The sequence below is a fragment of the Astatotilapia calliptera genome, chromosome 10, assembly GCF_964374335.1.
Source record: "Astatotilapia calliptera chromosome 10, fAstCal68.1, whole genome shotgun sequence".
NCBI classification, from domain to species: Eukaryota; Metazoa; Chordata; class Actinopteri; order Cichliformes; family Cichlidae; genus Astatotilapia; species Astatotilapia calliptera.
In genome coordinates this window covers 1159563-1265210 of record NC_137431.1, presented here as the reverse complement: position 1 = coordinate 1265210, position 105648 = coordinate 1159563, and the positions used below count along the sequence as shown (strand labels likewise).

The 105648-nt window shown below is 45.3% G+C and overlaps 4 protein-coding genes and 1 long non-coding RNA gene across 12 annotated transcripts in view; 2 read left to right on the top strand and 3 right to left on the bottom strand.

Moving 5' to 3' along the window:
- Window positions 1-331: 331 nt before the first annotated feature.
- Window positions 332-5661, bottom strand: ube2g1a (ubiquitin-conjugating enzyme E2G 1a (UBC7 homolog, yeast)). The gene is made up of 6 exons (XM_026181143.2): window positions 5427-5661; window positions 3834-3936; window positions 3621-3718; window positions 2930-3108; window positions 2685-2805; window positions 332-1530 (listed from the first exon to the last, which is right to left on the bottom strand). Exons 1-5 carry the CDS (start codon window positions 5470-5472, stop codon window positions 2719-2721), a joined length of 513 nt encoding a protein of 170 aa, XP_026036928.1. The 5' UTR covers window positions 5473-5661; the 3' UTR covers window positions 332-1530; window positions 2685-2718.
- Window positions 5662-6192: 531 nt separating this feature from the next.
- On the top strand, window positions 6193-17849 carry spns3 (SPNS lysolipid transporter 3, sphingosine-1-phosphate (putative)). 3 transcript variants are annotated; one of them, XM_026181137.2, is made up of 13 exons: window positions 6193-6299; window positions 13141-13387; window positions 13473-13538; window positions 13771-13907; window positions 14871-15022; window positions 15322-15388; window positions 15469-15611; window positions 15707-15847; window positions 15944-16133; window positions 16511-16576; window positions 16660-16758; window positions 16839-17001; window positions 17503-17849. In XM_026181137.2, exons 2-13 carry the CDS (start codon window positions 13162-13164, stop codon window positions 17571-17573), a joined length of 1521 nt encoding a protein of 506 aa, XP_026036922.1. In that variant the 5' UTR covers window positions 6193-6299; window positions 13141-13161; the 3' UTR covers window positions 17574-17849. The 3 variants fall into 3 exon arrangements, with proteins under 3 accessions (XP_026036922.1, XP_026036921.1, XP_026036923.1); XM_026181136.2 differs by lacking the exon at window positions 6193-6299 and adding an exon at window positions 8103-9106; XM_026181138.2 differs by lacking the exon at window positions 6193-6299 and adding an exon at window positions 12428-12561.
- Window positions 12255-40140, bottom strand: LOC113030072 (uncharacterized). Its single transcript, XR_013911854.1, has 2 exons — window positions 39788-40140; window positions 12255-12509 (listed from the first exon to the last, which is right to left on the bottom strand). It is a non-coding gene; the product is annotated as an uncharacterized LOC113030072 (long non-coding RNA).
- spns2 (SPNS lysolipid transporter 2, sphingosine-1-phosphate) lies at window positions 30664-91984 on the top strand. 3 transcript variants are annotated; one of them, XM_026181134.2, is made up of 13 exons: window positions 30664-31460; window positions 48984-49049; window positions 62437-62573; window positions 66354-66505; window positions 69839-69905; window positions 72158-72300; window positions 73273-73425; window positions 73688-73877; window positions 75601-75666; window positions 76082-76180; window positions 79169-79332; window positions 81324-81360; window positions 89293-91984. In XM_026181134.2, exons 1-13 carry the CDS (start codon window positions 31229-31231, stop codon window positions 89305-89307), a joined length of 1521 nt encoding a protein of 506 aa, XP_026036919.1. In that variant the 5' UTR covers window positions 30664-31228; the 3' UTR covers window positions 89308-91984. The 3 variants fall into 3 exon arrangements, with proteins under 3 accessions (XP_026036919.1, XP_026036920.1, XP_080163549.1); XM_026181135.2 differs by having other exon boundaries at window positions 81324-81370; XM_080307423.1 differs by lacking the exons at window positions 30664-31460; window positions 48984-49049 and adding an exon at window positions 58355-58375.
- Window positions 91985-103212: 11228 nt separating this feature from the next.
- ruvbl2 (RuvB-like AAA ATPase 2) overlaps window positions 103213-105648 on the bottom strand; it is a 4893-nt gene continuing 2457 nt past the window's right edge. For 2 of the 4 annotated variants that reach the window (XM_026182974.2, XM_026182972.2), the window contains exons 7-14: window positions 105207-105313; window positions 104985-105078; window positions 104689-104907; window positions 104502-104620; window positions 104269-104388; window positions 104059-104188; window positions 103842-103956; window positions 103213-103581 (exon numbers count right to left, since the gene is read on the bottom strand). In XM_026182974.2, the coding sequence (XP_026038759.1) occupies window positions 103556-103581; window positions 103842-103956; window positions 104059-104188; window positions 104269-104388; window positions 104502-104620; window positions 104689-104907; window positions 104985-105078; window positions 105207-105313 (930 nt within the window). In that variant the 3' untranslated portion in view covers window positions 103213-103555. The remainder of the gene's footprint in view (window positions 103582-103841; window positions 103957-104058; window positions 104189-104268; window positions 104389-104501; window positions 104621-104688; window positions 104908-104984; window positions 105079-105206; window positions 105314-105648) is intronic. The other 2 variants (XM_080307422.1, XM_026182973.2) reach the window with 1 other exon arrangement.

Genomic DNA, 105648 nt, shown 5'->3' with positions numbered 1-105648 from the left:
AAACTGGGAGCTCCCGCTATTGTCGCGGAGCCTGAAACGCCAGCACGCTGAAATGATCAAGTGTTTCCTGCGCTTTGCTGCACTGGGCCCATTTGGTGTACGGTTTAACTGCTCCAATCGTTTTGTAGTTTTGGCTGCAAAACAACTCAAATCCCCCAAATCTAATATTTAAGAAATATTGTACAAAAATATCTGAAGACTGACCTGATCTCAGGAAATTTAGTTCTCATCTGTCCAAATGTTTGCAATCGTTGGTGGATACTGTTTAATATTCCAGGCCGCTGTGAAAACAGGTGAACACTGGAGCAAGCAAAGCTCAAGAACGCAGATAAATATTGAAAAAAAGTCATGTTTTAGAAGAACTCACTACAGGTGACAAGTTTCATAACATGAAAAATATACATCAGTATTTTGTCTTTATACATTAGGCAAAACTGCAATAGTGAGCAGAGTAATGATGAATTTGAATCTTTGAGAGGAAAGAGCGACAAAACAAAACCGGCGTACACGCTGTACACACAAGCACTCAAACGTCCACAAACAAAATCCCAGAAACATTCAGCAGAAAACCAAAAAACCAACAAAACCATAAAACAAAGCATGCATAACAATTCCTACTGAGGACGATACAGACGATGGAGAGAGGCGCTGCTAAAAAATAAAACAATATCCGAGGAGGACGACGCGTTTTTATCAGGGTATCAAAAATGAATGTGTACACTCCAAACTAGGGGGGTTATTGCTACACCAAATTGTTACCGAATTATACAGTCGCTGTATACAGTCCCAGTCATACTACAGGTGGTAGTTTCTATATTTGCCTGGTTTTTTGACATTTTTAAGACTTAATCAACGCAGGATGAAGTGGCCGAGCTTTTTATTGGGAGGCACTTTTGAAAAGAAAAGACCAACAAAATTTAGCATGCACAAAAAAAAAAAAGAGGGGGTGTAAGACTGAATATAGAGAGAAAATCATTCAGCTGCCTGTGATGCTGAGCAATAAAGGACCCAGAGGACAGCTGTGTATTCCTTAGTCACATCATTCACGTCTTGCTGGGACTGAACAAGCTCTTCACAGGTGACATTCCTCCAAACGCATCCGTGTTAACGGCTCCTATGAAAACAATCTAAAGAGAACTAATCCATGCCGGGGCTGAGAGAAGGAAAATGGACAAAAAGAAATGAACCCGCGCTATTTCATTTGGTCTAAATGTCTGGATGGATGGAAAGGGAGCGTATATATTATCCGGTTTAGTCTGTGCTATATACATGTCTTTACAATATCTTCCTGAATGTTGAAGCAGTTCATAGCCTTGAAAAATCTTTTATCATCTTCTGGGTTTTTTTCTTGTTTTCTTTTTTTCAGTTGGCACTTGCTTGGCGATTTTCCGTCAGCCTTGGTAGTCCTTGTTATGTTTCTATTGCAGCCTACAGTAGCCAGTCTGTTCCTGCCAAAATAAAGGAGGACAAGCCTGGCGACAGGGTGGAAGAGTGCAGGAAACAGTGCCGTGTTGATTTTCAATTGGAGACCTGCGGGAAACAACAAATGGCCGGAAAAAACACAAGTTAGGACCACGAGTCGACGACAGGCGACATGCTCAGTACTGTGCAACAGTCTCAAAGCTCGCCTTCATTTCTTTAGATTTGGCGAGGAAAATGGCAAACAGGTGTAGTGAGTTATTGGACCATGTGCAAACATACATGGGATACATCAGGCAAAAAAGGCGACTGAGCAATTTTAATGAACTCATCCTTTGCTCTTTAACACAGCCTGAAATCTCTTCAAATGTGAAGCTTTGTCTAAGCGGCCGTCAGCAGCAGTTCTCCAGGCTGCTACAAACAGCAGCTCTTCTTTGGATGTTCACTGCCTTTCGTTTCATTCTGTCAAGATCAGTTGGACTGTGTGTTTTTCTATCCACACACTGTATCGCCTGTGTTTTAGACGTCACTGCCACCCTGAAACATTAAGCTGCTGCCAGTCAGACACTTTGCACATGGTGCTGCATGGCGGAGCAAAGTCTGCCAGTACTTTGCCTCTTACCTGTAGTTATTTTTATTTAATTTAATAACTGTACAGTACTCTGTTTATAGTAACCATTGTCCTTAATGTAAATCTGTAAGAAAGATTGTGTATGTTTCTGTTCCGTGTCCTGTTTGTTTGTATATGTGTCTTTTTGGCTGCTGTTACAACCAAATTTCCCCTTGTGGGACAATTAAAGGATTATTCTGTTCTATTCTACTTCTGTGTTCATGCTTCAGTTTTGATAGGATCGTCAACATCGTGAGCTGACATGCAACCACGTTGTTTATCTAAGCACGGCACAGACATTCAGAGCCGTGCGTCTGTCCTGACCTCCTCTGTACACACGGAAACGTTGAACCACCAATTTATCATTTGGATTCAAATTTGTCTGGTTCATTGGAAGCAAACTGTTGGCGCCTCAAGACTTTAGCACAGCACGCCATTTATTTATTCATTTGGGGTTTTTTAACGCTTTCATCAAGTGTAAGCAGACAAAACTAGGAGTGCTGCTAATATTTATCCTAAATCTTTTACAGTTGTGAATTTGTTTACCAGTATATTACTATAAACGTTTTTGTTTTGAGCCAACTGAATTGTCTTAATGGAGAATCTGTGGTGGTGCTCTCCAGATTAAGTTTAGGGATGACTGAACAATCCTTACCCTGAAAACATGAAGCCCAGAGCCGTGCTGAGCATCACTCAAACGCAGTCTCTTGGCTTTTTCGTACACAACGGGCAACTTTCCTTTTGAATGCGCCGTGTCTGTCCTCCCGCCATTCTTTCTGCAGGGGGACGTTTACACAAAATGTTAAAATCAGAAAGATTCACTCACGACTGGACTTTTATAGAAATGTTTGGATTGAATAAAAGGACACATGCAAAAGATCTTTACACAGTCAGACTTACTGCAGCATCCACATTGGCTGGCGAGTCACCGTTTGGGTCTGCCAGCATAGAGATAACACTAATCATGATGGTTTCCACAGTGTGGATAGGCAGCCAGCGCTCCTCTGGTTTCTCGTAGCCATATTTGTCCTCCCCAGGCTCGTGTAAAATAGAAATACATACATCGCCGTTCTTGTCAACTGGAGATGAAGAAAGAAAGATTACTAATATTTTGTGAAGTAGAAAATGCTCTCATTGGAAAGTGTGTACGTTGCTTTTCACTGCCTGCTCCTGCTAAGTGGCCAAATGTGTGTGTCCACAAACTTTCCCACTGGTTAGTCCTTATTTTCCTTAGACCTTATTTTAAAGGTCTGAGAAAATAGTTCCCATAGTCAGTGGGATTACTGCTGAGGTCGCACTGGTTCTTGATTTTACTGAATTTTATCTGGCTGCTGTTTACGTGCTCGTGCATCAGTGGCCTTTATGTCTCTGCGTGTGTTTACAGTCTTTGCTGCCACTTTTGAAAAAGAGGCTTTTACCTCCATCAGGATAAACACACCATGTAGTAAAGATGGCAAAATAATTTTAATCAACAGTAGAGTCACAATAAAACTAATAACATGTAACATTAACACAAAGATCATACAGCCTTCATTTCGTAAGCTTAAAAACATTTATAATAACACTGATAGCATGTTTCACCGGTACCTACCGTTAGGGTGCCAAATATCTGTGATAAATTTCATTTTAGGTGGCCTGAGAGGGTAGTCTTTGGGAAAGGTCAGATGAGCTTTAAACACACCACCTTCACTGTGGGGGGAGGGGGAAAGATGAAAAAAATCAGCATGATAGGTACCAAAGTTTAAAAACAAATCCACACAGGCCAAAACTCATCTCAACCCATACACAAGACAGGGAGACTCACTACAGGGTGTCTGGAGGCCCAATGATAAGGACTTCCCATCTGTAGAGATCACTATCCTCGATCAGGCCTGCTGAGAATCCCTCCACTGGGTTTTTGTTCAGCTCTGAATATAAAAAAATCAAAGTCATTCACTATGACATACAGCACACTACCTCCACTACATAACCTACGTGCATTACACTGTTCTTCAGGTGGCTGAGGTGACAACATGACACTCAGAGGGGCTTGAGTGAGAATGAGCATATTGCTCAAACTACTTAGCAGTTCCCACCTATGTTACCAATTTGCCATGAACACCCAACATGGCATCAAGAATGGCAGCGCTCACTGTAAACAACATTTTAAACAACTGTAAATCTGTGCTCATGAGTCGGACTAAATGTCGATTTTTTACATCATAATACATTAAGTGGACTTTGGGATTATCGATCGAGCAGCCGTTTGATAAAACAGTTTAACCTTTTACATAACATGATGGAAGAATTTGTTTTTCTTGATAGGCCAAACAGAAACATTTCAAAGGAGCTGGCTCGGTGAAGTCTGATGCTTACTGATCATTATTTCAAGGCTTATAAGAATCACAAGCATTAATTGTAGACTGCAGATCGTATGAATGTACAACAAAGAAAGGCAGCCTTTTTATCAATGCAATAGCCCTGCGACACGAAATCCGTGGAGCTTTAATTTCCTGAATTAATCTACAACCCTTGCTCCAAAATATGGAGGTTTAGGTCAATTACCGGTCACCTTGAAGGGCAGAATGTGGGGACAAGTATAAAGGTGGACCCAGTGACCCTTACAGTCTCCATGCGAAATTTTCATTTTAAACAAAACCTGAAACACGTCATCAGTGCTACAAACCTAAAACATTATACAGCGCCTGTTCGACGCAGCTACTTTTGAAAGGTCGCTAATTTTAGAGTGGCTAAATATAATTCGCAGCTGACCCTGCTAAAAGAGCGAATTGAGGTAATGCGAGATTAACGTTAGCTTAGCGCGTTGACGCTAACAACAGTGACAGCGGCTAGCGTTAGCCTACAGTTAGCTAGCTGGTTAAACACGTTAATTCTGCGGTGAGTGGTAGGGACATGTTCTAACTACTGAAACTGTACTTACATTTATGCGTAAAATGTCCACTAATATCACACTGATCACGTAACTGCTAAACGTCATGTTAAAAAACGAGAAACACTACTTGGCTCCTCGGTTAAAAATACATGTAAACACATTGAGTCAGTAAAGCCAGCTACAGGCTAACATTAGGCTCAGTGATTTGAGCTAGCCTCGTAATAGAAAGTCGCTGGGACTTCTGACAGCGGCTTTCATCTGCAAACAGGACGCAGTGTCGTAAGGCACACACACAAATCACTTGGTCTCCTGAAACACTGAAGACTTTCATTTACTAAACGAGGGAGGTGTTTGTTTGCTCCCACTGTTGTAATCCCCAGGCAGTTCTTTTGTCATTCGGATCTTAACGTTAATGCAGAATGTTCAAGAAAACAGTTTGCGCCAGCACCACGGTTTCAATCAAAGCCGCGGCACCGCTGTCGTTAGCTCGGCACCCAGCATCAGTTAACATGACGGTTTAATTACCTGCAAGCTGTCTCCGGAGTAACAGCGCTGACTGAGGCTCTGTCATACTTATACCAATGTAATGCAGCTATGTTCGATGTTAATATTTCGCGGTAACAGCGTTAATTTAATGTTCACTTAACAGGACTCTGTTCCTTCTATTTTCCGTTTAGCATTCCCGTCATTATTCTTCTTCGCCGCCTTCCCCTGCCGCTATCGTTTCTTCTTCGTTGATTTGTTTGGGGGAACTTCGCGTCCTCAGTGATGCATTACTCCCACCTTGTGGATAGGGTTTTACTTGCAGTGTTCATATTATTAAGTGTGCCTATGCCAAGAGCAGCGTTGGGGAGTAACGGAATACATGTACCGCCGTTACGTATTTAAAATACAAAATATGAGTAACTGTATTCCGTTACAGTTACCGGTTAAAAAGGTGGTATTCAGAATACAGTTACTTTGTTGAAATAAATGGATTACACTGCGATACTTTCCTGTTTCATTTTGTCGGGGTCAGGACTGTTTGGGTTTTGTTTGACAGCTGTTCCAGGCGGCAGCGTTACGGTTGCCATGGTTACAGGGCGACACGCTCTCTCTCTCTGCGACTGTGTGTTTCCTGGGTGAGAGAGGCCTTTTCGTTGTTGTTGTTGTTGTTGTTGTGCTAAGCTAACAGGCAGAATGCTACAAGCATAGCTCTAAAGAATGTAGCATCATGGGCAGTGTAGTCCGTGTTGCAGGGAGAATGGACTGCCATACACGTTATGTGTCTGTGAGCGCGAGGAGGGAGAAAAAGGGGAGTGGAAAGGTACGAGTTGTCATGGAGGAAAACGGGAGCTGGAAGCATGTAAATATAATAATAACCACTGCAGCCAAGAAGAGAGCCTGACGAGCCCAGTTGTAAGTAAGCTATTAAGACTCGACTGTACACCGTGTTCGTGTTTTCCTCCGAAAACAATAAGTTCCGTTGGAGCAGTCTTTCAACGCCTCTCTCTGTCTCTCGCAAGAAAAGTTGACCCACACAACAAAGTAAAGCTATTTTTCGGCTATGAGCCGACAGGGACCCCGCCGTATTAGTCAGAGGTCCCTTTGGAGTTTGGAGTCGCGGACCTTCAGTAATAGTAATAAATCACACAGCAATAGTACATTCATGTTGTTGTAAAAAGCATGATAATATATTAAGTAATCCAAAGTATTCAGAATACGTTACTGTCATTGAGTAACGTAACAGAATACGCTACAGAATACATTTTGGGGCATGTATTCTGTATTCTGTAATGGAATACATTTTAAAAGTAACCTTCCCAACCCTGGCCAAGAGGCACACTTATTACTATTCCTCAGATTTATTCTTCTTCTTATTATTATTATTCCTCAGTTTCCGCCTGAAATTTTACAGTGTAACTCACCCCACAGTTTTGAGACATATTAATATTTAATGCAAATTTTTGCCCATTGAAATGAATGGGAAAGATTTATTTGTGGTGTGTTGGCTCCATCTCTTGGTCCCATTGAAACGAATTTCAAACTTCATTTGTGGTGTGTTGCCTCTCTCCAGTGGTATGTTGGCTGTGGTACGGCCTTGTCTACCCTTATTTGTATTGCCGTAATGACGACAATATCAACGGCGCGCACAGCGTCACAGCTTTCAGGAACCGTTGAAATTTTTAAGGTTGCGCGAACCATTGAATAGTTATGGTAATCGCAAGGGCGTATGCTTGGTGGAAAACTCCATATCCCACAATTCATAGCACGCCTCTGCTGAGTCAAACAATGGCGGCCACCACTTTGTTTTTATATTGCTTTATTAGTGTTTCTAGGCGAGACACGCTTGTTTCATTGTATTCTTAAGGTTAGTTAGTAGAGTTGCCAACCATCCCGTGCAAACGGAATGCAAAGACTCGGTGTCTCAGCTAGACTTAGGCTACGTTCACACTGCAGGTCTTAATGCTCAATTCCGATTTTTTGATCAAATCCGATTTTTTTGTCTGCTTGTTCACACTACAAATAAAATGCGACAGCAAACGCGCTCTAGTGTGAACGCTCAAAGCGGCCCGCATGCGCAAAAGAAGATGTCACACACAACGCGCTCTGTTTAGACCCAGAGCAACAGTATTGTTTGACTGATGGCCCTTAATATAAAGACTTCGGTCTTCACGTTTCCCAATTTTTGCTTGAAGTTATTTTGTTATTTACATAATAATGTAAATAACCTAATAATGATCCTTATTGCTGTTTCAGAGAGGAGCGGTGCTTCAAAGGATAGCTGCAGATTTCTGTCAGAATCTGCAGATTAAACAGTACAAATAAAATGTTCACGTTTCTCCAACGTTGTCTTCCCAGCAGTTTCACTGATATCTACACGGGATGGCCAGAGAAGCGTTCGCGATGTCTTCTCGGGCGCTTCTCTGGCACTGATAATTGGTGTCTGTCTTGTGTCAGTGACGTAAAAGACGGATTTAATGCGACCTGACCGTTCACACAGCAGTCGCTTTCTAAAACATCGGATATGTATCGGATTCAGTACCACATACGAAAGTGACCCAGATCGGATTTGAAAATATCGGATTTGCGCCGTTCACACTGTCATAGCATGATCGGATATGGGTCGCATAGGGTCAAAAAATCGGATTTAATGCGCTTTCGCCTGCAGTGTGAACGTAGCCTTATTTTTCATTTAGGCTACGTTCACACTGCAGGTCTTAATACTCAATTCCGATTTTTTGATCAAATCCGATTTTTTTTTGTCTGCTCGTTCACACTACAAATAAAATGCGACAGCAAACGCGCTCTAGTGTGAACGCTCAAAGCGGCCCGCATGCGCAAAAGAAGATGTCACACACAACGCGCTCTGTTTAGACCCAGAGCAACAGTATTGTTTGACTGATGGCCCTTAATATAAAGACTTCGGACTTCACGTTTCCCAATTTTTGCTTTAAGTTATTTTGTTATTTACATAATAATGTAAATAACCTAATAATGATCCTTATTGCTGTTTTAGAGGAGCGGTGCTTCAAAGGATAGCTGCAGATTTCTGTCAGAATCTGCAGATTATACAGTACAAATAAAATGTTTACGTTGTCTTCCCAACAGTTTCACTTACATCTACACTGGATGGCCAGGAAGCGTTCGCGATGTCTTCTCGGGCGCTTCTCTGGCGCTGATAATTGGCTTCAGTCTTGTGTCGGTGACGTAAAAGGCGGATTTAATGCGACTTGACCGTTCAAACAGCAGTCGCTTTCTAATACATCGGATATGTATCGGATTCAGTACCACATATGAAAGTGACCCAGATCGGATTTGAAAATATCGGATTTGCGCCGTTCACACTGTCATAGCATGATCGGATATGGGTCGCATAGGGTCAAAAAATCGGATTTGATGCGCTTTCGCCTGCAGTGTGAACGTAGCCTTATATGGGCTGATTATTCATTTATTCGTTTTAGTAACGGTATAAACAGTGAAAGGTGGTGGGTTGTCCAGATGCTGGTCGATGTGGAAAAAATAACTCAGTTGTTTGATGGTGGCTAACGCGGAGCTACAACAGAGAGCAGCTAGCCACCGGTGTATGACAGAAAGGACATGCGAGAAACCGAGAGATACGAGGCGGCCGCCGAGCGACCGGGCATGGCTTACCTGGCGTTCTCTGTCTCGTTTCACCCCCTCCTCCTCTCTCTCGCGCGCGCCGCCGGTGAACTGAATTTCAGGTAAGAGGTTATATATATTTTCGTTGTGCTGACGTTTTACAATCAGTTACAATAAGTCGTACTGCGTGCTAGCTAGCATGACAGACTTTCTATACAGCTGGTGCCTGCTGTGTTACTGATGGTGAACTTTATTGTATTCATAAGGTTAGTTTCCAACCGTCCTGTGCAAACAGAATGTCCCGCATTCAGAGAAAATATTACGCGTTTCCTGTTGAGCTGAAAAGGAACACAGTTTGTCCCGGACTTCAGCTACAATGGAAAAAGACACAAAGCTGGAGTTACTCTGTGGTTACCTGCACAGCGGTCTTCCCCTGTCATTCTCTCGCCTGTTGCAACTTCAGTCATGAAACTGATCAATGATCAGCTGATGGCTGTTCTCTGGTGTTTGTTTATCACCCACTTTGCGCCATAAACAACAGCAGCAGTTTAAGCTTGATCAGCTGCTGTTAGAATTCATTTGATTTTAATTTCTAGTATCAGCTGATGTTTGATGGAGCCACAGCTGTAAAAGCTGCTGGTCGAAACCAGGAGACGTCCTTACTGAATCATCAGAGCTGTGATGGAGAAACAGGTTTACCTTTTAGGTGACATGAATGAGTTGAAGTTATGAACTGTTTCTGAGAGACAAATAACACCAGGATCCTTTTCTATGTAGCTGACAGCTGGTAACTGTGCAGGGGCGGGTCTAGCAAAGTGTTGCCAGGGGGCAGGTAGGGCATTAACAGGGAGAGGGGGGCACAAAGAAATACTTTTCTTTCTTACTCTCATATAAAATATTTAGCTTTTATTAAATAGTTATCTGAATCTTACAACCAAAGTTTGTATAATAATACACGAGATTGGCTGTAGACCATTGTTAATAATTCAGAACACTGTGTAAAAATAACAAAAAGTGAATGCAAAAGTGCACAAATATTTATTTTACGTGTTTGATGTGTGTGGCGGGGCGTGGTCTGCAGTGCCGCTGCAGGGGAGGCGGACCCACCTGAGCGGCATCTGCAATCACGCCTCTCAGGCGTAAAGTCCATGCTGTCTCGGCTGTTGTTTTAGTATGTGTCGGGCTGTGAGATGAAAAGCTACAGCCGGCTGTGTGGGTACACCAACCATGTGTGAAAAATGGTCCATAAAGTAATGCTACAAAGCGTGTTCATGCAAACATTGTTGGGTCTGCCGTGGTACAATGGGACTTCTGCTCATGAACCTCTGCGCACAGCGTCTGCAAATCGGGGCTGTACGAAGTCACCTCATCTTTACACAAAACTGTAAGCTGTGATCTGTGAGGCGCGAGCGGTGTTTGGTTTTACCATAGTTCATGGTGGAGAATGGCTGCTCTGCTGAGTTTTGCTCTCTGTAGCCGTATGAATGGCAAACTACACTGATTAGCAGCGGCATAGGCACACTTAAAATTTCTTCAGAAATAGAATATTCTTCTTCTTATTGTTGTTGTTGGCGTGATTTTATTTTTCGTGCACTATTGAAATGATCGTATTTCATTTTCACATTTCTCTCAATTACTTCCAGGGTTTACCTTTTACCCTTGCACCTCCTGTTAATTATACATGATGTTACATTATACATGTAGATAGATACTTTAAAAGTGCCAGAGGTACATAGTGAGGGCTTTTTACTGAGACATAATTTTACTGTGAAAAATGTGAAAAATAAAATTTGAAATTAGGTTAATGAATGTCTGGTATGTAGAAATGAAATAAAGGCAACAGAATGCTGAAACTACAGTGAATCTATTCCTTCTGACAAACCTTCAATCAATAAAAATAAAAATAAAAATACTGCAGGAATTTTGCATCAGGCTTCAACATAGCTTGATATCAATTTCTGATTTTCTTGTTGATAAACACTTTTCAAATAAAAGGTGGAAACAGTAGATTTAAATGGCATTTTATTTTATAAATAAATAATTTTAAGACATTAAGATAAGCAAAGCAGTAAGATGTTCTCATGCTTTACTGCATATTGTTAGTGGACATATTTTCTGATCTTAAGAAAAGGTGAAGAAAGCTCTGACACACTGACTGACTTGCAGCCATTTCTCACTGATCTGAAGAGCGAGGCAGGAAGTTGATTTCTAGATAAGAGTCAGCACTTCCAAGCAGAGGGGACCACATATGTGACACATGCTGTACTTGATCTAATGAGATTTGAAAGCAAACAGATGCTTTGGTGACTCCGCAGTTAAATGTAGACCTTCACATTCAGCATGACTACACCAGTTTCCTGTCAGTAAGCCTGGTGTTTTAGAGCCTTTCAGGCATCCTATTGCTGCCAAAGGCATCGTCTTATTTGTCTTAACCTCAGAAGAAAGAAAGAAAAAGGTTTTACATACTTGAACCCTTTCATGCATAGTGGTCACTACAGTTACAGCTGTTCAAAGGCTGTTTTTGTGTATTTGTGTCAGTGTTGATGGTGTACTTGCACATAAACCTCTACATACACATCAGTGTCCACCTAAATGCATAAAGATGATGAACTCTCTCCCTCATACATTAAGAACTGTGGACTCGGTGGTTGTTTTTTAAAAAAAACCCTCAAAACTCACCTTTTTAAAACTGGTTTTGGTTAAATGTTTGCGTGTTTTATATTGTCTGTTTTACCTTTTTATTATTTGTTATCTTATGTGCAGCACTTTGTGATTCTGTCTAGAAAGGTGCTACATAAATACAATCGTGTTTATTTATTTATAATAAAAATACTTCAGAAAAAATCCAGGTTGAGGTCGTCGTCATCATTCATGAAAGGGTTAAAGGTTTTTAATGGCTCATATTATTATTTTTATTATTATTATAATATTATTTCTTTCTTTTTTTTACATGTACATGACCCCAGTGTCAAAGTGAACAGTAGTTTGTAGAGCAGTGGTTTTGATGAGTCACTGGAAACTGAAACTAAAGCGAGTGTTTTCTTTCTGTCAGAAATAACCTCTCAGTCCTGAGATAACAGATGAAATGTAAAGGTTTGATAAGGCAGGTGTTTCCAGAGCAGAGCAGGACCACCTTTTAATCTCTCCTGAAATTGGATGGCAGGTTGCACACGTATAGTTTAGCTACTAACTTAACTGATCCGTTTGCCTTGCTGTCATGTGAGTGTAAGGCTGTGGACGGTGAATCAGACTAGTAAAAAGTCAAATGAGTACATTTATTGCTTTATTTTGTGCTAAGTTTCTTAAAAAAGAAACACAAAGTGGAAAATGTCCATGACGTCTGGCTGGTCTGTGCCATTGCTTCACTAAGACAGATATGTGTGAAACCCTGCATGACCAACCCTCAGTGGGCTGGCCCTGTCGCTAACTTAATATAACTCGAGTCGTCCCAAAACTGAGGTCCCTGTTAGCGTCTTCATGCCTCAGAGCCATTCAGAGTCACATTGTTCTCTCGCAGCTGCACATCTGTAGGAATGAGATAAGAGGATTTAAAGTAAAACCAAACATCAGCAAGTCGGTGAGTCACCTGTAATTCACATTTTGCATGGTTTTAAATACCCGTATGATGGGAACACAGCTGCATTGTAAGATTACAGCTGTGCTGCACGGTGTTGTTTTGGGACAGAAGAGTTCATAAACAATGCTCTTAGTGTTGTCCCTCACCCTGGTTGGGCTGAAATATCTGAGGCGCACTGTTGCAGACGCCAAGGTTACATTTTTATACGCTCCGACTCGCTGTGTCTATTTTCTACATATGCATAAACTTGCTATAATTAAAAGATGCTTTAACCTTTCTGTCGCGGTTTTAAGAACTGGAAAATAAGCTGCATTTAGAGAACAACCTTCTTCTCCTTTCTCTGTTATTTTGACACTGTTGCAAAAATATCTTCTTGGTTGTGTAATTACTTTCTGTCATAAGGGCTGTTTCTAAAGTCTTTCTACAGCTCGCATGAATCAAATTTGCTAAAAGCTGCATCGCTTGAACCTGAAGACAGCGACTTAATGAAAGCAGGACTGTGTGTCTGCACTATATTGTCATTCTCGAGCTCTGTGGAGCATCTGTGCACGAGTTTTAACATTAGGTCATCTCATTCAGCTGAAGGGAGAGCAGCTAGCTATGGAGCCACGGGCATCAGTCACATCCTTCAAGGACATCCCAGTACGCCGATGGAGCCTGCGTTCCAGCTGCAGTCTACCTTATGGCTCTTTTGCAAACAGCCTGGCGTCTCTCGCACCCGATGCTGAGGAGAAACCTGCCATATCGCCCAAGCGCGCCTATGTCACTATGTTTGTGCTTTGCTACGTCAACTTGCTCAACTACATGGAGCGGTACACAATAGCAGGTTGGATGATTTCTTTGTCGATACACACTATTTACTGCTTCCAGTTGGGCAGGGCTTGCACTGAATGGTGTTTCTGGCCTTACAGGCGTCCTTACAGATATTCAAAAATTCTTTGATATAAAGGACAGCACCGCTGGACTTCTGCAGACAGGTATGATGAAGCAGCTGTTTGACAAACACACAGAAGCACTGATGGAGATCAAATTTGTTTTGCTTTTTTCTTTTTAATGTAAGTGCATGGCAGGCCCATGTGTCGTCAACTGCACATACAATCAGGCACCTAATTAAGCAGCGCTGTGTTTGGAGCTTTCACTGATCGTTGTGTGTTTACTGTGAACGAATGATGTCATTGAAACGGAATAACTGATTCCATCAATTTTCAGTTTTCATCTGCAGTTTTCTCCTTTTGGCCCCTCTCTTCGGTTACCTTGGCGACCGCTACAATCGCAAATACATCATGATTGGCGGCTTGAGTGTCTGGCTTTTGACTGCAACCGCCAGCTCTTTTGTCAATGAATCGGTAAGTGAGGAGTATTTTACAAGGAATAACAAAGTAACACAACTTTGCATTGCTACGTGTTCACTTTGCTCCCTGCGTTGTTCTAATTCATCACACGTCTGTTGGAAAGGCTCCTGAATTTCAACATTTGGCTCAGTGTTTGTGGTTCAGGGTAGTTTTCTTACCAAACTCCATCAGCTGAGTCGCACTCTTGTGAGGCAGAAACTGAAAGTCCAAGACGGTTAACCTGCACCCCGTCAGACAATCTGAATTATTAAATTAAAAGAATGAACAATTTGTCTTCATTAGGTTTAAAAAACGTTATTGTCATCTGGCTCTATAGAAACATACAGCTGTATCATAACCACGCTGACAAATGTTAAGCTGTCGGGTGAGGTTTCATCAGATCGAGACGTCTGAGAAGAAAAGTCACAAAGCTGGTCTGCAGAGGTTACGCAGAGTTTCTGATTTCAACACTGGAAATTCCAGCCCAGCGCTTGACAGCATTTTATAGTCTGTGGTATCAAAGGTTTCAGTGAAGTAAAGTGAGGACGGCACAATAAGTTATTAAGTTAGTCTGAGGTGACCAAACTACGTTGGTGAGGAGGCGCGCTGCGCTCTGTGATCACACTGGAACCCATCAAGCGATTCATTTTTGCATCAGTGCAGCTTTTTCTACAAAACAGTCTGTTTGTGTATTCACATTTGATATCCTTCGAAGTGGTTTAACTACAGGGGGAGAGACTCCTCCATCACATTCAGCTGTAGTTTTGACAGGCGCAGAGTTAAGAGGGAGTTTCAGGGAGTGGGAGCTGTGACACTCAGTGGGGTCTGAGATCATTTCCCCATGTTTGTGTTGAAAATGCATCAGAGGTTTGTTGTACCTTATCTGCAGACTGATTGTGCTGATGACTCTCCGTGCATGTAACCATGTGCGCTTGACAGAAAACATGTTGAATGTCTTTGATGTTTTTGTCTATGCAGCAATTCTGGCTTCTCGCCCTGCTGCGAGGCTTGGTCGGGACCGGAGAAGCCAGCTATTCCACCGTCGCTCCGACCATCATAAGCGATCTCTTTACTGGGGGCAAAAGGAGCATCATGATCTGCATCTTCTACATCTTTATCCCTGTCGGAAGGTAAACAGCTGTTTTTCTTTTTGCACGCTTTAACAGTTTCATTCAAATGATGCGCTGCTGCTGCTGCGCTGCTGCACGGCTGAAAGTGTTGCTGAATGTTGGGTGGATGTTTGGTAGGTTTCTCCTCACCACAGTTGTTTCGTGTGCAGAGCTGGTGTTGCAATGAGTGGTGACACAGCAGTGACTCTAGATTTAGGTTTCCGTACGTTATCGCCCGTCTTAATCTCTCACTTGTTAAGATGTCATATGGCGATATGAGCTTGTTTGTGCATCATGATCACACTATTGCCTGTTTGCAGCGGTCTTGGGTATATAACAGGGCGTGGCTTTGCATCTCTCACAGGGGACTGGCACTGGGCTCTGAGGGTGAGAACATTTTTCTTATTCACGATGCAGAAGTGCGATTTGATTCAAAGTGATGCTGGATTATTTGGCTCTGTTCTCAGATCACACCCATCATGGGCGCAGTGGGACTCATTTTGATGATCGTTTTGTGCCCCAACCCGCCGAGAGGTGCTGCAGAAACCCACGGAGAGGGTGTGACTGAGCAGAGCTCTTACTTGGAGGATGTCAAATATCTTCTGAAGAAGTACGATTTATATTTTGCCCTTGCAAGCGTGAAAAAACCCAAACAAATGGTGTTTGCTTCTAAACAATCTTGTCTTCCTGGTTCTCTGACCTCAGTAAAAGTTACGTGTGGTCATCGTTGGGAGTGACGGCCCTGGCCTTCCTCACCGGGGCGCTGGCTTTCTGGCTGCCGAACTTTTTGTCCCGAGCTCGTGTCTATCAGAAACTCAGCGACAAACCAGGTGACTCCTCGGACAGGTATAGCATGACCTTTTCCCCACGTCGCTTACTTGCTCCAGCCTGAATCGGTGCAGTTTTGACCGTACTGTGTGCTCTCTTCTGCTTCCTGTGCAGTTACATCTTTGGTGCTGTAACGGTGGCCACGGGCATTCTGGGCGGGGCTCTCGGCACTAGTTTATCCAGACGGTTTAGAGACAAGGTGCCAAATGCTGATCCACTCATCTGCGCCGTGGGCATGCTTGGATCAGTGCCGTGCCTCTTTATCACCATCTTTGTGGCATCAGCAAGCATTCCCGCCACTTACGTAAGACAGACTTTGGAGCTATCCTCTGGCTGAGTATACCTCGAGGTGGTGACGTTGTTGGTTAGTCACTGAAGGCACAGCTTTAGGGCAAACTGTGATATTTAGGACAACATTAAGAAGACTGAGCATCCTTTAATGGTTCATCTGGCAAAATTCTCTTCAGATGGTTTCTGCTGGTGGACTTGTAGTGATGCATCATGCAGCAATAGGTCCAAACGTCAAAGAAAGCCTCCTTTTTCTTCTTTCATTTAAATTCTAGTCACAATGTCAAAGGTTCACATTCAGAGTAGAGAAGTTAAAGGCATCGGTTGAAATAAAACATCGTGAGCACCTGTTATGACTGAAACATGAAAGACTGTTTGTCTTGAACGTTTCAGGTGTTCATTTTCTTGGGCGAGCTGCTGCTCTCGTTGAACTGGGCGGTCTTGGCTGACATACTGCTGGTGAGCATTAACTCTGACAGTAAAAACCTCAAAGTGTCGGCTCAAATGTGACACGCCCCTTTTGCTCGTGCTTCTCGCTTCAGTATGTTGTCGTACCAACAAGGAGGGCGACAGCGGAGGCTCTGCAGATTACAGTCGGACATCTGCTGGGTGATGCTGGGAGCCCTTACTTATTAGGAGTGGTAAGAAAGTAAGCTTTAGGAGATCATCTCTGATTCTGTCACTGACCACTAACACCGATTTCATACCTGCACTGGTGTAGATCTCTGATGCTATATACCCAGGTAGCCCCGACAGGAACTTTGACAGTTTGAAGTACAGCCTGCTGCTCTGCCCCGTGGTCGGGATTGTCGGGGGAGTGTTTTTCGTCGTTACTGCCGTCTACATTGCTGAAGACAGGAAAGCAGTGCAGCAGCTGCTTGGAGGTAATAAAACACAAAAGACACAAACACCAAAAACTAAATGTTGAAGCGGCTTCCGAGTGTTAATTTGTGCAAGGACGCACAAAAAGTTGTCATTTCTTTTGTAACATGCATGCTTGTGCCCGTGTGTCTGAACAGTGGTCCTCTGTTCAAGCTCTAACTTCAGACAGCTCCTGTCCTCACACAGTTACAAACACATCCCCCTCATCTGCACACATGCTCCAATAACACTCTGGTGCTCTGGCAACTCAGAGGAAGAACTGGGCCACATCGTGATCCTCGTTTGTCTCATCCTTTCCTTTCTGCGGCGCTGCTAAAGGCTCAAACAGCCGACTGTCAGCTCAGTGTCTGAGTAGCTCTGCTGTGGTTCTACGTCTCAGATCCTTCACCAACCAGTGCGTGCAAGTGCGGCTTGCTTAATTTAGCATTTTTCAAACGTGTGTGTGTGTGTGTGTGTGTGTGTGTGTGTGTGTGTGTGTGTGTGTGTGTGTGTTTCGTTACCAGAGGAACCCCAACCACCGCAGCATCCTGCACCTGAGCCCTCGGTGGAGCTGAGCAACAGGGGAAATGTGTAACGTCTTGCAAAACGAGTCATGCAATGAATGTTAAGTTATGAGGCCCTGTTACACAGACGAACGGCTTTCAGTCTGTGCAGTGTTTAACACCATTTTTAAACGAGAGTCCGTTTCCGTTTTCACCTCAGTGTAATCTCACAGGAGAAGTTTGTCTTTTAAAATGGTCACATTGTTACCTCACAGCTCTCTGCAGTAGACTTGAAACGTGAATGCAGTTGTATTTTTCACTCTAAATGTTGTTGGTTATATTTCTATTAAATTTTCAAGCAAAACCTGCTCTCGAGTGTTGCTGAGTTACTCGCGCGTGCTTCAGTCTGCCGGTCGAACTAAAATAATAAGCTGACACTAAAATCTCAGTATTTCAAAGAAGACGTGTCTTTGACAATACTTCCAAGGATCATCACTGAAGTGACTCACTTATTTTTAATGCAAAAGAGGAGCATGTGTGGTTTGTACGGTGAAGCTTAGCTGCTCAATTCTGTCTACTGACCAGCAGGGGGCGACTTGATCTGACAAAGTGAAAATGATATAAAAGTATAGAGTGTTGTCTGTGTTATTAAGTACCACGAGTGTCTTGTGTTGTTTCTCGGTCAGAGTCGACCCTCATCTGGTTTAAAGAAGAAAAGCACCAACAACACGGTGACAGGCACAATGCTCAAACCAAGATGATGACAGGCCATCATTTATATACAGTTTGATAGTATGGTCCAGAGGAGGAATAAGTGGACGAGTTTGTTCAATGAAGGAAAGAAGCAGAAAACAAAACTCTGTCATAAAGTATTTTCTGCTTTAAAAAACAAAGAAAAAAGCAAAACAAAAATGTTTGGATGCCTTTCAGAGAAAATGCTTCTGTCTGACATGAAGCAGGAGGCTGAACTTGGTGTTCTGTTAGGCCGTTATCCATCTAGTTTTATGTTCTTGATGACTGATGATGATATGACTCCTTTTGCTGACGCTCATCTGTGGAAGAGCTCCAAAAACGTGCCCAAGTATTCACAGCGAGTATCGTCACATTAACCTTGACTATCCTAACCAACGAGCAGCTGCTCCTCCAGAGATGAGACCATAAAATAAGCACATGATGGATTTAAAGATGGAGGAACAACATCCAGGCTGAATGCAAAAATACTGGGACAGCTTTGGTTGTTTAACAAAAAGCTTTCCAGTGTTTGTCCACTAGATGGCACCTCTGCATTATTCTTAAAAACGCTCCCAGGAGGGAGTCTCCTCCATCAGTGGGGCAGTATGGATTTAGCAGATGTTCACTGAGACCTCGTGGACCTGGCGTGGAAGTGTTCATGTCTGAGCGCACACAGTGAGCAGTTTTGCTGTACTGATGCAACTGTGGGTAAATAAGCCTGTTGTTGGGAAACCATTTGTAAGTCTGTGTCACCCAGCCTGGCAAAGTTTCCTTTAAGGCTGATATAATCATACTGACAATGTGAATTAAGAGCAAACAAAGAGCCCTGGGAACTGACCAGGTAAGCAAACTGGTCAGATTCCACAGCATGTCAAACCCAACAATGCACAGGACCCCAACACGTCTGTTGCTCGGGACCACAGGACACCTTCAATGTCCCCTCTCCATCTCAACAAGCACCTGCTGTTTGGTCCCACAAGAGGGCGCTACACAACAATAGTTTTAATGGTTCTGATGATGCAGCTGGTCGTGTATATGTGCAAATACACAGTTCAGGAATGTAATACAAACCCACACACCTAATGGACATACATACATACATACAGGTTATCGATATATATAAATAAATATAAAAACATATTTTTCATCCCCGACCAGTCGCAGCAGATGGCCCCGCCCCTCCCTGATCCTGGTTCTGCTGGAGGTCTCTTCCTGTTTTCCTTCCCACTGTCACCAAATGCTTGTTCATAGGGAGCCTTCAGCTGACAGTTGTGATTTCATGCTATATAAATTGAGTTGGGCTGAGTTGAGTTGAAGCCGCCGTGCTGCAGCCTTCCTGTGTGGAGTTAGCACTATGTGTGCATGCATTCTCCCCGGCTACCACAGCCTCCTCCACAGTCACACAGGACATGCATGTTTGGTTAGTTGGCGAGTCTAAGTTGCTGGATGTAGCTGATAAAATGAGAATGGTTGTCCGTCTGTGCCTCTTCCTCGTCACAGTTGGGATAGGCTCCAGGCCCTCTGAGACTGAGACGTGGATGAGCAGAAAACATAACACAAAGTCACACTGAAGGAATGCAGCTTCACAGGTTTGGGCACTGACACTGTAGCATTTTCATCCTCCTTTCATGGATGGTTACACATCATACAGTGAAGGCAGGCGTGGTGCTGAGGTGTGAAGGTGAGAAGAATGGAGCACAACCACAGTACTGTCCACCAGTGCTGGACCTTAGACCTTTAATCACCTCTCTCCATGTTAGAGGAGCTCTGTTACAGACATGGATTCCTCCCCCAGTACTGTGTGTGTGGGGGGGGGGAACTATCCCAGCTGCCATAGGGCGAGGGGCGGGGTACACCCTGGACAGGTAACCAGCCTGTTGCAGGTCCATTACTTACACCCACATATTTAGAATCAGCCCAGTAGCAGCAAGTCTTTGGACTGTGTGAGGAAGCCAGAGGATCCAGAAGTACAAGCAAACTCCACACAGAAAGGTGGATTCAAACCCGGGACCTTCTTGCTGTGAGACCACAGCGCTAACCACCGCTTTCCAACTGGCCAAATCCTAAACTGGCTAACTCTCTGACCTCTGTCGAGTTCACGGAGCATGATGGGTGCCATGTTCAGTGTAGCCCAGCACAAACAGGGCATCATCACCTACGACAGCGTCGCGTCAGTCGGTTTCAGACAGCTGCTGCAGAGGTGTCTGCTCTGCCAAACAGCTGCATGTCTCCGTTATTTTGAACTGGAGTAAACCATGGAGGGAGGTTAAAGGTCACTGGCCTCGTCACTTTCAAGTACAAGGTCACGCTGTAGTTGGGCTGCATTGTCATCATGTTGGTTTATCCCAGTAAGTGCTGGACACGAGAACACGTGGCTAAATGCAGTCGTTTTACAGATTTTATGGCTGATTTATGAAACTTTTCACCAAGCTTGGCACTTACAAATTGAAATGAAAGGTGGAGTTCAGGGACATGGATTCATTGTTCAGGGTGTCACTGAGACACCGTCGTTTTGTTTTTCAACATTTCCGACTTTAGCTCTGTCTGCTGAGGGAATAGAGCGGGCGGCACGACAGTGCGAGCTGAATAACAAGCAGACGCACACTGAAAGGTATGTGGAAAACATTCTAGCGGTAAGAGTTCAACCTGTAATCAAAAACACAATGGGTATTGTGTGGCATGTTTGAAAGCACTTTATCTGCATACCTCTCAGTTTCCCCCGTCGACCCTGGCTGTACAGGAAACTGTCACAATGGCTAATAAATTGCATTGGCCAATCAATGCAGGAGCCAGTGGCTGTTGTGGAGCGGATACAGTCGGTGTTTACTCAGGGACGGGGAGCATTTTAGTCATGAAAACAGGCTCATACATGGGAGCAGCTCTCAATCAGAATGCTGACGTGATATCATTATTCCCCAGAAATGGCTCGTGCACATCGCGAATATTTACTGTAACTGAGGAGTGGGCTTATCTAGCCTCCATTTGAGTTATTCTCACCCTTCCACCAATCAGCTGTAGAGCAGCGATAAGAGGAGTAAAACCACATTTCTGGATGTGAGGTTGCACTCGGTCCTTATCTCCAGCAAACTGCTGCAGTGTCATGACATCATAGAGAGGAAGAGCCCTCTCCACCCTCTGTACTGTCCCTCATTTGGACAATTACATCATATGGGCCCCTCATGCATTTGGCCTAGACAAATATTTCTGATTTCGCTGTGAGGCGTCAGCACAGTCATTATTAGGACAACTATTGTTATGATGCCACCGTGTTCTTAGAGTCACTGGGTGCTTCTTGGGCGGGTTACACAAGAACAGAAGAGATGTGTTGATTGGATTGTTTGCAGGCGCGGGGGGTGATAATCCACACAGGAGCACAAGCATGCAGAAATTCAGAAGTTGTGTTAATTAACACAGTGGTTGTGTGATGGTGCCAGACAAAGAAGGAGAAATACCGATGTTGCAACGGTTGATTTTTAGGGGTTATTATATTTGTATCATGTGAAGGAAGTTGCCTGTTCATGCAGCAACATGCAGGAGATGGAGCTAGCACATGAAATGCCTTTGTCTGAGCACAGAACACAAATGTGGACTGCAGTGGAAATGCAGCCAAATCGGAGGCTTTCCCTTTAATGACACATGCACTTTTTTGGTCCTATGTATTTAGCATTCCTGCTTCAGAGGCCTGCCGGCCACTGAGCTGAGGAGAGCTGATTTGCAGACTTAGCAAAAGGGTAATTACAAAGATCCATGTGACCTATAAATATGAGCTAAAGTACCACACAGATCTGCCCTCGCTGCAAGTCGGCCTCCGTCACACAGCAGCTCCCATTTCTCCATTTAAATGCACTGCGATTGTTTTTTGTGCAGGAATGCAAACAAACAAGCTCAACACGACGATACTGAAGTGCACGCTGGAGTCTGGCCCCGATTGTCTACCCCTCATACAAATCAGCTGAGACTGATGACCCGGGTCCAAGGATTCCAGCTTGGATGGAGCTGCTGGATAAATTATTCAATCAGCAGATAAAAGAACCCGTCTCTGCCCCTGAACACTATATTTAGTCACTGCTGTCTCTCTGCCACCTGCTGCTGCACTTGCACAGCTCAGATCAGACTTCCAAGGAGGGGAGACATCAGCCCAGATCTGCCCAAATCCCCAGCTGCTCTGCTGCCAGACGCTCTGCTGCTCGACTTTGGGAGGGCAGTCACTCCTGCAAGCTACAGTCAGGAACAGGCGGGCCACAGGTCAGGAGGTCACAGCGGATGAGAGAAGGTCAGAATGGCAGGGCCAGCACCTCAAGACAGGCTGAAGCCAAGACGGCTCCAAAAACAAATGTATGTGAGGGGTGGTCCAATGCTGCCAGATATCAGCGAGGAGGACGTGAAAGGCACAGTTCAAAACACGTGTTAGTCTTAAGATGGATCATGTTGTCGAGGTTGTAGCTACGCTCTGTTAAAAACAACAGCTCTCTTCTCACACACAAACCTGACACTAGCTCTGCTTTTAATATCAGGCCTCAAACTTTCCTTTTTGATCAAACGTGGATCAGGTGACCCTCCCTTAGTTATACTGCAATAATTTCAATTCAATTTTATTTATATAGCGCCAAATCACAACAAAAGTCGCCTCAAGGCGCTTCATAGATACAGAGAAAAACCCAACAATCATATGACCCCCTATGAGCAAGCACTTTGGCGACAGTGGGAAGGAAAAACTCCCTTTTAACAGGAAGAAACATCCAGCAGAACCAGGCTCAGGGAGGGGCGGGGCCATCTGCTGTGATTGGTTGGGGTGAGAGAAGGAAGACAGGATAAAGACATGCTGTGGAAGAGAGACAGAGGTTAATAACAGATATGATTCAATGCAGAGAGGTCTGTTAACACATAGTGAGGGAGAAAGGTGACTGGAAAGGAAAAACTCAATGCATCATGGGAGTCCCCCGGCAGCCTACGTCTATTGCAGCATAACTAAGGGAGGATTCAGGGTCACATGGTCCAGCCCTAACTATATGCTTTAGCAAAAAGGAAAGTTTGAAGCCTAATCTTGAAAGTAGAGATAGTGTCTGTCTCCTGAATCCAAACTGGAAGCTGGTTCCACAGAAGAGGTGCCTGAAAACTGAAGGCTCTGCCTCCCATTCTACTTTTAAATACTCTAGGAACAACAAGTAGGCCTGCAGAGCGAGAGCGAAGTGCTCTAATAGGGTGATATGGTACTACAAGGTCATTAAGATAAGATGGGGCCTGATTATTTAAGACCTTGTATGTGAGGAGCAGGATTTTGAATTCTGGATTTAACAGGAAGCCAAAACAGGAGAAATATGCTCTCTCTTTCTAGTCCCTGTCAGGACTCTTGCTGCAGCATTTTGGATTAACTGAAGGCTTTTCAGTGAGTTTTTAGGACTTCCTGATAATAATGAATTACAGTCGTCCAGCCTGGAAGTAATAAATGCATGAACTAGTTTTTCAGCGTCACTCTGAGACAGGATATTTCTAACTTTAGAGATGTTGCGCAAATGGAAGAACGCAGTCTTACATATTTGTTTAATATGTGCGTTGAAGGACATGTCCTGGTCAAAAATGACTCCACGGTTCCTCACAGCGTTACTGGAGGCCAAGGTAATGCCATCCAGAGTAAGCATCTGGTTAGAGACCATATTTCTAGGATTTTCAGGGCCGAGTACAATAACCTCAGTTTTATCTGAATTAAGAAGCAGAAAGTTAGCGGCCATCCAGGTCTTTATGTCTTTAAGCTGTCTTAGCTGTTTGACAACTACTCTTTCAAGGATGCTTGATATGAAAGGAAGGTTGGAGATTGGCCTATAATTAGCTAAGACTGCTGGGTCTAGAGATGCTTTTTGAGTAAAGGTTTAACTACAGCCAGCTTGAAGGCCTGTGGTACATAGCTGATTATTAGAGATAGGTTGATCATATTTAAGATCAAAGAATTAATTAATTAATTCAGCCAGACCTGCGACCATATGTTCTGGACACTCGGGTAAAGAGAGGGGCTGAGCTTTCAACTGATCACCACCTGGTGGTGAGTTGGATCAGGTGGCGGGGGAGGACGCTGGACAGACCTGGTGCACCTAAACGCGTAGTGAGGGTGTGCTGGGAACGTCTAGCAGAGGCCCCAGTCCGCGAGATCTTCAACGCACACCTCCGGCAGAGCTTCAACAGCATTCCGAGGGAGACTGGGGACATTGAGTCCGAATGGAGCATGTTCAGCGTCTCCATTGCCGAAGCTGCTGCATTGAGCTGCGGCCGCAAGGTGGTTGGTGCCTGCCGTGGTGGTAATCCCCGAACCAAATGGTGGACACCAGAGGTGAAGGGAGCCACCAGGCTGAAGAAGGAGTCCTATCAGGCTTGGTTAGCCTGTGGGACTCCGGAGGCAGCCGACAGGTATCGACAGGCCAAGCGGAATGCGGCTCGGGCAGTGGCTGAAGCAAAAACTCGGGTGTGGGAGGAGTTCGGAGAGGCCATGGAAAAAGACTTTCGGACTGCCTCGAAGAGATTCTGGCAAACCGTCAGGCGTCTCAGGAGGGGAAAGCGGTGCTCTACCTGCACTGTGTATAGTGCTGGCGGAGCGCTGCTGACGTCGACTGAGAAAATTGTCAGGCGGTGGAAGGAATACTTCGAGGACCTCCTTAATCCCACTGACACGTCTTCCGAGGAGGAAGCAGAGTCTGGGGATGAGGGGAATTACCCGCCAATTTCCGGGGGCGAGGTCACTGAGGCAGTTAAACAACTCCTTGGTGGCAGAGCCCCTGGTGTTGATGAGGTCCGCCCCGAGTTCCTGAAGGCTCTGGACGTTGTAGGGCTGTCCTGGTTGACACGCCTCTGCAATGTTGCGTGGAGATCAGGGGCAGTACCTGTGGACTGGCAGACCGGGGTGGTGGTCCCCATCTTTAAGAAGGGGGACCGGAGGGTGTGTTCCAACTACAGGGGGATCACACTCCTCAGCCTCCCTGGGAAAGTCTATGCCAGGGTGCTGGAAAGGAGAGTTCGTCCGTTAGTCGAACCTCGGATACAGGAGGAACAATGTGGTTTTCGTCCTGGTCGCGGAACACTGGACCAGCTCTTTATCCTCTCCAGGATACTTGAGGGTGCATGGGAGTTTGCCCAACCAGTCTACATGTGTTTTGTGGACTTGGAGAAGGCATTCGACCGTGTCCCTCGGGGTGTCCTGTGGGAGGTGTTGCGGGAGTATGGGGTGTCTGGCCCATTGCTACGGGCCATTCGATCCCTATACAACCGTTGCAAGAGCTTGGTTCGCATTGCCGGCAATAAGTCGGACTCGTTCCCGGTGGGTGATGGGCTCCGCCAGGGCTGCCCTTTGTCTCCGGTTCTGTTCATAATTTTTATGGACAGGATTTCTAGGCGCAGCCAAGTGGCGGAGGGCTTTCGCTTTGGTGGCCTCAGAATCTCATCTCTGATTTTTGCGGATGATGTGGTTCTGTTGGCTTCATCGGGTGAGGGCCTCCAGCTCGCACTGGAACGGTTCGCAGCCGAGTGTGAAGCAGCGGGAATGAGGATCAGCACCTCCAAATCTGAGGCCATGGTTCTCAGCCGGAAAAGGGTGGAGTGCCCACTCCGGGTCGGGGATGAGTTCCTGCCCCAAGTGGAGGAGTTCAAGTATCTCGGGGTCTTGTTTGCGAGTGATGGGAGAAGGGAGCCGGAGATCGACAGACGGATTGGGGCTGCAGCTGCAGTAATGCAGACGCTGCACCGGTCCGTCGTGGTGAAGAGGGAGCTGAGTGTAAAAGCGAAGCTCTCAATTTACCGGTCGATCTACGTCCCTACCCTCACCTATGGCCACGAGCTGTGGGTAGTGACCGAAAGAACGAGATCGCGGATACAAGCGGCAGAAATGAGCTTCCTCCGAAGGGTGGCTGGCCTCTCCCTTAGAGATGGGGTGAGAAGTTCGGCCATCCGGGAGGGGCTCAGAGTAGAGCAGCTGCTGCTCCACATCGAAAGGAGCCAGCTGAGGTGGTTCGGGCATCTGACAAGGGTGCCCCCTGGGCGCCTCCTGGGTGAGGTGTTCCAGGCATGTCCCACCGGGAGGAGGCCCCGGGGCAGACCCAGGACACGCTGGAGAGATTATATCTCTCGGCTGGCCTGGGAACGCCTTGGTGTTCCCCCGGATAAGCTGGAGGAGGTGGCTGGGGAGAGGGAGGTCTGGGCCTCTTTGCTTAGGCTGCTGCCCCCGCGACCCGACCCCGGATAAAGCGGATGAAAATGGATGGATGAATTAATTAATGGCAGGACTTCTTTGAGCAGTTTTGTAGGAATGGGGTCTAAAAGACACGTTGATGGTTTGGAGGAAGTAATTATTGAAGTTAACTCAGAAAGATCAATTGGAGAAAAAGAGTCTAACTTAACATCAATGGTACTAAGAGTAGCTGTAGATAATATTACATCTGTGGGATGATTATTGGTAATTTTTTTTCTAATGATTAAAATATTATTTGTGAAGAAGTTCATGAAGTCATTACTAGTTAACGTTAAAGGGATTGTTGGCTCAACAGAGCTCTGACTGTTTGTCAGCCTGGCTACAGAGCTGAAGAGAAACCTGGGGTTGTTCTTATTGTCTTCAATCAGTGATGAATAGTAAGATGTTCTGGCTTTGCGGAGGGCTTTCTTATAAAGCAGCAAACTATTTCTCCAGGCTAAATGATGATCCTCTAGATTTGTGACACGCCATTTCCTCTCCAGCTTAGGGTTCTACTTCCCATGATGACGAATGCTTCTTCTTCACTCCTTTGCTCTCTGTTCTGGTAGATGGCCGCCCCTCCCTCAGCCTGCATCTGCCTGAGTTTCTGTCCTCTTAGCATAAAGAAATAAGGATTATTCAGAGGTCCTACTGTCCTACTTGGACTACACAGTTCATCAACTCTGTTTGTTTTTAAATGTATATTTAACTGAATCAAAGAAAGAGATGCTTTAAAAGTAAAACTGTTCTAGTTTCAGTCAGGACTCTGAGAGGACAACTGGGCACGTTGTTTAGGGATTTCTGTCTGGGCTTTTTGTTTTAAAGCAATAAAATACAAAACTACAGCTCTGTGCAGTGGTAGCAGATGTTAACTAAAAACGTCCTGCGTAGGTTACAATGATCAGACAGAAAATGCACAGCTGCTCATTTTTGCTCAGCTCAGTCTAATGCACAGTTTTCAAACAGACGCTGTTTCTTTCAGTCGAGGGAGGAACATGTTCATGGTGCGTACACAGGCAGACTGAGGCCATGAAGTAACCTTTACAGTGATTAAAAACAACAATCGAGTGATTCTCGATTGTTGTTTGCAGAAATCTACAGTGAGCTGGAAGTTTAACCAAATAATGCCCATTACTTTCTTCTTCTTCTTATACTTTGTGGGTTCTTGTGAACTTCATGGACTGAAAGACATGAAGATGTGTTTACCAGAAAAACAGCTGATAGACATGTGTCAGTGGGACATTTAAACTTTAGTGGCCCCCACGTGTCTCAGAATGCACCGAGAGCCGGCCTTATCGTCCTGCAGGCGCTGGGTGCAGCGATTAGTCGGTTATCTCCCATCCTGCACTGGAGGCTCAGCCCTGAGCTTAGACAGGAAGGAAGGCCGGCGCAGTGACTGTGGCTCCGAGCCACATGGTAGAATAATGCTACAGATAGTTCTGGGCCCACCGAGCCATTCTGCATGATGGAAAAACACACAGGATCCCACAGACATGACCAGCATATCAAACACATACCAATGAAAGAGGGAGCGGGGGCTCCAGAGAGGGAGACGGGAGCAAGTCTTTACCAGGGATCTCTCCTCTGATCTTCTAAACCCTCTACATAAGGCCACGGGCTGGTCTTTTCCTGGATCCTTCCCTATACTGGACGTCAGTCTGCAGCATTACAAAAGCAGCTCTTGTATCACTTGCCTGGATAAGCATGTCAGGCTGCAGTTTTTGCATCATAGTTGTTATTTTAGACATCAAAGTTATCAGGAAGTACATGGATGACTGCTTAGAAGTCCTGCAAAACAAATCTAATGAGGGGCTTCAGGATGAGCTGACTTAAATCAGTCAACAAAACAAACAAACAAACGAAAAAATGCAGGTCATCTGGTGCACACAACATCCTGGCCACAGCCATACAAGCACCCAGCCTCCACCCTCACTGACGCCAGGATTCATCCTCCCTCATCGTCTCCATAGCGATCTGACCCCACGTGCTGATTGGCGATTAACTAGTTTGATAGCTCTCACTTTCACATCAGGTAGATCAGAGAACAAAACCTAATCGTTTACAGGCGGTTCAGAAAGCAGCTTACTGGCCCGTGTCCTCTCTGGCTTTCAGTACAATGAAACTACACCTGTCAGGAACGCGCCCTCTTCTCACTGCATCACTGAGCTCTGTCCTCGTGTTAAATCAACAAACGTCTTCTTGCCCTGCGTCACAACTTTCTGCTAAAATTCCACATGTAGTCGATCATGGTGGGGACACGCTGGGATTCCTGCCTGGAAAAAGTCAGACTGATGCTGTGTACACAGTAGGATGGTGAGAAAGGCGGCACAGAAACACTATTCAGGATCATGCTGCAGGACTGGACCCCTCCCAATCATTTAGACGCAGGTACTTTTCCTTTTTAGGCAACAACTCCTCATGACCTCCTGAAGGAAGACTCATAAAGGTGTGAGCCCAGTTTTTTAGGGCACCAGCATCTTCTTCAGTGTGTCTGAAGCTGTCGTTGGAGTAACGAGCCGTCTCTATGTCTTTTGACGCCTGTGTACAGTTCCTGCTCTCACTTTAGCTTTTCTTTTCTTTGCCATTGTCTGTCGTGACGTCGGTGCACAGACGGGTACAGAAACTGCTGAAACTGACAGAACGGAGCCAGCTGCAATCTGTTCATCCTCCTTTAGGCAGACCAGATGTATGACTTCCATCGCTTTATTCTGTAACCACTTGGGATACCACACACAAACAGATCCAATGTTAATATTCATCCAGCTTCCTTCTCCATCACCCGTCCTGTTCTGAGAAGCTATTTGGGAGCAAAGAAGAGGGTTCACAAATAAACAAGACTTGTAAACAACCAGCTTGAAAGCATCATTAACTGGCTCTCACTCATAAGTATATTTCCTAATTTCTTGATGAGATGAAATGATGCAAACCTCAGAACAATCTGACTGACTGGTGTTAAATCGCTGAACTAACACCCAGTTTTACGTTGTCACTCCATTTTATGGGATTACAGATTACAGAGCCGTCATTAGCACCACGCTCCAGGTTCCTCTACTTTATCTTCCACCCACACTGCTAATACAGCCATGCTATGATTGGTGACTCGCCTGGTGCCTGAAGGCAGGGATGCAAAGTAGACAAAGCACTTAACTACTATATACAGTGAATATATATGTGCACAGGTGAGTGTGGCTTATCATCTAAAGTGCTTTCAGCAGTCAGACTAGGAAGATACCATATAAATGCCAGCGAAGAAATAAATTGCTGTTGTGGATTTCTTCATTGCAGATATGATAATCATTTATTTTCAGTGTCATCCAGGATCTGTCGAAACTTCTTGGTTTATCTTTTAAGCAAACATCTCCCAAATGTGTGCACGGCATTAAATTAATTAAAGTTAGGACGATAAGCAGCTCAGACTCAGACGGGCATGCCGGCAAATCGCTCAAAGGATATTTTAAAGATATTTTCCCTTATGTGTTATTCCTTCATTTTCAAGCTAAAAACACAGTTCTAGTCTAAGATTTGACCAAACGAGCCGGATAAGGCTCGATGACGTGCAGTGTCATGTAAAAAAGGTCAAAGACTTCCCTGAAACTCTCATTTCTCCATCCTGCCTGCCTCAGCAATGAAACTCCACCTGCACTAACCACTGATAGAAAAGGGAGAACAGTCTAATGTGTGTACAACACGGACACACGGGGGTTTCCTTCTGTGATGCTGGATTCTATCTGCTGCCTGAAGTCGGGGTTTGTGGTGGGGGAAGCCCTGTAACCAGTTACCACTGAGTCTGGTGACCACTTTAAATAGAACACATGTGTCTGGACACTTGATAATTTAATTCACAGAAAATGTAATCATAACACTCACACAGTGCTCACTGTAGATTTCTGCAAAGAGAACAGATATACACAACATAGTTATAATAAAGATATGAATGATACATGAAATAATAGCTGCCTAATTCATAATCAGCATTGAAAAGCTTGGAAATGAAGTAAAAGCAGCAGTGCTTAATCATAATAGTGCATAATCTTAATCATTATCAGTCTGATCTCAAGCACAACCGCGGAATGCATTTCCTCTTTCCTTCCAGTAAGCATGCAGCTTTCCATATCTGTGGCTGTTATGTACATGAACATATCTCAAATACCTGGCAGCTAATGGCGATCGGAACTAAGTCGATCTTTTTTTGACACGTTAGAAACAAATACAAGCAAGAAACACAAAAACAAACCTGGAATATCAGTATGCGCATTTATTTTAGGACCATTGAATGCACATATAGCACACCGGGGCGGTTATGTAGAGCCCGAAATATATCTGTGCAACATTCTTCGCTGACCTACTTTTATTAGCAATAACTATTCAGTAATAATAACTGACACATTTAAATAGAAACCTGGTTTTGCTCTCTCATCCATGCGGTGAAATAAAGACACAAATAAAGACATAAAATCCTTCCCAGCTTCTCTTAGAAATAACAGAGTGTCAGGTGCGGCTCCATCGCTCGCTGCAGGTTTTCTGGGAGGTGGGGGGGCGGAGCGTAACGAGGAGATCTCCCTCCTCTTTAAAAAAATAAAAAGTGAGGCGCGCACAGGCTGTCCGTTCGCACTGGCAGAGAAATTATGATTCCGAGAAGAGCTGCTCCTGCGCTTCAGCAATTAAGACAACACTTCCACTGCGACTGATTCCACCAGAAATCTCCGAGCCTCGCTGAGTGCGGTCCCCGTCAACTATCTCCTACTCCGTAGCCTCCCTCGCTCTCTCCTGCCTTCTTCTTCTGCGCTGGATCTTTCGTGCCAGAAAATGTGCGTGGAGAGCGATGGATGCGAGATTGAAGGCTGCAGCAGCTCGGATGAGGTGCGCACGCTGTCGGGCAGCATGAGTCCCGGACTGAAATCCAACCCGGACCTTCACCCCTGCAGACCGGGGCAGAAATTCCGCGCCGCGCTGCTGAAATGCCGCTCACCGGCCGCCGCCGCCGGGATCCTCAGTTTTGGGAACGTCCTCAATTACATGGATAGATACACCGTAGCCGGTAAGACAGCTGCCTACTCTGTTTCGTTGAAATCACAGCATGTTTTTATCATTTATCTGACAGAAAGTAGAGCGCCGGTCTGTATTTCTCTGAAGTGATTGTGCGCTAATTGTCCGTGGGCTGCTCCACTCTCGCGGAGCGACCAGCCTTACCTTAGCGGAGACGGGCGGAACAATGGGCATGCCCGAGCGCAGTGGGCTATCTGTTAAGACCACAGTGCTGTGTTTCATTGCTATAGATTGGTCCCTGCCAGCGGTGATTAAATCAAACACGCCTTCTCTGTCACTCAACAAAGACTTGACCTAAACGGCTTTTCTCCCTCCTCGCGGTCTCTAGATTATTGAGGATCGATCAATTAAGGCGATCGGCTTTCCGTCCACGGGCCGAGCCCGCCCCAACAGGCTTACGCACCGAGCGCGACGTCGCTGATGTGTCAGAGCCATTTAACAGTGCCTGGGAGACAAGCAGGGAAGAGAGTGAGTGTGTGTCACTGCGAAGCATCGCTGGTTCTTGGAGAGATTTAGTCCAGCAGCTAATAGCCCGGGTCCAGCTCGAGGTGTGAGGCCGTGATGAGGCCATGTGCTGCTAATCCTGTTAGTCTGCGTGTCCGCAGCTCCTCACTGCTCTGAGCGGAGATCCAGAGCGCGTTTCATTAAAACGCAGCGCAGATGGAAATTAAGGCCGTAGTGATGTGAAACTGATAAGGAGCTTGATAAACTGTTTGGCATATTAGACGTTAAAACAAAACGAGATATTTTAACTATGTTTTGTTAAAGCTTCTAAATAAAAGAAGTAATGATTCTGTATTTACTTTAAAGCTCGGTTTGAATGTTACATCAGACCAGGTCAACATTTCTCCTCATGCCTGCTTTATCATCATAAAGCTGAATCTTTATAGCGTGCTGCTCGCTCAGGTGGCGGCACTGAATGGGTTAAATATAATGCTGCAGCACGAGAAAAGAGGGAAGTGTGCTGAATGGGAGAGAAGGCTCTTCTGTGCGTAGAAGGCTTTTCCTGGTTAAAGGGCAGCTTTCTATTGCTGCTGACTACTTGATATGGTCACACTTTAACCGTCCACCTGAAAATATTTGGGACACTTAACTTTTTTTTAACCCTATCATATCTAAAGCAGCTGGCAGCCCCTGGCACAGAGAAGGAGGGGCCAATTCAAACAGGACAGTGTGTATTCAGTCATCATCCCCAAGGCTTTAGGGCCAGTCTGTCAACTGTAGAGCCGCAGAGCCTTGGGCGCCTGGCCGATCATCAAGACAGGATGGTTTTAGCCGCACAGCCTACAGCCACACCAAGAATGTATTGATGCACAGTGGCATATCTAATCTTAGCATCTTGGAGCACAAGCCAGTAAGAGCACAAAGAGCTCAAGAAGCCACATCCTCATCCCCTGTCATGGGTGACTCAGCACCCCCCTCTTACAAGATGAACCTCCTTATGTTTTGTTCAGAGGAAACCTTTTAATAAGGAGCTCCGGAGCGGTCCTATCTGTCTCTGTCATTTCCATCATGATCCCATGTCGGATATTGACAGTTTTCACATGCAGAGTCGGGGAAGAAAATCCTCTGCAAAGCCGAGGATCTCAGAGCGCTTGCTGTGCAAGTGGAGGAGTGAGTGGAGAGGGATGAGGAGAAAGTGGTAATAGGGAGGAAAGGGAATGATAGTGCTAGGGAGGGGTGGTGGATGCAGCATCTTTGGCTAACTCATGCTGGAGAGAGGCTGTGTTTAGAGCATGTGGGGGGGTGGGGGGTGGGGGGTCCTTTCCCATCGTTTGCCACCTGAATGCTGCCGGACAGTTTTGCATTATGCGTGGGCAACATGTGAGTCAGACCCTCACACAGAATAAGGACCATGTGGCCCGACTGATACAGCATCAGCTAATCTGCCATTTTGCTCCTCTGTCTCTCTGCTGGAGTGTGAGCGATGCTGCAGTAGCAAAAGGAGGTGGAAGCAGCGCATCTGTTGGCAGCACAGCACATGGGGGGGGATTACATAGAGCTCTGTGATGTATCTAATAATTATCACTGGAGATGCCTGTTATTGGTAACGTTTATTCGATTTTATCTTACTAAAATAAAGTGTCAGCTCCGCTAGAGCAGGGCGATATGGCCAAAAATATTTATCACGATATATATTTGAAAATTTGCGATAACGATATAACCGACGATATAATTGATGCGAGACAAAATACAACTCCACAACATTACTAGCGCAAAAAGACAACCTTCCATTTATTTTTACTTAAACAAGAAGCTGGTTTTTATGTACATTAAAGCTTTATAAAAATGTAACAGTGCAAATGCAAATTCCTTGCTGAAAGTTTAACCAAAAGGCATTTCCAGTAGAAATGGGCTGACATGTCCTGAGCATAACCGTGTATAATATCCACTGAAGTTAAAAAGAGGTGCTTTGCAACATTAAACTGCAGTGTGCAGTACGCATTTTTCGGACCATAAGGTGCACGGGATTATAAGGCACATTAAGCGAAACAAAGCAGTCAGATAAATCAAACTTTATTAAACTCATTCTTCTTGCTTCCTCCACTTCTGTACCATTGATTCATTAATGTTGAATTCTCTGGCAGCTGCTCTATTCCCATGTTGTTGCAGTATATTAATGACTAACCTCGTATTGTGGATGGATTATCTCAGTTGTTCTCCTGACTGAAGTTTGGTCCGTTTACAGCATCCTGCCATGTGATTGCATTTGTCTCTAACCATGAAGAACCTTCACGTTAACTTTTATAAGTGGAAAAGTGTTAGTGTTCGTCCTCCAGCTTCACTGTTTATGTTATGCTAACATAGCTGTGTCGCTAGCGATCACGTAGCACATCATTATATACCAGCTAGCCCAACTTCAGTAACCCTACAAACGTCACTGCTGTTTAGTTTCCTGTCTTCATTTATGTTGGAAGTGATAGCAGAGGTGTACGTTTGATTTTTTTCAGAAATCTCTCCGTCAGAACATGCTATATCATGCTTAGGTAACTAGCGAAACTAGCGAGCTAACTTCCGCTAGCTTCCTGCTAACTTCTAACTCCGTTAAATGTAATAACTTTTGTTTTCATGGATGCCTGGAAGTTAAACTTCATAGTTACACCTGGTAAAGCAGCAATGCTGATCGTTTTATTAAAGATGAAAGAATTTAGACAGTTTTTAACTCTAAGTGATGCTGCAGTGTTGTTTGACCTGAAGTATACGGAGTTTAGGACCCAGATTACTCCCAGATTTAAGAGCATCTTAGTCCGACAAATACGACAATAACAACGGCCGCTTGCATGTTCTGCAAAAAATGTGCTTTGTTGTGTATCTGACGGACAAACACCAAACCAGTTCCACATCACTGAAGTTGCACCATTTTTACAAACCAATTCTGGTTCATCTGTTTCACTCAACAATCGGCCATGTGCGTATGAAAACAAAGGCACTGCGCATGCGCGTTTTACTCCCATTCTATGGCGATATTTCATTTTCCTATCGTTGCCTAACATTATACCGGTATTACCGTGAACGGTATAATATGGCCCAGCCCTAAGCTCCGCGAGCAAGTCCTTCTTTCCCATCATCCATCGGCTTCTTCTCCCTCCCTCTGTCTGCTTCTCTCCTGCTTCTTTTCCTCTTTCAAATCCCTTCAGTAGCAGGTACCCAAAGCTCATCCCAGCTCCCAGATCTTAGTGTCAATTAAGCAAGCACAAGCGCACTCTCACAGAGGAGCACACACACACACACACACACACACACACACACACACACACACACACACACACACACACACACACACACACACACACACACACACTTTAGAAACGATTCTCTCCACCACTTCAAGAGGAGCTGAATGAGAGCAGAGAGTTGCAGAGGGAGGGGCTGCTCGCTGCAGAGGCAGCGGCGTGCAGGCAGCACTGAGCCAGAGCGATGCCGTCCCCCCGACCATCATCAAAAGGTCTTTGTACCAACACTGCTGTAGCGTGCGTTTGTGTGGATCACTAAAGCATTGTCACAGACACACAGGGTGACCGTTCGAGACACCGGGCGCTATTCTGATGTGCAACAATGATGGGAAAATTGCAGGCGGCACAGCAGCAGTGTCAGAGACGCCTTCTGTTAATCACTCGTGTACGAGATCGAACCACACACACACATAAACTCTGGGTTTGACTTATCCAAGATGATTGTAAGAACCACAGACGCAGAGAGACGTCAGCGTGTCTGTTCTTTTACACGAGGTTCTGGGTTTGATAGATTTAGTGCCAATATGTTTTACACAACACTTGAATGTTTAATGCCACCGCTTTGTGAGGAGGAACAGCTTGAGAACAAAGCAATTATATGAGACTCGAGCTGCTGCGCGTCGAAAGATCTCAGTGTGGGGCTGGAGTAACTGGAGAAGTGTCATACTGTCTGACTTAAATGACAGATTTCTGTGCTGCGACTGATTTTACACTAAATGTTCTGTAATGTGAGCAACCTATCCATGAACCCTTCAGCTTTTCCATCCTTTTAAGTGCTCTTGAAATGCTTTTTCAGCATTTTCAGCGTTGTAATGTGGTGCGTTTGGCTAAGGATCATCAAAGCGCTGCTAACAGTTCAGATTTCTCCAATTTCCACATTTCTGTATTGTGGAATAGGCAAACGCACAGAGATCTGGTTTTTGTCAGACACACTTACGGGCCAAGATCCAAGTGCAAACAGACCCCGAGGAGAGCACGATTAAGTTTCAGTGGGTGCTGAACAGAAGAAGGGTGTGAATGACAGCCTCAGGCTCTGTGCAGCGAGTCGGGCTTTCAGGCCGATGGTTCAGACCCGACCCGATGCGCTTCCTCACAAGCCTGCTGTTGTTTCCACGACTGGCTGTGATGCAGACCGGGAAGAAACTGGGAGTGACTGGGACATTCAGTGGTGTCCTGAGGAGGCTGATCCCTCACTTCTCACAGCATCTCAGAATACCACTGTGGAGGAAAACGAGTCCCGACGATACAAGATTGGAGTGGAGGCCGGTGCAGCTGGATGAGTTACGAGGCTCTGGCTGGGTCACTGGTAGTCTGGCCTTTGGAGGCAGTCATATAACCCCCAGCCACTTATATTCCATTTGCTTTTTAGAGCACATAAGAGCTTTGAGATTTACACAGCTACTCTATTTAATTGAATTTAATTTGAGGTGGCTTTGAAACCTTAAATCCTGGTGTTGGTCCCTGTGTAGTCCCTCAGCAGACAGTCCGAGCTCCTCGACAGCTTATCATAAAGACGGGATTAGGAGTTTTTTTTTTACTAAGAATATGAGGATATGTGAGGCAGACATGCAGCACTTTAAGTTATTTGCTTGCTAATTATTTAAGCTCTGATTTGTGTTATCTGTAGCAAGCCCCCCGTGTGCACGCAAAGGCACAGTTTGCACAGTAAAGACCACAACTTAATCTGTGCAGGACAGAAGTGTCGCAGAGCCACAGATTAAGATTCAAGTCAAGCTGTCATTTCAAGACTTCAAATCAGGGTTGCATCCCATTGGACAAGTGCGAGATCTGAGCCCGGAAACCTTTGGCATTTTGCATTTAGACACAGATGACCCTTTGGTAATAATCCTCTTAAGGCCGTCTCTTTGTTAGACAGTAAAAAAGACGGAGCGATCTATCCAGTCTGACTGGCCAGGCAGATTAATTCCTGTTAGCTTTGTCCAGCCCTCCTTATTAACACCGTCCACACGGGCCCGAGGCAGCACTCTGCATTCACCACTTCACTTTAAGCAGCGACAGGAAGAATGTTTCTATTTTCAACGACCTAAACTGCTCTTTCTGCTGAAAATGCAAGAAAGAGCTCCACTTCCAGTTTTACAGAGTCTGGAAAAGAAGGGAAGTGAACACAGTGTAGGTGTCTGTGTGTGTTAGAGAGATGTGAGAAAAAATTAATATTGCTTAATATCAAAGTAGATAATGATGCAACCGTGCGCATTGTCGCTGTGACGTCTTTTTAAGCCTGTAGTAGAAACATGACACAGCAGATGTTCTCAGCAGCATGAAGCGCTGCAGCAGAAAATGTCAGGATAAGGAAGCATCGCCTCACTGTGCAGTTTGTGAGCCGCGTCTCAGTTTAGCTGTCGGTTGTCTCGCCCTGCACCCTGCACTCATCTCCCTATTTTCACCCTCTGTTGTTTTATAGCATCGCATTAAAGGTCGCCCAACAATAGCAGAAGCATTAAAGAGATGGAACGGCCTCTAGTAATTTACTTTATAGGGTTGCCGCATCTTTCTCGCCACGCTTTTTCCATCTGATCTTGAGCTGTTTCGAATTAGACAGAGCTGCACTGTAACAATTCGAATCTCTTTGAAACGAGGCTTCGTCATTTCTGCACATTTTTGACTGTAAGTCAAACTCCACCACAAAACCTGGACATAGTTTATTTCACTGTTGACAGCAAAATATTGATACTGTTCTACAGATGTTCAAGTAGGCGTCTTTAACAGCTACATGACTTCCTATACCGAGTGGACTTTTCCAGACTGGTTTCCCACAGATATCCCACTAATCTTTTTTTTTGCGTCTATATCCTAGCGTGCCATTCCCTGTGCTGTGAGAAAACAGTCTGTGTGTTCTTTAGGCTCCGATTTAGCCGACGTCTGTAATAGTAACCGATGGAATTAGACAGAACTTCCTCCTCGGCCTGTGGAGGCCCTTTCATGTGGCTATTCCAGATTTTACCATCAAGTAGACAAACTTCCACCCCGTGACCCCCTGAACCCACTATTTCATGGTCTCTTTTGGGTAACTCTTTCACACCTCCTCTCCATAAAGCTGTTATTTTGGCATTAGCCCGACTCGACACCCTGCATCTGTCATCACAGCTATGAGGTCATTATGGATGTTGCATTCTGGAGAGGATATTTTTATGCAGTGTTGCCTATGTAGCAGAACCAGGGTTTAGAAATTGTGAGGGAGGTGGCATGAGGAAACGATACTGCATATGGTGAAAGGGACGGTGAATGTTGGCGCTCTAGAAACAACTGGAGGTTTTTTTCCTCCATGCTAGAGCACTAACAGGACGGCTGTATAGACAAATAAAAGTAGTAAATTAAGCAAAAACTAAATTAACCAGTTTTCAGTTTATTAACAGGTTACTTGCTACCTGAATGTTATAGCTCTTACCAGCCTAGCATGCTAGAGAGCATTAATAGCTTCATATAGCTAATTAGCGGTAGCAATGTGTGCAGAGGGCTAATTAGCATATCCTTACACATTTTGCTAACAGGATTTCTAAACTGATATTTTTTTAACCTGTATTTGCACCAATGCTTTTTACAGCAGCACAGAAGGTGCACCTAATTAAAAAATATAATATACACTAAGTTAATGATGTATTTCAACACAAAGCTTGGCTAACAAACTAGTAGCTTCATCACCATAGATAAGCCGCAGCTAGCTAGCTTCAATATTGCATTGTGCCTCTTTTTGTAATGTAAAGCACATGTAGCTGCTGTGGTGTCACCCATTTGTTTGTAAAGTTACATTTCGAAGCCTTGAGAGTTTTCACCATCAATGGACAGGAAAATATCCAAGTGAGAGCCAGTGAATATATCCTGAATAATTCTCTTTTATGAAATTTAGAATCAGCAAAATTTACAGAAATGGTCTGAATGTTTATTCAGTCTGACCTAAAATGACTGTGAACCATAAACTCATCAGCAAAGTGTTTACTCTGGTTAAGTCCCAGGGTCCTTTTCCCATACGTTTATATCACTGGAAATGTTTTTGCAACCACATTTATCGTGCACGATGGCTGTGAAAATGAATGCAGTTTTATTCCACTTTCACATTTTGTCTGCAATAACTATAGTGGTTGTAGCATGTTGAATTTTTGTTTTTCTGCCTTTTGGCCTTTATTGTACAGTGAAAAGCAGAAAGAACAGAGCAAAGTGGGAAGAAGGTGGGGAGAACAGGGTGCAGGAAATGGTGTGGGGTCAAGCTGTCGCAGCTCTTATAACGGGCTTAGTTTAGTTGGTACGACTGCAGACCAACGTAATCACTGACCGGAGGAACCCTTGTGTCCGATTGACTGCGAGTGTCACAAAGACGGAAACTGACCAATCTTTAACTTCGGCGTGACTTAGACTTGCTGAGATTGTAATTTTTCTAATAAAGGTGCCGCTTAACGTCACAACTGGAAAACAATTGCTGATCGCTAATTTGAGAAACGTTTATTAATGACGGTCTGGACTAACTCTGCTGCCACGAGTTCAACGCGTACAATGTTTTTAATAGGATCAACAATCTGGGGGACGATTTTACATACAGTTCATTTTTATCTCGACTTATCTTCAAACTTACAGTAGTTTGATGAGTCCACTGGTGAAAGCCAACAGTGCTTGCTGAAGTCTTCATGTAACCTCTGACATGTGAATCCAAGCTGTAGCCTGATGATTGCTGACCTCCCCTTTGTGTTTGTGGACACAGGGACCAAGAGGAGGTGGTTTCTTTGGTGTAAAGGGTTTGCTTTACGATTACAGCCCTGAGATAAACACATCATCTGCTACGTTCAGGGTTTTTTAGGAGGGAAAGAAAAAAATAAGACACCATGAGCAGAAATGTGAGTTTTCTCCCAGTTTGTGTTGCACTGTTTCCCAGCACTGAACCTCAGAGTTTAGATTGTGCCCCTCCTTTCCTGTGTCATTATCTGAGGAGATAGGAGTGTTTACCTGATGAAATGCTGAAATTTGTCTTCGTGCGCAGATGGACGGATTACAGGAAGGAGGGAGGAAAGATATGAGATGGGTTGCGTACTTATTTGAGATGCTGTCAGAAAACAGTTCGTCCCTGTATGAATTGCTTTCCTCACTCCCGTGCATTCCCCGTCTCGGGAATAGCAGGCTTACGGTCGAGCTGCTGAAATTCAAATGTTTAATACATAAAAATACAAAAAAACACACAGAACCAATGTTTTTTTTGAAAGTTCGTCAGATGACCGACCTTTTCACCGCTAGCTTCACGTTTCCCTTTCCTTCAGAAATAACAGCACGAAGGGAGAGAAACACAGCAGCACAAACCAAGCAAAGTGTTTGTGTTGTGAAGGTCATATTCAACCGTTCCCCTGGGATCGGTGCTTTGGCTGAGGCCGGCGAAACATGCAGTGAAGGAATGGAAATAGAAGTCATCGCAGTCCGTTTGGTGTCACTGGAAAATGACGCTCACAGATGATGGGCATTGATCAACAGAACAAAAGGAATCTGTTAGAAGTGATGAAACTGCGCCGTGACACGCCGACATTGGATTTTCTCTCACACATTAACATGTTGCTGTTCAGACGACTGGAGTCTAATATTGACCTGCTCGCTGTGAAAGCAGACCTACAGTAATATTAGCTCGTAGCTCCTGGAAGCTCCCACAGCTGCTACGACTTTGACTGTTTATTTAGCAGCACATTTAAAAAAGGCTTCTTTCATGAACATGAGACTAAATGGTAAAAGCATTATGCAGTTTTTAGCACGTCGTGTGTGTGTGTGTGTTGCCTCACATGTTTTTTGTTTTGTGGATGTGTGTCATGTGTCAGGCCTGGATGAGATTGCAGCAGATTTTTCATTACTGCGTTTATGGGGGGAACTGTTCTGGAATAAGGGTGCTCACCTCTGTCAACGTTTGAGATGTTTCCGTTGATTCCCGGGGTCAGAGGTGGGCTCGCTAACAGCACCGAGTGTTTCTTTTCTACATTAGGATCAAGTTCCTTTGAGTTTTGAGCTCCAAGACAACAAAACATGCAGATATTAACGTGAACATCGGGCCATCGTCACGTTGTTTCCTATTCGGCTCTGAAAGCTTCTGAGGACACTGGGTGACGAGACAATGACAGGTTTAGATGTTTGACTCTGGAGTGGTTGGTTACAGCTCGCTGGCCTGGTTGGAGTACGACAGCATCCTTTTGTTCTCTGGGTAAATGTTTAGCGGTGCACTTATAAATACATCACACCTCTTAAAAATGCTGAATTCGTGTATATCTGTCTTGCTAAGAGCAGGTCGTTGTGACATAAATGCAGTGGAGCTTTCTTTTAAACAAGAAGGTTTAGTTTTGAAAAGGCTGTTCCAGGAGCTTGTTAATGAAAGTAGCTGCACTGCAAAGCTTTACGTGCATATTTCTTAGTATAGTTTATTGACAGGTAACTGTGCATGGCCCGAGGCTGCTGTGCGGTAGGTATGTGGGCTGTTCTTTAACGAAACAGGCCTGGTATGTGGATGTAGTTTGAAAGGAACGGGTTCCTTGAGGTGTTTTCCCACGCCGAGAAGAATTCAGACTCACCTTGTGTTTGACAAATTAGGCAGAAAGTTCAGCTTTGTCATATTCTTAATTTACTGACATGAATATTGTCAAAATACAGTCCACTGGAAACCAGCAAGCAAGATTCAAAGACATGTTTGGGTTTCTGTCAGGGTGTGAAACAGCAGAGGACATAATGAAAGATGGATGCCACGTTCTCAGCTAAACTGGGACGAGTTGATGAGTTGCTGTGTGACACTGGTAGGATTGGTTTGGAGTGGTGGGTGCAGAGAGGCAGAGAGGTCGCCTCGACCGAGTCGCAGTAAAAAGGCTGTTGTGTGTCTGATTGGTTTTCCCTCTGGGAGTTAATGAGATGTTGGGAATTCAGCCGGAGGCGCTGTAGCATCACTGAGAGTGCAGCACGTTACCGTAAAGCACATTCTCATTGAAGTGGGCGAGAGTGGCACACCTGTTAGCTTTAGCCCAAATGGAGCAGTTATCTGACTGATGTTGGGCAGAAACTCCAAAGCTTCCTGTTTCATCAGTCATACTGAACCTCAGCTGAGCGGCCGTGAAACTAAACTGCATGTCGTAGATATGATGCATCTGAGCGAGAAACCTGAGATCCATTTAGTCGTCATTACTGCTGATGAGAGGTTTCTACTGAAATAAGAGTCTGTACTTTGGATTTATTCCTCTCACTTTCAGGGCAGCGTACTCATTTTCAACACAAATGTGATCTTTTGTTAAATCACCGCTCACTTTAAATTGATTGATTTATTACAGATTTTTACCAGCCTGCTAAAAAATCATGACAGCCTTTTTGTTTCTGAATTAAATCCCAAATGGTGCTTTGAGTGTCACACATATGGGATCAGCTGTGCCGGGCTGGCCCTTAATTCTCCATTTTGTGAAGCTGAGCGCTGTGATCACTGAGAGAAGATAGCCACGCTGCGCTGATCTGATGCTAAATGGAGCTGAAAATACAAAATTTAGCCAGTTTTCTTCTCTTCTAGCTGTAGGTCACTTTGGAGTGGACCCACTGCTTAAGAAATAAAAGCAGCCAGCCCACAGTCATCTGATTGTTATGCGCCAGCGCTCACTCTGGGGTTAAACAAAGGGAGAGTCAGAATAAGCAGATGACTCAAATGACTCTCTTCTTCTGTTCTTTAAGTATTGATATCAGGATCATTTTAGAGGTTGTGTTTCACGTTCCAGTAATTAAAAACGCTTTGTGTAAAAGGACGTCATGAAGTAAGCCTCTGCAACAAAGACAGACAGAGACCAGAAGAGTAAAAATGACATCTCATTAAAAACACTGCACAACGATTTTAATCCAAACTCCTCACTGTTATGTAAAGCAGTGGGGTTACTGACAGGACACATGTGCTTATGCACACGCTGAGGCTCACAGATGTGCAGGCTAATGCTAAAAGAACAATGCACCTTTGGGTGTTTTGCTACTGTTTCATAAAGTGCATTCACATAACCACACATTTGCATAACAGAGTAAACCCAGCAGGTAAAAGGGGCGTGTGCTGTTTGGGATTCACTTCTTTAGTTGTTGAAGGAATGGCAAAGCTTTGTCGATATGATGTCAGCAGCCTGACATGCGGTATGTAGCGCTGCTTGGTGAATATTAGCTTTTCCTGCTTCTAAACCTGCTGGCATTATTGTATAAATTCTTGTAAAGGGGATTTGCTTGTTCCACTTCTGTGTGTGAATATTGAAGACAGCTTCCGATTTTGCTGTGTAGACACATGGAAAGTTGGAGGCAAGGACATCAGACCCAAACATGAACTCAGGACCATGATTAAGGGAAGATGGAGGGTTGCAAAGCTGCTTGCAGACCCACATCTTGCTTGAAGTACTGGTATACTCAGGACCTTCGTGGGGTTCTCTATAAATTCAGCCTCCAGATGTTTCCTGTGCATCTCACTGCTTTTGCTGTCAAATCCAACACAGTCTGGGCTCTATTAATGATCTCAGGCCAGCGTTGCTCCTCAAATATCCACATAGATCCCTGTTCAAGGCTCAGCTTCTGCCCAGTATTCCTGAGAGAGCGCTGGTGCAGCTCATGGAGGTCCCCCGGCAGTCTTACAGTCTCATTTAATCTCAAATACCTCTGCTTCGCTTCACTGCATCTCTTCCCAATACAACAAATGCATCATCTCATACAAACAAGTGGTCTGGCCTCTGGATGTATTATTGATGAGCTATATGTTTATCCTGCTTCCCTGATGCTTCGCTGTGCGTCCTCTCCACTGCCATCAAATATTTAGCACGTACCGGCTGGGACTAATGCACCGCAACCCTTCAGCTGAATTCAAGCTTTTGATTAGTGACGGAAAATTCGGAGGAAAAAAATCTTTATTAATCAAAGTGGTAAAGCTGGCGAGCCTGCAGGAGTTTAATTTGATTTCCCCCAGTTTGGCCCCAGTTTGGCTGGCACAGAGTGAAAGCTGTCTCGGATGTGACAGTGGAAGGAGGTCTGTTCATCTTTGTGCAAACATTCATCATTAAAAAATTATATGTTTGATTTTCGTCATGCGTGTATGACAAGGATTCAGAGGTTATCGTGCTGTGAGGGGAAAATGATGTGAATTATGGCAGCTCTTACAGTGTACAATGGTAGCATCAGCTGCGTTATCTCCTTCACTTATGAAAAGATAAAGTGTAGAATCATTTCATGACGATCAGCTGCTAGCGTGGCAGGAAACGTCGACACTCTTTGACGTTTCCTTCTTTGTCTCAGTGAACGATTAGGCTGCGTACGCTGTCTTTGTGAACACACTGCATCCACAGAGCCATTTCATTATGCACAGTGTGCATTAATTGCATTTAGTGTACATGTAGCTGTGTTCTGTATTGGACTTTTGCTGGTGCACTGCCACAACCAGTAATCAGTGGAATAGAAATGAGCAGCAGGATGTAAATTTCACTGCCATCATCACATTGGTGGTGTAAACACTGCTCCATACAGACACTGCTCATCAAAATCCGACTTTCTCGCACAGCGTGCAGCACATGTGACTTTGGTTTACATTTCGTGCTCGACTTGCTGCCGCGGGAAGCGCGAGTGTGTAGCGTGCACTCGCACACTCTCTGTCGATTTTATTGGGGAATCCTCTGAAGCTTCCCGTGCAGCTCTATAGACGGTTTCCCAGACATCTGCATCACGTTTCCTCTCTGTGTGGCAGGCAAAGGAAGTGGAATGGAAAAACTGCTCCCCCGCCCAGTGCGGCCACATGGCGAGGGAGGAGAGCAGTCGGTCAGGAGCCCGCCGGCCACAGTCGGGCATATTTGTGGTCAGCTTTCTCCTCTGCAGCAGTCTGAGCCGCTCTGCATCTTGGCCTACCTCTGCGCTCTGCTGCTGTCTCCCAGGCTGTTTCTTCTGAGTCTCTCTGTCTCACACGCTCAAATCCAACATTTGGTTACAAGAGGAGCCAGAAAACAGACATTTTGTCCTCACTCGTCGCTGTTCTCCTTCCCAGACTATTTATACTGATGGGGGGGGTGACACATGAAAAGGAATCACCCTCTTTGCAGGAACGCAGTAGAAGGATGGGCCACATCAGCAGAGCGGTTCACACGCCGGCCACAGTCAACGACTTCCATCCACTGGCTCCTTCTCACTCAGGCTTACTCACAGTGAAACCAGGGGAAAGGGGAACACACACATTTATAATAAACAAAGGAAACATATGCTTTACCAACCAACCCAGTCCTGACTGATCTGATGTAGCCGCCATCTTTCTCTGCTCCTTATAACTCTGAGTTTCCCTCTCTGCTGTTAAATTGGACTCTCGGCCTAGTTTCTCTGACCATAAATAGAAGCAGGAGGGCTGCAGGTCTACAACTCTCTGTAGGGTATGAAGTAAATTTGTGTATGGCTGTGCTGGGTGTGGTGTGTGTCGGTGTGGGTGTGTGCTTCACTTAAGGTGTATTTGTGAGTGTGTGGTGGTCCCAGCGGAGAGGTGCTGGCAGTCTGCGTCACTGCACAAGAGCTGGCTGGCTTTGCAAAAACAACATGCCGTATACTCATTTAAACACTCGTTATTGGCGCTGCGGGCTCGCCTCCGCTTTAAAAAACAAACTGATGCATTATCAATATGTTCTCTTGGATTCGTGATGATTTGTGATGCTTATTTTCCTCGACGTAGAAATTCTGGTCCTTCCTGTACGCTAACGATCTTCTGGTGTCCTTAAAAAGACTGGAAGAAAACTTCTTTTCACATCGGACCGATCATTCACCATTCATGGCTTTGAATGCCCCATTTGTGGAACGTTAACGTTCTACCAATTTGAGTCATTTCTTCTCGAGCTGAAAAAAGTGTCCATAAAGGCAGACTTTATGAGTGTCAGCCGCACACTGTAGCCGACTCTGTGTCAGCTTTAACTGCGCCGTGCAGCCAAATACAGTTCAGCATCAAAAACAGACTCATAAATGTGGTTCTGGATTATCATGAAACAGGTCAGACTTTCTGCTTTCTGTTTGATACACTTTCTGTTTTCGTTTAAAGCTGAACAAAGCACACTTAAAGGAGTGTGCAGTATAGAAGGAAGGGAGTGTCTTGCCTGGTAGCCGTGAATGTGCATTGCTGCGTAAGTGCTGTTACCTTAAATGATGGACGCCTGGAATGCCCACATTCCTCGGATGTTTCTCCTTCAGTCTTCAGACGCCGATCAGCGCCTCTGTAGGGGTTCATCTGCAAGACACTGGCAACGGCAGCAGCGATGTCATAAGAAATACGTCGTTACATAAGGATGAAGATGCAACGAGGATCAGTTTTGCAAGAAAAAGAAAAAGTAGGTTGGACACTGGAAGCCAAGTTCCTTTGAGGTATCTTGACCTTTATCTCGTTGAGCCGCCGTACAGCATTGCCATGGCAACTAAACTGGGTGCTGCCAGCTCGGGCGAGGGTTGTAATTCCTCAGCATCAGCCCCATCCCCGAGTGCCTCGGTGTTTTAGTCTGCACAAGCAGAGCTCGCACAGCAAAGACTCACGGTTGAGTAAGAAATACTAAGACCGATAAAGATGAAATGTTTCGGGAGTGCAGAAAAGGACAGAGTTTGATTGGCTCCGTGGAAGAGAGGAGATACCCGCTGCACAAACACAGAGCTCCCGGCTGTCTGTAATCCCTCACAGCTTAGCAGTTCATTACACAGCTCATTGCACTTGCATCTCACACTCTTGCTTTAATCTGACTTCCACCTTGTATCTGAATGCAGGATGCTGAGTGTATCAAATGAACTTCTCAGGCTTTTCATACGTTTTGAATGCGGAGCTCGACTTTATGACACATTCTCAGCTCTGTTAATCTGAAATAGCTTTTAGCTAACTCTACCTTCATTAATTGTGTGGCAATTGTGTGGTAAGTGTAGACGGGTGTGGCTCTGACTATCGCAGTCTCTGTCCAGGAGGGACGCTCCACCATCTGCTGTAGGAATCCCCCTCCCAGCAGGCTTTGTGTATATGTGTGAGTGTGTGTGTCTGTGTGTGTGTGTGTGTCTGTGTGTGTCTGTGTGTGTGTGTGTGTGTGTGTGTGTGCACATCTTTGGGGCTAATTACAGTGCAGCTGCAGTTGTACAGTACACTGTTGAACAATTTTGTCGCTGTTTGACAGGCTTGGCAGGAGGCAGATTTGACCCATCTGCTGAGGGCATGTAAGACAACACAGTGTTTTTGTTTCTGCTTTTATTTTAGTTTGAATTTGGGGAATAATGAGAATTTGTCTCAACTGTTGGTTTCACTGAAACCAGGTGATAAGCAGCATATCAGCAGCTTGAAGTCAGGTGATTATGAAAGAGAAAGAATTTAAAAAGCTGTGTGTGTGTGTGTGTGTGTGTGTGTGTGTGTCTGTGTGTCTGTGTGTGTGTGTGTGTGTGTGTGTGTGTGTGTGTGTGTGTGTGTGTGTGTGCTAACAGGAATGCTTCCTGCAGTGTGAGAGTGCACGCAGGTGGTTTGACTCAGCTGAGAGGAATCTGATGTTTGCTTGCAGTCACGGTCCACCTGCCCCTGCGTCGCACCACCTTTGCAACCTGCGCTCTTTCTTTGTTGACAAACAGAGTCAGTGGCGGCGCAGAGGATAGCCACAGAATCAGCTACGTCCATGTGCTGTTTTTGCCTGCTTGGCTCGATCGTACTCATTATCCTCCAGAGTGAAGCGAGAGGCGGCTGGATATTATAAAGCGGCCGTTTCTGAGCGTTACAAAAGCCCGTACAGAGGTCAGGCTCTGCTAGGTGATACTGGGCTCACACGCGGGCAGCACACAGATCAGAGGGAGCCAGCTTCTTAAAATGTGAGTCATGCTGCTGTTGCATTTTCATGAGCCGTGTTGCAATCCCCTGGACCGGCCCGCCAGCCTCACAGAGTCAGCCAGCACCACCAAGCACATCATGTTTCGTCTGGACTGCAGAGATGTTCTTTTATTCTCGGTTAGAAATGACGACTTTAAAGCTGTTGTTCTCAGGACGGGCAGAATCATTTGTGCTTTCTTGTTTACCAGTGCTTAAAATTACACAGTAGACATAAAGGCATTTCTTTTAATCTAATTTATCACCATCTGACCTTCTTCATCTTGATCCTTTGATGTTTACGATGTGTTTAAAACTTTATGGGATTTCTTCTATGTCGGGCACAGAGCACCAACAAGTCAGACAACTGTGATGAGCAGGTATTCAGCTGTGCGCGTGCATTCCTTGTCCCGTGATTGGCCAAAAAGCAGATGCCTTTCACCTTATTAAGGCATCGGTGCGACGTACAGTATGCTGATGACTCTTGGGTTACAGTAATGGGATTGAAAGAACTTCAGAGAACTTGTGGTTTCTCACAGTGGAATCATGTTATTGCCGTACGCACAGCGACTCACGTTTGCATCGTGTGGCAAAACCAGAATCAGCTGCAGTCATTGTGTCGGAGCTGTGCGCTGTACAGTGACAAGTTAACGCTGGAGAGTGTGTTTGTGTGTTTGCAAGCGATTGTGTTATTTAACACCAGATATTGCTCATATATAGCACCCTGTGGGACAGTGTTTGAGCCGAAGGTTAGCACTGTGTGGCAGCCAAACGAGCGTTATCAGTCTCATTCTGTTGCTCTTCGAGGAAGCGAGGTGAATGACGACCTCTAACTACGATCTAAGCATCGTGTCCAAGCCACAAAAGGCTTTTGTAAATCCAGAATGGACTTGTCTGTGAGTCGGAGCTCAGCGTTTCAGGACCTGTGATTAGGGCTCTTATTGTACCTCCAAACCACATTCATGTTTTTCTTTTGCAGGTGTTGTGCTCGACATTCAGCGGAATTACGACGTGTCAGACAGCAGAATCGGCTTGCTGCAAACAGGTAAGCATCCTTTAATCTCATAATTACACGCGTGAAAAGAGTTCTCTCTCTCTGCGGCGACTGTGATTACTGTGTAACTCTGATCTTATTTAAAACGAATGGTCCAACCAAAGGCAGAGGCTCTTACTCCAATCTGTCACTCGAGCTCAGCCTCTGACAGCGGCAGTGTCAGCCTCCCTTTTCTCTTCTCACACATGAGCAACAAACCGGATTATTGACAGCACATTTACAGCAGTAAAGCTGCGTATTATGGAGGTAATTTACATAATCAACCCACTAATGGTTTTGTTCCTCTGCGTCTCTGTGCATCATCTGTGTGGGCAAGACAATCCAAGGAAATAGAATATCAGAAGGGCACACCTCCTGGAGTTTGTGATGGTTCAAAGTTACTGAAGCTGTTTACATTTTTCCACAGCAACACTGTATGACAAGCTGTGGCAGCAGCAAAGCAGCAGGCCAATAAAAAAGGGAATACAGTCAGGAGCCAGGCAGGCTTCTCCCCTGAGAGCACCCACAGAGTGTGACTCCTGCTCAGGGCAGGGCTTCCTGCTCCACACAGAGACTCACTGAATTCACCTTTTACAGAGAGATACTTTGCAAAGCCCTCTTATTGGAGGACAGGACCCCGTCTTGTCTCTGTGTGCTCTCAGACCCATTCAGACACCAACAGACTAACAAAGTGCCTTTGAGCTCAAGCAGACAGGACTGAGTGTGAGGGGCGGTAGAAAACAGCCCAGTGTTTTTAGGGTCGCGGTACGTGAAGGACAAAAATATCTCGAAGGAAAAAGAAATCTGTGTGACTCTTTTAGAGCTTTTTTAAGCTCAGCACATCACTTTACGATCTCATTTCAACCCAAACTGAGCCTCGTTTTTATTTTCTGTCAGCAAGTTTCTCCACATTATGTATTTGATCGTTTGTGTCTCGATGCTTGTTCTTTGGGTATTTTTCTCTACATATTTATTACTGTCAGAATCAGGAAGCCTTAGAAACATACGAGGGGAAGAACCGGACATTTTTTCGATCAGCAGGATTTCGTCCCATTTGAAAAACTGCATGTTTGTATGAACGCTTAACAAGAAACAGGAAACTGTGAAGGGCTTTGACTCTTAACTCTGCTTGTATTGGCTCACTGTGTGGATTATGCACACAGCCACACTGGCACAAACTCACACACACTTAAATAAACAGAGTATGCAAGTCTTCTAGTTGCATGCACAACTGATTTGCCCGCTGCACCGTCTTCAGTCTTTGAGAGGAACCCAGTCGGGCGCATGGCGAGGCTTCTGCGTGTTTGCTTTGTACGGTCATGGTTCTGACTCCGCTCGGCCCTTGATCCCCAAGGAACCTGTTTCTGACACGGACCTGGGGAATGGCGGGTGTCTGCGTGCAGACAAGGAGCCTAGGTGTGAAGAAGAGGCTTGGAGGATACGACATAATCGGGATGCTAGAAGGGAGGATCTTTACCTCAGCAGATACACATCACTAGCTCCATCCGTCTGCAGTGGGGTTGCATTTTGACATCACAGGTTCATGACATCCATCTTCCACACAACCTCATGGAGTCAGTGGTTTAAGGTCCCCGGTTACTTTTCAGACATGAAGGTGACTTTACTATACAAATAAAGTTATTCTGATTATCGTGTTCATGGAAAGGAGAGCACGTCTGAAAGGAGTGTCAGTGTGTCTGTGTGTGTTTTATGGTTTGTCCCTTCCAGCGTCCCCCACCACCAGCCTCCTTCTCCGAGGGAACAGTTCCCACCTCTGTGAGCACCTGCAGGCCTGCTCTGTCCGCTCTCCTTCCTGCAGGCTTCGGTGCACCTGGGAATGCAAACTGCCAGTGTAGGTGTTTTATAGGAAGTGGGTGTATGCTCAGGCTTTCTCTCGCTCTGTGCTGCCAGGTCACCCTCAAACATTACAAAACATAACAGCGACCACACACTGCAGGGTCCAAGGCACACAATAGCACTGAGTCAGAATCACTTTTTGAATTTGAGAAACGACTCTTTGTTTTGGCTCTTAATAAGAACTACTGGAAGGGAAAATTCCCCATATCCAGACGGTCTTTTGGCTTTAGGAAACACTAGGCTGAGCACTAGAGGAGGCTTTTAAACCTGCTGCTGTGTTTCATGGTGTTACAACAACTTAACTCTTACCCCGCCCTACCCTCTACTACACGGGTGTCCAACTGCAGGCCTCGAGGGCCGGTGTCCTGCAGGTTTTAGACGTGTCCTTGATCCAACACAGCTGATTTAAATGGCTAAACGACCTCCTCAACGTGTCTTGAAGTTCTCCAGAGGCCTGGTAATGAACCAATCATTTGATTCAGGTGTGTTGACCCAGGGTGAGATCTAAAACCTGCAGGACACCGGCCCTCGAGGCCTGCAGTTCAACACCCCTGCTCTACTAGGACTAACCCACGAAGCCCTTTTGTGAACCGAGTGCTTTCGGTCCAGTTATTTTGTTCTGCTTATAGAACAAAATAACTGGTTGTGGATCAGAGGTTAAATGAGGAGGGTCTCCACTGGAAGAGCCTGGAAGCCATTGTAACGGTCGTCTACCTGCATCTTTATTGACATGTGCTGAGCTGTCAAAGCTCACGATGAAGCCTGCAGGGGAGGTCGTCTGTATCCTTTGGCAACATTAGTGCTTTCAAAATAACATAAGGTGACACGAGGTATGTGCTCATTTCTGTCATGCACGTGAGTGTGCACGCAAGCCTGAGGAGCTGAGGTCTCGGCTCTCGTCGTAACAGGATGAAGTGTCTGTCATGCTAGCGTAAAGGCGTGCCGTTTGAGCCTGAAGCTCCTCCCCCGTCCATCAGCGTGATGAGATGTCTCCTGAACACAGCGGGCCTGTCAGGGCGCAGGGACGTGGATGTGACAGGCCCTCGAGCAGCGAATGACCCTCACACACATCTGTGAACAGGACCCTTCCCAAGGGTGTGGAGGGACGGGAGGTTAATGGAAGAGTGTAAGGGGAGCGGGGGTTCACCTGGATGGAATTACCTTTGGTGACGGGGAGTTTCAAACGCTTTTGTTAACTGCAGTGAGAAAGAAGAGCGCTCTTCCCTCTCGCTAACATGCCGTGCTTATTGTGTTCAGTGCTTTGAGGCCATTCAGAAAAAACAGACTTAATGGGTTGAATTTTGTCTCATAATGGATCCTGGCATCATAATCATCTTTAGTAGAACCAGAGATATTGGGGTCAGTCAGGCTGTGTGCACGCTGGGGGCGGCGGCTTAATAAGGAGCCGGCACTCAAAACAGCTCACAGACGGTCTGTGGCCTGTGTGTGGCTGCCCACCGCATCTGAAACACAACACCAGCACACACACACACACACACACACACACACACACACACACACACACACACACACACACACACACACACACACACACACACACAGTCCTGCAGTCTTTACATGGTGTCAGCCTGCCTGCAGAGAGTTGTTAGGAATGAGGCCACAGGTGCTGTGTGGGACTAATGGCCTGAGCTCCTCTATCACACATCACGACACACAGTTACACAAAAAAAAGTTTAATCACATCAATAGTAACCGCTATGCTGAAACAGCGACACAGTTTTTGTGTTTATACGCTGCTGTCTCCAATCCTTGGTTGGACCTGAGCTGCGGTCGAGTGTGTAAGTTGATTGCCAATGTCAATCAGAAATGTGTGAGCGCAGAGTTCCCTTCATGCGCTGGAAAGCGGAGCTGTCACTGCTTGATCAGCTGTTTCGGGCAGTGTCAGCTGCTTCTATTTTGTCTTTTGCCCTCGTTGGTATCCCCTGGTACCTCCTCTCTCACTCTCAGCACTTTGACAGCTGTTGTTGTCTTGTTGTTGGTCCCACTGGCACCTTATAGGAGTTAGGAGACATAAAGGGAAGGAGGGAGTAGAGAGAGCCGCTCTCCTCCCTTTAAGTAGCACAGTTTCATCTTCTCCACTATTGATTCCCAAAGCCAATAACGGCACTGCATTGGTGCTCAGCAGCCCTCTGCTGCTATGATGAGAATAGAACTACGACCTGATGATGTATGTGTGTGTGCGCGTGTGCGCGTGTGCGTGCGTGCGTGTGCGTGTGTGTGTGTGTGTCTTCATCTCGGGCTGTTTTTATAGGCCATGTCTCAGAGGAGGGCAGCTGCTGGGTGATGATTGGCACCCTGTTCCCGATCTCCTTCCCTTACACTTCCTGTCTTCCTGTGGCTGAACCAATAGCGCTGCTGAGTGACTGCAAATCCAATCAGGATTTCAGGGGGTCTAAACAACCTCTTTTCATGTAAATGTCTAATGGCCCCTTTGTGTCAAGCACGGCTCACGCTGCGCCCTCAGAGAGAGCGTGGTGAGAAAGCTGCACGCACCTTTTTAAAAGAATAATCCGAGGACTGATTGGGCCTTTATGGCAACGAGATTCCGGCTGATATCCTTTCTTTCCTGCTTCTCTGAAAATGAAGACAAGATTGCTGCACCTTCACATCCAAGCAACATAAACAGATCAATTAAGACACACATGCACACTCCCCACACCGCAGCCTCTGAAGGTCAGAGCTGGGGCTGCTGCATGCTCCTTTCATCTGCTTTCATTTATTTAATGCAGACTATGTGTAATTTATTATATTTGATATTCCATTAATCCCAAACCAACAGCGACATGCTTGAAACAAACGTAAACACTTGTCATTAAATTAGCTGCTCTCACAGTTGCTGCAGGAAAGACAAACTGCAGCGTTGAGCTGCTGGATGTCAGCTCGGTGCCAACAGCTTGTTTCCCTTAATGCTGCAGCCTGGGCACAAGTCTGCAGCATCACAGCAAGCACATCTGGATACTTTTTTTCTATCCTAAAAAATTTCAAGAAGCACCTTCCTGTATTCTCACCATATGTGTTTGTAATGTGTAAAAGATGATGTTCCACTGCACTCGGGCCAGCCAGCCGGGCCGGTATTTGTAGCTGTGTGATTCTTACCAGCTGCAGCTCGCACACTGAGCAGGTAGAAGAAAGACTTGATGCAGCAGCAGTGAAAACCTACCAGCCCTTAGCTGCAGTTAAAAGACTGAAAGAGTTTTTGGTTGGTGTTACAGCACAGCTGCACTTGATGGCAGCTTCTGTGGGTAGAGTATGAGCTGCTCAGATTGACAGGAACATTTCCCAGGCTTCATGTGGTATTTATCAGAGAGCTCTGGTAATCTGAGCCGAGGGATTTCTTGGAGAATTAGTGGTGATCAGAAATGTAAGGCATGCAGGAATGTTGGGGCTGCACATGAAGGAGGATCCAGCAGGCAGCAAAATGATGTTTGCGAGTGTCTGAGTTTCAGTCACACACGTTGGTGTCCTACTAAGTGATGTGTCACACCCTCCACAGGCAGGTCCATTAATCATTAGGGGAAGAACAACAAAGCTGCCACTCCTGCACACCTGATAGAAACACAGCACTGTGACGCCACAGTGTAATAAACACCAACGTGACTGAAGCTTAGTTTACACCACATTCCTCTCTGTTCAATAAATACATGCTCATAAGTTTTGGTCAGCATGATTCACCAGCAAAGCTATGATGTCATTTTAATCTCGGTGTTACTGTAATTGTTACATTTTTACTATTTTCCAGATGTAACAACACTGAAAGTCTTTCTTCCTGGACACGATGAATGTTCTTTCCTCAGAAATGCCCGTCACACATAACTGACCTTCAGCTACGTGTCTGTACGTCACTGTGTGATTGTACAAAACCTTTCTAAGCACAGTTTGAAATCAGGTGCTTTTATTGTGAAAGATTGACGGTGTTAAGAACAAGTTAAAGCAGAATGTGGTTTCGCTGCAGATGTAGTTGGTCGTGTTGTCAGATATTCAGTCGCCTCAAGGTGCTTTATACTGTAAGGTAGACCCAACAATAACACATACAGACAAAAACCCAACAATCATACGAGCTCCTGTGAGCAGAGGAAAAACTCCTTTTAACAGGAAGAAACCTCCGGCTCATCCAGGCTCATCTTGGGGTGAAAGCTGTGCGTCCGACTGCATCTGGTGCCAGTTACAGAGCAGTGGGCGTCCAGTATTGTGGACAGACCCGTTTATTTAGCCTCTGTCTGTGGCGTGTCTGTGAATGTGTCAGTGATTGTAGAGGAAAACCTCGACAGGAACTAGATTCCCATTTATGAGAAAGGTTAGATGTGTTTGGAGTGCCTGACATTTTCTGTGTGTGATGACATCTGTGGTATGCAGGGTTGGGTTACCTGTTTCCACATCAATACCAGTGCCTTCAACACAGTGTTTGAACTGGTAGGTCTCAGGGTAAGGATCATCGTGGCGTTATTTAAATCATTTTTTTGTCATCAGTGAGGTGAGTCATGGCGTGGTGATGCACAGCGAGGGCATCCTGTAAGTATTAATAGAAGGACTGTTGTCCTGTATTAGCTCCAGGGTGACATTTCTGACATTCCTCAGGATTAAAAGAAATGATGATTTAATCCAACGTGATAATAGAGATAGTGTGGTCTCATGCAAGAGCGAGAAGCTATTTTTAACAGCAGACGTTACTCGTGCATCGTTTGCTCTTCATACAAATACCTCCGGTTGCAGCAAGTGTTGTAATAATGAAAAGGGCAGCGGCACAAAGGTGGAGGAGAGTCAACAGAAACTGAAGAGGGGAGATGTATTTATGGAAGCTGCACTGAGCGCTGACACCTACACACACACCTCTCCACAGTGAACAGGTCACAGTGACACATGGCAGTTTTAAATGTGGCTGAATGACAACACCTAGCCTGAAGACATGTACAGACCTGCAGGTGTGCTTCTCCGGTTCCTCTAATTCCGTCTCTGGCAGCTGACAGACATTCAGATTCCTGAAACTGGTGTGCCTCAATTAGTTAGAGCGTCCTTACTGTCAGCTTCCACGGCTGCAGGGCTGACGCCTGGGAAACAGCTCATAAGCCCTAAAAGAGGAGATAAGTTTTAGAGTTATTGATCTGGGACTCTCCTCAGCTCTTTCCGGGACAGTGGCGCAGCTGCCCCTCTGTTGGTCTTCCTTGGTCTCTTGTGTTCTGGGGGCCTCTGGATGTCTGGAGTTTTGATCTCCTCCATACCTGCTTCATGCCCTGGAGGACGGGGCTGTGGCCCCCCCACACCCTCTAGCAGATCATTACATGAAGGAACCTTTTAAAAAAACAAGCGCATCCATGCTCACAGGTGTACACACGGGTGATCACACCCACAAACTACATCCTTTTTGGCTCCTACCTCAAAGCACACTGTGTTCTGTTGATCTTATGTGCTGCACAATAATGTTTAATATTTAGTATTTACTGTCATATTCCCATATATCATTGTGATGTTGTTTATTCTATTACTCTTGTTCTCTTCTGCTTGCTTTCTTTTTTCTTTCTCAGCAGGTGATCCAGGTGATCGATATATGCATTTTTTTCTCTGCCCGTTCTGTTGGTTTTTGTCTTTTGCCCTTCTCCCCCGTCCTTCTTCTCAGCTGTTTCTCTTTCCCTCTTTCTTTCTCCCCTTCTTTCCTCCAGTCAAGTCTGTCCCGTATTCAGTAAGTGAAAATAAAATAAACAATAAAAGGTGAATCAAATGGACCATTACGGCAAGGCTGGGATGGTCAGTTTGGTAAAGTAAATCCGTTGGGCATCTTTCTTTGCCTTTAGACAACAATTCTGATGGCAAAAGAGCCAAACGGGACAGGCCAAGAAAAAAAGATCTGATCTGGCAGCGCGGTGGTTAGCACTGTCGCCTCGCAGCAAGACGGTAAATGGCCTGCATTTGTATAGCGCTTTTCTAGTCCCTAAGGACCCCAAAGCGCTTCACACAACCAGTCATCCACACATTCACACACAGGTGATGGCAGCTACATTGTAGTCACAGCCACCCTGGGGCGCACTGACTGACTGTCGCACTGACAGAGGCGAGGCTGCCGGACACTGGCGCCACCGGGCCCTCTGACCACCACCAGTAGGCAAACACAGGGTTAGTATCTGGCATGCAGCCAGGAGGCAGCCTGGGATCGAACCACCGACCTTCTGATTAGTGGCTGACCTGCTCTGCCACCTGAGCTACAGCCACCCCAAGACGGGTTCAATCCCACCATCAGGCCGGGTCTTTCTGTGTGGCGTGTTCTCCCCGTGTTTGTGTGGGTTCTCTCCGGGCACTCCGGCTTCCTCCCACAGTCATGTCATGACTGTGGGAGGAAGCCGGAGTTAGTGGGGATAGGTTAAGTGGAAATTGCCCGTGAGTGTGAATCTATGTGTTAGTCCTGCGACAGGCTGGCGACCTGTTCGGGGTGTACGCCGCCTCTCGCCCTAAGACAGCTGGGATAGGCTCCAGCGCGCCGCGACCCTGAAAAGGATACGTGGACGAGGCTGGAGGATACGATCTGGACTTTAGAGAGTTGCCAACAAAACAATGTAACAACTTTTAGTAATGTGACGTCTTATTGGTTTCTTTTTGTTCGGGTAAAGAGCCCAAATGTGACACCTTTCCCTGTGAAGCTTCTACTTGAGGTGCATTTTTAAAGAGTTTCACATTGAGGCACAGCAGAACAAAGAAACTCTGGGCCCTTTGATATCTGTATTTAAAAAAAGATTTTTATTTCCAAGCAAGAGCCATTCAATCCATGACAAATCCCATTTACTTGAAAAGTCAAATCTCGGCGCTAAAGGCTTACAGGGCGAGCTTGAAACGAGGAACGCTGTCTGCGTACATCTGCGTTAAACCCCCCAGTTTTTATCTTTTTGTCCCCTTCAGCTCCTTTAACGCCACTTTTTCCAGTGAAAGCTGCTGTCAATCACCCTCAGAATTAAAAAAAGCTAATCATCTCTTTGCAGTGGGAGACGCACCTTCAGTGGGTTTTTGTGGGAAAGGATCAAACAGGCTGCTGAGCACTTTGTGTCCCGCGGCCGGATTCAGGGGAATCTAGTGTGTCACAGGGCAGCGTTTCAGCTCAGTGAATATCAATCACAGACACACACTCCACATATGTGTGTCTGCATCGCCCCGATGCAGTATTCACAGTGGCATTGAATCGTAGGGAGTGAGTCATCCCTGGAGGTATTGTTCTGTTGGCCAATCAAAGCGATGGATGGATGTCCGGTGTTTAGAGTCTCCCTCTGTGCGGCATGCGAAGCAGGAAAATGTGTGTTGCAGGAGGTCGTGGTGCAGCTTGCTCAATTGTTTTCAGTTTCTGTTACTCTCAGCTTGACAGTAAATTTCCATTCCTGTCCTCTGAAACCCAGAAAACTCAAGACGGCTTCACACGAGTACGTTTCTACAAAGACTGGCTCCCAATCACCAGGAAACCTACTCTATAATATCCTGATGATGATGTAAGCAGAGCTTTTCCAGTTTACAGTGAAACAGTTTTAAATATGATGACATGAATGAGTCTTTGTGACGATGTTAGACTGAAACGCAGACTCGAGTGTGGCTGCTATTGTGTCTACTTTTAGACTTCTCACTCAGCCATTGTCTTCTCAAAGTGAAAGACGATGGTAACTTCCTCGCTTGAGAGACTGTGAGAAATACGCACGGCGTGTTATTTGAAGAACATCAGAGGAGGATTGGCACTCCTGCGTGATGCACGGGGGAAACTGAAGTCAGGGCTCGGTTTGCTTGGTTTGTGTTGTTTTGTTGCTTGTCTGCAGAAACGTTCCTCTCATTAGAGAAAACGTATCCGGTTACATCTTTTGTTTTTTATATAAAAAGTGAATGATAATGGAAAATAATAATTAATATATGGACTTCAGAGAGGTTTTAAACAGTTCTCAGCACGGTCCCTGCAGACCAGGCCGCACTGCTTCACACTGCTTGGTGAGGCTGCTATGAATCCTCACCATCACACACATTTATTCACAGCCCTCGCTGTTAATTCACTGTGTTGTAGTTTTCTAAACTCAGGTCGCCAGCCTGGCGTTTACAATGACTTGCAGCCGAAGAAGAAATAAAGTGTTTATTAGGATAATAGTGGGGAAATGTCCCGTAAGCCTAATGACAGAGGCACAGCTGATCCTATAGGACTCGTTTACGTTGTTTTGCAGTGTTCGGTTCACAGATAGATGTAATGTCTTCACTGTCAATGATCACAATTACGCCCCAGCAGTCATCACTGTAATTATCACCATCAATATGTCCAACAAATGCAGTAAACAGTGCTGCGAGTGCTGCCGGGTTGTACTGCTTATACGCGGTCCGCTGCGGTGGAAGCATCTATGGTGTGTCGGAGTCTTAGGCTTTCCTGCTGTGAGTTTGTCTTGTGTTTGGAGGTGGTTATGGAGATCGCACAAACATGTGGAGCTGCGATGTTACACTACTTTAAATCAAAGCGCGTTCGGCTCAGGAATGCTGGGCTTCTCAGGAGTGGGCAGCGAGGTTTATATGCTTCATATTCAAGAGTTTACTTTACGTCAATCAGGCTTTTCCTGTTATCATGCCCGACGGGGCCATTTAAGGTGCTTGACCACAAAATGAGATATAAGATATGAATAATTGCATTTTTCCTATTAAGGTTACATCTCTGCGTGTTTGCCTGAAGAGCTGCAGAGTTCTGGGAGGGACGTTGTTGTCTGTGGAGACTTATTGTTAGTGTTGGTTTGTCCGTCCTACAAGCTCTTGAAATAGACTGAAAGCATTTGTTTTCTTGTCACTTCTTACTAATCACGCCAAACACATCTGAGATTTAGTGCTTCAAACACGTACAGATAACAATAATGTCATTGTGATACCACAGTAAATGTCTGAGCATTTAACCGCGCTCTGTGCGACGTGTCATATTTAGGCCTGTTTGGGAGCGCCTGTAGCACGACTGTCGTACTCTTTTATACACAATCTTTGTAGTGATAAGGAATTTCCTGCAGCACCAAAGGTTGCACATGATATCAGTGTGAACCTGGTCTTCGGGGTCAGCATGTGTTCTTATGCCAGCCTGTAACTAATGTGTAACACTGACAAGAAAAGACTGTCGTGATCCTTATCAGGAGACATCTGTCATTGTAAACAAAGCTACATTATTAATATGTGAGTCTCTTTGAAGATCTGATGGATAAATATGGTCAAAGAGAACAAGAACAAGATCTCCAGATCTGAATCTTCAGCAGGGTTATCAGTGCTGACTCTGACTTCACTGAATTTAATAAGAGAACATGCAGAAAGCGTCTGAGTGTGCCTTTGTTTTTCTTACAATAAACAACCTGACAACATCCCCTACGCCTCGTGTCAAGAAACAAAGTAATCCATTTGTAGCTGAAGTGTAACTGTTATTTATCATCTTATTATTTTCTTTCAGAGTTCAAACGGGTTCAGGAGAAAGCGCGTTCCTGGCAGGCGCGGCGTTCTCGCTCGGTTGGGCGCAGCCCTTCACGTCTCAAAACTAAAAACAGTATTTCACATATTTGTTCTGTTTTTGCCAAGTTTGGCACCGAGGCTGTTTTTTCTCCACAGCATCTTCTTCATTTTAACACCAAAGCTGACGTTACATCAAAGACTTTTGCACAAAGGATTTATGTGTCTCACTCTAAAAGCAAAAAGGCTGCGAGCAAACTGTTATTACCCGACTTAACTCACATGTGCTGGTACTGCTAAAAGGTGAAAATGAGCCGAGGAAAATAGCACAACTTATCAGCAAATTACATAAAATAAGATCTGCGGAGAGAGAGAGCCTGTGCGGTCCGGTTGATGACCTGAACTAAGTCAGCTGAAGATGTGAGGATGTGTTTGTAACAGCAAGAGTAATGATCTCTGTCCCCACGAGGAGCAGCTGCTGCTGGTTGATTATGGACCTGTCCCAACTTATCTCCAGTATGCACAGCAGAACCAGTGTGTGTGTGTGTGTGTGTGTGTGTGTGTGTGTGTGTGTGTGTGTGTGTGTGTGTGTGTGTGTGTGTGTGTGTGTGTGTGCGTGCTGTGGCTGCAGGGTGAGCTGGCAGAGCTCTTTTAGAGACCTGGACCTGCAGGGAGGAGTCATCAGAGTCATGACACAACAGGCCTGTGGTCGGTGATGGAGGCGACAGAGAGGGAAAGAAACTCGGGCGAGAAGAGGGAGAGTAGCGACGCTGAGAGGTGGAGATGTGAGGCACTCGTTAGCAACTCGCCCAGCTCCAGTAAAAACGTCATTAATATTAGTGAAATTAAATTAGAATTAGACTTTAGATCATTTCCCTGTCTCAGGTTAGATTGTTCTTCCCCAAAAATAACAGCAGAGTCGCACCGGACGAATGTTCACATGTAGATTTTCTATAAAGTGATGACGCACTTTTCATTTACATAACACGCGTGTTAAGCTGTAACACCAATAACACGGCTCTTACTTTTAATCCCAAAAATTCATATTTCACATATGAACTTCATATATTCATATATGTTTTCAGTCAGATGTGGTGAACCTATCAGGATGCAGCTTCGCTACCTGCCCAGTTGTTGCATGTACATACCTGCAGCATCATTATGTAAAACCACAGCTTTTGCCTCAAAATAGGGTTTTTATCCTTTTGCTTTTTTTCTCCCGTTTATCAGACTACGATATCACATGTCCAAAACTACAGTTATGCTTTAATCTGATTACTGTCCCTCATCCCGCTGGCTGGCCTCAGCAGCTGTGGGACAGCGATGCCTGTATCTTATATAACACCCCCCTCCTCGCTTTCCTCTCTCAGCTCCTCTGAACGTTTATGCTGATGATGTGTCAAAACACTCCCGCCTGCCTCCCCATCTCCTCCCGCTGCTGTCAAGAGTAACATCGCTGCCCTTTCTCCTTCGCAAAGACACCAAACTCAGTTTGAAAGCTTTAAAAATTCTGCTGTGTTTGGGTTCGCCCGCCTCATAAATACTGACGAAGAGCCTGCAAGGGCTGAGCGGTCGTGCAGTCAGCAGTGGGGCAATTAGGGAAGCACATTTTGGAGCACAAAGTTTCCTTGTAAGAAATTAAGATGGAGGAATTATTTATGGCTGCACAGCCACCGAGCTTCTCAAGGGTCAGATATTGCTGTGAATTGTCCTACATCTGGTTAGTTCCCACTGTCATTCTTTCTTTTCTCCACAGCCTTTTTAATCGGTCTGAGCTCGTAACATTTGCCACATGTCATCCTGATTTTCTCTCCTTCAGGGCTACGTTATTTGACTACATCACAAACTGCGCTTCTCTGACCTGCTACGTTAGCTTAATGCAAGTTATCTCTGACATCTACCCACGTGTTATCGTATCTATGTGATATTCTCGTGAGGTGACGTGTAACAGGGGCGTGTCTCTGGCTGACTTCTATCAGACACTTGATCTGGACGGGTCTCGACTTAATCAGAGCTGAAGCAGTGTGACATAAAGCAGCAGTCCGCTCATGCAGTAAATGAGTATCGAAGTCAGTGACCGTCATTTTCTGTTTCTCTTCTCTTTCCGCAGTTTTCATCTGTAGCTTCATGGTGGCAGCTCCCATCTTTGGTTACCTGGGCGACCGCTTCAACAGAAAGGTCATCCTGAGCTGTGGCATTCTCTTCTGGTCCATTGTTACCCTGTTGAGCTCCTTCATCAGTAAAGAGGTACGGCTCTGAGAAACCACACAGCGCTCGCAGCACTGCAGCTCCACTGTCAGTGTGTTGGTTCCCCTCATAGACAAGGTTATTATTCTGTAATGATCTGGATACGCTCGAAGTTAAGGCAAGCAAAATGTAATGACATGCTTATTAAGTCAGATACCCGCTCTGCCTTTGTAGACATGCTCTGCCTGCGCCCTCTCTCTGGCTAGCAGCCAGCTAATGAAGGCCTCGCGCTTGTCTCGGTTACAATGGTTTGGAAGATAAAACTCATTTCGCTGATCTTTTACAAGCAGATTTAGACTGTGTGTCTCTAAGAACCTCTGTGTGCGAGGAGATGCCGGGTGCTTTAAACGGCCACATCATTCATTCGTGGAGGCCATAAAATGGGGGAAGGGGCGTCCCGCTGAGAGTCGACATCATATTAGAGTAAAAGGCTCGGCTCACGGACGTCTGCGTGGGGGCGTCGACGGGCTCGTGGTGCCTTCTTGACACGACGGTTGTAATGAAAATCTGACAAAGTGACTGAAATATGTGCCTTCAAAGCTGTGTTAGTCAAATTTATGGAGCATGCAGAGCATCATCACGCTGCAGTGTCTCCAGCAAGTAAACCTCGAGCGGAGCGACAGCTCGGCTCAGGTCTCAGGAGCCTGTCCTCTGTCCTCTGTCCTCTGTCCTCGACTCGACTGCTGCGCCTAAGCAGCAAATACATCGAGGCCACTTATAGATAAGTTGAAGTTAAGGAGCTCTGACGAATCCCACAAAGGCCGCTGATGGCTCACGTCCTTTGTCTCCAACTGTGACTCCACCCTTAAGACATGTTCCTGAGCGTGCCGATCAAACGAGACATGATGGCTGTTATATAATAGCTGTGGCACTGTCACCAGGAGAGATGAAAGACACGACACGCAATGAAATGCTAACGAGTGCTTACAACAGACTCCTGTCGTGATGCATTTGAGGCGCTCTGGGGCGTTTGGAAGGACTCGCAGGAGATGCAGGATGCAGATCTTACATAAGAGAAATTCACCACAAAGTGAAACTTTTTCCTCATGACCACAAGATTATGTCATAAAGTGATCACTTGTGCTTCTTTATTTTAACATGTTGAAGCATATTACTCGCTGCTCCTTACTATACGCCAGAAAGACAGCACATTGTGCTGCAGCTTGTCTGCCTCTGGTAGGCTTTATATGTTATATTTCCAGGACTGTCCCTGTTTATACCTTAGTTTAGTAGAAAGCATCGCTCAGCTCACTCAGCGTCACCTCGTTTGTGTCGAGGGTGTGAGACGAGGACATCGAGATCTTTTGTTGGACCAACTCCACAGGTTGATGATCCTTTTTTTGTTTATAGTTTTATGACGGTATCATCTTTATAATGGTGTTGTTGCGTGACTGCTCTTCAGTGAATAGCCAGTCTGCATGACTCAGACACAAGCAGGTAAAAGTCCACTTGGAGTTTACTCCAAACAGGAAAACTTTCAAATCAAGCAGAAAGAGAAAAGAAAGGTGGCGGCAAGTTCCAGGTTAGCAGGGGTTAAAAAACAAGAACATCTATGAATAACTGGAAAGCTCTGGCAACAGCACAAAGACAATCAGGCAAGGAACGGTCTTTGTTCCCACAGTACATGTCATGAGGGCACTCACAAAGGGAGTGAAGTGCAGATGAGCAGAGGGAAAAATCATGTGATGCGACTGGTGGGAAAGCAGGAAAGGTGGGAGTGGCTTAGTTAGAAATGACAGAAGAGTTAGAAGCAAGGACGCACACAGAATACAGCACTAATGAATAAAATTCAATTTTATTTATATAGCGCCAAATCACAACATAAGTCGCCTCAAGGCGCTTCATAGATACAGAGAAAAACCCAACAATCATATGACCCCCTGTGAGCAGCACTTTGGCGACAGTGGGAAGGAAAAACTCCCTTTTAACAGGAAGAAACCTCAGACAGAACCAGGCTCAGGGAGGGGCGGGGCCATCTGCTGCGATTGGTTGGGGTGAGCGAAGGAAGACAGGACAAAGACATGCTGTGGAAGAGAGACAGAGGTTAATAACAGATATGATTCAGTGCAGAGAGGTGTGTTAATACATAAAACACACGTACACCGTCTGTCAGCAGGCACGGCACCGTTAATGATAACTAATGACTAAATGCACCTGTAGGCCACCTGATCCAGCTCCAACTATAAGCTTTACCAAAAAGGAAAGTTTTTAATCTTAAAAGCAGAGCAGGTGTCTGTCTCCCAGTCCAAACTGGTAGTCCTGGTTCCACAGACCTCCCATTCTACCTTTAATATAACCAAAGAAGCGAGTAGACGTGGACGTAAATGATAAAAGTTTCCTTCAAAGTACCTCTTTGGACTTGCTAAAGTGTCAGGACCAGTGACAAGTGCCTGAACTGGTGTCCTGTAGATAAATATCAGACTGTGCTTTAATAAAGTAACAACACACAGTTTCTCAAACGTACTAGTTGAAAACAGCTGAACATGGGAAACTAACCCCGCCATGTCAGCATGCTGATATTTGTCTTTAACTCATTCAAAAGTCGGGGAAAGGTTTCGATCATCTCAAACTTCTCTTTCGTGTCTTTGTAGTCTTCAGACGTTTTCCAAACCACATTTTTGTGGTGCTTCTTTGGCAGCGTTGCTTCTTTGTCATTGCTAGTAGAGTTTCTGTTCCAGTGACCACAAACACAGGAAGAGTGCCTGTCATCATCCCACCAAACGGCCATTAAAGGAAAAAAATAGTCTGTCTGTAAATCATTTCAAACAATGTGACAAACATAACTATATACACAGCAGTAAACACTTGCATGGGCTCATAGTCTCAAGCAATATAATAATGCAAAACTATGTGCTGAAAAAACAGTAAACACATCTTTGGCGTCTTCACTGGTATAAACAGCTCCTAATTACGTCTTTATGAAGGACACTGCTTATCGGGCTGTAACAGCCCAGAGCCGCGTTACGAGTGGAAATAAAAAGATCTTTGCATATAAGAGCAGCTGACTGGATTGGAAGTCTTTACTGTAAATGTCTCGTTGTGGCCAGATCACAGGTCAGATTACTGACCCGTGTTTGTCATTTGTCTCCTGTGTGGGGATCCCGATTTCTTTGCAGCTTTACAAGCAAGCCGGTCGTCCAGATGTAGTGAGTAGTGGTCGCCGTGGAAACAGTTAGCGATCAGCTGCCTGCACAGGTGCCTCAATGAGAAAGATGCTCCTATTAAGGCCTTTTAAGTTTGTCTCTTCATCCCTTCATACCGCGCAGATTAAACACATAAAATCTTACTGCTGTTATATTTCCATTAACTGATAATATAATACATAACATTCAAAGTCAATAACTAATCTGTGCTCAGCACCAGTACAGCAGCATGATGGGCATAGATGCAGACTATGCTAACATATGCAGAAAGAAGAATTATAAAAGACTTTTATTCTGAAAATCCATGTTTTTTGGTGCTCATACAAGAGCTCATGAAGCCACTGAATATTTTGCGACAATGATAATATACTTAACTGATGGACTACACCTATAAAGACCGACTACATGGTGTTTCATTGTATTTTATATTTACCTGGTGTAAAGTAGGAACTCAATAATGGTTAAACAGAATTACCATGTTTGATGCTCTGATGTCTCGGAGGATGACCCACTGATCCTCCACTGTATGTTCACAAGCTCAGCGATGCTGAATCAGCACGGATGTAAATACTAAGTGATTAAATGTTGTGATTGTAACACAAGGATACGCAGATTAGCTTCTTCCTCCTCTCCACAGTACTTCTGGCTGTTTGTGCTCTCCAGAGGACTCGTGGGCATCGGAGAATCCAGCTACTCCTCCATCTCTCCCACCATCATAGGAGACCTCTTTACTAGTAACACCCGCACCATGATGCTCTCTGTCTTCTACCTGGCCATCCCCCTGGGAAGGTAAGATGCAGACAGGGCCTGGGTTGTTGAAGCTGATGAGCTATTTTGGGAGCTGAATGTTCATGAAACGACACCTCAGTGATGACCATGAACGTTTTCATCCTTTCATCTCTCCTAGCCCGTCCTTCAGATGTTAAATCCAAAGGAACTACAGAGCTGTCATATAGATAATTGAACTTTTCCTCACATTGGGAAGGTCACGCTTATGTTTGTTTTTTTAAATTGAACCTTTGCAGAAAAATACTTTCAGTTGGCTCTGTGAAGCTTAAAGCAGGGTTGGAGCTGTGACATGGAGATTTGTGAGTAGGAGGTATTATTAAGCTCGAGTCTCTAGGCTCTGCAATTCATTTAAGCAGATAAAGAAGCTCAGGGAGAAAACAAACAGAGCCAAGAAATAAAAGACCAATGTACCTGCGATGCTCACTTTAGAGACGTCCCATTCGCCCGAGCTGTCGCAGGCTGTGCTGTTCTCCATCGTTTGCATGCTGGAAGCGCTGCGTAGTCTGCAACGCTCTGAACATGAGCGTTATTTGACATTTCTGTCATTATATCCAGGCTGGAGACAGACGAGCAAAGGGAAGCCTAATCTGCCCTTTGAGTGCTTGTGTTATGACTCGCCAGAGTTGTTTGGGTCACGGTAAACTGCCCAGCAACAATGACAATGGGAGGTGAAAGAGGGAGCCTCGGCGTGGCGCGTCAAACATCCTATCCACTCTCCCGCTTGTTTGTCTTTACTGACGCTGCGGTGACCATTTTCAGGAAATGACCCAGGAATTAGACTGGATTCATAGGAAACGGCTTCCCCTGCCCTTCATCCTTTGTTTGTTTGTTTTTTCAAACCTTTTTGAAACCGGCCCCACAGATATGTTTCTGGGTCTCGCTGCCGTTTGAGTCGGTCTGTTTTTCATGCTCAGGTTTTATTGTTGTGTCGAACTTTCCAAACGCTCTCTGATAAGATTAGCTGTTAGTCACTCGCTGGAAATATCATATGCTGTCTGAGCACGTTTATGCTGCTCTGTTATTTTTGGAAGACTAGCTGACGACGGCAGACTGTTTCCACCTTCACTGTGCGTGTGTATAAAACCAGCTAAACATGTTTTGTCTCTTTTAGCAGCAAGTGCTGATAACAAAGTTGTTGCGCTCAATTGATCCTCTCGCTAGTGTTGCAATTTATTATTCTGATGGGAAACAGCATGTGGGGAGAGACTCTGCACATGCAGATAACTCAGAAATCACAAAGGCTGACTGGCTTTCTTCACTTTTCCAGTCAAGAGTTTAAACAAACTGTGAGTAGAAGCCGCGCAAAGTGTTGGACGCCAGGCTCGGGGCCAATGTGTCACTGCTATCTGGGGCAGAGTGTCTGTCCGTGGAAGCCATGAGCTCCGTCAAGCTGTGATCGTGTTTAGTGTCAGGCAAGACTTAAAGGCCTTAACGCACCAGACGCGTTTATATTGTGTGTTAACATGTTTTCAGATTTAACGCCGTCATTTTTCAGATTGTTTTGATTCGGAGGATTTTTTGCATGATCTGACCAATCAGACCGCTGCATTTGGAAACAAGTGCGATCATAGCGTTTGAATATGCAGCGATATGAAAGTGTAAAGGTAATCAGATTCCTCTGCGCCCTCACACGTGACTCCATCTCTGCCAGTAAGAGCTCAAACTGCCCCGCTGACGTCGGTACCAAAGTGATGGTGGATCAAGGAGAACCTCTTCTTTACAAACATCACTATCACTTGATGTCGAGTCCACTTTTGTTGTGTCTATAGGTTAAATGACAAATTTGCATCTGAGAGATTCAGAATGTTGTGTACAAAGTTTACAGTTAGCCACCGTTTAGTTAGTTCGCCCATTTTAACTCCATGTTTCCAGGTAACGTTCCCGTAATGCAGCGTCATAAACATGTGACAAACAAAGAAAACTTAATTTAGAGACGTGTCTCAGTGATGATCGTCAGCGACGTTTTCCATCCAAGCCACTTTACAGTCTTCAGTTTTAGTGGCAGAGATCAGTGTAGGTCAAAAGTGCTCAAAGCCTCTGAAAGTTAACGATTCATGTTATTGTCACACTCGTCGGGTTTTCTGTTGACATTTGATGAGTATGGTCATGCTGGATAAACTGGCATCAGGGGTGTAAAGCAGCGTCTTTTCTGACAGTTTCATCATTACTGGCAGTTACGTCATCGCCTACAAGCTCAGCAGCTTTGTATTTACTAATCCCCAGGTGCCCAGTTATCAATCTGAATCCTTTTTGTCCTTGAAACGCTGATGCCACGCCGATCTCACCCGATCTGATCCAGCGACAGTTCCCTCAAACGTTTCACTGCAGCGTTCATTCGTTAAGCACAAAACACCATTTTTTTAGCAAAAGCAGTGAAATTACTGTGAGAGTAAAGCCCGCGGCCAGAAGACAACACTGGCTCTGTGTCCTCACATTAGTTACTTTACACCTGCGTTTAGTGGCTGCTCGCACAAATCACCCACGCAGAGACCAAACAGATTCCGGTGCTTTGATCAGTAACACGTCATTAGTTCCCAAACACTCAGCAGCTATAATCAGACTACAAACAGGATGTGTAGTAGTGTGGGCTTCAGCTTCAGTGATGGAAATGACAGACTCAGCTGACGCATGTCACTGAGTCACAACTGACTGACCACTTCACTAATTACACATAATTCCAGTGATTGTTTGTCGAAGCGGCCACTGATCAGGGGAAGAAGAGCGATCCGAACAGGTACCATGGGCGGGGCATTTGAGCATTTCAGCAACTGCTTTTATTTATATATATATATATATATATATATATATATATATATATATATATATATATATATATATATATATATATATATATATATCTCTTTCACACAAAGTCTGAAAGAGGAACAACAACAGGTCTGTGGGCACAAATGCACTGATGAGGGCAGAGACCGCGGCAGAATGGCCACAAGCTGAGAGAAGAGCAACATTACCTCAGATGAATGAAGCAGCTCAGGACCTGTTCTGTTTAGTAACACAGCAATAGGCTCGATTTACTCAGAAACACTAGAAAAACCCGGCCTGTGTATTGAAGTGTTGCAGATTCAGTGTCTCACCTACACACTGCAGGATCATTTTAAGAACGATTGCTCGATGAGATCGTTGTACCCAAACAACCTTTGCAGACGTGCACATCACATCATGAGTGTGCTGCAGGGAGAATGATGCCATTATGCTGTTATGTGAAGATGGACCCAAATGTTTCTGTGATTCGGTAAACTTGAGCAGAGCAGGCTGACAGTAAAATGCTGTATATGTTGTGTTTTGATGCATAACCTGTTTGTCCCTCTGCAGCGGGCTGGGCTACATCCTGGGCTCCAGCGCCAAGGAGGCTGCAGGAGACTGGCACTGGGCACTGAGGGTAAGAGCGTCAGCATCATGTGGGGTGGTGGGAGGGGGCACTGGCTCAGACGTTTGGGGAACAGAGGCTCAAATCCTCCTTAGCTCAGCCTTCAGCTTCCTGCAGAAGCCTTTCTAAAAACATCTTCTTCCATTACGCGTTCACACCAAAAAAACATTTGCTGCATAGGTTCTGATCGGCTTCAGCAGCAGGAACGTGGATTTCTAATAAACACGCTGCAGTCGCTGTAAACATTTAAGTAACATTTTGCTCATGAAGGCCATTTCTGCTGAACGAGGATAAATGGCAGCTCTGGGAGGTCTTTGTCACTACAGGAGATTAAGGAAATACAACATTTGGTTTGGCCATTGTGTCACTGTTGCACGTCTCGGGTGCATCCGCAGGTACGAGCTGTGTTGTGTCAAACAAATGTCTCCTGACGTCACACCGTAAAGCAAAGCGACAGAGATGATGTCAGAGCCCGATTCAGCAGCTGATGCAAAGATGCTGTTTATAGAGAGCAAGAATCACCCGCAGGAAATGAGCTGCAACAGGCGCCGCAGGCATTAAACGTCTTTGTAGGGCAGCGATGGAGCAATGAGCCGGGCATGGCGCTGTAGTACTGTTGGGCAAATACCCTAAAGGTGCTCTGACGAATTAACCTGGATCTCGTTTGATAAAAGGCTCATTTCTGCTCCCGAGAGAAATTTATCTGCAGAAACCTGCTGATGGGATATTGAAAAAACTCATTAATAGACTGTTTTGTGCTGCAGCAGGAGAAAGGTGCTCTATTAGGAGCATAAAGCCAAAGCTGAGACCAAATGTTTGGAGGTGAACCTCAATGAAGCCGCCCGGCCTCAAAGGAGGGGACCAGCGAGAACCCCAGCAGGGCTCCTCGCGAACCGCTAACTTCAGGCCCATCCTTGGAACGAAGTATGACCTCACCCTTCTTATGAAGTGACTGGAACACATGAAACTTTCTCGCCATGGAAGAGATTCCTGGACACGGACAGCTCGCTTGGCAGGAAGTTCATTTCTTCCTCGCCGTGGCGGAGCTTTAAAATAAAAACAAAGAGCAGGCTGGCTTGTTCCAAAGCAGCCACAATGACATTCCAATAAAACAATCTCAAAGCCAATTAATCACCGGTGTGGCATGCAGGGAAAACAAATAACAAGACATAAAACGGGTTCTTTGCAGCGGCATCCTGCTTGAAGGGAAAAACACTGCAGCGCTTCCGTTTGTTTTTGCCCAGCGTGTTCCAGCTAGCTTCCTGAAAATATGGATGGGATGAAGCAACAAAGGAGGTCCAGCAGGAGAGGGCAGTAGCTCATTTATTTGATAGCCCACCACCCATACAGGAAGCGTCTAATGGGCCCTGTGGGAGTCGAGGTTAAAGGTCACAGCCCCTTTGAGTTTTAGAATAATTCTGAAGGAACATAAGTGCCAAAAAACCTGATATTTGTTTCCCCTTCAGTGAGACCAGCTCCAGCTTCCATTAGGCCGCCTCGCTCTGAGACACGTTATAAGATTTCGATGTAGACGGCGGCGCACGGCGGCGTAATCCTCACACTTCTGAGAGCGCAGCCACATTATTAACTGCATTATGAGCCACGGCAGACACAGAATTATTCCCCCAGTGAAAAACTCCAAAGGACAAACACAGACGCACACATCCTCACACAGACACACACAGACACACGTTTCACAGCAGCGCAGTACTTATGCATATAAATGGGCTTTTATGAGCATCAAAATATAACGGGATGAATTTCCCCTGACATACGAAATTGGTTTTGCTTTTGTGAGCAATTTGTATCACTCAAACGAACCCCCTCGAACGCAGCCCATCCTGCCTTTTGTCTTCGTCTCCGCCACAAAGTCGCACGCAGGTACAAACACGCTGCCACGCAGCCCATGAAAGATGATGGTGACTATAGCAGCAGATGGGCACTTTATGAGGTTTTCACCTCGGTGAAACCTCACAAAGCAAAAACAAAAAAAGCTTTTTTAGGCTCTTTTGTGCTTGTACCCACAGCCAGGCCCACACCCACACATGCACACACATGCACACCCACACATGCACACACATGCACACCCACACATGCACACCCACACATGCACACACACACACACAGTGAGTGTCAGGCGTAACGCAGACGCCGTCCATTCAGACTGGAAACAGCGTTCTTTGTCTCCTGTTTTAACTCTTCTATTGCTGTATGTTAGCATGATGTGTCTGAACTCTGATGCTGATTGATTCTCGTCCCTTTAGGTTTCCCCAGTTTTAGGCATCACTGCAAGCGTTCTCATCCTGCTCCTTGTCCCTGACCCAAAGAGAGGGAGCGCCGATCAGCTGGGAGGTCGCATCAGGAGCCGCACCTCCTGGTTGTGTGACATGAAAGCGCTCGCCAAGAAGTAAGGCTCACTTTCAGACAGCACATTTTGGGAAATCGTTTATGAGTTCAGTGTTCAGGGGGATTTATGGATAGATTTAGAGTTTTGGATATAAGTCGAGCTGCAAGGTCCCAACAGTCCTAAATGATCTCATCCTAGATCATCTGCCCCTCCGATCATCCTCCGTCTAAAGCTGTCGTCTCAGTTTCCCTACATGTCCACCCTGTCTTTGCTTCCCTCTGGTTTGCTCACAGCTGATATTAAATAAGGAAAATAGCAGAATTGTCTGTTTTTAGCTTTCTAAGTGTGAGAACATGCTTCTTTACATTCAACTACATCCTTCATCAGTACGTTTAAATTGTTGGATGGACAAACAAAAGCATTACACACGTCTTCATTATGTAACCATGGCTGAAATGGAAATGCCAACAGGAGCATTCACTGTCCTCCTGCCCTTCTGCTGAACAGCACATGGAGATATCATCTGAATTTCAGGAGCAGACCACCTCCGGCCTCAGGCTGTAGAAGCCCCCCCTTCACCAATACCTGCTGTTCTCATTTTCATGCCCCCCCGTTTTCTCTCGCTCCTCTCCTCTCCTCTCTTCCTTTCCTTCATTCACTCCTCGTTAGTACATAGGATCTGTCCGGCCCGGGAGGCGTCACCAGTCCCCTTCGAGGCCTTCCCCAAACCGCAGCACCAGTTCGTACTCCCTCATCGCCCATCGTTACAAAGGATGTGGTCCCAGCCGGTGAAACACTGTAGCTTTGTTGTGTTGGACCCGTGGGCTGGGTTTCTTTATAGAGATGTTGGACATTTTTAGCCGTTTGGATTTATTCTTCACTTCGGTGGCTTTGAGCTGCAGCACCTGCTGTTTCAGCTGCTTTAACTCTGTGCAACCATCAGCTTGCAGTTCTGGTCAGATAAGAAAGAGTCAGCGAGATGTTTGACACGATGTGATTATCCTCACGATCTTTCTGTGTCTTTGTTGCCAGTCGGAGCTACGTGTTCTCCTCCTTGGCTTCGGCAGCGGTCTCCTTTGCCACGGGTGCGTTTGGTATATGGATTCCTGGCTACCTGTTTAGAGCCCGGGTGGTGCAGAAGACGGCAGAGGCTTGCACAAAAGAGATTTGCAGTAGCACGGACAGGTGAGAGGCTCATGACTCGACGGAGGGGGTGGATTTCTGTTTCCTTGTAAAGGGCAGGACTCCAGCACCGTTTAAGGATCAGAGATAGAAAGTAAAACTATTTGAGTTTCCTCCAAAGGATGCATGAGGAGGAGCGTGTGACACACCCCACTGTGAGCAGCTGATTGTAGCTTTTTTTACAGTGCGCCATTCTTCTGCGACCTTGATCGCAGTGTTTCACGCTGTAAAACCTGCTCGTCTAAATCTGCGTTATTTCCCACAGCATGGTGTTCGGGGCCATCACATGTGTGACGGGGCTGTTAGGCGTGGTCATCGGGGCTCTCACCACACGCCTGTGTCGCCAGAAGACAGAACGAGCCGACCCTCTGGTGTGCGCCGTCAGCATGCTGGGCTCGGCCATCTTCATCTGCCTCATCTTCGTGGTGGCCAAGAAGAGCATCATTGGAGCTTACGTAAGGCTCGTTCCCTGGAGCTGTCGCACAGACGGCGTTGTGCCTGCAGTGGATCAAGTTTAAGTAAAGAGCTGTGCCAGGTTTGGGGATGTTGGAAAAGCATTCTTCATTTTCAAGGATGAGGCGATATTAGCGTGTCAGTTATGATTCGTTCTAGAAGCTGACAGTCAAATGAGACGGAGAAGCTGTCGGGTGGGAGCAGAGCAGTGAATGGGTGTAGCTGATCATACTGATCGTAATAACAGGTGAGCCTGATCGGGCCTCCACACTCACTAATCGTAGGCAAACAGCATGGAGCCAGTGGACCTAATTACCTCGTGCAGCAGGAAAGGCTGTTTTTGAAACAATGTCGGACTTATCAAGCACAGATTTCTCGCTCTTATCAGTGACAAAGGAATAGGAAGGGACTCTCAACAAGTTGGCCTGCAGTGGCAGAAACGTGGCAGTCCCATGCGTGTAAGGAAACTTAACAAACAGGCTTCCATATCCTAAAAAATGTGACCTCGACTTTCCCTGGAAAGTCCAGCTTCGTATTGGATTTTACAACTGTGAGCATTTTTTTAAACCGAGTGACGATTCGAGTGACACGTTTGATCCTGGTATGAGGAACAAATCCCTCTGAGCTGCTGTCAGGAAGAAGAAATCAAACATGCAGAGCTCCCACTGTCCACGAGCAAACAACCAAAAGCTGATTTATTTAAGCAGCAATATGTTAAGTTAAGTGTCATTTATATGAATTAAGTGAGTAGCCCACAGGTAGCACGCCAAACAAAGTAGGTCCCAGGTGACAGATGATTACTGCTGCGAATAATGATTTCGATGTAATGAAGTAAGATTTGTTTGAACTTCTTCCAGGTCAAAGGCGCACATTTATCAGGTGTCAGGCAGCAGCATGACTCAGCCAATTAGAGCCGAGGAGCAGAAGTTTCCATATTAATTACACCATTACAGATCTGTCCAACTCAATTTTATACAGTTGCTCTATTACAGAAACAGGCTTTAGCTTTGCTAATGACTGAAGTGACGCCTGGTATCGCTCCGAGTGTCAGATGGTAACAGTGCAGGTTGAACGCTGTCTCGGGTCCAACGACAGAGGTTTGGGTTTTTACCAGGTAGCAACAGTAGCAGTCCTCACTACGAGGTCATAATTTCAAACACATGATGTCACTGCTTTTAGCCAGCTTCAGTCTACTGTACAGTATTAAATCATCTTACAGTACAGCAGCGCGTGTAAGTGATCGGCTCAAGTTTCATGGCAAAGCGCTGACAGATGTGTCACGTTATAAGGCGTGACACGGCTGCGGCGGGCGGCGCTGCTCTGTCGAGGCCGTCTGACCTCTCGCAGCTGTTGTCTCGTCAGCGCACAGCCGTGCGTCTCTCTTCTAAGAGGCGACGTGTTGGCAGCTTTCAGAGCGGACCTGTCTGCTGTGACCTCTCTGTACTGTAGGTCTGAAACAGCAGCACAAGTTTTATTCCCCGGCAGGAGGAGCCGTGTTGGACCCTCGGTGCTGTTCACCAGCAGCCCGAGTGTTCCTGTCTTACTTCAAGTTTTCTCCTCCACCTGTATAGTTGTGGTTTTCCACACTGAGCTTCAACAACAATCCTTATCATCCGGTGCTGCTCTTCAGCTCGTGGGCTACACGCTCTGCGTTTTTAAACCACCGCAGCAAAGCATTTCTCTGAGTGTTCCCACACGGAGTTAACGATCTCTTTCTTTCTTTAGGTTTGTATCTTTATTGGAGAGACGCTGCTTTTCCTCAACTGGGCCATAACAGCAGACATCTTAATGGTAAGTATTGAGAAACCAGTACTTCTCCTCTGGGTCACTGGAAGTTCCAGCGACAAACTTTACCAATGGGGTCGTCAGATTAGATGCAGGTTTGGAAATGTGCGAGCGGCCGACAGTTCGGGCGGGGCTGATAATTGCTGCCTCGACTGAGGCTGAGTCATTCCCGCTGGTGAAAACAAACACAGGGGAGGTTTTTCTCTGATGTGTGTTTTAGTGTCTAAAAGTTCAAATCAGCCAAATGAAATTGGGTTTCCGCTGAGCTGGGTGAACGAAGCAGCGCCTGGGTTTGTGTTGGTGGTGACTGTGTGGAGACGCACCACTGTGGACAACCCAGGTGTGCCTGGGCTGGGTTTTCCAGTTACTTTGTGCAGTCTGCTGCATTTTTCAGCCTTTGTTTCTTTATGTGTTTTTGCAGTTTGTTGTTATACCCACGCGGAGAGCAACAGCTGTCGCGTTCCAGAGCTTCACCTCTCATCTCCTGGGCGATGCAGGAAGTCCGTACCTGATAGGCCTGGTAAGACTCTCCCAACACAACACTGTGTGATGATCCGGGTGTGAAGAGGGAATGTGTTTACGGTTTAACCAGTGTTGTGAGTCTAGACAGTACTGCTGCAACACAAACGATGTTCAGCTCTCGCTTTAAGTAGGACGGTGCAAAGTGGAGCTTTTAGCTCACGTCTCAGGAGAGCTGTGATTTCACCGCTGCTCTTCAGGCTGTCGGTGGCTTTCTCTAGTAAACCTCGTGGCTCCCAGAAGGGGCCTCAGTTACTGTATTCAACTGGTCAGGAGACGAAAATGGCTCTTACCGCCACGCTGGGCCCCTCGAGGTCACAAGCAGCCCCCTGCCCCACATCCCACCCTTCAAACTGCAAGTATACAACCAAAGAACAGCATTTAGGGGCCCGAGTGGAAGTGCTGCTTGCTATTCAGTCAAGTGTGAAACAGGATTCACCTCAGACTGTCGAGTGAAATTCTTCACGTTTCAGCCTGAGATTAAACGATGTTAAATAGTAACTCACAGAGGCACACGGTGTGCGCTCGTGTTCAGCGTACACGGAGCGTGAACAACAGTGATGGCCGTAGAGCGTGTCACAATCTATGCACACGCTTGACTTTATCATAACCGCCTTTGTGTTGTATTGTTGTGCCCTGGCTCACAGCCTGGCTTAGCTACATTAACCAAAGCAGTGGAAGTGTTTGATTAGTGAATCAAACTGGCCCGACAGGCTCACGCAGACGCAGGTGTCTGCAGAGCTGCAGACCGCAGTGCTTTCTTCCCTAAATGAAAATGTTGAAATAGTGTCTAAGCCCGTGTAACAAAAGAAGCAGAAGATGATTTACAACGACTGATCAAAGCCAGCCTTTAAAAAAATACACATTCTGTGGTGATGCAGGTTCAGGGGCTGGCACTGCATTGTGCCTGCACATTCAATAGATCAATTATATTGTACAGATTTGCCACAGAGAGATTTTGCTTTGATAACCGTATGACTCATTCTCAGTCACCTTGATTCTACTCATTTGAAGGCTCCATCGGTGCTCCAATAGTCTAACCACAGAAACAGTTCAGATCAGTCGCAACAGGAAAAATGCAACGTGTTGCCGACAGGGAGGATTTGTCTCTGCTTGAAATCATTGTGCTTTATGTTGGATAAATAAAACAGGTGGAGTCTCACTGATATAATAAAACTTCTCCGTTTTTTTCCTGAATTTTACCAAGTAAAACAGAAAATTAACCAGCAGATTAAATATTAATTGAAATAACAGATTATTTAGACAGGACCATAGCAGCGCGGCTTTGTTGTCTACTTAAACATGCGGACATGAAACTGAGTAGGTGAGAAACAGCATGAGAAGAGGAGCTGGGGTGGAGGCGGGTTGCAAAGCTGCTTGCAGCCGCACAGAAGGTGAGGTTAAAACAGCAGGACGGAATTTCTGTTTATGAGCAGACAACTGGATATCTGACAGAATATCAGCTGAGCTGTCATGTGATGTGTGCTGGCATTGAGGTCATCAACCTTATGCCTTTTATATAGTCCGATATAAGATTATTACTTAGCGGTCGTTGCCCATGCCCCAAATGTCGGTAAACACACACAGCTCAGTATTGAAGGCACTAAAGCCTACATCCAGGCTTCAGGGGTCACAGTTCACCTCTGGGTGACACAGCCAACCGCCGGCGGTTACTCAGACCTCCACAAACCCGGGACCGCAGCATAGACTGCTCCGAGTGCGTCAGCGCTGTTGTTGTGCAGTGGTTAGACACACGAGTGCCATGGCCCTGTCGCAGCACAGGCTGAGTGCAGGCAGATACGCAGTCGCCCGTGCACTGTCACAAATACTGTGAATGAGCAAAGTGGAGAGTCACAAGAAAAACAGACCAGTGGTTATTGCTTAGCAACCACAGGAGAAAGTGAGCAAGTGAGTCGTCTCGGTTCACAATTAGGTTTTGACGTGTGACGCGGAGATCATGCACAACAAACCACTGCGGCATTTCCAGTACGCCTGCTGCACATGGCAGCGCCCGCAGATATCGGTGCCCGCATGCCGCACAGATACCACTTCCTGTCGTGTAAAAAAACAAAGATTCCTCTCTATCAGCGCGTACACCAAAACGAATCCCCCGAGAAGGACATGATGGACTCCACCTATACTGTAAAGTAGGACACAGCCAGAGGCAGAGTGGGTGGCAGCGGGATGCCGGTGACAATCTCTCAGCAATCTTCCAAGAAATGCTTCCTGGTAATTAGACATGCGGCTGTTCTCCACGTATTTTTAGTCAAGCTGCACTCTGCAAGTTGAAGACAATTGACTGTACCTGACGAAATGGCCTCTGCACCAGCCTCTCACACGCACACACACACGCACGCACGCACACACACACACACACACGCACACGCGCACACACACACACTTGGTCATTTTCTGTAATGGCTCCTTATTAAGCATGCACGTGGCTGCACATAGGAGCACATACTGCACGCGTGCAGTCCTCCTGTCAGCATTTCTCAAGCTCTCCCTGCAGAAGACCTGGCTTTTGCTGACATAACAAGAAATGCCTGTGCTTTAGTGACCTATTGTTGCCCACGGATTCGACAGCCCACAGTCTGCTGAAAGCTAGCAGCACCAGCCTCCTCTCCGTCACGACTGTCAGAGCAGCGATCTCTGGGAGGCAGAGATGGTCACTTCACTCCCACCGCTCTCCAGCTGTTGTTTTTCTCGACACTGCGCACGACAGACTGAATGCTGGTGTTGCTGAAGATGAAGATGAGCTATCAGCTGTGAAATCCTGCCTATTTTAGGACAAAAACAAGGCGTCTTACATCATGTGTCGGTTTTGCAGTGATGAAATGTGCAGAACTCACGCTGAGCAGTGAGCAGCTTGTAGTGTGTCAGAGCATTAGGAGATATATAAAGATAAGGTTTTGAATGAGTACAATCTTTCCTTTTGTTGTGTTTGTGGTCATGTGTCATTGTGTATGTGCGTCTGGCCTGATTGCAGATCTCGGACGCCCTTCAGCAGAAGTACACTACATCAGCACTGTGGCGGTTCCTGAGTTTGGGCTATGCCCTCATGCTTTGTCCCTTCATCATCGTCCTGGGGGGCATGTTTTTCCTGGCCACCGCGCTCTATTTCCTGGATGACAAAGATAAAGCCGAGGCCCAGTAAGTGACTCGGACTGTTTTTGAATAACTCATCATTATTTCATGTATTATTGAGTCATTCATTCTTCATGTAAGACCTCCACAAGTTCAAAACAAATCATCTTAGTTGCGAGAGGTTGAGGAGGTGTCAGCAATCCTTGTATTATTTATTGTCAGCAGAGTGCAGAAACATTGGGTTGAGATTTTTTATTTACGCTTGAGTTTGAGGCAAGCCAGGCACACGGCGCCTGAGCGATGCCAAGAGTGGTGCCAACCCGGAGGACCCAGAAAGGCCCCGAGCCAGCAGAAAGTCCCAGTCAGCTGAAAATGCTCCAGAGCTGTTGTAGCCATCAATTTGTTCTCACTAAGACTTTTACCAGCCTATCCTGCTCATACGTTCATATTTTCCCTCCTTCAAACCCGAGCAGGTCATAGCCTTAAAAGGCAAAAACACACTCGTCCTTCTTCGGCCTTCTTATTTCCTCCTGACTACTTTTTTCCTGTTTTTTTTATCACGTCGGCTTACTCCCCTGGTGCCAGCATTCTAAGAAATGACTTCCTTCCTGCTGAAGATGACGGGTGTTTTTAGACAGGATGGCAGTCTGAAGTCTGAAGTCTGTCTTCGCCCGATCGACTTAGTCACGCGTTGTTTCCCAGTGTTTTCCAAACCCCGTTCGAGCTTTTTTTGTCCAGCTTGGTCAAAATAATCACCAGAGGAGCGTTTTAGTGTCGTTGCCATATTTGTAGTCCAAGCTGCCGTTCACGCTGTCGATGTTTCCTCTGTGAAATGTTAATATACGGTTTTAAAGAGCTCTTTTTAAAGACATACATCACTGCTGTGGCTACGAAGCCACGCTGCGCTTCTGGTGGGTTTACTCGAAGAAGAAAAAGAGTCACACTCTTGCCATTGTGCCAGTAATAGATACGAGGCTGTGGCCAAACATGCAACCACATTATTGCAGATTGCAAATGTTCACTCAAACTATGTCCAACCACAAGCCCTTAACTTTCACGTGACACTGTTTAGGTCTAATGCTGCAGCATGTGCAGAGCTACACACTACACAGACTGGAGGCGTGTCCTCATACAAATACTTCACATGGTGTATGGAAGTTAGCATTAAGGTCACTTGGACTCAACGCCAGTACAGCTTTAAGTCTCCCTGCATAAAAGACTAAAAGAAAAAATGTTTAATCAGTATGTAATAAATCCTTATGCTGCAGTAATACGTGTGAGTATACAGACGTTACACAGACACTGTGGTAGGAAGAACACCATCCACACCCACAGCCTGCTCCTGTGGAAAGCTGAAGCATAAATAAATGACTGTGAATCCACTCGATACAACAGCAAACGCAGCGTTCATACCTGCGCGCTACACAGCAGATTTGTGCGAAATATCCCATCAGACTGAAACAGCAGCTCTTATGTAACAAACAGCAAACGGCACCTCGGGGACCGAGAAAGCTCACAACACGCACAACTTTGTCGAACGAGGGTTGTTCCACGACTCGGCTATTTATAGATCCCATTCACACTATAAAGCCCCAATTTATACACAGCGCTCTGCACCCCCGTCCTCCTCCTCTGAGTGTGTCCTCAGACACTCTGAGCTATTTATAAAAAGCTGAACAAGTAACTCGGGAGAGTGCGGCTGTCTAATTTCTGCCTTAAACATTGCTTCATTATTTCTAGGTTGGTAGCTTTTGGCTGCAGGGTTGCCATTAATAGCTCCAGTTCATTGCACACACACACCCTTCTCGCACACATTTATCCAGTCCACATCTACACTCGCTGATGTGTGACAGCAGATCTGTCTCAGCCGCCATGACTGTGAGCTTTGATCGAGCGTGGGTTCAAGCAGGCAGGCGGTACGCTGCAGCTCGGTGAGAACAGGATGTGGACATGATGGAAGTTAGGATGAAAACGTGAAGAAAAACTGAGGATTCATAAACATACAGTGAATTGTGTGTGTTTTTAGCGAGATGCTAAAATGATTCTTCTTTCTTCAGGTGTAACCAGGCAACACAGCCCCCGTCTTCAGTCAAGGTATGACCAGGTAAATTGCCTTTTATCCTAAAGACACTTTCAGCAGTAGTAGTAGTGACAGTCTCAGCTCACTGACGTTTACAGAGCTCCCGTCTCAGTACCTGGCAGCACTTTTCATTGGGAGACACCTAAAAACAAGGATGAATGACACGTTAACCTGAGGCCACGCAGAGCTTTACAGCAGTGCAGGTGATAAACACGAATCCATTCGGCGTCTACTCGGGCGTTCAGGCGTTCTTTGAATTGTGATTATTTGACCAACTACTTGGCATCTTATCAGGACCTGAGGTGCCTTTCCTATTTCCTGCCTTTATCACTCGCTCACACATGGTGCAAACCTCCCTAATTATTAACTCAGCAGAAAAGCACACAATAACTGGCAGCAAACCAGCAGACTCTGCACAATGGGGGGGGGGGGGCACAAGAATAAACTTTGACTCCCTGATTAGGAAGACAAGAAAATCTGCCGCGACTTATTTGTAAAGGTTATCATGTACAGCTGAAAGGCCGGGCTTTTACTCTGTTCTTTGGAGCCCTGGCTGGGTTTAATTGACCTCTAAATATTTATCAAACTGGTTTATGTACACGAAACGGAAAAAACTGCCAATTGATGCTTGTAATTTTGGCTTTTTTTCACTACCCGCCATTAATAATCTGTCTGTGTGAGCCAAGGTCCCGTCTGCTGGTGTAACCAGGATAGACAAACGAGAAAACAAAGGGGCGTTGGAGTTTTGACCGGATGGACAGAGTTCAGGTCAGGAAACAGTGTGATCATGGGCCAAAGTTGCAGCTGCCTGTAGTATTTGAGAGCAACGGTCGATTAGATGGAAAATTTGTCTGAGAGTGCGACTTCACACAGACGGTAGAAAGAATGATCTACCTGAGAAAACCTGATTATCTGTATGTAGGAAAAGTTGTCCTCTGCTCATCCTGCACATTTTCCGAAATAAACATAGAAATTAAAATTCAAAGATTACAACCGACGAGACGCTACGCTGGTGGCACCGCTCAGTTCAGGTTTGCTCGTATAACACCAAGTCAGAAAAGTGTAAAAGCCTCCTTTGACGACAACAGAAACTGTGCAAACAACAGTGTAAATATTCGCCTTGAGAATAAGAATGTTTTCAACAGTTAACACTGAAAGCTGCACCACCGTACGGCATAGCATCACTCACAGCAACCAAATGTTTACTGTGATGGATTACCTATTACAGGTGAGAGCTTGGGAAGCAGATTTGCATGGAGCACTGATGGATGGGAGCCTTGAAGGCAGAAAATCAATCTCAAAATTTTCAGAATGCTTCAGAATATATTCTGCAGAAACATAGGGGCATACAATTTGTATTTAATGGGCTGCAAAATATCGAAACACCAGTGCTGTCCTGTAGGTCCTGCAGCGTCATTCCCATTGGCAGGGTGAGATTAGCGTGCATAGCTAATGACAGGTGACATGAAAGGCTCCGCCGCCGTGCATATTGTGTTTCGGTGCTCTTGGCCTGAGGGCCTCATCACTTCTCTGTCACACGCAGCAACCAAAGCATTTCGTTCCTGCTGTCAAACGGTGCTAATTATAGAGAACAGTGATTACAGCTGCATGAGGTCAGAGTTGAGTCTGCCTGTGACATTTCTGCAGTACAACCACATCGTTCCAGGTAATTGATTCTCAACAGATTTGATGTGCAGGGTAATCCAGTCAATGGCAGGTAGCATTTCCTCCCTTGGGTCTGATTCAAGATCAATACAGAAAACAGATTACCTGCTCAGCGATGACACGTGTTCACGCTCACTTTGACCGCTGTGTACAGCCGTCAAATAGAAACAGGGCAACAAATAGAAACAGGGCAACAAATAGAAACAGGGCGACAAATAGAAACAGGGCAACAAATAGAAACAGGCCGACAAATAGAAACGGCAACAAATAGAAACAGGCCGACAAATAGAAACAGGCCGTCAAATAGAAACAGGCCGTCAAATAGAAACAGGGCAACAAACAGAAACAGGCCGACAAATAGAAACAGGGCGACAAATAGAAACAGGCCGACAAATAGAAACAGGCCGACAAATAGAAACAGGCCGTCAAATAGAAACAGGGCAACAAATAGAAACAGGCCGACAAATAGAAACAGGGCAACAAATAGAAACAGGCCGACAAATAGAAACAGGGCAACAAATAGAAACAGGCCGACAAATAGAAACAGGCCGACAAATAGAAACGGCAACAAATAGAAACAGGCCGACAAATAGAAACAGGCCGTCAAATAGAAACAGGCCGTCAAATAGAAACAGGGCAACAAACAGAAACAGGCCGACAAATAGAAACAGGGCGACAAATAGAAACAGGCCGACAAATAGAAACAGGCCGTCAAATAGAAACAGGCCGTCAAATAGAAACAGGCCGACAAATAGAAACAGGCCAACAAATAGAAACAGGGCGACAAATAGAAACAGGCCGTCAAATAGAAACAGGGCGACAAATAGAAACAGGCCGACAAATAGAAACAGGGCGACAAATAGAAACAGGGCGACAAATAGAAACAGGGCGACAAATAGAAACAGGCCGTCAAATAGAAACAGGCCGTCAAATAGAAACAGGGCGACAAATAGAAACAGGCCAACAAATAGAAACAGGGCGACAAATAGAAACAGGCCGTCAAATAGAAACAGGGCAACAAATAGAAACAGGCCGACAAATAGAAACAGGCCGTCAAATAGAAACAGGCCGTCAAATAGAAACAGGGCGACAAACAGAAACAGGCCGACAAATAGAAACAGGGCGACAAATAGAAACAGGGCGACAAATAGAAACAGGCCGACAAATAGAAACAGGCCGACAAATAGAAACAGGCGTTCAAATAGAAACAGGGCAACAAATAGAAACAGGCCGTCAAATAGAAACAGGCCGTCAAATAGAAACAGGGCAACAAATAGAAACAGGCCGTCAAATAGAAACAGGCCGTCAAATAGAAACAGGCCGTCAAACAGAAACAGGGCAACAAATAGAAACAGGCGTTCAAATAGAAACAGGGCGACAAATAGAAACAGGGCGACAAACAGAAACAGGGAGACAAATAGAAACAGGCCGTCAAATAGAAACAGGGCGACAAATAGAAACAGGGCGACAAACAGAAACAGGGCGACAAATAGAAACAGGCCGTCAAATAGAAACAGGGCAACAAACAGAAACAGGGCGACAAATAGAAACAGGCCGACAAATAGAAACAGGGCAACAAATAGAAACAGGGCGACAAATAGAAACAGGGCAACAAATAGAAACAGGGCGACAAACAGAAACAGGGCAACAAATAGAAACAGGGCGACAAACAGAAACAGGGCGACAAACAGAAACAGGGCGACAAATAGAAACAGGGCGACAAATAGAAACAGGCCGTCAAATAGAAACAGGGCGACAAATAGAAACAGGGCGACAAACAGAAACAGGGCAACAAATAGACACAAGCCGACAAACAGAAACAGGCCGACAAATAGAAACAGGCCGACAAATAGAAACAGGCCGACAAATAGAAACAGGCCGTCAAATAGAAACAGGGCGACAAATAGAAACAGGGCGACAAACAGAAACAGGGCAACAAATAGACACAGGCCGACAAACAGAAACAGGCCGACAAATAGAAACAGGCCGACAAATAGGAAATTATAAAGCGCTGGAAAAGTTTAGGGAGAATATTTTAATTTGAAAAGTGTCTGAATCCATCAAGAAGTGGAAGCTGGTGTGAGGAGAGAAAAGACACTTCTGCTGAATAAATGAGGATGAAGGGAGGCAGTAATCGCTTAAGCTGTTATACATCGCGAGCTATTAATCTCCGGCGAAGCAATCCCAGACGGAGATGAGATACACCAAGATCCAATTAACTTCATGTGCAAGAGGAACTGGCCTCTGCTGACCAGGTTTCCTCCACCCCGCCGCACAATACCTCGAGGACGTCCCTGAGCCGGGGGCCGTCAAAAGATCGCCGTGTGATCTGACAGCGGACCTTCACGCTCATTTATTCAGTAACTGCAACTCTCCTGAAATTTAAATCATGAGGCAAAACTCTGACTTAATCACTGCTGTCCAAACTTTAACTGTTACAACTGTTTATACAGCTGCAGGCACAAACTTTCCTTCTTCCTCCTCTTATCATTCAACAAAGGCTCAGAGTCCTCAGTCAGCAGAGCTCGCTGGGGTCACCGTGCCGCAACCGCAGACCGCACACACACATGCATATACACACACACACACATGCATATGAACACACACACATGCATATACACACATACACACACATGCATATGCACACACGGGAAGTATAGAGGCAGGCTGTGGTGGGACTCGTATAGCTTTTATTGCATTGCTCCTGTTTCATGACATTGTGAATGCCGTGTCTTCTTTATTGTATCTTTGGCCTTCAGTCTGGTTTCGTCGCTCCTCCATCACATCTGCAGCCGTGTCAGCCGACATGTTTTTGCTTCCAAAAACTGCTGCATGTTGGTTTGATTAGTCTTTGTTTGCTTGCCAAATCACTCAGTCCTCCACTTTGCTGCAGAAGCCAGCACAGTAATTGTTTAGCTGCGAGGAGGCAGGCCAGTCCCACAATATCAAAGCATTCACAACTCTAATTATCTCTCCATCACACTAGCGTTTGGGTATTTTAATTTCAAGTCTGTCTCATAAACAATTCAGAGTTTACAGCAACAACTGGAACTAACAGTTGAAAAATGCTTCATCCCAGAGAGGGCTGGATCTGCATATGCAAAACAAAAATCCCTTAATCCTCTTGTTTATGCTAATTACCCCGGCTGCTCTCAGTGTGTGTGTCTACATGTGCACTATATACACCTGTGTGTGTTTCACTGAGAGACGCTCAGAAACTCACTCTGCTGAGCTCTCTCACAATAATCCCATTGTAGCAGCAGCATTAGCACGTGCACTGGAGCGACCAGGGCAACGTAAATGACCACAACAAGCAGCGGGACACTCTGCCATCCCTCACTCATCCAATCTGAAGGGATCACAAGTGTGGCACTGTGAAAGCTTAAAGGTCTAATCTCCAGCTGGTGTGAAGTCCCCCCTCTGGTGCCACGCCTTCTCCATTCGCTTTGTTTGTGTTTGTATCAGCAGCTAGAAGTTAGATTGGCTTGTCACACCGGCCTCTTCGTTCAATCACTTCCTCATTTAATCGCCTCGTGTTATGACCGTGTTTTACCCTCAACAAACCCCTCCCTCATTAGTCTTTGCGTATGCCGATGGCATGTTTGCCATAGAAACCGAGGCACCATCAACATCGAATATACGGCTGCATCTGGAGAAGCAGCGGCCGCGTGTTGCTGTGGCTTATAGCTTGCAGACTGGGGAGGATCTGCGTTAGACAAAGCGTAAAGCGCTGTCAGACCATCTCTCCCTTCTGCTACACCCAATATACACACAAAAGATCAAGAGCACTGGGATTACAACCAAAACCGTGAGAACATGGCCGCAGGACGCTATTCCGATGCTTCAGGACTGTTTCCACTGCACAGACTGGGATGTATTCAAGGTGCAGGACACTGACAATCGTGTCGCATTGGACAGTTACACCTCCACTGTCTTGGACTACATCTGTTTCTGTGTGGACAATGTAACAACTTGGAAACGACTCCGTGTGTTCCCTAATAATCCACCCTGGATGACACACGGAGTTCAACAACTTATTCGAACAAGGAACAACGCTTTCAAATCCGGGGACCAGGAGGCATACAGTGCTGCCAGGGCCAACCTGAGAAGAGGCATCAAGACTGCCAAGCAGCAGCACAGGAGGCGTATCGAGGCCAGGTTTGAGAACAACACAAACCCAAGGCAGGTCTGGGAGGGCATCAGGGCTATCACGGACTACAAAAGAAGAACACCATCACACTCAGCCGACAGTTCTACTCTGGCTGAGGATCTAAATCTCTTTTATGCCCGTTTTGACAGGGAGAACACCGACCCTGTCCTGTCCCCTCTCCCCTCAACCGACCCTGCTCCGGTCCTGAGCACTCATGAGCTGAGGCGTGTGTTCCGGAGCATTAACACCAGGAAGGCGGCCGGGCCGGATGGAGTGCTGGGCCGGGTGCTAAAAGACTGTGCTGCGGACCTGGCGGACGTCTTCACCTCTATATATAACACCTCGTTGTCCTGTTCACTGGTACCATCCTGTTTCAAAGCAGCAACCATCGTTCCCATCCCAAAACAGTCAAATGTCACATGTCTGAACGATTTCAGACCTGTGGCACTCACCCCCATTCCCGCCAAATGCCTGGAGAGACTGGTCATTAAACACATCAGAGCTGCTTTTCCACCATCCCTGGACTCGCACCAGTTTGCATACAGGGAGAACCGGTCAACCGAGGATGCGATCGCCACAGTGCTGCACACTTTACTGAAGCACTTGGAACACAGGAACACCTATGCACGGCTCCTCTTTGTAGACTACAGCTCGGCTTTTAATACCATCCGGCCATACAAACTCCGTCCCAAACTCCACCAACTGGGACTTAACTCTTCTCTGTGCAACTGGATTGTGGACTTCCTCACTAACCGTAGACAGAGTGTCAGAGTGGGTAAGAACACCTCTTCCACCCTTGTGGTCAACACCGGTGCCCCTCAGGGGTGTGTTCTGAGCCCTCTGCTATACACTCTCTTCACCCATGACTGTATTTCCTCCTGCGCGTCCAATCTCATTGTTAAGTTTGCAGATGACACTACAGTGCTCGGACTTATATCCAACAATGATGAGACAAACTATAGGACAGAGGTGCAACAACTAGAGTCATGGTGCCACGACAATAACTTGGTCTTAAACACCAAAAAGACCAAGGAGATCATTGTAGATTTCCGGAAGAGGGGTCATAACAACCATCTGCCTCTCTTCATTGGCAGTGAGGCGGTGGAGAGGGTGAGCAGTTTTAAATTCTTGGGGGTAACTGTGACCGAGGACCTGTCCTGGGGCAACCATATCACCTCAGTTGTACGGAAGGCCCAACAGCGCCTCTACTACCTGAGGAGACTGCGGAGCGCACACATTCCCAGATCTCTGATGTTGAACTTCTACAACTGTGCCATGAGCAGCGTTCTGACGTATGGATTTCTAGTGTGGTTCCCCAGCTGCACCAAGGCCGATCAGCAAGCACTCCAGCGGGTGGTGAAAGAAGCTGGCAGAATTATTGGAACAAGTCTGCCAGAGATCAGTAATATCTTCCCCACTCGCTGTCTGAGGAGGGTGCACAGTATCCTGCGGGACCAACATCACCCTGCGCGCCACCTTTTCCACCTGCTGCCCTCAGGGAGAAGGTACAGGTCTATACAGGCCAGAACATCCAGACTGGCCAACAGCCTGTATCCACAGGCTGTGAGGCTCCTGAACTCTCTGCCCCCCTCTCACGGACAATAACCATATCCAACTTCTTAATAGCAATGAACTGGTCTGCATTGGTGCATCATATCTTTATTCTCTTCCCCCTCCTGCCCCCCCCCTCTTTCTTAAATAGATAACTATCATATCTGATATCATATCTCACAGTACAATAATATTGAATGGGTTGCATTGTTGTATTTTGTCATGTTTCTCAGGTCTTTGTCTGAATTTCTACGAACATTATTGCTAAGGATTGTCTTATTGCATTGGAGTCACACTGGGTTAAATATGTACACTTGGGTTTTAAGGGGTATTTATTATTTTCTTCTTTTTTTTTGGGTTGTATGGAAGCCCCAAACACAATTTCATTGTTCTTGACAATGACAATAAATAAATAAATACTAAATACTAAAATACTAAATACTATTTAGGTCATAGGCTGGTCCTGGTGTGAAGGGTCGCACCAGATGGCCCGGGAGCTTTCGACCTCAGCGTTAATTACAGGAGAATTCCCCGTGGTGCGGCCAGGCTCTAACTGCAGCTTTTTCTCTCTTCCTCTCAGGTGACGAGCAAATGAGGAGCTACCTGAATGCACAACCAAACCTGACAAAGGATGACTAGACGGCGATAAAAGAAAGGCTTCTTTATGCTCCCAGTCATCCTCCCCAAGATCATCATCATCCTCCTCCTCTTGGCTCCTGCTGCTCTCTGTTTTTTTACAGCCTCGCTGAGGTGACTGGAAAGAGGGAGCGTCTTGCCCCTCCTTCTAAACCACAGCCCGGTGAGAAGGTGCTCAACCCACCCTCCACTTGGATCGTGTCCTCCTCGCCTCTGTGAGGATCCTCTGAACTTTTGCAGGCCAAGACCGCCGTAAGCCCTCCTGATGCTAAACTACTGAATGCTGACCACGAACCTGCCCTGTCTGTCTGCCTGTCTGTCTCTTATCGGCTGTCGATCTGCAACAAGTGCCATCGCATCATTACATTCCTTCGGATTTGCACTGACCGCCAACAGCCCTCATCACTAGCTATGTTTACATGCATTCAACTAAGCCACGCATGCTCTGCTGAAGCTAAAGCAGCTGCAGGAAAACGCAGCAGCGGTGCAGGCGTTGTTTATCTCTTTAAACAAGTGACTGATGTCGCATTACTCATCACAGTCTCGCCGCAGTAACAGCAGAAACAGCAAATTCAGTGTTTACACCATAAATCCAGTATTTTCACAGTGAAAGTTTTGCCGTGCATGTAAACAAGCTAGAGCCAAAAATGTGTTGCTTTGGGAAAGGTCAGTGAACGAGCCTTAAAGTCGGAGCTTTCACACCTGCAGATGTTTCTTTGAGCCCTGCGTGCGTTTCCACTTGGATGAGAACTCGTTATGTTCGGATTGTTTGTGTCGTTTTCTGTTTATGTCGGATTTGAAGCTGGAGGTTACTGCCTATGATTGTTTCCTAACCGTGATGATGCAGTCTGGGCAATTTAAAGTGGACACTGGATATGTATAGTTTATATAATTTATATTTATAATTTATTCTATTCATGCTTTTTCCAAAAGTCAATGTCATGCTAGTCTTTTGACTGTTTATGTACACGAGAAGCAATACTAAGAACATTTAGAAGAAACCAACCTTTTTGTTCCACACTGCCTTATCAGTGAGCTCGGCTTCCCTTTAAAGAGGTCGCTCTCTGATGGTTGGTTTTGAATTTCTGGACACACCACCCACCCACACAGGGACCGAGTCGCTCTTAATGGTGGATCGCAGTCCAATCATCAGCGGTTACAATAGCAGGCATTGTGAAAAGAGGCCCTTCCTCTCCAACTGCAGATATCCCATTGCATCAGTTTATTAGCGAGGGGAATCAAAATCCCAGACAGGAACAGGAAACGCGAGCTCGTATCGTTGCAAACTGATGAATGAGGAATCCCCCTAAAGAGCTGAAAGAGCTTCATTTCTGCCTGCCGTTTCCATGGGTACACATCTCTCGCGAAGAAAACAAAACAACAATTGTCAGTGAGGGAAGCTATAGCATGTAGCTTGCACATAACACAAGCGATGGTGAAGGGTGAAAGTGATTATTGTGAAACCTCAGAGCCACTAATGGGATCCCAGGTTTTAAGGGGGAAAGATGCACTTTGCAGACCTGGAAGGAACCACAGAAGGCAGAGGATGCACTGACCGTAGCTGAGGAACAAAAGGAGACTCCGAGGTTGTTCTTGTAGCATTGATGTGTGAGCATGACTCACTGGCTGTGTGGGGGTGCTGTGTGGGCTGTGTCCTTGCTGCCAGATCATTAGCTTTAGCTTCTTCCTCCAACTGCGTGGAGCTCTCTGAATGTGATTCTGTCCCACCCGATGTGTTTACACCACCTCCATCTTCTTAACGAACTAAGCTTCTTACCTTCCATTTATTGATCTTTTCCTTTGTAATGTTATCAGAGGACTTTTTGAATACCTACAGTAGAGATATATATATAAAGCTATACCATGCAGCGATTTTAATATATTGTAAATGATGGCTTGGATGCAATGTATTTATTTGTTTGTTACATATTGAAGAATATTCTATAAAGGGAAATTTAAGGCTGCAGTATAATAGACTGAGCCATGTGTCACTGGGTTGGAAACCTTTTCCTGTCATACTGAAACAACACACGCCCCTTTTGCATTAGCTGGATTACGATTGGACGTGTCCCACGTGTAGACACAGAAATAAATGCAACGGGTTGTTTTTAAGACACATTAGTCTCATTGTAAGGATGCAATTTATATTAAGCTCATTTATGTGTTTTTATTTGTAGATTCAAAACCATTTTTGCACATTTAATGATCAGGGATTTCTTTGAGCCACCGCCTCGCACCATCGACGGCCCGGCCTCTCGGCGCTGGCGTGTCGTCGTCTGTCATCCGTAGGAACTTCCGCTCTGATCAGACGAGCCATGGATCGAGTTTCACGTTGCCAAAGTTCAGTTGATTTAGCACCAGTCCGTCCTTTTATCTGTCGTAAATGTATGTTAACAATCACTGAAGTGATGTCTCGAGGAAATGCTTCTTGTCATACAAGAGTCTGTACAAATAAACTCACGTTGAGCAGAAGAGAAAAAAACAAAAAACAGAAGTTATTTTTATTTTTAGAGGACGTCAGTACACGTGTCCGAGAAGTCAAAGGGTATTCTTTTAGAGCTGGAATGTGATGCTCCCGTGGGTGGATGATGGAAAAATGTACAGGTCTGTAAATCAAATAAACCTATTCACACACACGTCTGTGCGTCTCTGTGTGTCTGTAACGCCACGGCCATGTGTGTTCACGGCGTTTGCTTCGTCTCGCTGTGTGAATCTGAGGACAGCTCGCACTGCGGCAGCGCCTCGACTGATATTTAGAGGCTGCGCGTAAACTAGAGCAAGAATCTGTGTGTGTTTAAATAGCAGAGGTGGGACCAAGTCATTGTTTTGCAAGTCTCAAGTAAGTCTCAAGTCTTTATCCTCAAGTCTCAAGTCAAGTCTCAAGTAATGTCAGGCAAGTCAGAGTCGAGTCTCAAGTCACTGGTGTAAAAGTCCGAGTCAAGTCACAAGTCTGAAACTTTGAATTTCAAGTCCTTTCGAGTCTTTAAAAAAAAAAAAAAAAAACGAAAAAAAGCATGTTGCAGTTATGCTAAATGTAAATATTAGACCATGTAATTTTAAAATCTGTGTTTTTCTCAACACATGACAAAATAGTGAACTTAGAAAATATACACAAATTGTGAAATTGCACCTCTTTAAAATGCAGCTCAATTAAACCTAGCTCCAAGAATAATTTTCACCGACAGTTCTGAGATAAGCTGCATGTTATTCTTGGATGCGGTTGTAGGACCAGCTTTAAAATCGCATGACAAAAATATCATACACATTAAAAAAAACTGTATCACCAACGTAGCCTGGACAACATTTGCTAGTTAGATGAAGTCAGCTATCTCATTGTAGCATATTTATATGCATATTTATAATTATACGGTTCTTGGAGTGAGTGCATACACTCATGAAGTTTAGTAACTTCCGGTCACTGCAACAAGCCCAGGTACAGTTTACCGACGGATGGGTGCAGGACCTTGAAATGCACCGTGTCGAACGAAAGACCATCGTACGTATCATAAGTTTACCAGTCTCACAAATCGTCGTCATAAATATACATTCCTTAACCGTTTATTAATAGGACCTTTGAGCTCAACGGTAATTAATTAGCAGTGGAAATAATTTCTGGTAGCATCACAGAAATGTAGCAGTGACAATAATACTGTATGCTGTAATCGTACTGGGCAATTAGTGATACAAAAAACCTGTTTTATCCTGTGAAGAAAAGTATATGTTTTTGTCAATGTACCATAATAACAGAAGCGAAACGCAATATTGTGTCAGGACAATTCACTATTTATGCACAATAAATAAAGGAGCATAGCGCGACAATTTCTGTTCAGCGCCAGACTTGCTTGTAACCTATATCACTAATTATGTTATGAAAATGACGTATTAACTACTAAAAAACACTGACCTTCGTGTAAATGCTTGGAGCAGACTAACCTGTGAGCTGGAGTGTTCTGGGACGTTATATTTGATCTTTGAATGGCTGCAATCCAGGCCATCCGTCGCGTCTTTGTTACTTCGGAAACATGGCTCGAACAATTTCTCTTCAACGACGTAATCCGATAACAACCGATCTCTTTACCCGTCGGCTTCCCGTGGCTGTCATGCGACCGGCTATTGCAGTTAATAATACAACGGCTTCTTGACATTTTTGTGTTTCTTTTTATTGCTGTATAACTGATTTTAATTGAAAGCCTGCGTGCGCTAGTACCGCTTGCCACGAGTTCCCAGAATCCTTTGCGGTTCTACCCGTGAATGACGTCACATTTTCAATCTCTATATAATATGCATGTTAAATTTTATATTTGGGGTAAAATATCAAGTCTTTTCAAGTAAACCGGTTCAAGTCCAATTCAAGTCCCAAGTCATTGGTGTAAAAGTCCAAGTCAAGTCACAAGTCTTAGAACATTTTTTCAAGTCAAGTCTAAAGTCATAAAATTAATGACTCGAGTCACATGACTTGGACTCGAGTCTGACTCGAGTCCAAGTCATGTGACTCGAGTCCACACCTCTGTTAAATAGTGCTTTAATGTTCGGTGCAAGGATCGGTTCTGGCTGGAGTTGCAGATATTAATCTGTAACGTAGTTTGTTTGTAACTTTAATACAAGGATTCAAATATTTTAGGAGGAAAAATCTTTGTTAAAAAGACAAGTGAGTGTTTAGTTATTAAGGCTTCAGTTTTGTGCTGCTTGGCAAAATGTTAATAGTGTTGGTGTCACAGAAATGGAGGAAACCCTGTGAGACTCGCTGTCAATCTGTTTAACCTGCAGAACGCGCGCCGACGTGTCTGTTTGCTCATCACTTGCTCATTTCCATGTGTGTCGTATTTGTGGGGAGAGGCTGCTGGAGCGCAGACACCAGACTTTAACTGCATTCTGCTGCAACAAATCAACCTGACAGACGGACCCGGGGCTTACAGTAGTACACAAACTCAATGCCAAAGAAATTGTGAGGAATGTAAATTTAAAGAAAAGTGTGGATTGATTTGAAAATCTCTCAAACCCGGATTTTATCCCCAGTAGATCCCACAAACCACGTCAAAGGTTTGAATGGAATGAAATCAACATTTTAAGAAAGAAGATCATTTTGAATTTGAAAGTTGGTCCGGGGAGATGTTTACTGCTGCGTAGCGTCCCCTCTTCTTTTAACCACAGCCTGCAAACATCTGGGAGCTGAGGAGACCAGCTGCTGGGCTTCAAGGACAGTAATGCTGATTCCTCCACGGTGATGTGGGATTAAAGCTGCTCAACCAGGTCTCCTCTCTGGGTTAGCAGGCAGGTCAGCACCACGCTGTTGTGTAGATGGGAGCACATGTTGCTCTAAAACCTGCCTGTACCTTTGAACTGTGTTTGCAGACTTCCAGAAGTGCTTCTGAGCCCATGCAGCGATTTGCAGGACCGAATCATGACTGTTTTACAGAATCATGCAGTTCAGCCTGTTCGCGGTCGTCCAGTATTGACTTTCAGCCTTGTCCCTCACACACCGATATTTCTCCAGGTGTGCTGAATCATCGTGCACTGTAGATGATGAGATAGTTACAGGATTCATAATTGTTCCAGAAACAGAAAACAGTTTGTACAGACTGATGAACCTCTGCCCATCGTCACGTCTGAGAAACTCCTTTCAGTTTCCTGCTTTTGTTCCTCCTTCCCACGTTGCTAACATCAAAATCAGCTGTTACTTTACAGAAAAGGGTTCATTCTCTCAGATCAGACGTTTGACACGTTTGTTATTCTCATTAAAGTCTGAAAGTCATCACATTCTGTTTTTATTCACATTTCGCTTCTGCAATCGAAACTATTGTATGAGCATAGTCCTTTGATTCTTGTTGCTGCTTTCTGTGAACCATCTCTGCTTGTAAATGAATCCACTTACTGTGCTATAGACCCATCATTAGCCCGCCTGCTACATCATTCAGCAGCAGCGTATTTTGTAAACCTTATAATAAAATGTCACCTGGCTTTGTTCACCAAAGGATGAGTCAGATCGAAGGCATTTAAACGATTTTATTTTGAAATAAACCTACATCCTATCTAGTTCCACACGCCTCATCTATGCTTACAAAGACTTGATTTTCATCACAGCGAGAGAAGGCAGGAGCTGATCCGTGAATGAACCACTGTATTGTTCAGGTGCAGTGATGCAGGGCCCTGTAAGACTGTTCCCAAAGTAATTTTGCAGCCCCGAGATTGGTTTACAGACACGCTGACACATCACAGGTCTCCATCCGTGCTGTGCATTCTGTAGAAAAGATATATATATATATATATATATATATATATATATATATATATATATATATATATATATATATATATATATATATATATTTAACTTCCCGGGAAGTGAGGACACCTTCACCAAAAGGTCATCTCTGCACAGATGCTTATTAGAAAGGGCAGCTCCCTCACATGACTGCTAATGGCGCCAGTGGACGGGTCTATGACAGGGCTGTACAAGCACAAGGAGTAAGTACACGCTGCTTTTGTGACAAAAGAAGACTTGAGACGTTGTCTGGGAGGCCTTTAATTAGGCTAAACCACAGTTAGACCTCACTATCTGATTCGACGTCAGGAGTCCGAGCGAGCTCCAAGTGGAGATTTAGTGTTTAGTTGGCGAACGACCCAAAGAAACCAACACCCTTTCCCACAGTCAGACAAATATGTACCCCAAAGTCTGATGTTCTGGTCTCAAAGTCAACACACCTAGTCATGTACAGCAGGCAGGAAACACAGGGGCGTAGACAGGAAAAGGGAACCATTCTAGCAGCGCTGGAATTTCCATCTGCACTTTGCCCACTTACACTCACAGAGGACGACACACGGGGCAAGTTCAGGTTCACAGCCTCCAAACTGTCGGCACATCCATTTCATACAAATACAGAAAGATCATCAGAATAAGTTCACTGCTGTAGAAATACATAAAAATCCTGTTTGTCATTCTGTTTGTTTCTTTGCTGGTTTTCTGTGAACCTCACAGAGCTTTGATCTCCAAACTTTAAATTAGTCTTTGCAGTCGAACGCTGTAAGAAGCATCATATTCTTTTAGAGCATTGATGAATGCCAACAAGTTGAAAACACAAAGAGCTTTCAATAAAGACCTGAAATAGTTTCTGTGAATGAAATCTAAGACACGGCGGCGTGGCGGCACGGCAGCACGGCGGCGTGGGTTCTCCCCGGGTCCTCCGCCTTCCTCCCACAAAGACACCAGTTAGTGGCTTTAGGTTCATTGGAAACTCTAAATTGCCCACAGGTTTGAATGTGAGCGTGAATGGTTGTCTGTGTGACACCCCTGTGACAGACTGGCGCCCTGTCCAGGCTGGACCCCGCCTCTCGCCCTCAGACAGCTGCGATAGGCTCCGGCCCCCGCGACCCTGACCAGGATAAGCGGAAGAGAACGGATGGATGGAAAAAGTGGAATCTTGGCAGTCACTCGAATCAGGACACGACAGGTTTGCTGTGGGGACGATCACTATCATATTTGATTCCTCTTAGACTCTGTTGAATATGACGACTCGTTCTGCAAGACACGTGGCCTTTCTGACATCGGATGCCACAAATGTCCCTGCTTAACTGGAATAAGGAACAGCCGACAAAAATAACAGATGTTACTATATGTGAAGCAAAGTGTGTGTTTTCCACAAAACGGTCGACTGCATAGAGCAGTCAGGTCTGATGATTAAGACTAAAATAAAGCTTAGAATAAAAAAAGGAAAGAAAGCAGATCTTTCATCTCAAATGGAGCCGAGAGTTTTTATCAGAATACGTGAACCACAGCTGTTTACAGTCTGTGGCCTCTGTGAGTCTCTCACTTCCCTCTGCCGACCACCCGCCGTCCTGACCCGGCTCACGCTGCCGAGGCACGGTCACCTTCATCCAAACACGATGACATCGTCATTTTTAAGGTCATCCTGGATGTATCTGCGAGGCTGTCAAAGACAATATGTTTGCTTTTGAGCACTGAATTCGACTCTGCTCATCAGTTCACATGTTACATGTTCCTCACTTTACCATTTCTGTGTGTCGCAGATGCTTCTTCTAACATTACAGGACAGGAGGAGCTGCGAGTACAAAAGGATTAAAAACTACAAATAACTCTGTGATGTTTGAGCAACTGAGGCAAAAACAGCTGACTGCTCCATCACAAGTTCACTTAAGGCAGAGAGCTGTTCAGTTTTCATCCGCTGTCATTGTAAAGGCTCCGTGACTAACAGAAGAAGAAGTAAATGCAGTGTATTTATATGACAGTCATATCCAACATCATCATGCTTTTCTTCTGCTATGACACAGGAAACAGAGATGGAGGGTTTTAAACTCTTTGTGCCAGAAATACACCGACTGCTCTGTAAGTGACACGTCAGTGTTGTCATTTTGAAACCCTAAACTTTATTTGTTTTAGTTTCTGACACTTTGATCCAGTTTGCTGAACAAAGGCAGTGATGAGCCTAATATTCCCTCCACAACTTTAAAAGGAGTAAATGAGCGTTTTACAGCAGCATAGTCACAGCCCTGTTTAAATGAGATAACACACAACCAGGTTTGTTCATCTATTAACAAATATGTGTTTGTTTAATAATCATGTGAGGATTTCCATCCTGCACTGTGCTTGCAGTGGGAAGCTGTTACTGTGCGGTGTGATGAATGATTCGTTTGGTGTTTGGTGGACTTTGTTTCCTTTCAGACTGAGAACATTTCTGATCACGTTAAAGGAGCAGATAAGTCTTCCTATGCTTTCAGATTATGACTCTCAGATACTGTTTATCTGCAGAAGACGAGCCCTCCATTTCTTCTGTGTCCTCTCTGTAGTTTCCTACATTTTTATGAATACACTGCACACGATGTTGAAATGCCCGACTCTCAGCTTGCACCAACAAGAATCACATCGTTGGTGCAAAAACACTGTTGTCATTCCACAGAAAGAAACAGGAGCAAATGATGTGTTTGTGCAACAGGCTGCCCAAAGCCCCATTTTTAAATCGGCTAAAATAAGCTGTATGAACATGTTATTAGTTCAATTCAATTTTATTTATATAGACAAAAGTCGCAATAAGACGCTTTATTATTAGAATTCATCCCGTCTCCAACAAATCCCATAAAAGTCCAGCCAACAGCCTGGAGTTCATCCTGGCTCTGTGTCTGAGGTTGTGTTCAAGGATGTTTTGACCTGACCTGCAGAACTATCACCTACTGGCTGACGTGTAGCTGCTTCCTACAGACCCGCACAGTCACATTTTATAAGATATTTTTGAACAGATGTGCAAGAATCGATCTTTGAGGTACAGCATACAGCAAAATTAAATGATCGAAGTTAAACATGGAAGTGTGGTTTATTGTTTAACACGCAACACGTGTGAAATTATTATTTGCTAACTTTTAAGACCTGCACTTTGGTTGGCTGGCTTGAGCGATGCTCTTCCTCTCCTCTACTTTGGACTTCATGGATGTTTTTAGCCCTGTGGAGCCGGCTGACCTTCAGCTGTCAGAGTCTGCATTAATGCATATCTCTGCATGTGTTATTATGCGATTAAAGAAGCTGACACATGTTCGAGGGAAAACACGAGGTGCCCTCCTGCCCTCATGGAATGAATAAGAGATGTCGGTGGGCTCAGCAACGTCAGTGAAGGAGTAAATGATTCAGGAACACGTGTCAAGAACATGGCAGGAAGTGGCCATGCTTGCTGTCTTTGGAGCAGACGTCATTACCCCACAGCCAGCTATGATGATCACTCCTCGCTTCCCACCGGGCCTTGAGACTGTAACTTCATCTCAAACTGTGTCAGTGACGTCCCCGCTGGGATGAGGGATTAATTTGATTTGCATGCTTACTAACAAGGATGAAATGCAAATTGACAATGAAACAGTGTTACTGCAGTGTGCTTGTTAAGCACCACAGTGGGTTCAGTGTCACGGGTGAAGCAAGTGTGAGTTATGAATACCAGAGTTTTCTGAATTAAACATGAGCTTATGCTTGGCCTGCAAAGACTGGATGATGGTGCTATTTTTAATCCCACGATTCCATATTTAGAGCTGATGTTTCCACTGCAGCGTGAACTGAGGCTATTTATGCACACGCCCATGTGTGTGGGTAGCATCTGCATTCATCGCTCCCACACAAGAAGCAGAGGTGTGGAAGCAGCTTTGTGAATGATTTGTGTGTGGAGAAGTGAGAAAGTGCCGACCACAGTGTGGAGGAAGGCAAATTACACGGAGTAGCTACACACACACACAAACAGGTGCATGCAAACGAGATGACAGAGTAAATCGCTCACACCTGCAGTACCACACCTCTTCTACTTTAAACGGGGTCAGACACCAAATGAGAGGATATCTGCTGCTTTGTGTAGTCAAATGAAACATGTTTGATGTAAGGAACATATTACACACATAGCTGATGTGCACATCCCTGGGTGCTCCAACTGGGCTGGATCAGCCATGCTGCAGTATACCTACAATACCCACAGTCCCATTTGTCAAGCTGGTCGACCCTTTAGGAACAGCAGCCGCTGGTCTGGCTCTTGACTGAATGGCTGCTCTGAATGTTTGTACAGATATCAGATGAAAATAAACAGGTTACACTTTTCCAGTTGTTTCAGCACGATGTCATTACAGTTACAGTGGCTTTTGTAGTGTTACCGATGGCTGAATTTCCACCCATCAGGTTGGTTTTTCATATTTTGCATGAAATTTGTGAATGTCTAAAAATCAAAGTCCATATTTGAATAAAAAATAATCCTTCATTTTTACCTGTATGCTACCAAACTGACATAAGTCATTCTTATAGCCCAACATTAGTCCTGCCCAGCGTTTAGCTGCATTATAGATGCACAGCTGAGCCCAGCTTCCTGTCTTTGCTGTGGGCTCACACTTTCCTCGGCTCTTACTCAGCCAGAGAATAAAGAGCTGAGACATGTTAACCACAAAGAAACGGATGTCACTGAGCAAAGACTCAAATGGAGCCAGTACATAATTCAGAGTGGTTAGTGACCGACCAGGCGTTGCACGCAGGCCGACAGCGATGGGAAGCTGACTGCACATCGCCACACAAGCTCTGTGGATTTGAAACTGCTTTATGACGTGAATTCAGAAGTTAATGTGGATGTACAAATGTGGTGCCCACTGTTCAGCAGCTGTTTCAGTGGGACAGTTGTTTAGAAGATAATTATTCACATGAAATAATCCCTTGGTTGACTTGGACACAAATTTGAGGAGCATCAGTTGCTTCACTTAACCCTGTTTTTATGGCATCACCACATCCAGCGTGCTGCACGTCCACTGACCTCCCTCTTTGATTTTACCGCAGGAACAGCTTCTCTGCCTGTTCACATATGGCGCTAAGAGATTTCGTTTTTTCTCGGAGACTTCAGGAAATAGACGTGAATGCTATGCCTACACAGACGCCACATTCCAAATTCCTCAAATGCTATTCAAAGGACATGAATGACATCACACGAGGAAATGTGGCAGGACAGAAAAATAAGGAGGACGGGAAATATTGCTTCGTGCTAAACTTGCTGAACTTTACCTCAGTGAGATCTCGCTGCTTATGTCGACATAAACACGCGTCTGAGAGGTGCTTAATTAAGTGAAGCATGTTAGATAGCAGTAAGTGCAACTGATAAAGAAAAGGGGACATGACGAGTGTGACGTACTGATAAGAAGAGGACGCCATCACCCATGCTGTCAGTCAGTGTTGCAGTAAAACACCTGAGTGAGCCTCATTTGTAGCTGTAAGCAATCAGAGCAAACCACACAGTCCAAAAGCACAAAATCCTCCATTTCTTTGTTGTGTTGTTGCCTCTACAATTTGTCACCATGAACTGGTGACAAAAATCATTCACTACTTTAGAGCAAAACCCTTTCCTGACAATATCACTGATCAATACGTCCGTTCTGGTTTTGATATGGATACATTCACCTAATGAGATTCATGTGGAGAGGCTTGTTAGGCTATGAGAATGTCAAATGACCTTTGACACAGTCAATAGTGTAGGAGAGTGCTTGCCTGGCTGTCACTTTGACCCAGCTCGTTGGAGCACTTTGGCCGTGTTTTCAAAGCGCTTCAATGATTACAGAACAGCACTGAGTGCTGATTACAAATAAAGAGGAGATAAAGTCAGTGGATCTGTGGAGAGGACATTTGCAGAATACTAGGAGGGGAAAAAGGGCATCTAAATCTGTGAAACAGGCAAAATGCCACATGTTAGCATGCTGTGCAGCCTCGTAGCCTGTGGACAGCGGTGTGGAGACAAAGAGTGGGAGCCAAAACCTGCTCCCACCCAGAGGGGCCGAGCCGAGTGCGATCTGTAAACAGTGATCTGCATTCGCACTGACGCTGAAGGCAAATGTCCTGAGGTCAAGTGTATTCAAATCCATATTAAATGAGACGGTTCTTAATTCTGCTGAGGAAGAGGATTCAGTTTACGTGGCTCCTGATAACGACGGACACGATAAAGGCGTCACCATATCGCTTCTGTAAATGCTAACAGTGAGGCTGGCTCCTTGGGAAGTTTGTCTCGGCCCAAATCCAGTGGGAGAATCATCGGATGTGGTGGTAGGCGGCAGCACAACAGAAGCCTCGTGGGACTGAGGGATTTATGGGATGTAGGCAGCAGGGTAAGAACTCTCTGCCAGACACCAACTAAACATTAAATATGCATGAGAGCAGGCAGTCTGCACTGCTCTCTGACCATATGTAGGTAAAATTGATTAACATGCTCTGATTGGTTTGAAACAGTCAGGTGATATTCCCATTTCAGCTGAAGGTTGCTGGTGATGCTATTGGTAGATACTGGCCTATCGCAGACATTTGAATGTGGCTGTCCAACATATGTTAACACTGAATGTAGAAGATTCACTGGTTTCAATGAATCCATGTAGAAATGGAGTGATTCGATTCACTGTCATTTATACAGCGCCAAGTCACAACAGTCGCCTCAAGGTGCTGTGTATTGTGCAGTAGATCCTACAATTATACATACAGAGAAAACCCAACAATCACATGACCCCCTATGAGCAGCACTTTGGCGACAGTGGGAAGGAAAAACTCCCTTTTAACAGGAAGAAACCTGTTAAAAAATACATATTAAATGTGACATAATATGACTATGGGACCAAAAATCCAGTGTGATCTATTCAATGTAACAGTTTTTATAATACGTTTGATATGCCCACATACCAAACAGCACTTTAACTACTTATTTATTGTCACATTGTCAACAATTTATGACTTAGATAAAATACACTCACTTTGAAAACATGATTTGATTGAACCCTGTGTCAGATTTCTGGTTAAATACTCAGGCTAAACCCAAACATGACATGACAAGGATGACGAGACTCGCAGGGTCTAAACATCTGAATACAGGAAAATCTAGAGTGAGTGTCAAAGCCTGCTATACACCTACAGACTCAAGCAGGACATTTACAGGACGACACGCATCAAACATGCTGAAGTGATTCAACAGGAAGATATTTTTAGGCTGTATGCAGTGCTGTTCAATTTGCTCATTAAAATGCACACTAAGGGCTCGCAGGCATCCCAGCGGTTTGCACAGTGCATGGTTTCTCAGGACCAGGCTTACAGGAAAGATCTTTGAGCTCCCCCTTGTGGTAGCAACTGTAACTATTTTATTAGTGATAAACGTTATGAGTGATTTTGTTTTAAATTTTACATCCAAACGTTTTTTTCTTCAGCCGGGGTAATAAACTGATCACTGATCAATCCTGAGCAGACTGCACCACCGCCTGGTCAGGCAGACACATCATTCTCATGTTTATGTGAGCCTGCACCTCCAAAAGCTAACTTTAAACGTGAAAAACAGTTTCGTAGCTTTCAAGTTTAAAGGACAAGAAAGAAAGAATCTCAATATGCTTAGAAAAGCTTGTTTACTTATTTTCATAAAATTAAACCATGTAAAAGGTCAACAACATAAAACAAACACTTAAGGAATGGGTATTCACGCCACAAGGCCTCAGAGATGAAGGACTGGGGTCATTTCAAAATTCGATTGAATTTCAGTCCAAAAGATTTGAATTTAAACAGTGTGGAGATCAAGGACAATTCTGTGTCCACCTCCAGTCTAATTCAGTTAATTCAAGAGGCTAAACTCAAATTTGGGAAGAAGTCCGGTTGTGAATCGACACCAACACTAGATGACGGCGAACAGCATAAAAAAAACTTCACAGAGGAGGAAGAGAAAGCATCGTCTTCATTACGAGGTGTCCATAGCAGCTGTTTCTGAAACATAAGAACATCTGTTCATCATGTCATGTCAAACCTGCATATTTACACAGAAAGAAAACCGAGCGCCTTCTTTTCCAGCACGACTGCAGCACTGAGTTGGGAATAACGCCGTTTCACAGCGTTTTTCTCCTCAGATCACTTTTAGTATTCTAAACCTAAAATCTACACTAGTTACTCCCACGAGGGGTGAAAACCAGCGTTTAACTTGTGTGAACGCACGAGCTGCTGATACAGAGAACGAACAGCAAACTCACGTGTTTCATTAAAGAGGAAGGAATCCTGATACTCCTTCATGTACTGAGAGGATCTGGCCTCATCCAGGAACAGAGAGTAAACTCTTTTAATGTCTTCTACCTGAACCTCTGTGCCCTGCAAAAAACAAACGGCACCAACAGAGTCAACGTGACAAAACGAAAGAAGCAATGGATGTGATACACGTGCAGCTGCTGAAGTCGTTCACATCGAGCTTACCTTGCGTTTACGACACACCAGCCCTGCGGTGCTGATCAGCTGGATCGCGTAGCGCAGTGACGTTTCCATGCCGATACGAGTGAGGACCGTGTGAGCCTCCTCGCTCAGCTCCACATCCTCCTCCTCACACCTGAAACGGAAACCTCAGCTTTACATTTCATCTGCGGCAGAAGATGGAAGCGTCTGCTGATTATGAACACGCGTTTTTACCGGATCTTCAGGATCTGCTTCGTCTCTTTTTCGGTGTAAGGGGAGGTGGCGATGATGAGCAGCCGATCGAGGAGATCGATGGGGATGCCGTGAGGGCTCTGATAGTTTGTTCCACGGATTCTGCAGGGAGACGAGTGAGTAGCACGTTACTAATGAAACACCCAAATTATTCAGTATTACCTTTACTGAAGCGGAAGGCTGACTGAAAGCAGTACGGTTTGGAAAAACAGTACCGAGTGATGCCTCTGTTGGTGGCCATAATGAGAACTGGGGAGAGGTCACTCTCCAGGGCACGGTTCAAGAAGGAAAAGCACTCCATGTCCAGCATATGCACCTCATCAATAAATAACACCTACAACAAGAGAGAAACGTTTAACAGAAACTCATGAAAAGCAAATAGAAGCATATAAAAACACTCACCCCTGGAATGATCTCGGCCTTTCCTTCTTCCCTCCACTCACACACTTTGGCATTAATCTGCTCGCGGACTTCAGACTTGATCTCTCCGGTGTCTCCAGAGAAAAGAGCCAGGAAGCCTTGTGTGCGACTGTTAATGACATCGATCTCGTGGAGCGACACTGTGTGGACCACCTCTTTTCTCTTCTGCAGCTCTCCCTCAGGACACTGTACAAACTGTGTCTAAAAAGATGGTAAAGAAATTGATTTTAAAATACTGCATCATCCAACAGCACGATCTGAGCGCTGTGACAACAGACCTGAGCTCCCATGGCATCGTAGTCTCTGGCTCTGGTGAAAGAGCGCCCCAACTTGGTGATCTTTCCAGTGGCTTTATCGATGGTGATAACATCTCTGAGAGAAAAGCAACAGAAACGCTCAGAAGACACGAGTCCTGTGCAAGTCTGAGTGATGCTGTAAAACTTCATATAACATTCATATCACATAACAGGTCCTGTAACAAGATCACCTACTGAACTTACCCCGCTTGCACCTTCTCTTTACTCAAACTGTCAATCATCTTGTTGCCCAAGTCGTAGATCGTCTCCATCTCCGTAGTCTTTAGCGTCAACTTGCCCACCTTTGCACCCTGATCCAAGGCACAAACTTCTCAGTAAGTTATATGAAGTATCATAATAATAATAATAATAATAATGGATTGCATTTATATAGCGCTTTTCAAGACCCTCAAAGCACTGTACACTTCCACTATTCATTCACTCTCACATTCACACACTGGTGGAGGCAGCTGCAGTTGTAGCCACAGCTGCCCTGGGGCAGACTGACAGAAGCGATTACCACTGGTGTGACCTGGGGTTGTGCGATTGGACGAACATGTCGACGACAGGCTCAGCCCATCAGCGATCGTTTTCACAAGGACGATTTATTTATTTGCCCATGAGTAAATTTGCTAATAATGATGTA

Bases quoted from the DNA above. Each gene is read 5' to 3' on its own strand.
- ube2g1a (XM_026181143.2), bottom strand. From the start codon at position 5,472: ATGACAGAGCCTCAGTCAGCGCTGTTACTCCGGAGACAGCTTGCAG. The intron at 3,937-5,426 runs GTAATTAAACCG...TTTTATATTCAG, and splicing joins ACTCCGGAGACAGCTTGCAG to AGCTGAACAAAAACCCAGTG. The intron at 3,719-3,833 runs GTGAGTCTCCCT...CTCCCCCCACAG, and splicing joins GGGCCTCCAGACACCCTGTA to TGAAGGTGGTGTGTTTAAAG.
- spns3 (XM_026181137.2), top strand. From the start codon at position 13,162: ATGGAGCCACGGGCATCAGTCACATCCTTCAAGGACATCCCAGTACGC. The intron at 13,539-13,770 runs GTATGATGAAGC...ATCAATTTTCAG, and splicing joins CGCTGGACTTCTGCAGACAG to TTTTCATCTGCAGTTTTCTC. The intron at 17,002-17,502 runs GTAATAAAACAC...TTTCGTTACCAG, and splicing joins AGTGCAGCAGCTGCTTGGAG to AGGAACCCCAACCACCGCAG.
- spns2 (XM_026181134.2), top strand. From the start codon at position 31,229: ATGTGCGTGGAGAGCGATGGATGCGAGATTGAAGGCTGCAGCAGCTCG. The intron at 69,906-72,157 runs GTAAGAGCGTCA...TCGTCCCTTTAG, and splicing joins ACTGGCACTGGGCACTGAGG to GTTTCCCCAGTTTTAGGCAT. The intron at 79,333-81,323 runs GTAAGTGACTCG...TTCTTTCTTCAG, and splicing joins AAAGATAAAGCCGAGGCCCA to GTGTAACCAGGCAACACAGC.